The sequence below is a fragment of the Lemur catta genome, chromosome 3 (genome assembly GCF_020740605.2).
Source record: "Lemur catta isolate mLemCat1 chromosome 3, mLemCat1.pri, whole genome shotgun sequence".
Lineage (NCBI taxonomy): Eukaryota > Metazoa > Chordata > Mammalia > Primates > Lemuridae > Lemur > Lemur catta.
In genome coordinates this window covers 16470200-16592095 of record NC_059130.1, presented here as the reverse complement: position 1 = coordinate 16592095, position 121896 = coordinate 16470200, and the positions used below count along the sequence as shown (strand labels likewise).

The window sequence follows — 121896 nt, the reverse complement described above, 5'->3', positions numbered from 1 at the left end:
AGAGAAAGATCTTCACTTATGAATGCATTTGAGGATGTGATCTAAGTGGGGTGTGGTGGCTCTAGCTCCGGGAGGGTGAAATGCCAGCTCTAGCTTCATGATAAGTGTAGCAGCATAGTCCCTGTGCAGCTCCATCACATGAGGTCAGCATGGCCAATGACTTTTGAGATACTCAGTGGTCAAAGCTGTGGGTGTCCATGGCAGCAGCAAGAGCTGTTTAAATCCTTGGTGGCAAATGATGCTGGGTTCTTCCAGTTCTTTTTTTCCCCCATGAAGTAAATTCATGGCTGTGGGCATCCCTTTTCATACCAGACATAGGGTGCACATGCACTCATGTTGGCAGTGGTGCCAGTATCTGATGCACAGGTGCACATAGAGCAGCCATGGCTCTATGATCTTGAGTACAGGTGTGCCCACTGCAGTTGTGGTGCCAGTGTCAGAGGTGTGGTCATGCATGGAATGACCTTGGCTCCAGAGTCCAGGGCATGTATGCAGTTGTGGGCTGGGTAGTTGGTGGTCCCAGCAATTGGGAGCATAGCATCTCCTTCTCCAGGGGTGCATAGCAGCATTGACTCCAGACAGACATCAGTTGGGGATCAGCATTGGTGAAGACTGCAGGGGTCCTTGATGGTAAAAGTTGTGGGTATTTTGTACTGGTTGTGAGGGCTGCTGAGGTCCCCCTGGTCTCCATTTCTCCCACAGGGGGATGTTGCATCAAGGGGATCACACTTTCTCCCAAGCTGTGCTGGACTAGGGGATGGAGTGAAATAGGTAAAATACTTTCTATACTTTTAAATGTGGCTATCTTTGGTTTGTGTGCTCCTCTGACTTGCTGTAGGTTTTTCATTATACTCTAGAGCTCTCCCAGACCTATTTCAGTTGGTATGTAGTTGCTTATTCTTGTCAGGGGGAATAGCACTGGGACCTCCTAGTCCACCATCTCAGTGATGTCACTAGGACTTCTATTTTCTTTTCTTTTCTTTTTTTTTGAAACAGAATCTCACTCTGTTGCCCAGGCTAGCATGCAGTGGCATAATCATAGCTCCCTGCAACCTCAAACTCCTAGGCTCAAGTGACCCTCCTGCCTCAGTCACACAAGTAGGGACTGCAAGCATACACCACGACATCCAGCTAATTTTTCTATTTTTCATAGAGACAGGATCTTGCTCTTGCTCAGGCTGGTCTTACACTCCTGGCTTCAAGTGATCCTCCCACCTCAGCCTCCCAGAATGCTAGGATTATAGGCATGAGCCACTGCACCTGGCCTGGACTTCTAGTTTCTTAATTGATTTCAAATATTTCTTCTTTTTAACATAGGCATTTAGTGTTACAAATTTCCCTCTAAATACTGCTTTATATGTGTTCCACAAATATTGATATGTTGTGTTTTCCTTTTCATTCAGTTCAAAATTATTTTCTAATTTCCCCTTTGATTTCTTCTTTGACACAGGTTATTTGGAAGTGCTATCTTGCTATTTTTCTATCATATGTTATTTGCTCTTCTTTCCCTTTCTTTGTTTCAGATTGAGTATTTTTTATGGTTCTCTTTTTATCTCCTTTTTTGGCTAATTGGCTTTGTTTTGATTTTTTTGTTGTTGTTTTTGGTGGTTGCTTTAGGGCTTATAGTGTACATCTTTAACTTACTGTGGTTTACTCTCATGTGATGTTCTACTGACTTACAACAGTGTATTTCCATTTCTCCTCTCAGCCTTTGTGCTATTGTCATACATTTTATTTCTATATATGTTAAAAATCTCACAATACATTGTGATCAATTTTTAAATGGATTTAAAGAACAAGAAAAATGATTTCTCATATTTATTCAAATGGCTACTATTTTGATACTCTTTATCCTTTGTGCAGATCCAGATTTCTGCTATCATTTTCCTTTTGCCTAAACTATTTTCTTTAATATCTCTTGTGCTGCAGGTCTACTGATGCTGAAACCTTTCAACTTGTGCATGTTTGAGAAAAGTCTTTATTTTGCCTTTGTCTTTGAAAGGTATTTTCATTGGATATAGAATTCTTGGTTGACAGTTTTTTCCCCCTCAGTACTCTACTGCTATTGCTCCACTACCTGCAGGATTGTATCATTACTAATGAGAAGTCTGCTGTTATTTTTATCTTTGTTTATGTTTATATAATAACATTTTTTCCTCTGATTGTTTTATAGGTGTTCTATGATTAGTTTTAAGCAATTTGATTATGATGTTTCTTGTAGTTTCCTTCATGTTTCTTGTCCTTGGGTTCATTTCAATTGTGTGTGTGTGTGTGTGTGTATGTGTGTGTATTTATCAGTTTCATCAAATTTGGAAAATCTAGCTGAGTGCAGTGGCTCATGCCTATAATCCCAGCTACTCATGAGGCTGAGGCGGGAGCATCACTTGAGACCAGCATGAGCAACATGGTGAGATCAATTTTCTAAAAAAAAAAAAAAAAGAAGAAGAAGAAGAAGAGGGAGAAGGAAAAGGAGAAACAAATTTGGAAAATCTTGGCTATTATTTGTTCAAAGATTTTCCCTCAGGGTTGCCAGTTAAATTTATATGAGGTCACTTGAATTTATCCAAAAGCTCACTGGTGTTTTGTTCATTTAAAAACTCTTGTGTTCTGTGTTTCATTATAGATGGTTTTTATTGCTATTTCTTTAGGTTTAACAATCATTTCTTCTACAGTGTGTAATCTGTTATTAATCCCTTGGAATATTTTTTAAATTCAAATACTGTAATTTTTATCTCTAGAAGTTTGATTTGGGTCTTTATTGCATTTTTCATGTCTCTAATTAACAAACTCAATCTCCTTGAACATATAGAGTTCAGTTATAATGGCTATTTTAATGTAATTGTCTACTATTTCTATCATTGTGTTATTTTGGGGTAATTTTCAATTGATTGATTTTTCTTTTAATTATTTGCCATATTTTTCTACTTCTTTGCCTGCATGGTAATTTTTGATTGGATGCCAGACATTATGAATTTTACTTGGATTCTGGGTATTTTTGTTTTCCTATACATATTCTTGAGCTTTCTTCTGGGATGCAGTTATTAAGAAACAGTTTGATCCTTTGAGTCTTGCTTTTAAACTTTGTTTGGGTGGGAACAGAGCATCATTTAGTCTAGGGCCTATTTTGGCCCACTATAGAGATAAAACTCTCTGAGTATTCTACGTATGTGTTATAAATTATGAGATTTTTCAGTTTGGGCTAAGAGAGAACAGAAACAACTCCCAGTTCCATGAAAGTTCTTATTACTATTCCTTCTAATCCTTTTGAGTGGTTTTCTCATTGGCCTTGAGTGGTTCCCTCATGTGTGTGCTGATTAGTACTCAGTTGACAGATTCCAGGGGAAGCTTCTGAAGATTTCTGGTGGTCTCTCTTCCTGAAGTTCTCTTGTCTCCAATACTCTTCCCTCCCAAGACACCCAGCTTCATCTCAAAGAGATAACTGTGCTATCTGGATCACATACCTGGATCACGCACCGGAATTCCTCCTTCCTGCTAGGGCAATCATAAGACTCACTTTGTTTGCCATCTTTGTCTTTTGTTGTATGACATTCAATTGCCTTGGAAATTGTTATTTAATATATTTTGTTCAATGTTTAGTTTTTTAGGTGTAAGAATAAATCTACCCCTGTTATTCTCTCTTGGTCAGAAGCAGAATTCTCTAAAATTAAAAAAATATATATATATATCTTTTGACTCCATACTCTGATTACATCTTCATATGTATGATGCATTTATAATTGTGCACATTGCATTACTGAATATTTTCCTGACAAGAGAGAAATTTTATTTTGGCTAGGAATTAATGAGAAATTAACTCCCCACTTATAATTTTACACATCTAAGAACTAGAATAATTTTCTGTAGACCAGTTCAGGATCCACACATTTAAAACTTGTTTCTCCTTCACTTGCCACTTTACTTTTAGTGCCAGGTGCTTTAGGGTATATTCATAGAATACAGCCTTTGGCACTGCTCCTTCATGTCATTATGTCAGGTAAGGCAGCACAGTGATTTTTTTTTTTTTGAGACAGAGTGTCACTTTGTTGCCTTGGCTAGAGTGAGTGCCGTGGCGTCAGCCTAGCTCACAGCAACCTCAAACTCCTGGGTTCAAGCGATCCTACTGCCTCAGCCTCCTGAGTAGCTGGGACTACAGGCATGCGCCACCATGCCCGGCTAATTTTTTTTTTATATATATATATATTTTAATTGGCCAGATAATTTCTTTCTATTTTTAGTAGAGACGGGGTCTCGCTCTTGCTCAGGCTGGTCTCGAACTCCTGATCTCGAGCAATCCACCCACCTTGGCCTCCCAGAGTGGTAGGATTACAAGCGTGAGCCACCACGCCTGGCCGTTTTTTTTTTTTTTTTTTTTTTGAGACAGGGTCCTGCTCTGTCACCCTGGCTCGAGTGCCATGGCGTCAGCCTAGCTCACAGCAACCTCAAACTCCTGGGCTCAAGCAATCCTTCTGCCTCAGCCTCTCAAGTAGCTGGGACTACAGGCATGTGCCACCAGGCCTGGCTAATTTTTCCTATATATTTTTAGTTGTCCAGCTAATTTGTTTCTATTTTTTAGGGTCTCACTCTTGCTCAGGCTGGTTTCGAACTCCTGAGCTCAAATGATCCGCAGCCTCAGCCTCCCAGAGTGCTAGGATTACAGGTGTGAGCCACCGCGCCTGGCCCAGCACAGTGATTGATAGGAGTAGTCCTAGAAGCTGTTCCTATACTGGCATGGCTATCATCTATACATAGAAGTGACTGCAAACCACATAAATATATTTCCGTCAAAAAATAGTCCCCCATTCAACTAACTTGCAGCTGAATTCCAAAAATGCTTGTGACCATCACTCCAAGGCCACCCAACATAGGGGAAAGTGTGATGTAGGAAAAAGAGTGAAAAGAGACAGGAGTGTTAACTTATTGCAGTTTAAGTATCTTACTTTTGCAAATTTTATGTCCATATCACTTGAGCCCTTCAGGTTTTGGATGGGGCCATGCTGGTGATAGGCCTTGAGGCTTAAACTTCATTAGCTCATGGTAAATGTGCCTGTGCTCATGCTGCCTCCTCAGCTCAGGGCAGACCATGCCCTTCCCTGTCCAGTTATGCTTACGTCTCCAGATCCACACTCCCATCCCAGACCGCTAACCAGAAACTCCATGCCTGTTGGCAACTTGGTGCATTGTAAATGCTGTTCTCATTGCCTGGAATTCTCTTCATTGCCGTCTTCACCCGGAGCATCTGCCTCTCCTTCAAGGCCAGGGCAAGTATCCCTTACTCTGTGAGACCTTCCCTGACTCTACTGGCGATTAATTGTACAGCCACAGCTTGTTCCTGTATTTATTATAGTCCACATAACACTATGTTTCGTATTTGTCTCTCCTACCAGCATCTAAAGCTCCTAAAGGACTCTAACATTCATTTCTCTATCCTAGTGCCTACATCAGTGCCTGGAACCTAGTAGGAACTGTGGCATGGATGTTTGAATGAATGAAATCTCTTTGTTTTCCTCCCAGAGCGCTGACTCTTGCTTATTTACTTGGCTCATTAAGCATTTTGTATTTTTTTTTTTTTTTGAGACAAGGTCTTCCTCTGTCACCCGGGGCTAGAATACGTGGTGTCACCATAGCTCACTGCAACCTCAAATTCCTGGGCTCAAGTGATCCTCTGGCCTCAGCCTCCCGAGTAGCGGGGACTGTAGGTGCGCCTAATTTTTCTATTTTTTGTGGAGACAGGGGACTTGACTAGGCTGGCCTCAAACTCCTGGCCTCAAGCATCCTCCTGCCTCGGCCTCCCAAAGTGCTAGAATTACAGGCATGAGCCACTGTGCCTGGCCAAGCGTTGTGTATTTTACAGCATCAACAGTATAGAAAGAGCAAGACATTTTTGAAGCACAATTAAATGGATGAATGAATAAGTAAATAAATATTGATAGTCATCCTGGCCCCTCTTTAGCAGTTATCGGGCATCTACTATATGTCAGTTACTGTTCTAGGAGCCACATAATACTAATAACTAGCACTTTTTTTTTTTTTTTTTTTTTGAGACAGAGTCTCACTCTGTTGCCCGGGCTAGAGTGCCATGGTGTCAGCCTAGCTCACAGCAACCTCAAACTCCTGGGCTTAAGCGATCCTCCTGCCTCGACCTCCCGAGTAGCTGGGACTACAGGCATGCGCCACCATGCCCGGCTAATTTTTTCCGTATATTTTTTGTTTTGTCCATATAATTTCTTTCTATTTTTAGTAGAGACGGGGTCTCGCTCTTGCTCAGGCTGGTCTCGAACTCCTGACCTCGAGCGATCCTCCCGCCTCGGCCTCCCAGAGTGCTAGGATTACAGGCGTGAGCCACCGCGCCCGGCCAGCTATCACGTTTTGAGTGCTTACTCCTGCCAGGGACTAGTTGTAAGTCTTCAGTTTGCTCATTTGAGGCTCACGGCAATGCTGTGATTTCTGTTATTCTCTCCCCTTTCGCGTCGTCTGGGCCGGTTTCAGAGTTTCAGGCCGCTGCGCTCGGGACACGGGCACCAGGGAGGGGCTGGGCGCGGGGCCCGCTCCTTCCCCGGGGAGGCGGGCGCGCAAGGCCTCGAGACGGTCCCGGCGCGTGAAACACCAGGGGGCGCGAGCGGTTCAGCTTCCGAAGGCGGGCGGGGCGGCCGGCCCGGAGGAGGCGTCTGGCGCGTTGCTCGGTTGCTCGCGTCGGAGCCACACGGGACGCGCGAGGTGGGCGCCGCCCCGTCAGCCCCAGCGCCGTTCAACAACGGGAGCGAGAGTCCACGGGGCGCCCACCGTGCGCGAGGCACTGGCCTGCTTTAGCCCTGCTAATTGTCACAAAACCCCGGGGGGAGGGTTCGCATAGCATTTTCGTTTTACTGATGCCGAAAGGGAGGCCAGCAGAGGTCGATTCACTTGCCCGGGGTTACAGAGAAGGGCAAAGCTCTTGTTCTTAACTCCTTTTCTTGCCCAGACTTCTTGTGTGTACAGAATGTGTGTGTGCCCCTATCGGTGCAAACCCATATCCTTCTCCCTTCGGTTGATTTAACTTTGGTGCTTCCTAAGTCTCTAGACCCACAGACTTCCAGCTCTCCTGACTCTGTTCCGCACCACCCATTTGGGGAACCTGCTGTACCCTGCCCTGTCGTACCCTGAGATGTCACCTCTGTAAGACTTGTTCCCCCACCAGTGTGTAAATTCCAGCCCTTAGCATAATGCTTGGCACAGAGTTGGTACTTACTAACTATATGGTGAATAAATGAAGGGCGGGCACAGCGTGTGTGTGTGTGTGTGTGTGTGTGTGTGTGTGTGTTGGGGTGTGTGTGTTGGGGAACGTGAGCAGGCACAGGGCAGGGAGCAGAGCTTTCCCATGGCGAGAATAAGGCCCACATAGAGAATGAGGGAGTGGGAGATGCCAAGATCCGAGTTAGAGCAGAAGGAAAAGGAGCCCTGAATAGAAGCCTTGTGTGTGGCCCTGTGGCGCTGACTCACCAGGACTCAGGAGGGGGAAAACATGCTAGGGATGAAAAAGGGGCCTGTGTGTGCTTTGGTCACCACCCCCAAACCGCCCCACCCCCCCAAGTCCCTTTGGATCAAGGTCTTCCTGAGGACATCGAGTCTGTTCTGAGGCACAAACGGTTCTGGAAGGCTTTGACTGGGGTTGGGGTGGGCTGGGGACAGGAGGAGTGGGAGGGTGGGCCCTAAAGAGACGGGAGATGGATAAATCTTTTGAGAATGCACAGGGCCGCTCTTGGGGCAGCTGTGCGTTTCAGCTCAGGTGGGGAGGGAGGACTAGGACAGGGGCGGCCTCCTCCACAGGCAGGTGTGGCAAGTTAGTCATGAGGATGGAAGGGAGAGATGCTCATGGCTTCAGTGGCTTCTTGTCCACACCTGAGAAACAAGACTCCTTTTGAGTAAGTGCTTCCCAAGGCTGATGCTAGAAAACGGAGGCACAGCCTGGGAGGAGAAGCTCCACCGCATCCGCCCCACTCCCACTCTCATCCCAGCTGTCAAACCTGTTCAGAGAGATGAGGACAGGATTTTTGTGGCAACAAGCGTGGCAGGCAGCCCCGGGCCTAGGCGGAGGGCAAGGCCTGGAATACGGGGCAGCCCAGGTGAACCAGCTCAAAACCAGACATTGTGCAGAAGCAGGTGAGAGAGGGAAAGCGTGCCCCTGGGAGCAGCCAGGGCTGGGCTAGAATTGCGGCTTCAGGTCGGCTCAGGGAGGAGCAGTCTGCTGAGGCGGAATGAGGGCGCCAGACTGACTTGACAGTCTGGGCTCTGCTGTGAACTAGACATTACACCGGGGCGGGTCACCTGGCCTTTCTGGGGCTTGTTCTCATCTGGAAGGTGAGGAGCTACAATCAAGGGTCTCTAAGCTTCCCTGTAGCTCTAACCCTTGACGACTCCCTGTGTGCAGGCAAATCAGCCTTCTGTCTCCATACCAAAACCCAGTCGCTTCAGTCAAAGGTCTCAGAAGCTAGCTAGCTAACCAGTGAGTTTATATGTAGGTATTTGACTGACAATAAGCTAATATCCTAAACTCCCCAAACACAGCATTACTGTTTTGAGGCTGCAGTGTGGCCAGTGGAAGGAGAGTGGACTTGGAAGCCAAACAGAAGAGGGTTTGAGTCCCAGCTGTGACACTGAACCTCAGCCCTGTTCTGCTGCAGGATCTTGAGCAACTGACTGTCTCAACAGGACTTAGTCACCTTATCTATCAAGCAGGGATAATCCACCTCTTTTAGTAGTTGTGTTGATTAAATGAAGTAACGTGTAAAATACCTGATTTGAGAGCTTGGTACCATATAAATACTCAGAAAATGCGTATTCCTTATTTAGAGGACTTAATCATGACCAAAAGGAACAGAGTAGACTTTCAGATAGAGATCAGGGTGCAGGCGGCTTACTTGGGAGTGCCTTTGGGATCCACACCTATGGAGTGAAGTGAGAAGTAGCAGGATTGGGCAAAGTGGTGCTGCGATTTGCAGTCTTAATAAAGGTCTCAGCCAATCCTACAGGGGGTTTTGTAGCTGGGATGACCCTTCAGAGTCCTCCCAATTTGGGACAAGGGGGCCAGTATAAACTTCTACATCAATCAGTCTTTGGGTATGATTTGCCCATGGAAGGAGATGTGACCTTAGTCAAATTTATTTTTAGTTAAGGCAATTCCTATAAAGGGTTATAGCTGAGGGCCATTTATTGTCAGCATTCCCTGCACCTAGAGAAATAAATCCTTCATTCTGGAAGGGCTGCCTACATGGCATATCTTAGTGTCTATCACATTGAGTTACACTGAGTAGGATTCTTGTCAGAGTAAGTGGGTGACTCCCCAAGGATAAAGCCAGTCTTGTTTTGACACTTCCCAGTAATTTCTGAGAGTCAACCATTTCACAGTGGTGTGTACTGAGCCAGACTACTCCCCGTGCACCTCCAGTCTAAAAGCAACACCCCTGCAAGTGTTCCAGAGGCTCACTGATTCTTTTCAAAACTTCATTTGCATTTTTCTCATTTGCTCGTAGAGATTTACAGGGTGCGAAGAAGGGCAATGGGTAGGAGAGGACATTTATGGGTAATGTGGTATTTTGGCAAGCAGGTCCTTTTTGAACCTGTCTTTTGCATGTTCCTAGGTTTTCCCTACAAGTTATCAGAGAATGTTTTGCAGAGTGTGCTGCCTGGAAGCTCATTCTTAGACCAGCCCCAGCCCTTTCAAAAACCACACAGGGGTGTCAGTCTCCCTGACACAGGACTCAACTCTTGGGGACTTCTTGGGCCTGGGTCACTGACCTAATCCTAGAATCAAGACAAGCGAAGAAAAACATAAAGCAAACAGGGAGATACTGTAAAACTCAGGTAAATAATGCTTTGGAGAGAGGAGAAAAGACATTTACTCCTTTTCCAGTTAACTTTTTCCTGCCCACAAAGACCTTTGTCACCTGAGCTACCAGTGCTTTTGCCAGGGACCACCTTCAGGAACGCCGCCCTATGGTTTCTTAAACTCACTTGCATTATTCTATCAAACATGTCTCTGGAATCATTACATAACTTAGTTGTTAATGTTTTGCTTCCCCAACTAGATTGAGAGTACTCTGAGGGCAAGGAACAGGTTTAGACTTGTATCTTCCTTAATAGCTATTTAATAGCTTGGTTTCTGGTTCATCTTATATACTTAAGAAACGTGTTATTTGAGGGGAATTAAGAAGGCTGTTTTGTTTTTGTTCTGTTGGCAATGGGTCTTATAATCTACTCCTGGGGTGGTGGTGGAGCAGTAGGGTGCCCTCAGGATTTTCTAAACTTCCTCTATCTTAAAAGAATCGCCCAAGGCACTTATCTAGAGCCCCAGCTTGTCCTACTGAGTCAGAATCACCAGCGGATGGGCCTGGGAATCTGTATGTGTAACAAGAGCCCCCACCCCCGGAGTTCCCATTTGGGAAACACTGGTAGTAAAAGAGAAAAGCTCTACAGGTTGAGTCCTGGCTGTCACTTATTAAGGGGCCTTGTACAAATTTCTGGTCCTCAACTACACTGGGTATAGTATTATCTCACAGCACCCTTTCGAGTATTAGGAAAGTAACATGTATGTGAAATCATTAGCATGGTGTCTGGTACTCAAGCACACTCTGGACTCTGAATATCACTGATATTCTGGCAAACCAGTTGCAGGAGCTTAAGACAGACATCTCCTTAGGTCAGATGCAAAGAAGTTGTTATGGAAGAACAGGTGAGGGCTATGAAGCACTATTGCTCAAAATGTGAGCCTCAAACTACCTGCATCAGCCAGACCTCTAAGCCCAATCCCCAAGAATCCTTATTTTGAGGTTTCCCTGGTTATATTAAAGCACAATAAAGTTTGAGAACCAATACCCTAGTCTCCTTTCTCCTCCTTTGCTTTTACTAAAGAATTGGCCACTCCCATGCAAATAGATGGGTAGATAGGCTCTCAAGTTTTCTTAACTAGTTTCATAGCAACTAAATTAAAAATTACTCTGGTAGAACTATGTTCACTGCCCACCTCTGACTCATTGTTAGGAAAACACATCCTATTTTGACGCCAACATTGCAAAAGACATTTGAAGTTCTGTCAAGGACTAAGCATCAGAAGTGCTCTGTATGAATTTAGACACGCATGCGCACACACACAGTTGTGCGTGTGCACACAGATTGACAAGGCGGCATTGTTGACAGGCTGTTATGGGAAAATGGATACAGCTAATGTTAGCTGAAATGATCATTAATTGGCTTAAATGCTGGAAGCTTAAGATATGTAAACATCCACACTGTTTGAACATCTTTTGTACTTCAAAGGATTTTCAAGTGCTTTTTGTCTGGCTACAACTAGCATTTGCTAAAAGGGCAGCCGCAAGGGCACTGTACTAGGAAACAAGGGATGCATTAGTCATTTGTAAAATGAGAGGGCAGGACAAGATCAGACTTTCTGCAGCTGGAGCGCGAGTCATGGATGGCTGCAGGGTCTCTCGACCTGTGAAGCCATCAACCAAATTTTGCATATAGGCATATCCATTTTTCTGGGGATAGAGTCTATACCTTCTTTAAGATTCTCAAAAGTTCCAGAACCACCAAATGGTTTCAAAATTACAGACTGGATTATTGTAAAGGCTTTTTCCAGCTCAAAGATCCTAAAGAAAACCAGTGTCCTAGTTCCTCATGGGGTCTAATCTAGATGGGTCATTGACTTTATATGGTTTTTCAAAGCCACGATCAAGTGTTCCCTCTATGCCACCCACTCCTCCAACAAAATACGCCCAAATTGTGCAACATTTTTCACTTTGTACAAACAAGACCTATTTTTCCCTCAGATTTAACTTGTTTTAATGTTGTTTGCTATAAAAATGTCTGGAGACTTCTGCACGGTATATTTGGCTTTACAAATGTTAATGACTCGTTAATGCTTGTGTTATATTGTTGCACATCATTACAATCTGTTGACCAGTAACATAGCTTTTGCAACATGGGTTAATACCAAAATTGTGAATCATGGATTTTTGACTTAGCACACACACACACAATCTACAGCAAACTTAAATCCTAATCTATAATATCTATTAATAACTGGATTATTGGATCCATTGGAGGATTGTGCTTATTTACCTCAGAAGATAGGCAACTAGCAAAAATACACATTTCTTTTACATATCCCCACCCCCATATTACACTGTAAAAGAAATACGTTATTCAGTGCATTTCCTAAGAAATAAACTTCCTTATAGTATCTCTCTTTCTATATATATATCTATCCCCAAACAAAGGAAGAGCACAATGCACCTTTTAAGATTACCATGTAAAGCAAGAGAGATAATAACACTCTGGCACTGTAGCCCCCTCTCCTGAAAGGTTAGCTGTTTTATCACTGTTCATTTTGGCTATGCATGGGAATAAAGTTCAATGCACGATTGCTTTGGACAGTTTAAAATACCTCCTACATCATTTTGATAGACATCCTGGGCATTCGTAGCATTGAATTTTTGATGTAGTTGCCTTGATCAAACCACGAGCTGTGGGTGTCACCAGTATACTCCACTGTGATTTACACCTCCCCTTTCCCCACCAACTCACATTGGATGAAAAGGAAATAGATTTAAATTAGAGCAGGAGGTCAGAGGCTGCTGGATAGATGCTGGCTAGGAGAATGTATTTGAGGACACCTCTCCTTCCTTGTGGACATAAAATCATACACTGAGCTATGTTGTGGACAGTCCTGTTTGGAAGAGGAGGATAGTCATTATAGTCTATGGACTTTGCCAGTTATACTAGCCTACATAGTTGGAAAGTTTGGAGGTTTCTGTCCAAACAAACTTGCTATTACAGAAATGACAAATTTCTAGAATGAAAGAGGTTCAACTTAGGAGCTTGCAAGGTAAATGCAGCTGCAAAAGTGTTTGTTTAACCAGCAGTGTTCAAACATTTTTAAAATCAGTTCCTGATATTCAAAAATCAAAATGTTTCTCATGAAAATTTGGATTTCATAAAAATTTAAGGAGCTGGTAACCTTGGTCTAGTATCCTTGCACAGCAGCAAACAGCTGGTGTTGAACGAGGTGCCCCTTTTATTAGTTTTTAGGGACAGGACCTCACTTTGTCACCCAGGCTGGAGGGCAGTGGTATCATCATATTGTAGCTTATTGCAGCCATGAACTCCTGGGGCTCAAGTGATCTTCTCGCTTCAGTCTCCTGAGTAGCTAGGGACTACAGGGGCACGCCACCACACCTGTGTAATTTTTAAATGTTTTGTAGAGATGGGGTCTTGCTATGTTGTCCAGGTTGGTCTTGAACTCCTGGGTTCAAACAATCCTCCCACCTCGGCCTCCCACAGTGCTGGGATTACAGGGGTGAGCCATCACATTCACTGAGGTGCCCCTTTTAAATGGGGCTTGGGAACTTAGTTTGCCACTACTCCTAGCTGTTTTATACACTTGAGTGAATGGCCTGTTTCACTCATTTTTATGACTCACTCAAGTTGAGTTTTGTGACATGGGGCTAGTTTCTCTGTCCTTTTATGATGTTGAATACCTTGCAATTTCCCCACTTCCCTGTGAAAAAGATTCCTCCTTTGATTGGGTCCCAGCCACATCTAGTTGCTTTTGGTAGGCTATCTTATTCGTTTTTTACTTTTTTTTCTTATTGGTAGGTAATCTTAATGTGCAATTCTACTTGTCCTTTATGCTATATTGCAAACATCAAAGATATCATTACACTAATATTTATGTAAGTGTGTGTATATTAAACATGTAAAGGGGTATGTATCTATACAGATATATGTATACTTCCATTTAGCAAAAGTTAATTTGGTTCCACAGATACAGACACCAAGTGCTGGCAGCTGGGAGTATAAATGTAACAATCTGGTAAAACATGTATAATTCTGACTTATAATATTACAAAGAGAGTAAATTTTAAGTTATTGCTTTTTGATTACAGAGTAAAGATTTCATTCTGTTGCAAAACTTTTATACAGAATGAATAACCATTTCCTATTCAAGTAATAGCAATCAGAATCAGAAGTTCCTTACACGACAGTAGATGCTTGAAAGACACTTTTTAAATGGAGATGTGATTTCTTTCTATTCAAGACTTTATGCAGGAAACTTGGAGTGACTTAATTTTTCAAAAGGACAAGAAAATCAGCACCCCAAGTGCTTAGTGCTCACGAGGGTTTCTCAAGCACTCTATAAAGCTCAGCTTTGTGGTGAGTTCACACTCACCTTTAGGACTCCCATTCTACTTATGCAGCCTTGTTTCAGAACACAAAGCTTGCATTAAAAACAGTAAAAGAGGATTAAAAGCAGTGTTGGTTTTTTAACATTCAGAATTCACAGAGGATCTCATTTTGCAATTAAATGATCCATTTTGTGTTTTCGCTGCAGAATCACATTCATATGGCAGTCATATATCAGGCACTTTTAAAACATATTCATCTGGAATAAAAATCTGCATGAACCACTTCTGCATAATTCAAAATGAGTGTTGAGTGATTCTAGTCCCAAAATAGACAGCAAATCACCACCTGGTATTCAGTTGGCTTTCTCTATCACAACATGACGGTGACTGCTGAGCTTGAGATGTCTTTGAGGTGCCCTTTGATTATAGCTTCAGTACAAAGATGTGAGCCATAAAAATCCAAACTACTCAGTTCCTACTTAAAAAAATACAAAAAGGTGAAATACGCTAAATGTATTATACAGATGGGTTCAGCTACTATCAAAATAAATAACATAATCTGACTCAACAGTCTGACTCTGAGCTTTTGGACGGAATCTGATGGAATGTCAAATGTGGAGACTCCCTCCTAGGGACTAGCTGCTGGTAGGCAGAAGTATCTCGACATCCTTGCCATTGGCTACGACAGCATTAGAAGAGCAGCTGCCGGCAAGGTCTTCTGTGGCGGTCAAAGAGGATGCTTGGGAATGAAGTTTGGTCAGTGGAGTGGTAGCAGATGGAGAGGGGGTGAGGCCAGGTTTCTTGGGTGGGATAGGTGGAGGGTTTCCTCTCTCAGCTCTGGGGATGGTAGGGGACTTGATCCCTGGAGACAGGGGGCTCAGAGGACTGGACACTTTCCCTGGAGTAGGTGAATGGCTGGTGTCACCTCTTGGATTGGCAGCGTTGGCCAGATTTCGGTAGTCTGTGCCAAAGGGAGAGCTGTTGGGAGAGACCGGCTTGATTGGTCCTTGTTGGCTAGTGAATCTGGAGAGCACCTGAGTGACTGTGTTTCGGGCCAGCTGCTTGGCGGCAGAGTTGTCTATGAGGGTGGGAGACAGGTCCCTGGACGGAGGACTCTGGAGACCACTGGCTTGCTGGTCCTGATCCGCTTGGGACTGAAACTTGTGCCGAGCTGCGTGGAACCGCTGGTTGATCCCCACTTGGTAGGATGACTGGTAGCTGGGGCTGCTAGCTGATGACCCCAATAAACGCTTAGTTAATACTGGTGAAGAGCAAGGAGAGGATGTTAGAGAGGAGGAGGCTGTGCTGCTGGGAGACAGCGAGCTCCCACTGGAAGGGAGGTGACTGGGCATTGGGACTGTAGTCTCAATTCCCACAGGACACCCACCATTCTCCACTGGTTTCTCTTGGACCAATGCCACAGATTTCTCCCGTGGAGGCACTTGGTTTTCTACACTGTTGCCTACAGTCAGCTCCCTGGTAGTTTGTATCTCCGGTTCACAATGGCCATTGGTTTTTGCATAAGAGGAAGTAGGAGTGGTGGGGCCAGGCAGCCCAGTGTTTGTCATCTTAGCTATGTGGCTCCCATGGGTTCTTTCTGCCTGAAAACTCTCGGTTTGGCAAAATGCAGACACTAGCATGAGAGGCTCAGTTGCTGTGCCTTTGGACATGGTTACTGTTTTCTTTAGTTGCTCATCAGGGCTACTGTGCTGATGGGAAGCCTCTAGGTCCTTCACTATCTTTTTCAAACTTTCCATTTCTTCTTTCAGAGTTTTGGTCCGGTTCTCTTCTCGGTTCAGTTTTGCTCTCAGTTGTTCCCTTTCGATGTCAAACTCAGACAACTGCTTCTCCACCTGGGCCTCAGTCTGCAAGCCTCGCTTTCTCTCAGCTGCCAGCTCCTCCTCCAGTTTACTCACCCGGCTCTTCTCCTTCTCCAATTTCAGGCTCAGTTCCCCTGCTTTCTGCCCCTCCTCAGCTGCCTTGCTGGTGGCTTTCTTGCACTCAAGCACCAGCATGGATGAGAGCTGCTTGTGGCGGGAGCGCTCCTCTTCCAGCTGGCTAGAGAGCTTCTTCTGTTCTTTTTCAAACTTTTTCACTTGGGACTTTTCAAATTCCAACTAAAACAAAAAACAAAAAAAATGCCACCACACATCTTGATTAGAGTAAGAAAACAAAGAGATATACTGAAAAACTATGATCAAATAGAGTGTCCTGCTTAGCTGTTCCTTGGTATATAGGATTAACATGTATGCCATGGTGCTTAGATCAAGTATTTCTGAAGTATTAGAACACCTAATACAAAGAAAACGCACACATGATTTAATCTTTCTTTGATGATTTAGGAAACACCTCTAGCTCTTGCACTGTCTCAGGATTATCAGTGGGAATATGATGTGTCATTGTATTTTAGGTATGTAGAGAGTATAAAGCATTAGAATCAATCAAAACAGATAACAGAAAGCAACATACACCAGATTTTGTGATAAATGCTTTGGAAAAAAACCCTTTGCAGTTTCAGTAATAATTTTCTCTGGTTTTAAAAACAAACATAAATAGTTGCATTTGAATCATACTTTTTACATAAATGTAGTCTGTTCTACTTGTCCTCTCAACCCTATTTAAGGCACAGAGACTCTGAGCTAGAGGGAAAGAGCTGAGGAACTCTTTTAGTCAGTGGTTTCCAAACACCAAGAACCATTAATGGATGGGGAAACCAACTTGGTGAGCCATGACCAGAATAAAAAAAAAAAAAAACAACATAGAAAACATCAATGTGTACTATAGGCAGTAAGGGTTATGTATCATTATGTATCATTCATGAGATTTTGTTTCAGGCATGTGCGTATGTGTCTACATATACTGGGCTGTGATATAAAATGTATTTCTTACTGGGGGTCCTAAGTCAAAAAACATTTGAGAGCTACAGCTCTAAGTTAGCATTTCCCAAAGTGTATTCTATGGAACAATAATCCTAGAGTGAGTGATCTGTGTCAAAAAAAGATTTTATGAAAACATAGATCTGCTAAACACAGAATACCCTATCTTGTTCTTGAAGACTCACAATATAATTTTGCATACTGAAGATTCTAACAGATTTAAAGTTAGAAACCTGTTTAATTTTGTTTATACTGGATTAAATTGTTTAATCCAGTAGTTCCCAGACTTATTTAGCCATGAAGTCCTTTTTTTGAGCAACACCAATTCGCATCTGCAGAATAATCTTTGAGAAATGCTATTCTAGGTAAATGCTGCTGTGAATCCCTCCACCTTAATTACCTGTTGAGTCAGCCTCTCTCTCTCTTTCTCTAGCATGTAGGTGACATCATCTCCGTCAGCTGTATCCTGTGCATGCCTTTGCCTTTCTTCCTCAAGGTCTAGGATCACCTTTAAAGAATTTTAAAAAATTCATTTCCAAATATCAAGGAATCATACTTATAACACAACTAATACTAAGTGCCTAAGTACCTAAGATAGTTTCAGAGAAGGATTAAATCAATCAATCAATCAATCAATCAAACCCAGCCATGGCCATAAAGGAGCATGGTAAAGTGAAAGACATGAAAACTATGTGCTAGAAAATTAGATATTTGCTTTACTTGAAGTATGTGCAGAATGGCATGTAAATAGAAGACAGCAACTAATTAGCTGCAGGAGTTGAAGAGGTTTCAGAGAATTAATAAAAAGTCCAGAAAACTGGAGGCAGTTTGGTATGACTAAGGGCCAGTGTAGGTGAAGAAGCAAGACAGGATCACAGAAAGCTGAAAGCTGAGGTTCTCTCAATGCTCAAATCACTACAGGAAGGCACCAAAGGGGAAGCCTGGAATCAAACATTTCAGATAGGTCACATCCTAACTGTGCTGTGTTTAATTAAAATATGCATTTTATATAGGTAGATAAGAGGCAAAAACAGTCTCCTGACTTTATCCTACATGTAAAAAGCCTCAATAATAGAGATCATAAATGGATATTTTTTACAAGCCCCCCCCCCCCGTCCCAACTTTTTTTTAAAGGGATGGGGTCTCCTCTGTGGCCCAGGCTGAAGTGGTACAATCATAGCTTATTGTGGCCTTGAACTCCTGGACTCAAGTGATCCTCTTGCCTCAGCCTCCTGAGTAGCTGGGATTACAGGCACACAGCAGCATGCCTGGCTGTTTTTTTAATATTATTTGCAGAAATGGAGTCTTAATATGTTGCTCAGGTTGGTCTCAAATTCCTGGCCTCAAGCAATCCTCCCACCTTGGTCTCTCAAAGTGCTGAGATTACAGGCGTGAGCGAGCCATTGTGCCCAGCTCACAAAGGCCTTTTAATTAACCTGCCTACCCATATTCCACTTATCCCGGTACCAAAGTATTAAGCCCAATTTTAAAGAGAATACAAATTTAATGAGACATTTTCCACATAATTCTGCCTAGAAATGCAAAATATTCTGAGTGACAATGGAATCCTTAGTAGCTTCTGCTCATGCTTTAAAGGTGCCTTAGCCCAGACCCCCAGGGTAGAGCACTGTCATCCCAATGGCCATTTCTCACTATTGCTCCTCACTGACAATTTTAATGAATGGAGACAGAAAATTTTCTGGGACATGAAATCCCCCTTTAAAAGTAAAAATGAGCCACATGCAGTGGTGCACCTGTATTCCTAGCCACCTTGGGAGGCCTCTGAGGCAGAAGGATAGCTTGAGCCCAGGAGTTGGAGGTTACAGTGAGCTATGATCTTGCCATTGTACTCCAGCCTGGACCACAGAGCAAAATTCTGTCTCTAAAACAAAAGAAAACAAACAAAACAACCCACGAAAATGGTTTGATGGACTTCTGGTTTAAAAAAAATCTAATTTTTCAATTTAATAGAAAGGCTTTTGGCTAAACGTGATAAGTCATCTCTGTTTTGAGAGCCCTCTAAAATTAGAGAAATGGAATGAAAAGACTAAAAACCCACAAAGAGAGAGACTTTAGCAGATAAGAAATTTTAATAACATTTTGAAAAAGGAATGAGGCTGGAGGAGTGGTAACTCCTTTGGGATGAGGGAAGAAGCTGTTTTGCCCTGCAGGGCCCCAAAGAGATGGAACCTGCAAGTGGCAGGCATTGCAGACAAGAGGTTAGATGTAGGATAGAAAACAGGAGGACCGACTCAAAGTCTCTACTTTCAGAAGAATTATTTGTCTCCTCACCCTGATTACTCCACATAGAATATTAGCAGCCAGGCATCTACTGCCTAGGCATATGCCAGATGCTTATCCTCTGAAGAAATAGAATGTGACAGGCTCAGGATTTGGGAAAACCAGATATAATGGAGAATAGATGTGAGAAAAGAGGACTGAAATTTGTTTGGGGAAGATGGTAAGGGGTAAGGAGAGGAAAGGGAAGTAGGGTGTAAGATAATTAAATTTGTACCCATCAAAATAATATAAACATCTAAAATTGATAAAGGAAGAGAGAGCAGTATATTATTTAGAAATATGGAGATTATCTACCAAAATAAATGGCTAAAAGTGGTTGCTTCTGAATATTGGGGAAAATGGGGAATGGAAAGAGGTAGACTAGGGAACTCTATTTTTCATTATAAGCAGAATAACCATGTAATTTACTATTTAAACCAGAACATTTCTGAGAGTCAAAAGGGGTATTGTTAACAACTATGCCAGTGTGATAGGCATAAACTGGGACTATGAGCACCCTAATTATAAGCTTCTTGGTACTGTCTGATTTCAACAAAGTCAGTATTCTACTTTGACAAACCACTTAGAATAGATAAGCACTGAGTTTCAAAAATTTAATACTCACTTAAAACATTTTACATTGAAATATAATGTTAAGACATTTTGAATTATTTTTAACATACTTTTCACTCCAGTCACGTAGAGCCAGAAATTGTCCCAACACTACACTTTTCATGAGCTTGAAAGCTAGCTCGCCCCTCTAACACAACTCAATTACCTCATGTATGAAGTAATGAAGGAAATAAAGGAAGGAAATAAAGCTTGTCTATCAAACAAGAATATTGTGAAGATTTTCTTAGTCCCCCCAATTTAGGCAACTAACTCCAACCCATTGACACCTTTTATTTTATTTTTTTGTGGTAGAGTATTGCTCTGTCTCATGGGGTAGAGTACAGTGGCGTCATCACAGCTCACAGCAACCTCAAACTCCTGGGCTCAAGAGATCCTCCTGCCTCAGCCTCCTGAGTAGCTGGGACTATAGGTGCACACCACCACATGGGTCTAATTTTTCTATTTTTTGTAGGGATGGAGTCTTGGGCTTGCTCAGGCTGGTCTTGAACTCATGGCCTGAAGCGATCTTCCCACCTCAGCCTCCCAAAGTGCTAGGAGCATAGGTGTGAGCCACCAGGTCAGGCCCACTGACAGCTTTTAAATTGGAGCATAAATGTTTTCAGATTACTTCATTCTAGACCAGAGGTTAAACTTTCTTGGGTCTTGGTAGACTCTGAGAATTTGATTAACTCAATGGAAAAATGCATAAACTTCTGTCATTCTATATATTTTCTGGAGGGTCATGGAAGACCTGAGGCCCATTCACGGTTAGGATGCTCTAATCTGGCCTTTTATTTGGACTCTGTGAAGGGAAAGAAAAGATCATAGGCAAGACCCAGAGCTTAGGCAATTTATCAGATGTGATTTAAGCAGATGGCTCTAATGCTGGTAACCATTAAAGTAAGGTCCACCAAATTTCACAGCTCCTAACCCAATTTTTCAAAATATTTCCTACCAAATGTACTGATATCTCCCTTGTTGGTATAAATTTAAACTGATAGTTTTTAAAAAACACAGATTCTAGCCAAGCATCTTTTACAGGCCAAATTTGAGCAGTAAATGACAAGGTGGGGAATAAATTCACAAGCACTAGAATTCCAATAAGATGAGGTATAGGAAAGCACAGGTTTGCCTTCCTAACTTAGGAGCTGTCAGATACAGAACCAAACACACACACACACATACACACACACACACTCTCTCTCTTTCCTAATAGGGTACAACAGCTTTAAGGTAAACAACCCTAGGGACTGTTTATGGTTTCATGAGTAATAAAATGCAATGAAACTCAAAACTAGGAATAAATGAAAATAATCTATTGGCTTGTGTGTTTATAGTCAGGTAAATTCTCTCTCTCTGTGGGATACAGCATTCCCCAAATACCTGTTAATCTTTCTATTTATCACTTAAGTAAGCAAATAGAGAACGCTCAGTTCAGCTACAAGCTTGGCCAAACCCCAGTCTGTTGCCAAAGTTTGGATGATCAAGAGCTGAAAAAACATACCAAGTGTTTTGGAGTGACATATCAAAAAGGAATGCCATCTTAAATAAAGTGTCTGGCACATTCCCTAGATTTAATATTTGGAATAACCTGTGTTTTCTTTTCTATCTCCTGGCTCCTATGTAAGCTAAGGGGCTTTTTGACACCCATGAGGCACCCCAATTGAATTACTGTGAAAACTGGCAGCTGACATGAAAGTATCAGGCATTATTTATAAAGTTTTTACAAGGATTTATGTAGCACACATCAACTGGGGTGAACCTACCTTTCGGTGCCTGCTCTCAGCAGCGGCCAGCTGGGACAGCATGCGCTCCTGCATGTTCTTGCATTGCTTCATCACCACCTTAAGAACGGAGAGTGGGTTTGTGCAGACCGGCTGCTTTTCGCCATCATTTTTCTCCTTCAGTGTTTCAAAATCTCTCTGTAGAGCCATTAAAGGATCACTGATGTTATATTTTCCATAGCGCTCTTCAATGAAAGTATCTCTGTGCTGGGCCTGGGAAAAAGAAAAAAATAAGTATTTTGCTTTTAAAAACTACTGAGGAGAGGGATTTGTTATCTAGTAGTTAAAATACATTAAAGGTGGTGGTGTTATAATAGTATAAATGTATCCTGACTATAAATCAGATTGAGCCAACTAAACATAACATAGTAATAACATCAGAAAGGTGGCATGGTATGATACTAACATGAACAAATACAGAGCTAACTATGTATTAGATATTATTCTAGGCATTTATAGTCATATTAACTTATTTAAAATTTACAACTCTATCATCTCCATTTTGCAGATGAGAAAACTATTACAGAGAAGCCAAGTAACTTGTTCCTGGTTACTTACGTTCAGCAAGCTGTCAGAATTGGGATTTAAAGCCAGGCAGCCTGGCTCCAAAGTCTGTGTCCTTAACCACCCTGTTTATTACCTCTGCTATGTCTGCTTATGAATGCTTATATTACTGGCAGGTATACCTTATCTTTTTTCCCCTGTATTATAGCATTTGCATTTCTAAAATACATTAAGTATGATCATTTTATGAGTTTACATATTTAGAGACCCAACAAAGTGCAAGCAGATATGTAAAGGATGCTAAAAGTAAGTGTGATCACATTTTAACCCAGGACTACTTGTGATCTGTACATATGAAACTTTACTCAGTTGTTGATGGGTCAAGAGGGTGGAAGCACTCACAACCAGAGATGCACACAAAATGCCTTCTACCTGGTGCCAAATTCTACCCCCTCTTCTTGTCTCTGTTTAGCTGCTCCTTTCCATCCTCCTTTCTCTCTCCTTCAGGTCTTGATGAGCTTTGGGGAAGAGAGAAGGTGAGAAGGGGATGTGGGTTGGTGCTTGGAGTCTGGTCTAGGGTTTTAGGCCCGGGTGTCAAGTCAAGGGTCTAAAGATTAGGAGGTGGGTGGAAAGATTCCTAGGCTTCCCTCTTTTCTTATGTCTGCTAGGAAGAGCTTAAAGTACTAGTTCATATGAGCATGTTATATTATATACATGTTAATATTAATAACATTATTACTTCATTACACAGACCTTAAAAAGTTTTTTGAGAAATTTTATAATAAAAAAAGAAGTATTAACACAGGGTTGAGGAAACCTTCTCAAAAATCACAGGAAAGTATTATACTATATAATTTAAGCTTTCAAATTAAATATAGTTATGAAAACTACTAGCATTTATGCACTTTTAAAAACCATTTCATCAGTAGTTATGTTTTCTTAGCACTGCCATCCACAAATAGGAACCTATTTGAAAAGAAAAGGAAATTCACATTTCAATGGCTATGCTTTAATTTAAAAGAATTCTCAAGAAAATAAAGCAAACATGGGGTTTCTTTAACACAAATGTATGAAAATCTCATTCCTTCTTCACTGACTGTCCAAGTTTAAGCCCAGGAATTACTTAGCCTTATGCTATAATTTCACATTGATATCAGTTGGCAAATAATGTTCAAAGAGGAGTTAGAAGCCATGGGTTTTACTTCTGGATTGACTACGGCTATCTTAAGGTATGACATTCTGGGAGTATTTGGATGATATTTGTATACTGGCAACATGAAGAGGGAAATCCATTTGTTTCTTTAACTAACAACCATCTTTCTAATGTTATTACGTGTGTGTGTGTGTGTGTGTGTGTGTGTGTGTGTGTGTGTGTGTGAATTAAAGTGGGGAGGGGGTGGTTGAAAGACAGAGTTCAAGACCAAATTCGGCCGGGCGTGGTGGCTCACGCCTGTAATCCTAGCACTCTGGGAGGCCGAGGCGGGTGGATCGCTCGAGGTCAGGAGTTCGAGACCAGCCTGAGCAAGAGCGAGACTCCGTCTCTACTAAAAATAGAAAGAAATTATCTGACCAACTAAAATATACATATAGAAAAAATTAGCCAGGCATGGTGGCGCATGCCTGTAGTCCCAGCTACTCGGGAGGCTGAAGCAGTAGGATCATTTAATCCCAGGAGTTTGAGGTTGCTGTGAGCTAGGCTGACGCCACGGCATTCACTCTAGCCCGGGCAACAAAGTGAGACTCTGTCTTAAAAAAAAAAAAAAAAGACCAAATTCTACTTTTTTCAGCTCCAAATTAAAAAAGTAATTCTTGGTAAAATTTCAAATTAACTTCTAGTCCAAGAAAGAAAAGATCAATTCCTGAATCAGCTATCTTTATTATTATTTTAAATCATGTGACAGTAAAACAAAAAAACTAGCCACATTAAAAAGCAATGGTGTCAAACAACTTGGGACTCATCAATGTTTCCTTTTACTGAGAACATCTGTTTCTTTAAATTCACCTATAAAGGCCCCAGTGTGGTGGCTTATACCTATAATCCTAGTACTCTGGGAGGCCAAGGTGGGAAGGTCACTTGAGGGCAGAAGTTTGACACCAGCCTGAGCAAGAGTGAGACCCTGTCTCTATTAAAAATAGAAAAAATTAGCCGGCCAACTAAAAATAGAAACAAAAAATTAGCTGGACGTGGTGGCAAGCACCTGTAGTCCCAGCTACTCAGGAGGCTGAGGCAGGAGGATTGTTTGAACCCAGGAGTTTGAGGTTGCTGTGAGCTAAGCTGATGCCATGGCACTGTAGCCTGGGCAACAGAGTGAGACTCCGTTTCAAAAAAGAAAAAAAAAAAAAAAAGGATAAATTCACCTATAAAAATATGAAATTGATAACCTAGAATTCATGAAAGCATCTATTTGTAGCAACTAATGTCCTAAGGCATTTTTAGGCCATATTTAGAAAAAACACTTAGACAAAAGAAGCAAAAGTCTCTTTAAGCAGTTGAAACAGTACTTTTCTAACTATCGTATTTCTTATTCATAATAACCATTTCTGTATGGTTAGTGATGGTAAAGAAATGATTATTGGTACTGAAGTTGGTTTAGCAGGGCATAAAGAAAACACAAAAAGGAAACCTGAATATTTTTATGATCTTTTCCTTTTTAGAATATTATGGAGAAAGGGGGATGGAGAGTAGGAGCTGGGACTACAATTCATGACCTTGACATCAGATCTGCTGAGAAGCTGTCTCTCAGGTTTGAGTACTATATAGTTAACTAATCCTAAAAATACAACTTTTTAAAGCACACACTGTGATTACTCTGTATAATTAATAAGCATCACAGATTTATGAGTAATAGACAAGGAGTTTCTTTGGTGAGGTCTCAGCCTGAGAACAGTTGTTAGGCCGTCTGTTTTCTCTTGAAGTACTTCACAGTAATTCCATAATTGCTTGCATAGTAATTACAAGTTATATAAAATAGATGGCTTTGCCTGCAAAGGGAAAGGATCTGTGGGATAATCTAAAAAAGGCTCCTTGTCAGACAGCAATTCTTTTAAGTACATTCTAATATGAGGCTGAATATAGGAAAGGTGAATTTACTATCCCAAACACTCGACTGGATGAAGTACGGTATTTTTCAACTCACTTAATGATTTAGTCTGGTGAACTATATGGCTTACAGGTTTATCAGTGTGCAAATAATAGCAGTAACAAAAAACAGATTTGAAGAATGAAAAGAAGAGCTTTCATGGAGGTGTGTAATAGTGATCTATTCTGGCAAAACAAATCATCCCAAAACTTAGCAGCTTAAATAATAGACATTTTTAAAAATGTTATATAGCTGCTGAGGGTCAGGAATCTGGGAGGGGCTTAGCTGGGAGCTCTGGCTCACAGTGTCAGGAGATTGCAGACAAGCTGTTGTCCAGGGCTGTAGTAATCTGATGGCATGACTGGTGCTGGTGGATCCCTTTCCAAGCTTACCTATGTAGGTTTTGGCATAGGGCTTGGTTCCTTGCAAGTGCCAGCTTCTTAAAGAGCAAGAGACCCCAGAGACAGGGAGGCCAAGATGGAAGTCCTAATGACGTTTGCTGGTGCCTGTAATCCCAGCTACTTGGGAGGCTGAGGCAGGAGGATCGTTTCTTATCAAAAACAAACAAACAAAAAAACCAAAACAAAACAAAACAAAAAAACAACCCAGAAAACCCCTAATCTTGGAAATGACATACCATTACTACTGATATATTCTATTAGTCACACAGACCAACCCTGATAAATTCGGGACGGGATTACTCAAAGGTGTGAGTATCAGAGGTAGGGATCATTGGGGACCATCTTGGAGGCTGACTATCACCAGATGAATGACTAAAGATGCTACCACCATCATTTATATCTCAGGTCTGAATTTAAAGACCAAGTACCTCTACTCAAAATTGTTAAGGCTGAATTTTAACTTTAATTATATTTTTAGCTATTGTATAAGAAAATTTAAATCATCTTAAATTTGAGTTGGGAGGAAGTTTAGTAATAAAGCTAAAGTCAATTTACTGAAATTTCATTATTTTTACTTCAATGACAGTGTACACTTTAACTGAACAGAAATTCCTACACTATCAGAAAACATGATAGTCTTTAATTTCAGACAACAGGAAAATAACTGGCTCGTTAGACAGATTCAGTGATAGAGCGTATTATCATAGCAGACAAACACACTGGCCATCTATTACTCATTTATTTCTACTGTCACTGGCTGAATCAAACACACCACTACTGAAAGTTTAAAATAAAATCACAGAATACTCTTGAGGTCTGCCTACTTGCTCTCCAAAAGTTTCAGCTGTGTTATTCTCAACTTCAAAAAAGAAATATGAAGTAGTCACCTCCTCCCCACTTCCCATTATGTTTGTGTGTGTGTCTGTGTGTATATTCCAATCTTAAAGTAGGAGACCAATCTCTCTTTATTCTTTGGATGATCATCACCACCATGAAAAGTGGTTCCAAATCTAAAAGTGAAGAACTAAGTCCTGTTTAATTGGGGGTTTATATTCAACTGCAAGGTTTTATTTCAAGACTCAGGCTGGTACCATAACTGGATCAGGATGTATTTTTGCTATATATGAGGCAATTCTGAAGCGATACTTTTTTTTTTTTTTTTGAGACAGGGTCTTGCTATGTTGCTGGGGCTAGAGTGTTGTGGCATCACAGCTCATTGCAACCTCAAACTCCTGGGCTCAGGTGATCCTCCTACCTCGGCCTCTTGAGTAGCTGGGACTACAGGTATATGACCCGATGCCCAGCTAAGTTTTTAAAAATTTTTTTGTTGAGATAGGGCTCGCTATTGCCCAGGCTGGTCTCGAACTCCTGGCCTCAAGCGATCCTCCTGCCTCAGCCTCCCAAAGTGCTAGCCAGGATTACAGGCATCAGCCACCACACACAGCCTGAAGTGATACTTTTTAAAGCAATGAGCAACATAAACATTGTGTCTTTAAAAAATCTGAATATCTCTCTGCCAGAGACCAGAAAGACAAAGTACATGATTCCAAGATAGCTTATGTTAATGCTACCAAAAGTATGCTAAAAGGAATCATTTTCATTTATAAATTCAATCTCTTAATTGTCAAATAATTCACACTCTGCAGTCCCTAATAAACAGCTGCCTGAGCAAATGGAAATAAAACCCCCATTCTGGATAAAGGTGATAACAATAAGAAAACCCTTGTTCTGGAAATTCCTTTTCTATTGCTGAAAGAGAACTAGATTTTAATGTTTGATAATATTGATAAAAGAGGGCTTAGCCTCATTTAAATTAAACTTTAATTTTTGGAAAGTGTTCCAAAATTTAACATGACAATAAAGAGAAAATTTTCATGATTTAAAAATATTTCAACTGACTTTGAAGTAGAATAAACTTTAAAGATTCCCTTTGGAGTCAACTTGCAAACACAGATATTTATAAAAGCAATTATTTATATAAAGACAGATAATCATTTATTATTATTTTACTAAAATGTACTAAACTCTATTCAAGACTATCAATGGTTAAGTTTAGTACAAATAGCTGTAAGTGGGACACTTCTAGCTAGTAAGCTGCTTGGTGATAGCAGAAGAATATGGGTAAACAGCATAATGTAGCTGCTTCAACATTCTAATTCCACGGTCCTATGAAAAGTTCTAATCAAATTGAAATAAAATGTGTTAGATTTTTCTTCTTTTTGCTCCGTTTTATTTTTCAGTCTAGGTATATGGTTGAAACAAGTTATGTAAACATTCTGGACCGGGTCCACACGAATAACTTTTTGAGATGGGGAAGAAAGTGTGTATGGGAATTTAAAAAGTACTAAACAAATTAATGAACTGATAAAAGGAGAATACTCTGAATATAAATTAAGAATTCTAAACTATAATTTTTGAAATAGTTTATTGTTTACAGCAGTTCGGGTTCACAGCAAAATTGAGCAGAAGGTGGAAAGATTTTCCATATACCCCTCCCCTCCGCCCACACATGCATCATCACCACAGTGGTACATTTGTTCCAACTGAAAAAAGTATAATTTTTAATGGTGCATTAGACACTAATCTCTTTTTTCAGGAGACCATATATCTCTTAAAATATAAAGAGAATATGCTTACCTTACACCACATACAAAAAAAAGACACGGATCACAGACCTAAAGATAAAATCCAAATGTCCAAAAAGCACATGAAAAAATGCTCAAGTCTTGGTGATCAGAGAGATGTGTAAGTTAAAACAATAATAAGATACCACTATGCAGACACTAGAATGGTTAAAATTACAGACTGACAACATCAAATGTTGGAAAGGATGTAGAGCAAATAAAACACTCATGTATTACTGGTAAGATTATAAAATGGTACAGCTACTTGGCAATTGATCTGGAAATTTCCCATAAAGTTAGACAAATACCTATCTGTAATTCTACTTCTAAGTATTAATCCAAAAGATGTGAAAACACTAATCTACAAAAAGACTTTTACACAATTGTCCATAGCAGCTCTTCATTCATAATAGCCCCAAACTAGAAATAATCAAGTATCAATCAACAGAGTAGAATGTGGTGCATTCATATAATGGAATAGTACTCAGCAATAAAAAGGAACAAACTGCAGATACATGCAATGACACCGATGAACCCGAACATCATTATACTGAACAACAACAACAAAAAAGCCAGACATAAAAGAATACATTCTGTATGACTCTGTTTAGATAAAGTTGTGGAATAGACAAAACTGAACTACGGTGAAAAAAATCAGAACAGTGTTTTCCTATGCGGATGGGAGATAACTGGCTGGGAAGGGACACAAGATAACCTTCTGGTGTGATGAGAATGTTCTGTGTCTTGACAGGGGTGTGAGTTACATGGATTTCTGCATTTGTCAACACACACTGAACTAAGGGTTTAGGATCTATGCATTTTACTATATGTAAATTATAACTCCAGTTCAAGTATGTAAAATGTATATATAGTGAAAGTTAAAGGGAAAATTAAGTTATATGTAGTATATGCTTTATATATAGTTTTCCGAAACAGATGGGAAGTTCAAATCAAAGTAATTTTAATAATAATAACAGCAGAAACAAGTGAAGCATTAACATTACTTGCCAAATAGTGCACTGAGTATTTTATACATCTAATCTACTCCTAACAACATTTCTCTTGAAGTAGACATCACTGTTATCTCCATTTTATGAACTGGACATTAACATGTGACTTTCCCAAGGTCACAAAGCTAATTAAGTAATGAAGAAGAACAATAAATGGTATAGTAAGTACTGAATATGTTAGCTGAATGAGTAATACATAAACAGATATTCCCTCAGGACTTTGTAGGGATGAATTTCAATTTATAGGGTCTTGATCAGTAGCTTAAAAATGAAATAGAACAGAACAGAAAACAATGCAGAGACTGAATGTTACAAGGTGAAAACTGTTGAGGTACTTTTCTTCCAGCATAAGACTATAGGTATGTACATGTGTGTGTTTGTGTGTTATTGTGTCCCCTGGGTCATAATGCAAAGTCTATTTTTCACTGTGTGTTACTGTCAAAAAAGTTTGAAAAACACTAGAATAGAATAAAGAATGGAAGAAGTCTGACTCCTGAATCTATGATTTTAGATAATTTAAGCTATAATAAATATATAAATTCTAATAGAGTGGTATTATTGTTTTATTTTAAACTAACAAATGTCATAAAGTCTACAAACCAGGAGAGGTTTGGCCTAACATCAAATATACAAAACGTAAAAAAAAACCACTCCCTCAACCCATATCTTTATATTATCAGTGCTAAATAACCAAAATATCACTGGAGAAGCCTGGGAAAAATTTCTGGACTTTTATGGATGATTCACAGGTGTACATGCTTTGAATGCTTTTATTAAATACTTAATGTTTGTTGGGTATTATGTATGCTAAGTGACATGAGTGACAATATGGGAATACAGATTTGACTACATAAGATGTAGTCCTCTGGCCTCGAGGAACTTAAAATTTGCCACACAAGTATAAGGCCTAATGGCAGCAATGAATAAGCAGTCTCTACGTGTTTAAATGTTTTCTAAACAATATCATTCATGTTCAGAGGAACACCAAGTACAATTTATTTGATCAGAACTTTCTAAGACTCAGACTTTACGCTCATAAGGAATAGGAAGGAAAAGGCCAACCCTGGAAATGGGTGGGTTCTGGCAGATAAATGAGACTATGAGCAATTTAATGAATTACAGGAAACACCATGAGGTTGGCAGGGTGGGGGTGGGGGGCCCATACAACCCAAAATTCTCTCTGAAGTATTACACAATGAGACCCAGCCCACATACTGTAACTGTGTGTGATACTTTAACTCTATGAACTTGAAAAACTTCTTTATTAGTGATGTGCTTAGGCTCTTTTACTCACTATGTATTAACACTATGTATAACAGTGCAGAAACTAACTTCAAGGTTAAAATACTTAAACAGAACTCACTAAATAAGATGTGAAAGGATATCTTCATCTTTCTCTAGCCAGGGGATTCTATGGAGGCAGGATTTGAAGCTGTGTAACTATGGGATGGGTCTTAACTCTAAAAATTTGTTTGAAGCAGGGTTCTTAAACCACAAACAGACTGATACTACAAGGAAACATGGCAAGAAACAAGTCGGTTATAAAGGATATAGTGGAATGATACATCCTAATGACAGAGTAGAACAGAGCATCTACAATGACATAGTAAGAGAGAGAATGGGCCCCATGTCACAAATCAGAGGATGGAAAGGTGGTAATTATCATTATAGCTTTGTGTGGAGGGAGGTAGCCAGCTGACTATTCAGTTTCAACTAGTAGTTATATAGATAGATTGGAACTGAAATTAAGGAAGGAACATTCTCCTTTACAGATTAAAATGGGGAGAAAGTAGAGCAGCCAAGACTGAAAGGTACAAGGGGGGCTGTAAGTGCATTGTGGGGCTGTTTAATAATTGTAAATGTGAACTGGCAATGGTCATCACTACAGTAAAGCACTGAATATATGGTAAAATCAAGCATGCTAAAGTTGACTACTGCAACTATTAATATTAGTTCCAAGTAATCCTGATGTAAGATTGCCTTTAACTTCCTAATATAAGTATATTAAAGGAGATTGGAATATGCATGGATCAGAAGAAGAAGGGTTATCTTTGGTGATATGAGCTTTTCTTTTTTATTTGGAAGGGGGCAACACCATATAGAAACTTTAAATGTGACCAGACAAGAACAGGATAACCAAGACCCCTTTTCCCATTTTAATCCCACAAGGAACAGGAAAACTACTTCTATTCTAGGCCTCTAAGACTTTGTTTCAGCACTTTCTTCCTTTAATGATTTCTATTAATAGGTCTGGTGTTGAGAAGGTAGTCGTTTGTCTATGGTTGGAAGACATGGCCAGAAAAGGAAGGACAAGAGACTGAAAGAGAGATTTTATTTTATTTATTTATTTATTTATTTATTTTTGAGACAGTGTCTCGCTCTTTTGCCCAGGCTAGAGTGCCGTGGCGTCAGCCTAGCTCACAGCAATCTCAAACTCCTGGGCTTAAGCAATCCTTCTGCCTCAGCCTCTCGAGTAGCTGGGACTACAGGCATGTGCCACCATACCTGGCTAATTTTTTTCTCTCTCTCTCTCTATATATACACACATATATATATATATATATTTTTTTTAGCTGTCCAAATCATTTCTTTCTATTTTTTTTTTAGTAGAGATGGGGTCTTGCTCTTGCTCAGGCTGGTCTCAAACTCCTGAGCTCAAACGATCCGCCCTCCTCTGCCGCCCAGAGTGCTAGGATTACAGGCGTGAACCACCGCACCTGGCCAGAGATTTTATTAATAAAAGGAAAAGAATTCAGAGTTATCAGTTTGGAAAGTAAACAAAGAAAGGGGATGATGAAAGTTTTGTGAAAGCCAAAAACAAAAACAAAGCAAGACAAAAAAAAAAAAAGAAAAAACAAACCCCAATATAAAAACAAAAAATCACAGGAGAAACTGGGGGATCAGTGAATATCTTCTGAAAGATGAAGAGAGGACATGTGTAATTTAGACAGATTCCCATAGAGGTCCTTAGCTGAAAAGTTTGGGAAATAATATTTTTTGTATGTGTCTAGATAGAAGAAGACAGACAAGCAACACTATACCATTTCAGAAAAAATGCTATACTGTTTTCTCTGATGCTCACAAAGCTCCCATTACAAACCAGTCAGGGAATGCAGACGATCACATCCCAATCTGACATGAAAAGGATATGGAGATTAAAGGTCAGTTGAAAATTAAAATATAATAGGAAAGGATTTTTAAACAATTTTTTTCTTTAGATGCATGCAACATAGTGAACAAAAGTACGTATCCCAATTGTTTGGTATCCTTTACTACAAATGTGGAAACAAACACAAAGCAATAATTTCCTGTCTAAAGAACAAATTGTTCTGTTTTAATACAGGGTGAGATTTAAATAATGTCACTGAATGGGAATTATTAACAGCCAGAGTTATGAAACTATATTATTATAGTTAAGCCTCTTTTCTAAAAAATAAATGGCAATCTATTTTTAGTCTTGAATATGTTCAAGTTAGACTTAAAGGGCCTAAACTCATTCTCTTATGTGACAAATACTTAGGAAATACTTATTTGGTTCTAGATACTTGGGATGTAATGCTGAATAAGATTAAGTACATGCCCCTCATGGAGCTTATATTTAGTGAAAAAAAAAATACTAGACATAAAGAAAATAGACAAATCCTTGTAATCTGTGATGCTTATCAGCACAGAAAAAATTATCATGTCATCACTAATCTTGTACAGATAACAGAAAAAGAAAAATCACATTAAGTATGATTCCATTCTACAAAAATTTATTGGGTACACTTACATGAGGAGGTTCTATGTATGAAGGAGAAGGAAAGGAAAACGGTATTCTAAACAAAGGGAACATTTCAAGCAAGGCTAAGAATGAAAATGTGTAATTTGGGTCTAGAGGCAGAATGGCAGGAAATAAGACTAGGTTCGGGCCAGTCTGTAAATGCCTTGAATGTAATGCCTTTAAAATTAGTTTTGTAGACAGCAAGGAGCCACAAGAAATTTTTAGAGAAATAATGACAAGATTAAATTGATACTAATGATGGTTAGGCTACAAATCTAAGACTAGAAAAAGAATATCGAGTAGGAGACTAGACCGATAGACTAGTTGAGGAGTAATTAGGATCTAAAGTCAAAACACAGGAGGGAGAGGGAGACCATATTTAAAGGGTGTTTAGTGGGTAGAATCAACAGGTTTTGGCACCTGATTAGATATGGGGAGTAAGGACAAGAGAAGACATGCAGACACTTTGAAGTATTTAGCTTGGGTGAGTGGATGACTGGTGATGTCATTAACCAAAACAAAGAAATAGGCAGAACAAATAGGCTTTTAGGGAAGGATGTTGAGGTTGTGATACAGGATATTTAGGTAGATATGTTGAAAAGGCACTTGGATATATCGGTCTAGGGACAGGAGAAAAATCAAATCTAGTTATTAACCACCTATTAAAACCAAGGGAACTGATGAACTCAGTCAGCAAGAAAGAGAGTGAGTAAGTTAAGATGCAACAGGGCTAAGAACAAAGTCTTGGGGAATATCCATTTATGTATTATTTGCACAGCTAACATATTCAGTGTGTACTGTGTACCATGGTGCTATGCTAGGTGTAGACACAAAGCTGCAAAACAGAATCAGTAAAATAAATGTATGCCACAGAGGATGACCCAGCGGATAGAAGCAACAGATTATGGGCACACCTGGCAACATAATGGACCTCAAAGGCACACGGTAAGTACAAAACGAAAAAGAACAAGCTATGAACACAATACCATTTATGCAAATCAATATACACAAACCAATATACATTTTTTTTTTTGAGACAGAGTCTCACTCTGCTGCCCGGGCTAGTGTGCCGTGGTGTTGGCCTAGCTCACAGCAACCTCAAACTCCTCAGCTCAAGCAATCCTTCTGCCTCAGCTTCTGGAGTAGCTGGGACTATGGCATGTGCCACCATGCCCGGTTAATTTTTTCTATACAGTTTTAGTTGTCCATCTAATTTCTATTTTTTTTTTTTTTTTTGTAGAGATGGGGTCTTGCTCTTGCTCAGGCTGGTCTTGAACTCCTGAGCTCAAATGATCCACCTGCCTCGGCCTTTCACAGTGCTAGGATTACAGGTGTGAGCCACCGCGCCCGGCCTAGCAATATACATTTTATAAGAACATATATAAATAAAAAATGTAAAAGAATAGTGGCTTATGGAGACCAAGAAGTGAATGGGAGTAGAGACTGAAGATAGAAGAAATTTTTTAAAATATACAAAAACCACACAAAAATGAGTAACATTCTGGCTTCTTTAGGATCTTTAAAGGGCAAGAAACAACACTATTTCAATATAGTTAACAAAAGTGCTATAATAGATTTTGGATGGTATACCATGGAAACCATGGGAAAGGCCATTTTAGCCAGTCGCAGAAGGCATCAAATTTAAGAGGTATGTGGAAGAAAAAAAAAAAGGCAAAGGAATCTGAGAAGGACCAAGAGTAGCACAGAAACCAGGGAAAGACGTTTAAAAGGGAGGATGGTCAACATTGTCAAATGTTGAACAAAGGAGGTAATCTAATATTAGAGGTTACTTGTAACTTCAAAACATGAAATTTCAGTAGAGTAGTAGAAACAAAAGGCAAATGAGAAGAGAAACTAGAGGCAGGAGCACAAATGACATTTAAATATCTGAATGTAAAAAGAGGGAAAAAAACAGGGTGGTAGCTCAAAAAGAAGGCAAGCTTGAGAGGAGGGTTTTTTTTTTTTTTTTTTTAAATATAGAATGAAGAGACGGGTTTTAAATAAGCTTTGGGGCAAAGACAAGAGGTACCATTAGGGAAGAAATTGGAGCATTAAGACAAGGCTAGGGGTAACTGATAAAGTAAGGCCACGAAGAAATAGGCAAAGGTGGGAGCAATAATAGTACAGGTAGGAATGTTAACCTTGGTATAGGGCAGTATAAGAAAAGAATGTCTTATTACGTGGATGCAAAATCTCTGGAAGTTTCTAGTCAGGAGGAAGAGACTTCTGAATTTAATAATAACACAATCACATACTCATTTCTACAAAGGAATTCAGTCTTTTATTAACAAACAGCATGTTAGGTATTGGATTGCATTAAAAAAAATTTTGAAGTTAGTACATATCTTAGAACTCACTGGGTACTGTTGGAATTCTGAGGTAGAAAATTTTTTTTTGTTAAACAATGGAACATTATGAACTACATATATGAAACTGAAGGTGGGAAAAATACTTTTAAGAGTTTTATGTCTCCTGCTGTGATAATAAAATTTCTTGAAATTTTAATCATGTAACTGCTTGTGCATATGTTGTCAGCTTTATTTAGTTTGAGTCCATGACCTGTAAAGAATCTGCTTTGGAAAAATAATTGTTAGGTGTCCTGTACAAAAGCAGAATTTGAACACACAGTGAGAAATTTATTCTTTGCTTTTTTGGAAAAAAATCTGGGATAGGGAGGCAATAAGCTCATGTTTTCCCTAGGCATGCTATGCTGTTTCTACTTCCTTAACTATATTTTAAAATTAAAAAAGATTTATGTGAGAGGTACAGTATAAACTATCTAGAAGTAAAGATAGCAAAAAGTAAATGTTTTTCCCAGCTCCTTGACATCCTATTGCTCATACTATATTTTTTACAAATATAATTTTTATTTTAATTTCATCATTAGTAAATATTTTCTCATCAAAATTTTAACTATATAGATAAAGCTGAAGTCCTTTCTGACCATAACCCAATCTCACTTTCCTCTCGGAAAGTTCTTAGTATGATGGGTATCCTCCCAGACCATTTCCAAGTATATACATACATTTGTGTGTCTGTGTGTATGTATAAAACCTAATTACACAGACATTATTATTGTGTAAAACTGTTCTGCAACTTGTTTCAACTTATTATCTAAGAGATCTTTCTAAGTACATAGCTTTTTTCCCTTCATGAAAAAAAACAACAAAAACCAACCACAATTACGTAATATTCCACAGTAAGGATATACCATTTTATGTAGCCATTGATGGACATTTAGGGTTGTTTACAGTTTTCTAATACTGTATTAAACAATGCTGGAATGAGCAAATTTGTGCATATATGAGAGAATGTTTTATGGAATAGATATATTAATATTATTATGCTTTTCTAAGGAAATAATTTCCAATATAATAAAATTCCCAGGTCATTCTATAAATGGCTCCTTTCCATAAAGATTTTCAGCAAACATATATGACGATTTTCTCCTGTCTTCCAAATTATTCCTACAATTGGCGGAACTGAAATACTAAATGATGGGACTATGGGTTTTTTGTTTTAGAAGCAATCTCTTTGTCTTCCTTTGCTTCTCTTCTTTTTATGGGGGCAACTAGAAATAACCTCTGATTCACACCAAATCACAAGGCTGACACATGCAAGGAAGACACAATAAGAGGAAGTCAAAATAACAGGAATAAGCTGTTTCCCTTTTTTATTTGTTTTAGTTACAGGCCAAATAAATGCAATGAAATTCCTCACTGCTGTAATCTTTTCTGATGCCCCTCCCCAACTGGTGGAGAACTGTGTGTTCTCTAAATAGGCACCATTTTATAAGCTGAATTCCCTATTTCTTTCCTCAAAGGCATAAAAAAATCCAGAGCTCACAGGAAGATGTGAGTTAAATGAAAATTTGCTTATTCTTCTGGCACCTTCCTTCTTGAACCCCTAAATGTCACAATTTGACAAAAACTGGTATAGCAAATAATAGCTGATACCAGACAATTATTTTTAAGAGCTAGCTGTTATATATGGGGTTCAAAGTTTTTCTGAATGGAACAAAGATACTTAATTACTTAAGAGTGCAGTCCTCTTTTAAAAAATACCCAATTTATGAACAACCAATACATATGTATAGCCTTTCTAGCATCTTTTGGCTTTCTTCTTGAGTACCCTACCCCTGAACCTGGTACTTCCCTCTTACTAACTTCCTGCCCTTTCCAGGGCAGACCATTTTGGGAGTTCCTATCATTCTCAAGGGAACCAAGCCAAGGGGAAGGAAGCAGCAGTGTGAGATGTATTTCTGGCTTCACCAGTTGCAACTTATTACTTTTTTTTTCTTTTTTTTACTATACACACTGTTCTGCAACTTATTTTTTCACTTACTATATCTTGGAGAATGTTCCATATTATATACATACACATTTCTCTCATTCTCTTTAATGGTTCCATACTATTCTACAGTATAATCATAACATAATTTACTTGACCAGAACCTCACTAATAGACGCTAACCTTCTTTCTAGCACTTTGTTTCCTATGAATAATGCTGCAATAGATATCCTTAAATATATACTTTATTTTATAGACCTAAGAACATCTGTAGCATAAATTCCTAGAAGAGGAATTACTTCTGGACATACAGAATTTTTTTTTTAAGAGACAGGGTCTTGCTGTATTGCCCAGGCTGGAGTGCAATGGCTATTCACAGGTACAATCATAGCAGCACACTACAGCCTCCTTCGAACTCCTGGCCTCAAGTGATACTCCTGCCTCAGCCTCCTGAGGTAGCTGGGACTATAGGGACATACCACCATGCCCAGCTCTGCATTTTTTAATTTGATAGATATTGCCAAACTCTAATTAATGAGCTGACGATAACAAGGTAGGAGAGTGCCAGCTTCTCCTCAGCTTTAGTAGTACAGCTTGTAATGAAACATACTTTATCTCTTATGGTCAGTTCCTATAGTTCAATAAGCTGAACATAGTTAATCTGAAAAATAAAAATATTTGGAATTATAAGATATGAGCTCCAATATCTGCATGTAAAATAGGCAGTATAGTATCTATAATACTTCACAAGGGTATAAAGAGAATTCAACAAGATACTACATATGGAAACACTCTGAAAACTGTAGAAAGCTATACACAATGCTAGCTTTTATTACAGGAATAAACTTTGGGGTCAGCTTATGACTCTATACCTTAGTAAAATTCTTTTGGAATTTTATAAAGAACATACCTAAATAAATCTTGTTTCCAGTCTCAGGTTCTGGTAAGATATGAAATCTAGTTGCTATACAGCAAATTAGGAAATTATAATAAAAGAAGTGCTTTAGACAAGTGTTTTTCAAACTGTGGGTCATAACCCATTAGTGGATCATAAAACTAGTTTAGTGGGGTCACAATCAGGAGTTAAGAAAAAAGAAGTAAAACAGAAAAGAAAATATTATAGTACAGTATGGTATAGTAAAACATAAAGTTAGTAAATTTTAGTGAAATTTTTGTTTTAGCTAATATACATATGTGGGTGTGTACACGTGTCCTGGATTGTGGCAAAATGTGAAATGTATTTTAAAAATGTCTGAAAGACATCTCTTTAGACTCTGGTATAATAAAAAGATATCTTTATTAAAGTCTTTCACCCCCCATAAAATCTGTGATCTTTTTATTGGATAGTTTGGGAATTTAGATTGATTTTTCAGGTAGAGACAATTGAGTTATTTCGGGTAGGACAAAAAAGGAACAATTTAACTATAGTTCTGATTAGCTCTAAGATCTTTTCCTACAAAGTGAGTAATATATGGCTAAAGTATCTTTTTAGGGGAAGAATGTTAATAAACAGAGATTTGAACAAGAATTTGTTGTATAAAATTATTGTTATTTAAAAACAAGTGTTTCTGACATAAAAGTAATTTATACAAAAACAGAAGTACTGAAGAAAAAATTAAAATATGCATATGATTCCACTACCCAGAGTTAATTACTATTATCAAATTATAAATTTCAGTATATTTGCTTGAGTCTTTTATATGTTATTCGTATAATTGAGATTAAAGGATATATTTAATTTCATGCCTAGGAACACTAATATGTCACTAAAAGTTCTTAATATGCATATTTTAAATTGCTACATAATATTCTACCATGCAGATGTACCACCAATTTATTTAGCCATTAACTGAGGATTTACTTTTTCTAGAGAATTAATTGGGAGTAGATCAACATAACTATGTTATCATGGGCTGTTTGGGGTTAATTAAAAGTAATTACTAAAAAATTCTTTTTTGTAAATGGATTTTTACATAAAATCATGTCAACTACAGCAACTCTCCTCAATAAAGTATACTGAGATTAACAAATTCAGTATAAGAAAAACATTTGAGTTTTTTACCCAAAAGTATACCAACAAAGTGACTACAGTCAACAATGTTATTGTGTACTTTAAAATAACTAAAAGAGTGGGATTGGAATGTTCCTAACACAAAGAAATGATAAATGCTTGAGGTAGGTGGATACTTCAGTTACTTTGATTTGATTAATACAGTGTATGCCTGTATCAAAACATCACATATACCCTACAAATGTATATATTGTATACCCATAATAACTAAAAATAAAAAATTAAACAAACAAAACCAAAAATATAATAGAGGAGCAATACTATCTCTACCTATTCTGCAACAACTGATTCTAGAGCAGCATTCAGAGATAAGCGATGTCACCTATAAATACAATCCCCTTTAAAAAGAATTTTCTTCTTGTGCTCCCAGATTAACAATGAGAAAAATAATGCTTTCTGAGAAATAATAAAGGAATGGTACATTTTGATGTCTATTTCCTGACTCAGTTATATGAAACACTAAAAATAAATTTAAATGGTTTAACATGAAAAGTAACCTTTAAGCTTGTTTCAAATACATTACTCCCTGGGAAAGAGGTAATAATATTCTATTAGAAGGTGAAAAAATATACATATTGTTTATATTTTCCTCTTTAGAAAAATTAGTTATCATAAGAAGCCAATAAACTATTAAAACTAATAAAGAAAGGATAAAGCTGCTTTAAAGAGCAGTTTATAAAAGCAGCAAAGGTAGTCTTTGTTCCTTTTTTTGAAATGTTTATGATTTTAAAATTATTAAGTTTTGCTACTGGGTAAATAATTACTGGACTCTACTAAGCAAAATTTAAAAAATTAAATCACAAAATTTAGTTTCTAAAAAGCAGCAGAATAAAGCTGGATATCACTCTACTTGATCTCAGAGGTCAATAAAAAAGAGGATGAAGCTTTATTTCAGACAATATTTCAGACACACAGCAAGGACATAATAATCAATTACTCATTCAATAGATACAGAAAAAGCACTTGACAAAATCCAACATCCATTCCTAATAAAAACTCTTAGCAAAGTAGAAATAGACAGAAACATCCTCAACCTGATAAAGAGCCTTTGTGAAAAATCTACAACTAACATCATATTTAATGAGGAAAGACTGAATGCTTTCCCCCAGATCAGGAACACGACAAAAATATCCTCATCACTTCTATTTGACTTTGCACTGGAGGTTCTAACCAATGTACCAAGAAAAGTAAAACCAATAAAAGACATTTAGATTAAAAAGAAATAAGTAAAACTGTCCTTATTTGCAGACATAATTGTGTGTAGAAAATCCAGTGGAATTTATTTAAAAAGCTACTAGAATAAGTAAGTTTAGCAAGGTTGCAGGATGTAAGATCAATATACAAAAATCAATTTTATTTCTGTGTAACAACAATAAATAACTGGAAATTAAAATAAAAAAATATAATTTATAATATCATCAAAAATATAAATACTTAGGGATAAATCTGATGAAAATGTGAAAGACCTATACACTAAAGACTAAAAAGCACTGCTGAGAGAAATTAAAGAAGACCTAGGGCCGGGAGCAGTGGCTCACACCTGTAATCCTAGCACTCTGGGAGGCAGAGGTGGGAGGATGGTTCGAGGTCAGGAGTTCGAGATCAGCCTGAGCAAGAGCGAGACCCCGTCTCTACTAAAAATAGAAAGAAGTTAGCTGGACAACTAAAAATATATATAGAAAAAATTAGCCAGGCATGGTGGCACATGCCTGTAGTCCCAGCTACTCAGGAGGCTGAGGCAGGAGGATCGCTTGAGCCCAGGAGTTTGAGGTTGCTGTGAGCTAGGCTGATGCCACGGCACTCTAGCCCAGACAACAGAGTGAGACTCTGTCTCAGAAAAAAAAAAAAAAAAGAAGACCTAAATAAATAGTGAGATATACCATGTTCAGGATTGGAAAATACAATACTGACAAGATATGAATTCTTCCCCAATTGATGTATAGATTCAATGCAATCTGAATCAAAATCCCAACAGGAATTTTGGAGAAATTGACAAGCAGATTCTAAAGTTCATATGGAAATGCAAAGGACCATGAATAAGCAAAACAATTTTCAAAAAGGACACAAGTTGGAGGACTAACACTACCTGATTTTAAAGCTTACTATATGGCCATAGAAATCAAGACAGTGTGGTATTGGCATAAGGTAGCCAAAGAGATCAACAGAACAGAAGAGAGAGTCCAGAAATAAACCCACAAGTCAATGGATAACTAATTGTGACAAAGGAGCAAAGGCCATTCTACAGAGGAAGGATAGTTTTTTCAACAAATGGTGCTGGAACAATTGGATATTCATATGCTAAAAAATGTGATACATATGTAGCACCACTTAACAACATTAACTAAAGTTCTATCATAAACCTAAGTGTAAAACTTAAAACTATGAGACTTACAGAAAAATAGAAACAGGAGAAAACCTTTCTGATCTTGGTTTAGGCAAAGATTTCTTAGATATAACAACAGTAAATGCAAAATCCATAAAAAAAAATTGATAAACGGGACTTCAATATGAAAAACTTGCTCTATCTTTTCTTTTTCTGTCTAAAAAAGATGCACCTTTTGTTTTTTTTTTTTTCTGGTCTAAATTATGGCTGTCCCAGCTTGGTGGCTCACGCCTGTAATCCCAGCGCTTTGGGAGGTAGACGAGGCAGGAGGATTGCTTGAGGCCAGGAGTTTGAGACCAGCCTCGGCAACATAGTGAGACCCTGTGTCTACAAAATAAATTTTTAAAAAATTAGCCAGGCATGGTGGTATGAACCTGTAGTTGTATTTCTAGCTACAGGGAAAGCTGAGATAGGAGGCAATAGAGTGAGACCCTGTCTCTTAAAAAAAAAGAGAAATTATGGTTGGATTTTAAAAATTTATTTATTTAAAAATTATTTTTTTAATTGACAAACAATTGTTTATATTTATGGTATACAACATGATATTTAAATATATATACATTATGGAATGGCTAAGTTAAGCTAATTAACAAATGTATGACCTCACATACTTAACATTTTTTTATGGTAAGATACTTAAAATTTACTCAGTGATTTTCAAGTATACAATATATTGTTACTAACTATAACAGTTAAGTATCTTAACTATAAAAAAAGATACAGTCAAGACGATGAAATAAGCCATAGATTGGGAGAAAATATATGTAAGGCATATATTTGATAAAGGACTTATATCCAGATATATAAAAAACTCTCAAAACTAAAATATGAGAATACAAATAACTCAATTTTAAAGAGATGGGGAAAAGACTGGAACAGATCATTCATCAAAGAAAACAATACAGAGAGCAAATAAACACATGAAAACATTCTCAACATCATTAATCAATAGGGAAATACAAATTAAAACTGATGACATATTGCATACCTATTAGAATGGCTAAAAGTAAAAAGACTGGCCACACTAAGTGTTGGTGAAGATGTGGAGCAACTGGAACTCTTACACATCTGTGGAATGTAAAGTGGTATAACCACTTCGGTAGTTTCTTAAACAATTAAATATACATCTACATAATACAGCCATTCCATTCCTAGTGCTTTATCCAAAAGAAGTGAAATCATACATCTATACAAAGCCTTGTACATGAACATTCACAGCAGCTTTATTTGTAATAGTCTAAAACTAGAAAGAACACAAATGTTTATCAACAGATAAATGGATAAAACAAACTGTGGGACACTATTCAGTAATAAAAAAGAATGAACTCTCAATACACATAACAATATGGGTAAATCTCAAAATAATTATGCTGAGTGAAAGAAGCCAGGCCAAAGAAAAAAAGAGTAAATTCTGTATGATTTCACTTATATAAAGTTTCAGAAAACGTAAAGTAATTTTTAGAATAGAAACAAGATCAGTGATTTTCAGGCAGGGGTAGGGAGGAGTGGGAAATTTAGGCAGAAGATGTTATAAAGGGGAATGAAAAAAATTTGGGGGAGGTGATGAATATGTTTGTTATCTTGATTATGGTAATGGTTTCATGGGTGAATTTATATATCAAAACTTAGCCATTTGTACATATCAAATATATGCAGTTTACTGTACATCAATTATACCTCAATAAAGCTGTTTAAAAAGACAAAATATAGGCCAGGCACGGTGGCTCATGCCTATAATCCTAGCACTTTGGGAGGCTGAGGCAGGAGGATTGCTTGAGGTCAGGAGTTCGAGACCAACCTCAGCAAGAGCGAGACCCTGTCTCTACTAAAAATAGAAAGAAATTAGCCAGACAACTAAAAATAGAAAAAATTAGCCAGGTGTGGTGCCGCATGCCTGTAGTCCCACCTACTCGGGAGGCTGAGGCAGGAGGATCACTTGAGCCCAAGAGTTTGAGATTGCTGTGAGCTAGGGTGATGCCACGGCACTCTAGCCCAGGCAACAGAGCATGACTCTGTCTCAAAAATAAAAATAAAAATAAAAAAAATAATATTATGCCAAATCAAACAATAGAGGAATAAACAAAGAAATAAATGAAAAAAATAAATTCTGCTAACGAAGCTTTCACATTATCTCTGTATTTCCTGTTTTCATTATGAAAAGAGAGTGACTATAACATAACATCTGTTCCATGCCCCAGAGTACACTGTTAACCTTTGCTATCTCAAAATACATGCTTTTGGTTGTGGGGGTGGGGAATGGATCAATTCACAACTATCAATTCCCATAAGAAAAACAAGCTAAAGTGCAAGCACCACTAACAACAAAGACGTAACTGAAAAGAACTCATCATCCTTATAAAAAATTATCAATATTTTTTGTTTTATGGAATATAACTTTGTTCCTGAATGGATGGACTTTGAAACCTATGTTCTAATAATAACTAATAGTAAATGAGCACTGAGCACCTCCATCAGTATTTGCTATCTCATTTAATCCTCACAATAACCATACCATTTTACAGATAAAGCTTACAGAGTAAAATAACTTGTCTAAGATCACACAACAATTAAGTGGCAGAGCTGAAACCTAAGTCTGTCTGATTTGAAAGCTCTTTCTCTTAACAGCTATACTTAATTGAATGTTCTGGCTGATAGTTTTATAGAGTGCTTAGTAATTATCTTTTTTGAAAAACTAGCATTATATGTATGCATTTTACATAGAGTAGGAACAAAAAATATCAGCCACTCCAGCTATAAAAAACATATTAAAATGTGGCCAAAATGGCCACTGATTAATTCATTAACATGTTTCATAATAAAGGTTATGAATATAAACCAAAAAACCTTATAATTCAATAACCTAAATAAAGTTCTGTTTGCACCCTAATATTCTAGTTCTCATTCAGGCAGAAACTGGATTTCTTGAAGTTATAGCCTATGTTCACGTGATCCTTATCAAAGATCTAAACTATCCACTCCATTCCTAAAAGTACTTCTTAAAAATCAACTATTAAAAGAAGACCATTTTTGGCTAAAGAATTGTTAGGTCCAGGCTTATGGATGCCAAAGAATGTTTCAATGTGAATCCTTTAAGACACTCAAAGATCTGTTATAAAGCAAGCTAATAGCTGATTTTTTTTCAACTGTAAACACTCTTGACAGCTTATCAGTATAGGACAATATATGGTAATTGCTAAGTTCAATTTTACCTTCCTTATTTCAAACGAGCTTTTATAATAATCTGCTCCCATAATAAGTGCAAAGCCATGACCAAAAGCAGATGTCAGACTCAATTTACAGAGAATTTATGATGTTCTTGAGACATTTATCGTCTATGGCAACTGTTATTTTTATTTCTATATATTTGGCACTGTCATAAGATCTTTACAGTTATTTCAAGAATATTTTCCGAAAAAGTAAATATTTGTTGTTTCAACACAGACATATGAGTAACATTTAGATTTTTTTATTTTTTAACCCCGGGTTGCTGAAAATACATATAATAGTTAAACCTATAGCATGACATATTACATAGTCTCATACTCCAAATCTACTTCTAACTTTGTCATGTCTACAACATTTTTGCCTATAAATCTTCTTGCTTGGGGAATTTTGCAATGGCCTTTGGCCAAAAACAAAAAAGTTTTATCCTAGGCTTTAAAAGAGTCATACTTGTTTTATGATTGCGGCATCAGTGGAAAGGAATTCAAGACTCCTTAAGCTAATTCTACATAAAAGTCATAATACTTTATTATTTATCATTGCATAAGCAATTTAAAGAATGCTTTAAAATAAAATTATACAAATAAATGCAAGGTGTATTTTATTTAGTCATAGCCAAGTGTGGTTTCGCAACAAATACAAGATGTGCAGATATAATATGTCCAGTGTGGAAGATTCAACAAAAAATATTTAATCTAAATTTTATTAGCAGTTAAATCTATTTTCTAGATTTTTTAAATGGCCATTGATAAATGTTCTTTCATCCTCCTCTGGAGCAGTCACAGATTATGCTGCCATTTCCTAGATTGGCGTGGAATTATGAACTAAGGCTCTCCTGCTAAACTGTGTGGTTCCACTCCTGTCTTCCCCCAGACAGCTCATGAACAATGTAATTTGCTTTCATTGTAGATGGTATTCCTATAATGTTCTCATTCATGAAATTAAAGTGGTCAAAGGGAAAGACTTTCATAAAGAATGTTTTTCGCTGACATGACTCCTTCTAAAACAGAAAATCACTTTACCTAAAGTTCAATTAGGGCCAAATACAGTATAAATGGCCCCTGTGACAGTTAGGCTTGAAATATACAAGATGCTGAAACATTATTTTCCATTGGCTTTCCTGGTTCTATGCCAAACATGTCCTGGCTGCCACAGAAGAATGAGGAGGCTTTGAGGGAGAAAAAGGACTTAACTAAGGGGGCTCTACGAGGGTGTAGCTGCAATCTGGCACTTTGCAGAAATTTTAGAAAATAAATAAAGCTGTTTTATAATTCTAACTCTATACGTAAGATCCACTTACAAACTATGGGAACTTTATAATATATCCCTTAAGAAACCCAACCCTTTCCAGAGAAGTGACAGTGAGCCATATGGTTTTGTTCAGAGATATAAGGTTGAAGAACAGATTTTATGTTCAGACAAAAATCTGTTTTGAAGGTAAGGAGGAAAAAAAAAAGATAAATTTCACTGAAAGCAAAACAAAAACGGAAAACAATCATAGCTGTTTAGGACAAAAACCAAAACGTCTTCAACCCACTAAGCATGAATTAAAAACTAATATTAAAGGAAAGAAAATTAGTAAGCTGTCACATTAGTCCAAAGAGTCCAACAGGTGTTTGTTGTAAAGCAAAAGCTATAGAAATAATGCAGTAAAATCCTGATATATTACAGAACCAAAACAAATAGCAACAAAAAGCAAAACAAACAAAAGCTACTACACAAGAGTTCATTTTAACTTTAAGAATCTGGTATAGCAGTACATTTTCTCAAAGGATTGAAACAATTTTAACCCCAGCTGCCACCTATTTTATCTAACAATAGATTGTTTAAAGATGTGTCACTTATGGGGCGGCTATTCATTTCACCTAAAATGCATAAAGTTTAAGCCTCAGAGTAACTTTATCACATATAGACCATATGCAGACTAAATACAACACTTGTGCCTGATTCTGAATGGTATCTTATATCAAAATGCTCCCTTAATTATAGCTCCTGCTTTTCAAACTGCTCTTTCAAATTGGCAGAAGCTGCATATGGTAACCAAAATTGGATTCATGCAGAAAAAATATATTTTAGGAAAACATGTGCAACAAGCACCTAAGCATCTGTTAACACTAAAACCAGAAAGCAGTATATGCTGCAGAGCACATAAGAATAGCCTTTAAAATTTAGTAATTCACAGCATTCACTTTGAATTATTATGGCAATCTTTTAAAGAAACACACCACAATGGCACAATCATTTCATTTGTTCGACACATGTTTATCGAGCATCTATATATGCCAGGCATTATGCTGAGTGCTGAGGATACAATGATTGGTGAATACACACATAAAGTGCTACAGGTCTGTATAGTTTCTAAGGCTGAAAAGCAGGAGGTTATATTGCTAAAATGATAAAAGAGAAAACGAGATTATCCTCTGATTTTTCCATTAAAGGCAGCCATCCTCCCACCACTACCCTTATGAAGTGACTGAAGCAGATGATAACTAGGGGAAGGAAGGGAGAACAACAGGCAATTAGGGGTGAGGATTAGGAATGAGCTCACGCTTTTCCCAATCCTTGTTTTTCTTGTCTCTTCATTGATCAAATAAACATGGGATAAGAAATGGGAGGGTATCCTGGGATTAAGGAGGTTAGGACTACCCGTAATAATAGGACTAGGTTGTGAGAAATATTAACAGAATAGAGTTTTCAGGGACTCATAGGGAGGGGTAAAAAAATCACCAAGAGTAACAAAAGGGGAAGGCCTGTGAATGTGGCAAAGATGAGTCACCAACTGGAGTGAACATTTATATGTTATATATGTTGGCAAGAGAGTCATTAAAAAAGTAAGCCCTGTTGAGAACACACTAGAGACACATCCATTCAAATGACTGGCAACCACTAACGGCTCCTCAGATATGGGGTACATGATATAGGCACTGACAGCATATAAATAAAAGGAAAAGAAGAAATGAATCCTACACCGCTGGAGTATTTACAATGTCATCATGCAAATTGTAAAGTGTCACATATAAATACCAGTTATTACTCATTTATTCTGACTACAGACAAGGAAGCTTTGCTCCAGACAGGTTAAATGACTTGACCAAGGTCACACAGTTATGCTTAGTGGCATGACAGGCAAAGACGCAGACAATGAACTATAACATATGTAACCAGGCATATGTCAAAGCCATAAACATGTGATCTCCAGGGAAGCCATGAGACAGACTCTACCCCCCCATATCAGAAGAGAGCTGCCTAATGTACTCTGGAGAAACAAAATCACTAGAGATTAATTATACATTACAAAGCTATAAGAGAAAACAGAAAAGCAGCAGTTTCCATGATTAATTACTTCGACGCATATCTAATTAGACAGAAGTGTCCATTTTTTTCAATCAGCCTTAAAAGATATAAATTAATGTCACTCTAAACTTAACAGTTACAGAAATAACTGGTTTAGATATTATTTTTAACACAATTATAAATTCCAGAGTAATCCAAGAAAAGACTACTCAAATATGACTAACTGAACACACATACTCTAAATCAGTGTGGGAAGAGAAAAAAGAAGAAAAACTAAAGAAGAGAAAAGATAGAACTTTTTGTATGAATTCTACTGAATGGTTATTATTCACTACATAGGAAATCACTGATTCCTTAAGCCTTCAAGAATGGCAATGAAAGCACCATGTGTACTCACCATCAAATTGGTATTCACCGATCAACACTTAAGTGCATATATAGTAATGATATTCATCGGGTGTTGGGCAGATGGGAGTGGGGAGGAGGGGATGGGTATATACACATGTAATGGGTGTGGTGCACACCATCTGGGGGATGGACAGGCTTGAAGCTCTGACTCCGGTAGGGCAAGGGCTACATATGTAACCTAAACATTTGTAACCCCGTAATACACTGAAATTAAAAAAAAAAACTATATAAAAAAAGAATGGCAATGAGAGAATGATCTTTGTTGCTATAAAAAAAAAACTTCAACAAAGCAGCTTCATATGAACACATGAACACACATGAAATATTAATACAAATGTCCCTTTTATTCAAGGAAGACCTAGGTTAATTTTTAAAAAACTAGTAAAGCACTTTATAAACCTTTTATTAATGAACTTTAAGATGTATACCAATATAACCTGTTATATAAAAATCTTCTTCGATATTTACTCAGTTCTACTTTGCAGGGAATATATTTTCTTCAGCATGCTCAAATCTCACCTTCTTTGGCCATTTCCCCTCCCCTTTTGGGCGTATCATCTTCCTGCCACTCACATAAATACCCTGAACGACGCCTTTCTTTCCCTATCCAAATCTGCTCTCAGGATAGAATGGGCAAAATCCTTACCAAGGTGTAAAGTAGTCATGACACTCGAAAGGAGTATGCCCCCTCGTATTTTTTTAAATAGATTTTATAGTTTCCATATACTTCCTGCCCTGACACACGTACAACCTCCCCTACCCCTTGCATTTTAACAGATATCAAATACTTAAACAACAGTAAGAATTCTTTTTTTCTTTTTGTTTGTTTTTTAGAGACAGGGTCTTGCTATGTTTCCCAGTCTGGACTTGAACTCCAGGGCTGAAGCGATCCTCCTTCCTTAGCCTCCTTGGTAGCTGGGACTATAGGTGGGTGCCATTCTTTTCTACCAAAAGTAGAATTCTTAATCTGGGGTCCAGGGAAGTCACAGATGTCTTCATGGAATCCTTGATCTCGCAAATAGCATATCCTGAATTTTGATATTTGAATGTATATACGTTTTCTTGGAAGTCAGTCTCATCAAATTCTAATGGGTCAGCAGTCAAAAACAGGTTAAGGCCCACTAAACTAAAAGAATGAAGTTCAAGGTCTAGACATCAGGTAGAGAGACTAAGGGAACTATTTTTGAGGACAGAAAGCCTTCACCAGTGTCCCTAAAATCATACCACAGAGGTGGCTGCCTATAGCAAGTATCAATATGTCCTCTCTTCAACTTTAATGGGAACCACAGGAATACCCTACTTAAATGAATTACAGCCAATGAAATGACTTTCAAATGTATGATGACCTCTTTCTCCTTCTTTTTTTTTTCTTTTAACATACCTTTAAAGCTTCTATAACAAGGTCCCTTGCTTCAAGCTCTCCTTCAAGAATACTAAATAGTGTCAGGAGTTCAGGCTTGCTGAGTTTTTCCAGATTCATCCTGAAAGCTTAAAACAAAGACAATAATCAGACAGTCTTCAGAAAAGAGTTAATTTCATATAATTAAAGAAAAAATAAAGTGAGACAGATAGGAGCAATTACAGTATAAAATGCTTTAAGAAAGGAAATGGTTACAATTATAGAGAAACATAAGCACTTTCTGACATTAATCACAAACTGAGCAGTAAGATAAAATAAAATTCACTTTGTTGATTTCATCACCACTCACAAAGATCAATTTTTTTTTGTCATCTTTCCTCCAGACGTATTTACAAACAAATATCCTAGATGGTCTCAGAAAGAATCAGTCACTAATTTTGTTCACCTGAAGTTCAGGTAAAATTGTGTTACAATGAAAACTATTTCACTGAAAAACTGTTAGACTATGAAAGAGTTCCCAGGTTTAGGTAATCAAATTCCAAACTGTATATAAAACATTCTGTGGCATTCCTCATCAATATGTTGAAATAAAATCTGAGCAAAGATAATGTTTGGTGGGAGCATGGGAGAAATTTTTATTTTAAATTGTCTACTTTTGCAACCACTATCATAGTATTTATATTTTGTATAGTAAAATAGACTTAATGCAAACATATGCCAATATACTTTTAAATGAATTCTTAAAATATATTGTTTAAACATCTTAATTGATCAGGCTACTACAAACTGAATTTATTTGACTTAACAAGTTCACATTTCTATGAGGATTTGCATGTTCTGAAATATGTTAAATGGCAAATTGCAAGCCACAAACCCAATGCTTTCCACAAGATTTTCTCACAAACCAAACACAAAGTTAGACTGCTATATAATCTTTGAAGGGTCTTCTGATAAGTGCATTATGGTAAGATACATTTCTAACTTCTAAAGTAGAGCAAATACTATTTTTTCTCTCCCACTTTTTACTTCTAAATTGCCACTCTCATACAGTTTTCTTTAAAGTGAATAACATGGGTAGTTCACACACTCTGCAGTAATTCCTCACTCTTTTTAAGTTTTAGGAGGCACACAAAAGAGTCATTGACTCCTTCCAGAGCTACTGCTTTTAAGTGAAGAACATGTACAAAATGGCATGTTTCACTTTGTTGTTAGATTGTGTTCCAGGACATGTAACCTCAGCTCTAACCGCTAACTTTCTAACTAGTGAATTTTACCAACTAGTAAGTGATTCTCATTTTTTTGGATTAGAGCTATGTCTCATAAGTTATTTTAAAACTATAAACTAAAAAACAAAACAAAACAAAAAACAGAAAAATCCCAACACCTAATAAAGCTACAGTTCACATAAGATGGTATACTGGAAAGAGGATGTGGCTTTGCAGTCAGGTATCACACCTGCATCTTTCTAGTGTTGTGACTGGGCAAATTTTCTGATTCTCAGTCTTTTTTTTTTTTTTTTGAGACAGTCTCACTCTGTTGTCTGGGCTAGAGTGCCGTGGCATCAGCCTAGCTCACAGCAACCTCAAACTCCTGGGCTCAAACAATCCTTCTGCCTCGGCCTTCTGAGTAGCTGGGACTACAGGCATGCACCACTATGCCCGGCTAATTTTTTTCTATATATTTTTAGTTGGCCCCCTAATTTCTTTCGCTAATTTCTTTCTATTTTTAGTAGAGACGGGGTCTTGCTCTTGCTCAGGCTAGTATCGAACTCCTGACCTCGAGTGATCCCAGAGTGCTAGGGTTACAGGCCTGAGCCACGGCGCCTGGCCTGATTCTCAGTTTTCTAATCTGTGAAAGAGGGTGATGATATCTAACTCATAGGGTTGCTGTGAAGATTGAGTTAATAAATGTAAAATGTCTTACCACGCCCCAGATATCAGCTAAATAATGGTTTAATTATTAATAGCTACTATCCTCTCTCATTTCCCAAAAGAATTTAAGAAAGGAATTATCAAATCTGTGGACAGCCAAGGTCAGTGCCCTCAGAAATACCTTCAGCTGCCCTTTTGTAGTTGGGAAATCCTTCTTGGTTCCATTCTAAGCTTCTTGGTAAAAAATCGAGTACTATTTGTTAGAGAGCACAATTAAATAAGAGGTAAATATACATAAAGAGCTAAAATCAGATTGTACTTAAATCAAAGTCTTTCATCTGTTATGATAAATATACATCTTCATAAAAGAATAAAATTGAAACAATCTACAGAGTCACTTTAATTTTAAAGCAGTGTAGCCTAGGCAAGAAGAAATTCTATTCTTTGTCGATGACATAAATAATAATACACTTACTTGCTGCCTCCATGTTTGTAAATCACTTCTGCACACAAATTTTAATATTGGGAACATTTTACTAAAATGTACCAACTCATTTAGTGTCTACATGAAGTGAATACAATACAAATATTACATAGGAGGAAAAAAAAAGCTACCACTATGTAACTCAAGAACCAACAGATCTGTTTTTACACACTCTAATAATCTTTCCTTATAAATATTAAAATTTAACAATTCCTTCTGTTCTATCCATTTGAATCTACTCTCAATAAATAGGATGTGGCAACAAATTTGTGTCTGATATATAAATGAAACTAGTAAAACCATATTACATTTTAGGATGGCAGTGATATTGGGGGGGGAAGGTACTGACCTGATAATTGGCGGAGTCACACTTTAGTCTTCAAGTATAAACTCTTAAGGTTTTCTTCAGTTAAAATTTGGGAAAATTGACAAATATATTTAAAATGCCATCAGCATGGTAGAAAAGTGTCCAATGCTGAAAAATAATAGGAAATTTGTTGTCCATGTGACCATACTATAAACAATTTGGTAAATCCAATTAATGTCAACTATCATAATAGCTGGTGAGACTTGACAGCTGTAGGTTGACACCAACAAGAAAGAAGAAAATAGTTCTTCAAACTGAAATTGAAAAATATACGAAAAATATCAGGAATCTGACTTCCTTCTTGCAACTATAACTAGGGAAGGAGGGGGGCTTTTGAAATCTTTTTTAATTTAAGATGTCCATTGCCACTTCAAACACTAACTTCTGAGTGTCACTAGAAGAAATGGACTTTCTTTCCCTGAATTAACAAAAGCCTGTTTGCTTAAATCATCATGGCTTACGCACACTTAGACAGAAGAATATCATTACAACTGAAAATTTCAAACTTCCAAATTCATATACGGAAAATTATCCTCACCTCCTGACAAGCCATAAACAAAGCACCTTCTCACCACCTCAACTTTGTCTATAAGGCTGATTACATGTCCCTAGCTTCTATTTTTTTGCATTTATATCCAAATATTAAACGTTAGAGTATATGTAAATTTTTTATTTGTGTTCCCTAACAGTGTATTAGACCCAGCCTTAAATTTTATTTGATAAAATGTAATTTTTATCCATATTTTAAGGCACTGAGTCTGAAAGCCTGTATGAATTGCTGAAACCTAACAGTCAAGTAGGGACAATGTCAAAGTGGGAAATAACACAGCAATAAATTCCTAGTTGTTTAGTTCAACCAAGAATCTGTCATTAAACTAACTATGAATCTCTCACCTTAGGAGAGGAAGTATGGGTTTGTTATGCAGTCAAGAATATAGAACCCTCAACATACAGGCAAACCACTGAATAAGCTATTCTAGCAATTACTGCCCAATATATGGGCAGAATTATGTGGCCTAGGATTTTCAGAAAAAAAGCTGTTTCTAACCCCATATTCATTATCAAAAATACGATTGCAAGTCTTTTGGCATGCCACATTATAGTCTACAGACTCATTCCCTACTTATCTTCCAAATGAGCTGTTCCTTGTCATTGTCATCATCCATTAAGTGACTCTGAAAGACATGATTATTTCAACTAGATGCTTAGCTCATTCCTTCCAAGACTCAATTTTTCTTAGAAAAGTTGTGGACAAATTGTCTGGATATATTATCATATACTTTGGTGCAGCCAGCTATAGCTAAATTAAGCTTTATAGTTTTCTCAATAAAAAACACATGTATAAATATATACAATAAAAAGATAAAGTTGTACGTATTTTAATACCCCGGAAAAATAAGTTCATTTATGGGCTAAGTATGAAACTTATTTTTATGTTATCAATAAGTGATTTCAAATGAGTTTGCCCAGCATTCCATTTGGTCTATTCATAGGCTTCATCCCACCAAGTCAGGGACAATAGCCAAGCAAGCATGAGTCTTCCTAAATGAACTTTCATGTACCAACAGTCAGAAGAGTTATGGGTATTAAGAAGCACTCCCCACCCCCACCCCTACTGTACTTCCTTAACTGTAGTGCTGATTTTGCCCTGAAGTATGTTGGTGTGGCTTGGGTTCTGCTCATTTTATCTTGACCCTTTCCCTTCTCTCGATAATACCCAAGCTCCACTCATTCTGGTTCTGGTTGTGCTTCTTTCTTGAAACAGTCCCAGCTTCTGCTCTGGAATCCTGAATTAACTCCCTGAGTCAACAGGCATTTTGCCTTTTTACCAAGATTCGGTGGCAGAAAAAGAAACAAACACCCTAAATAGCTTGTGTGTATAACTAAGTAAGCAGTAGGGCAGGGCAGGGCAGGGCAGGGTGGAGTACAAGCAAGATGTTTGTCTGTCTACTATGTGGTTGTGAGTATATCTTTATGTGGAACTGAAGGCTTTCTTTCTCTCCAAGTGGTGGATGATATGGGACATGAGAGAGAAAATAACATTTTTATCTGAGTCTTAGTCCTGCCAGAAACACCTCAAAAAAATCTATATAGATCTATTAAAAAAAACCAACCAGGCTAATATTTAATTTTAATGTTATTTTAACTAGGAGATCACTCTTGCAAAATTAGATAAAAATCACTATTATATAATCAGATATCAAATTTAAGAAATTTATCCATGGGCTACAACTGACTCAGATTTAGGTCATTCAGTAAGTTTTTAGTATTAGTAATCAGATATGAGCAAAGATGTAAAGGAAATTTGCTCCAGTTATGTAAAGACTCTCACATACATATAAACAAACTCAAAATATAGGAGGCTACTTAATTCCTAAAACTCAAAAAGACTGGTGTACAAATTGGGTGTTTTTGACAGCTTTCCATTATATAATGTTCTTCCTTAAAAAACCCAGTATATATGAAATATTAATAATAAAAAGAAATGTCACATTTATAAATCTAAATGTCACAAACATGTGCTGCTATTTTAAAAAATGTATTCAAAGCAACCTTACATCAGGGAGTGGAAGGTGTTGACATATTACCTTGACTATCTCAAAAGATTTAAGATACCCCACCCTCTGGCACTTCTGGTTTTTCAGAAGGGTTATTTATGCATTTGGGGTAAGAGAGTGACAACATTCCAAATGGTCCCTCTCATTCCTCTTTGGCATTTTAGGGTCAGGCTAGGGAATAAAAACTTGTCAACATGCTATCAGAAAATAATTTTCTGATCAAGAAAGCCAGTCTTGGCCGGGTGCGGTGGCTCACGCCTGTAATCCTAGCACTCTGGGAGGCCGAGGCAGGTGGATTGCTTGAGCTCAGGAGTTCGAGACCAGCCTGAGCAAGAGCGAGACCCCATCTCTACTAAAAATAGAAAGAAATTATATGGACAACTAAAAATATACAGAAAAAATTAGCCGGGCATGGTGGCACATGCCTGTAGTCTCAGCTACTCAGGAGGCTGAGGCAGGAGGATTGCTTGAGCCCAGGAGTTTGAGGTTGCTGTGAGCTAGGCTGATGCCACGGCACTCACTCTAGCCCGGGCAACAGAGTGAGACTCTGTCTAAAAAAAAAAAAAGCCAGTCTTTTGTACATTTGTTAAAGAAAACTGTTTTGTTATTATTATTTTTCTATTATTTTAGAACAAAAGTTCTAAAATCAAGGTATAAAAACTAATTTTATTGAATTCTACAATATTAAGCAATATAAGACTTATTACCAATATCTCAAATCAAGCTTGTCTCAGTTGAAGGTAAACAATATTAATGGAATATTTGGATCCCTATAATACATGTGTTTGGGGAAGCTGGGTTGTGCTTCCCCAAACTTCACTATGTTGAAGTCCTAACCCCGAGTACCTCAGAGTATGACTGCATTTGGAGACAGGGTCTCAAAAGAGGTAATTAAGTTAAAATGAGGTCATTAGGGTAGACCCTAATCCAATATGACTGCTGTCCTTAAAAGATGATGAGATTTGGATACAGACGGGTCGGAGGCAGGACAATGTGAAGAAAACAGGGAGGAGACAGCCATCTTTATAAGCCAAGGAGAGATGCCTCAGAAGAAACCAACCCCGCAGACACATTGATCTTGGACTTCTGGGCTCCAGAACTGTGAGAAAATCAATTTCATTGTTTAAGTCACTTAGTCTGTGGCACTTTGTTATGGCAGCCATAGCAAAGTAACATAACATGCTAACCACTTACTACTTTTAAAAACTATTAGAACAACTAATCTAATCTAATTGTAGGTAAGGAATCTAAGCTTTCCCCTTAGTATGAAAGCATCATAACACACTATTTTTCAGAATGCCTTGCTTTGTCTTCTTATCAGTCTGCTTTTTACAGTCATGCTATAGACAGCATTATATAAAACAAAATGGTTTTAGAATATTTTTAGAGATTGTCAATTTCAGGATCCTTTGAGGAAGGATGTTTTGAGTTATTTTGAAATATAAATAGTGCACTTAGAAATTACAATGATGCTAAGGGATCAAGATGCTTGTTTATCCAATACTGTCAATATATACTTTGAAGTAGGTCTCAAGGGACCACCAGTTCTGTAATTAAGCTAATATTTTTTAAGATCAATATGTATAATACCATAGTACTCTATTTAAATAGACAGTATTTCATTCATATTCAAAGCAGATTCTAGGATACCAGATTATCTGGATTTATGTTTAATACAGAAATTAGTAATGATATAATTTTACTATCAACAGTAATCACCACCACCTCAGAATTCTATAGCATAGTTTCCTAAGAATTCAGGCAATCATAGTAACAATGAAAAAAGATAAACATTTATTGAGCTAAACATTAACGTGTGCTAGATAGTTTTCCAAGTACTTGACATGTAGAGGTATTAACTAATTCCATCCTCACAACAACCTTAGGTGACAGATGCCATAATCATCACCAATAAATTATTCTTGTTGATCATCGTCATCATTCCCATTTAACAGATGGGAAAGCTGAGACTCAGAGGCCAAATAACTTGCTCAAAGTCTCACAGCTATCATGTGGCAGAAATGGGATTTGAACCCATATAAACTGACTCCAGAGGCTTCCTTGGTAATCACTGCTACTTGGTAACCACTGTTGACATCTGATCTTTGCATTTTATCAGGTTTAGGAATCACATGGTGGAAAAATCTCAGTGTGTGTGTATGTGTGTGTTTGTGTGTGTGTGTGTTTGTATGTCTTTCATTGTCTTTTTCTCATTGTTTCTCTTAGATGTTGCTAGCAAGATTTATATATATATTAAATAAAAGGAGGAAGTAGCCTTATGCCCATAAACCAACATTCAAACATCTTTCTCCCCAAATGAGGACATTAGCACAAAGCTATTAAAAACAGGTCTGTCTACCAGGATATCTGTTTACACCCTTTGAAGTATTCTCATCTGAGACAAGACCAAACCAGAAGAACTACATTAGTTAAGCTACTAGAATGGATGTTAATGAAAATAAATAATAATTTTTATAAGATAAAAATTTTTTCATTGAAAATTTCAAAACAGATATGTCTTTTAACATCAAACTGAATATTGCCAGCAGACTGAATCATTCGAATGATATTTGTTAGTTGGCTTTAGTTTAAATGAAATTATAACATGATATCAATAAAACATGTATCTGTCTGTCTCTATCATTTATCTGTCCATCAGTCCACTAAATTTTTGCTTTTCTAAAATAATGCCACCATGATTAGTAAAATAACAAGGGCAAAATACCATGTAGATTGATTTTATTCCAGCAAAGTGATTCAGGGGCCACAATTCTAGAGGCAGCCTGGAATGCAAAAACCCTTCAAATGCTAACATAGGATGAAGTCATTGACTTCCCTGGGATTGCAAACTGGGAAGAAACTCCACAGAGGGTACAGTATGAAGGATTAACCATAAACAGTTCAGGTATCTATGCTTTGGCTATCACCATAACCTGACTCTCACTAAAGTGCAAAAGCCTCCACACAAGCTTCTAATAGGAATATAAATTGGTGATGTTGTTTTTCTTCTATATGTTGCCTTCTAAGTCAGATGACTGATTAGAAAAAATGTTTAACAATTTGGTATCATTTGAACATGACCAAGAACAACTTAGCAATTGTTTTCTTCCAAAGTTCTTCAGGTATAACGCTCCTGGGAAATAGTATTTTGTAGTAGAAAGTGCATAGATTTTGGAGTCCAACAGAGCTGGTTTGCATCCTGGCCCTGCCACTCGTTCTTTAATCCACTTAACCTTTGGGCTTTAGTTCTTCATTTATAAAATGGGGATAACAATACATATTGTAACCAGGGGGTGCATGGTTTAAATGAGTTAGTGATTGGTCAGTTTTCTCATTTCTTATCTTAGAAGAACATACATTTAGTTTCATCTGCAAGGATAATGAAATTTTCCTTTTTTCAATGGGACATCAGTGTCTTATCATTCACGTGTCTAATTTACAAATCAAAACAAGTTTACTTCTTCTGATTGGGCAGGTTGATCTGCTCCAAAAAGAAAGAAATGGCTTGGCCAGTTCCTGGGAAAGTCAGCTTAGGGACACGTTCAACACATGTCCAGGCCAATGGTATGTGCGTACTGCTTGGGAAAAGAAAAGGACATTCTTCTCCCTAGATTAGCTTTTTGTGCCTTCAGCATATAGGTGAAAAGCATGCCTTTGCTTCTACTGAACTTTACAGCTTTTAACCAAGTCACAATTCTAACTTGCAATGACTAAGAAACGGATTTTTGAAAAATATCACAATTGTTTTTTACATTAAATTAAATGCATAATGGATATCTATGTTCATAACTCAGGAGCAGTTTTCACATTCTATTATATCAATTCATCTGTTTACATATCTGTCTTCTGTCTCATAAGACTCTGAACTCGTCTGGACAACTACTCTGTCTATTCAACTTGCTGAAACTTAGCACCTAGCAGTCTCTGGTTCAAAAGGATACTACAAAAATGCTGGTTGGAAAGAAATGTACGGTATACTTTCAATCCCAGCCAACACAATTGGACTTTATCTTTAGAAAATGAGAAGCCACTAAGTATTTTTAATTAGGTGAATATTATAATGAAACAGTACAGAGCTGACCTGACTGAAGAGAAACTGGAAGCAGAAAGAGCAGTTGGGAAAAAAATTTAACAGTATGAGGCAAAAATGTGTGAACTAGGATGGTGACAGTAAGAATAGAAAAGACTGATACAAGAGACATTATCAAGAAAGAATTTACTTACAGTAACTTGATGACTGGTTCCATTTAGGGAGGCAAAAGGAGAAATAATCCCAGATCAGCTGAGGTTTTGAGACTGGGTGACTAGAATGATGATGCCATTAATAGAAATAGGGATGTTACAAAAGGAACTGGTTTTAGGGGGGAAATGATGACTATGATGTGAGACATGCTGAATGAGAAGTAATTAGACCCTTAAGAGGAACATGTTAAGAGTAGGCTAGTGTGGTGAGGGCTTAGAAGTGGAGAAGTCTTTGGGAATAGAGCATTTTAGGGCAAGTCTTTCTGTGCCCTTAGTTTAGGACAAGAGGCAACAGGAAGAAGCTGATACATGGTACTAGACCAGATCATTTTTGTACCCTCATATAGTAAACCAGTTAAGAACTAGATTGGTTCTGTTGTTAATTCCGTAGCACCTGCTGTAACAGAAAGGGCTAGTTAGCAGAAACCAGTGTAATGAAGCACACCCCCCACCCCCCAAAAAAACTAGCTAGTGTGTCTCTCTTTTTCCTACAACTTAACCTGCCAATTATCCTTCATCTTTCTCTCCTTTACAATTCTTCTCCCCTATTAAAACAAAATCTGTCCTGCCTTCTCCCTTATGTTCTCCTTCCCTGACTCTCGACTTTCTATGTGGGTAGACCCAGAGCACACTTCAGCCTGGTCCTTCCCAGCAGCTTTGCGCAAAGGATCTACGCAGATGCTCCCAAGGCTTAGAGTCAGGAGGCTTTTTTTGTCTGTAAACACTTTCATCCTGAGCTTTTCTATTTTCCTTTCTAGTTTCCATTAAACTCAGTAACAATTAAGGGTTATAGTCTTTAAATTTAGTAACAATTGATTACATTCTTTGTGGCTGCAAAAGCCAGAAGGATTCATTCAATAGCAAAGAACACATTTTGATTGAAAGCTTTAGCTTTGTACCGAAATGTAGAGTTTGGAAATAACTGGCAGAGAGGAACCATATTACAATGTATTGCATTCTTTACTTCAATGCCTGCTTGCAGTGCTGTTTTCTTCAACCCATAAACCCTTGCCCTCACCTTCCCCTACCTCCATTAACTCTCTATCCATGTTTTTTTCTCACCCCAGTTTTGGTTGTTTCTATAATTGCTCCTTACTTTCGGGGCAGCGGGGAAGGTTGTCTTCAAAAGGCAAACATCTCTTTTAATCAAAATTACCATTAAAAATCCCTTAAATCTCACAGAAGGTATAACTCTGCACAGTAATCACAGTATCTACAAAACTATATGACATTCAGGATGGTGTTACTTAAGAGAGAAGAGTTTGGAGTGGAGCAATTCACAGTTCAGAAAGAAGCTATCAGCTGGCTGAATTCCTTGCCTTTCTTTTTCCTCAGGCCAAAAAACTCAAGAAAGATAATATGAATGACAAAATTATTACACGTACAAACTGCAAGACAGACACACACTCTACTAAAAATCCTTGGCTCAGATGTCTGAGATCATGACATATGCAAGCTTTGTTTCCCTCTACTTAGGAATCTTAGCTATATATCGAAAAATTTAAAACAAAACCAATCAATAACTAAAATCAGACACTAACTCTTCTCCTTTGCTAAAATGCTAAAGGAGTAAAAGAACATTTAATATTAAATTCTTTAACTCATGTGCCAAGTGCTAATAATAATAAAGGTAATAACAACACCTATCAATTATTGAGTGCTTTTTATATGCTGGGCACCTTGCTATATAGGGGGTGTGTGTATATTCATATAGTCCTTAAAAAAAAAAAAACTCTAAGTTATTTCCATCTTACAGCTGAGGAAACTGAGACTGAATTATGGCAAAGATAGAAAACTGATCTTGTCCTGAGTCACACAGTGAAACAGCAGCAAAGTTGGGATTTGAACCCAGGTTTGCCTCTAACATCTGTGCTATAAATAACCACACTCTATAGCATCCTTATCAATAAAGCCATATTCCCATCAAAATGCTTTGAATTGAGTTTGGAAGATTTGATTTTTATTTAGTTATTAGCAGCAAACATTAAGGAAATAAAAAATGGCCTTTAGTAAGAGTCTCACAAGCTACTCTTGGGGTCACCCACCATAGACTGGACACGTTTCCTCTAGAAATAAATCTCTGCTTCTTGTCTCATGCCACCCAACACTAATTCAATGGCAACCCCCATGAAACATCATTCTGCTCCACTCAGAGAAGCCAAGTATTCAAATCCTATTCTGCAAATTAACTGGTAGTACTGCAAACGTGATTCTGCCAAGACACAAATCCATAGTAGACTGAGTGTATTATGCCCACCATAATTGATCTATATGATTATATTTAGGGACCCAAGACTGTTCAGTGCTTCTGTTCATATATTTAGTGCTAGTTTAAAAGCACAAAATCAACTAAAAATCCATTTAAAAAAATCCCAAAGTAGGTCAGTAACTTGTCAATCAAATACTCAAATTATGCTTAAACAAAAATCAGCAAACAATCAGTTCCTAACGTGCTCTCCTGAATTCACTTCATTCCTATCAGGTCAGAGTCTTAGAAAAATAAAAAACAACTAGCACTGAGCAAGTTCATAAGTCTGATTTAAATTTCATGATAGCAAAATTATATTATCTAACCAGCAGGTATTTTCTTTACAGGAAATTCAGTATTTTAGTCACTTAAGATACTGGAGTTTCCTAAGACATCAGATAGGGAAAATCAAGTTAAATGAAGACAAAAAAGAAGTAGATTGACTTTATACTAACAAGTTGTGCCACATCTTATCAGTGCATTATCTTTTTTGTCTACCCTAAGGTAACACCTTCAAACTAAGTTCAACAAACACTCATTAAGTCATACTATATACTAGGCACTTTGAAAGATACACGATGAAAAAAAATTATGATCTGCTCTCAAAGAATTTATAATTCAATGAGATACATTAGACACAGACATAAAAATCCTCTGTATACAATGGTTTTCTTCATCTAACATGACCAAACAGGTGTTGAAAAAGTTCGAGGAAACATTTTCAAGACCCCAAAGGGTAGCGAACAGGGTTTGCTTATTGTGCCAAGTAATATAATAAAAGAACATTATTTGCTTTTACCTCTCTAGTAAGGCCCTGGCAATCACCACTACTTGGGTACCTTTGTTTCTTACCTTTGTTTATTTTCTGTTTTCTTCTCATGTAATGAGATATAGTTCTGCTTTCAGTTTTTTCTGCTGCTATTGCTGGGGGCCCATGTCTTACCCTCCCCCTCACAATACATTGTGTTTGCCAGAGAGACCCTCCACAGTTTCTTCTTTGTATTTTCTTACTGGAGATCTGGAAACAAGCACTGAACAGATATGTGAGCACTGAGTGGCTCTGAAACCTTCAAATCTAACTATTCAAAAACAATTACCTTCCAGAAGTCTAATCAGGAAGGTAAAAGACAACAGCCATTACAATCACCCTCTATGATTCCAACTCCTTGAATCTCACTGCTATCAGCTTTGGCTGTAGATAACAGCAGTGAGATGGCATTTGGGCTTGAAAGCAAAAGAAACAATGCTAAAAATATGGCAAATTTAAATATTTAGAAGTACTAGCCATAGATGATTACTGGAGATTCCATGATATTAACATTAAGCCAAAATCATCAAAACTTTTGCACCTGCTGAAATGAAGGCCAACTTGACAAAACCTTTATGAGCACACTACAGAGACTTTTTGGTAGTTACATATGTGAATAGCTAGAGTTTACCTTTCCTTTATCTACTCTTAATTCTGAGATTTAAAACTTGCTCTTACTCTTTGTCCTCTAAATTTTGGTAGATGATGCTGGTATTGCAAAACCAATCAACAATATCATATATGTATGTTTCCCCTGGGAGGGGAAAACCACTATAAAAGAGGGGTTAGAGAGTAATAAAAGGCCACAGGACCAGATTAATCATAAACCTAGATGGCTGAACCTGAATTTTCTCAAACACTTCCTGCCTTTTGTTTCAACTTGCAGTATACCTTCAAGGTTAACTACAGTCTCCCTGAGCAACAGACCAGCCCACCCTAGACTGGGATATGCTCATTCCTAACCGAAACCTATTTATTTACTTATTTATACTGTTTCATTTGAAAACATGCTGCTATTCCTTGACCGTCAAACAATATACACTGCATTCCTGCCCACACAATGCCAATTCTGCAGATATCCAACACGCCCACCTCACTGTGAAATATAAGAGGATGGTTTTTCATCAAGTTCTCGGGGAAGGAATAGGGTGAAAAGGAAAAATGAAACACAACACAAACCTAAAAAACCCTTAGAAGGTGGGTTGTCCCACAAGGAATAGAGAGCAGACGTACGGTACAAAGGGTGAAGGAGGGAGGGGAGTTTACTATTTCTCCTTTTTCCAGAGTCTAAAAAAGTCCCGAAGCAGGGGAGCTCCGGACTCCCCAAGACAGAACAGAGGATCCAACGGGCCACGGGAGGAAGACTGAGCGTCAGGGAATGGGGGATGGGAAGAACCGAAGTGGGGTAAGGCCGCTTCGTCGGTGGAGCTGGTTGTCTTAGGTTGGGTCTTTGATTTTTGCTTCGACCCATCCTTCTTTTTGGGAAACACTGATTTTATCTTTTGGAGGAAACGAGCCCCGGTCCCACACTGGCGAGCAGGGACAGGTGTAGGGAGGGCTGTCTGGCCTCGCGGGGGTACAGAATGGGGGTGGGGGCGGCAGCCCAGAGAATCGGAACCTGTGAGTCCTCCGCCGAGGCGGAGGCGCGGGGCAGGAGGAGGCTTTAAACGAGAGGTGTCAGGAGGACACCCCTCTGCTGAGGGGTTGGGAATTGACGAGGGACAAAAAGTAGCTGCGAGGACCCTCGAAGGATGAGGAGCCGCCTCCAGAGGGAACACCGGGAGGTGGAGGAGGCGGCCCCGCCCCCTCAGGGGATGGGCCCAGTGGCAGTTGGGGACGGCGACGGGAGGCTACCGGTGCTCCCACCCTTGCTTTGCCCTCGATAACCCGGCCTCCCGGCCACCGCCAAGCCCCAGCGCGAGGGGCTCCTACCTTTCCGCGGCGCTCCGGGCTCCGCTCCCCGCCGCCTCCGCCGCCCGCTCCGCATCCACAGCCCCGAGGCCCCGCCCCCTCAGCCGCCGGCGGGGCGATTGGCATTCACTAGGGCCAATCGCCGCCTCGCCGCTCCTGCCCCAGCCCCAATCCGTGCCGGCTGGAGGAGGGGCTTCTCCAATGTCATTCAGGCTCCTCCCGGGGCCCCAAGATCCCTTTTGTTTGGGAAGAGCCCGGCTGGGATTGAGCTCGCGTCACTTCCGGGAGGAAGCGCCCACCTCAGTCCCGGGCTTGAGGGTGGGCTCGGGTCCTCCCGCCCTCGGCTCTGCAACTTTCCACCTTCTCTCCGGGGGCATATCTGTGGCGAGTGCTTCGTGCTTTACCCTGACTTTATGGGGAGCTCAGGAGTGGCGGGCTCTGGTGGCCTGATTAATTGGATTTTATCCAGAATGTTAATAAACGAAGTGAGCTTTGGCGTCTGCTTTAGAATTAGCTGTTGAAAACCTGCTAACGTGGCTTCCTTGCTTCCTCTATTTCTTCCTGGACGTGCCTGGGAGTGTGGTGCTGGAAGCGAAGGTGCAAAGATGAAACACCCGAAGACCACCCTTCTCTTTTCATGTGATGTGCAGAAGTGGATACTAGCTCTGGAGCCCCGCGGGTGGAGACACACGATAGCACCCGGAAAGCATAAACCTAGCTGATCTGTCTTCCAGGCAGAAGTCGAATCATTGCACATTTGTGTGTCCAAGTTTTCCACACTATGCCTGCCACACAAGGGGGCTTTTCTGTGTCCTTGGCTTCATTATATTCTGGGACTATGGCGTATGCAGTGAAGCTGAAACAAAGGACAGCGTAGAGGATGCAAGGAATGTCTGTCCTGTGAACACAGGAATGCAGATCTTGTTGGTGGCAGCAAATCCTAGGCAGGACCACATAACCCAGAGAGGGAAGATGTTACATACCTAGTTGCATCCCTATCCGAGGTCAAAGTTTCTGAATTCCTTTTCCATAGATTGCCCCTCTGCTCACAGATTGCTTCAGCTGGTTACATTAATAATAACCTTATTGTTTAAAATACAATAGAATACTTAAAAGATAAATTATTTATAATAACATAAATAATGTATTACTTTTAATATACTATTCCTAATCTTAGCAATTACTATTAGTAAGACAGTATTAGGGACTAGTGCTCACCCAGGCAGGCACAGTTCTCAAAGCAGATGCAGCCTGCCTCATCCAGTTTACAGTCTGATGTAGGGATGTGGTTGATCTGTGTAATCATAGCTTGAAGTAAACCAGAATTTATCATGTTATCACTGTGCCATGTACTTTCATATAATGGTATTTTATTAATCTTCAGTACTGTATGATAAAGATATCATTGTGTCCAATTTACAGATGAGAAGAAAGAGATTCAGAGAAGTCAAATAAGGTCACCAAACTAGTAAATAGTAAAGAAAGAATTTCCAATAAGGATATGTGACTCCAAACCTGTGTCATAGTCTACTCACTGAACACTGGCTCTCCACAAGGAGGACCAGCCCAGAGAATGGACATGGATAATTGTAAAGCCAGCATTAAGGCCAAGAAAATAACGACATGCCTGCCCTGTTGATTGTGGGCTTGGAGGGTCATCTCTGTACATGAAGGACAGCAAGACTGTGTGCTGAGGTGCTCAACAGCAGCCCAAGTGCTTTTGGAGTAATGACAGGAAATACCAAACTTCAGGAAGACATCATACCCTGTGTTCAGAAGACTGACAATCTGAAAGAAAGGTAAGATGAAGGGCCAGGCACATAGTAGGTGCTCAATAAATACTGACTTGAAACAAAATGTTTGAAACGGTTAAAAACACGTAGTGTTAGATGCTGGAATAGGCACAAGAACTTGAAAAATCCCATTTCCTCCTCCTCCCTTTTGCTCTGCCTATGGGTGTGCAATGAGGAAGTGCCTCATCGCCTGCCAATGAGGCAGACGTGGGAGAACAGGCTATTTCTTCTGGCTTCTGAGTCACTCTAAGAGTTGTCCCAGTGAATCAACTCCTCCCTCCCTTTGTAGCTGTTAACCCACCACCACCCATTCTATTCCCAGGCTGACTGGGTGGGAGCAGTGCCCTGTGATCTACTTCGTTTACAGCTATGGGCAGCTCCCCTGGCTTCCTGGGTTCCCCTCTGCCCATTCCTGAATGAGTGTGGAAGGGCTCTGCAAGAATGACGTCATCCCTGCCTTGGAGGATTCAGAGCACTGAGAGTGTTCAGATTGCTTTCCTTTTAATTTGTCTGCCCTGGAGGTAGTGAACAGGCAGGGTTTGTGAACCTCATGTTGTCCTTCAGGCTGCACAGTGAGAGAGTTCTGGAGTTTTGTGATTCTTCAATATAGTAATATAAAACTTGTAAATAAATTTAGAGTCTAGTGCACAGGTATACACAAAGGTAGAAAATGGGTTCATAACAATATCTTAAATATGTATAATGCAAGACATTTTTATATCTATCATCTTATCAACTTTCCAGTATAATATTTATTAAATGCCTATTGTGTGTCAGGCAAAAACTTAAAGAAGTACTAAAAAATTATAAATTGTATCAATTTTTTTGCAAATAAAAAACTTTCTAGGTAGGTGTTCCATAAATGTTTATTGCTGGTTTGGGGAGGCAATGATGGAGTAAAAGAGGGCTAGAATAGAAGTAAAAAAAATCTGGAGTCTGGTTCTCACTGTCATAAACTCTACTAGTTTCCCAGAGCTGCTGTGACAACTTATCATAAACTGCATGGCTTAAAACAACAGGAATTTATTATCTCTCAGTCTTAAGGCTAGAAGTGTAAAATTAGGGAGTTGATAAGGTTAGTTCTTTTGGGGGGCTCTGAGAGATGATCCATCCCATGCCCCTCTCCTGGCTTCTGGTGGTTCCCAGCACCGTCCCAATCTCTGCCTCCTTCTTCGTATGGCCTTCTTCCCTCTGTCTCAGTGTTTCTATATGTCCTGGCCTTTTCATCAATATGACCCTGGTCATGTTGGATTTAGAACCCACCCTAATCCACTGTGATCTCATCTTTACTCATTACATCTACAAAGACCCTATTTCCAAGTAAGTTCCCATTCTAAGGTTCACTTGGCAAAGGAATCTCCTCACTAAACTCCATTTAACTTCATTGGTAAATGGCACGAAAGTAATTGACTAATTCCTAAAAATCATTTCAGTCTATGATTTAATATAATTATATATGCTAGATGCATTGATCAAACTATTAATCTGTGTGCTAGGCAGTATATAATTGCCTTACATAGTCCATCTCATTTAACCCTTAAAAGAATTCTATGAGATAGATGTTAATATTCCCATTTTGCATATGAGGAAATTGAGGCACAAAGAGGTCCATGGTCATGGAATGCATAAATGATGAACATAGAATATTTACTTAGATCTGATTCCAAAGTGTACCCTCAAAATTATGGTGCTCTATCATTTTTCTCCATTATGCTAGGTGGGTTAGAAAGATGGGGAATGCAACAGATATTTTAAAATTTGATTTATGGAATACTTGGAGCTAAGTAGGCATCTTCCTGGAGTTATATGTATAGTTGAGACTGATTTTAAATCAAGGGAAAACAAGAGGGGAGGGAATAGTGGGTGGCAATGAAGGCTTAGTAGGGAGGAGAACCTCAGTGTCATCATTTGTAAAGTGAGATAATAGTCTCTGTTTACACCACCAGGTGGTTGTGAATATGCAAACGAGATGAAGTACATGAAAGTATCTGGTAAACTCTGTGAGGGATTATCATAAACTACCTGAGAGATCTTGCTAAAGCTCTTCCTCCTCTCTGAGCCTCAGCGCTCCAACTAAACATCCGAGGCTCTATAAGGCTGCTTCGATTACTAGCTGGGACCCACTGGGACTTACTAAGGTGGGGGGTGAGCTAGATGTAGAAATTGGAGTAAATGGGAAAAGTGATCTGGCCGTCTTCCCTACCTCCTTTTCCTCGAGCCTCCCTCCCTCCTCACCTCCCCCCAGAGGGTTGGGGGTCGCAGTCTGAAAGCCAGAGAGGGCTCTTTAGCCCGGGACCAGACTGAAGCCGAAGGGAAGGTGTGCTCGCCACTGCTCCCTGCATTTTCTCCCATCCTTTGTTCCCACAAACGCCCTTCTGGGTAGTCCTTAATTGTTCTCTTCTTGCTTGGATTTGCCCAATCTGGGCGACTAGGGCATCGGGAGAGTTCAGAGATTTCTGGGGGTGGTTTAACTGTGTTCCCGGGCTTATTGCTCCCCCTAGTGTTGAGCTTTGAATCCTGCAGCCGCCGGCTTCTCTCTGAGCCGTCTCTGGGGCCTCCCGCCTGACGGTTTTTCCTTTTATGGGTCTGGGCTGAGAGCACAGCAGATAGGGGACTCCAAGGACTGGCAGTTCAAAAAGCCACCTCAGGGACATATTCTTTGGGTTTTTGGCTAAATGTAGGGTCCAGCTTGGCCATGATGGAGCTGTAAAACTCTTATCTTGGATCTCATTGGGGGGAGGTCAGGAAGGGAGACAGAAATCTAACATTGAGCACCTACTAGGTATCAGGCATTGTGCTGGTGGCTTTATATATTTTACATATATAATCCTTGTAATCTTTACATATACAATCATTGTGACTCTCCTGAGAGGTGATTATTATTACTTCTAGTTTGGGGGAAGGGGAAGCAAGTTTAGTGAGGTTAAATGTCTTCCCCAAGGTCACTTAGTAACAGTAATAATGATAACAGCATTAACCAATTATTTACTGCCAACTCCACACCAGGCACATTATTTCTTTTAATTCTCACAGCAACACTTTAAAGTAGTTATTATAATCTCAGTTTACGGATGAGGTAACTGAGATTTAGATAGTTTAAGAAAGGAATAACTGAGAAGTTTGCCTGAGGTCACAGAGCTAGGTCCTCCTGACTCCAATCCCATGTGGTTTCCATTCCACCGTTGCCTCATGGAGCTGGTGGGTGGTAGATGTGGGACCCAAGCCCAGCCCTGTGTGACTTAGTGTTCTTTCTGTTACTGGGGCTGCTTGAACCTGGACACAAGGGCCATGGGGTCTTTTGGATTTCTCAACCTGAGATCGGATGGCTATGAAAAGCCAAGGCGGAAGTCCAAGGGATTCTGGGGACAGTTTGCCCAGGGAAACATAACCAGGGCAGCACCCTGGGAATTGTACAACAATATTGCTGTTAGGGGCCTCAGGGAGAGCACTCAGAGGACCCCAAGTCCCATCTCCCTATAATCATTCTGTATAGAACTCACACGCCCCCTGAAGCTTATGGGCCAGGATGGGGAAAGCTTACAATGGCCTAAAAACAATGGTAGATGGAAAATTCCTGGAAGTAGGTAAGATAGAAAAGTCCAGATAGAAAATTACTGGAAATAAGCTGGGCATGGTGATGCGTGCCTATAATGCCAGCTACTCTGGAGGCTGAGGCAGGAGGATTGCTTGAACCTAAGAGTTCGAGACCAGTCTGGGCAACGTAGGAAGGTATAGTCTAAAAAAAAAAAATTACTGGAAATACACGAGATATACTGTGGAGTTCTCAAATCACCCAGCAATGTTTTCAAGCATTTGGATAATTTTTAACTCCTCTCTTCATAACCAAAATACAGATTAGTCATAAGTCCCTGGAAGAAAGTTTTATGTCTTTTTGGGAGAGTCACAGATTTTTCTTTCACTCTAATCTTTTAAATTATTAAGTAATTATTAAATTATCATCATGAATGCCAGGTGATAAACTGGTTGATTTTATGTTTGTTATTTCCAAACGTAAATTTCATATAGGCAGACTGGTGGGAAAAGATATCAGTTGGCTACTATTTTTTAAAAGACAGATTTGTAAGTTAACTTATTTCATTAAAGATTATCTCTTTCCCTCTCTTCCAGACCCTCGCTTTCTCTGTCTCTCTTCCTCTCTCCTCATCCCTAAAAGTCTGAAGCCACATTCCCTTTTTGTCCCTGTTGGCTGTTGAGACAAAGCTTTGGGCTGACTAGCCTTGCCAGAAGGGCTGAAGCTGACCCAAAGGCAGGTCCTTTTTCTCTTTCCCCTCTATTTTCCCTTCTTCCCTACACATGGCCTGACTTTAAGCAGAAAATAATTTCTGTGCTAGGGCCAGAGACATAGCCTTGGCTTGGCCAGGCTGCCCTACAGTTTCAATTTGATGAAAGGCAATTACACATTTCCTCTGGTCTGTTATTTCAGCTGAAGCACCACACGGTTGGCTGAATGAGTCCTTGTTGCTCACAAAAGGGAGAAATATTTGTAGGGAAAGTAATGATCCGGTTATGGCTGCACCGTCATTTCTAGGCAATTTCCTGGTAAATGGTGCTTTGGAGTAGTCTGGTGCTGGAAGCTTCTATGCCCTCATTTCCTGCTTCATGGCTCCTGCTGTGCTCCTGCTGGGCTCCTGCAGGGCCTAGTCTGCCCTGAACAAAGTGACCCGGCAACCCAGGATTTCTGCTTTTTGGAAAAAATTTGTACATTTCCCCTCCCCTTTTCTTTCTGCCACCTTGCCTTCCTCTTGTCCTCCTTTTATTTCTAAAACAATCACTGAATGCCTATTAACATTACAGTGATAAATAACACATAGCCCTGGACCTCAGGGTACTCATAGTCTTGAGGGGAGGTAGATTTGTGTAACTCACTGACCCAAGTAAGCACTCCTGCTTTCTGTAGTCACACTTTCCAAATGAAATAACTCAAACTACTATCCTACATCATCATCAGACTCCAGGTGTAAGGGACAGAAAATTTTATGCCACATGACCAAAAGCAAAAAGGGTTTTTATTGGCTCATGCCATGGAAAATTCCAGGAGTAGTCTGACTTTAGATGAGGCTTCGACAGCCTTCTCAAAAACGTCACCACGTTTCTATCTCTGTATCTCCCAGTTCTGCTTCCTCTGTGTTGGTTCTGTTTTCAGACATGCTTTCTTCCTCATTTAGCAATAAGCATGGTAGCTCCATCTTCATATCTTGTCATATTCATTAGGGAAGTGCACCTGCCTCTTTCCCAGAAGTCTGAGAAAAATCCCCGCTGTGTCCTCTTGGCTCTGTTTGGACCATGTGTCCATCCCTGAACCAATCATTGTGGCCAGGGGATGTGTTGCTTTGATTGGCTAGCTCTAGGTCATGTGATCTACCTGGAGCTATGGATGAAGAGTGGGGGAAAGCTAGAACCTCAAATGAAAATCAGTCAATATATCTATCTATCTATTTATTTATTACCAGAAAAAGTAGGATGGATATTTGGGAAACAAATAGTAAGTAGCTACTACACATTTGAGGGCAGAGTTTCTGATTCAGTAGGTCTGGGGTGGGGACAAAGAATTCGCACTTCTACTAAATTCCCATGCTTTAAGAACCATTGTTTTAGACAATTTATTAATATTATGCACATATGTCAAGGTTTCTCTCAAACTTGCCCAGAGGAAAGAGACTTAAATTAAATCTATTAAAAATGATCTCTTGGTAGGGATATTTTATAGAATATGGAAATAGATGATTGTTGTTAAACCAAATACAAGGAAAAAAAACAATTTCTGCTTCAAAATCTTGAAATGCTTGACTGACAGCCAGCTGACAGCTATCTGGAAACCAGTTTCCCATAAAAAGAGTTTGCTTTTAATGTTTATCAGATAATTGCTTAAACATTTGACCAGAAATTGACATGATGATTTATGTCATGCAAAAAAGTTCTGTTCCAGTCCAGTTTTGTTAACAATTCTTCTTTTAAAACAGAATTTTTAAAATGTAGTGTCAGTTTATACTGCTCCTAGAAAGTTATGGACCATTCCCAACTCCAAGAATTCCATCTTGACTTCATCAGTCCTCTTCCTTCGCTAATTTTCTAGGGTTTCTTCTCTCTGAACCCTGCCTCCCATCTTCTCTCCCAGGGATAATCCCCTTCTTCAAGTACCATTCATTCAACAAAAATATAATGAGTACTTGTGTGCCAGGCACTAAGGTTACAGTGATAAACATAATGGCTATGGTCTCTGCTCCAAAATTCCTGTAACTTTGTCATGCAGAGCAGTTTAATTCCTTATTGCACAAACCTTTCTCATCTCAGCTCTTCCCAGGGACCCTCACTTTTCACAGACAGATAAGCCTGAGAAGTCACTTTCTTCAACGAATGAATTGATTTGTACTGTCCTTGGAGGTCAACTGGCTCCAACTGCAGCCAGTTTCTGTGATAATATTTTTATCTATTTTCCTGTTATGTAGGCAAACAGATAATGGGAATGTTGTGGGTGAAGTACAGTGCCAGATGATTGACTAGATGTAGCTTCCAGTGGCACAAGAGAGAAGAGAATCTTCTTCAAGAAAGAGCTGCTTGACTCCTGTGTGACACAGTAGGAAGAGGGTCACTTTAGAGGCAGACCTACTAGCTTTGTGCTGAGGGAACGTCATTTAAGTACTTTGAGTTTCAAATTCCTTGTCCATAACATGGAGAAAATAATAATATGTTTCACAGGGGTGTAGTAAAGATTAAATGAGATATCAAGAGACATCAATACCTTTTTATTCCTACCAGCAGTCTATCACTGAGTCCTGTCAATTTTACCTCCTAAATATCTCAAATCTCTCTATTTCTACCACCATCACCTCGGTCTGTCCATTATCTTGTGTCTCTCCATGACAACAGCACAAGCCTTCTAACTGGTCTTCCAGCATTCCTTCTGGCCCCCTCCAGCCCATTCTCCACACAGCAGTCTGCTGATTTAAAGAAAACACAGTCTGATCATGTCATATCCCTTTTCTCCCAGTTACTTTTCAGTGCTCTTAGGATAACCTGATTTATAAAGACTTCGTCATTTGACTGCTGCTTATCTCTCCAGAATCATCTAGAGCCACTCTGTCCCTTGCTTTCTCTGCCCCAGCCAACTGATGACAAAGACCCTCTCTTTGACCAAACTTTAGTCAGGCTGCTAAGTGAAATAAGCCAGTCACAGAAAGACACATAGTGCACGATTCCACTTATGTGAGGTACCTAAAATAGTCAAACTCATCAAAGAGTGGAATGGTGATTGCCAAGGGCTGAGGGGAGGGGAAGTGGGGAGTTACTACTCAGTGGGCATATAGTTTCAGTCAAACAAGATGAATAAGCTCTAGAGCTCTCCTGAACAATACTGTACCTATAGTCAACAATAACGCACACTTAAAAATTTATTTAGAGGGTAAATCTCATGTTCAGTGTCCTTGGCACAATAGCAGTAATAAAAACAATAATAATAAAGCAGAGAGCAGGGTCTTTATGTTCTGGAACCTTATCTCCACTTCCATCCCTCCCCAAACCCTCTCCCCAAGACCACTTCCTGCTCCCCTTTCCTGCCTTCCAGCCTTTGCTCATCCCTTTGCCATCTTACTCATGCCTGCACGTGAAACTGCACCGCTAGGATTTGCAAAGACCATCTTATTGATAAATTGTGTGGATATTTCTGGGCCCTAATTTGTGGCCCCTACAGCCTTAGGCACTGTTTTCCTTTTTCTCCTTCTTCTCTTGGTGGCCATGAGGACACCAAGCTCCCTTGGTTGGTGTCCTGCCTCTCTGCTCCTTCCTGTTCTTTGTGGCCAGTTCTTTCTCTTCCCACTCTACACATGCCCCTGGGTGAGCCACCTAATCCAGTGGCTTAGTTACCATCTCTACTTGGATGACTCCCAAATCCATGTCTCTTGCCCAGGCCTCTCTCCTGGGCTCCAGACTCTGATAGGACATCTCCACAGTATCCATGACCCTTCTTTCCCCTCACTCACATCCTGCCCATCACCAAGTCCTGCCTGTTCTGTCTCCTCGATCCACTAATCTTTCCACATCTCCATTCACTACCTTAGTTGGAGGCCCCGCCCTCCCTCCCATGGATCCTGACAACAGCCTTCTGTCTGGGTTTCCTATGTCTGTTGCAGCTCTTCCCCTTCAATTCATTTCTGCATGGCAGCCCTAGTGAGTCTTCTAAAGTGAAAATTTGATCAAGTCACTTCTCTGCTTATGTTCCTAGAAAGTCATGGGTTTTCCATCAGCTTCAGGATGAAGTACAAACATGAGCATGTCAGACACATCCCTTCTTGCTCTGGCTGCTACTTATATTTCTCGCTCCACCTTTTGCTACTTCCCTGGCTCCAGGCAATGCTAAGCCTCACTGAACTACTTGCATTTCCTTACTTCATTATGATTTCTTTGGCTTCAGAACCTTTTGATTTGCCATTGTGCCTGAGCTGCCTTTTCTTGGTTCTTCCAGTCCAGCTAAAATAATCTTTCTTCCAGACTCTCCTCAGATGTCACTTCCTCCAGGAAGCTTTCTTTGATCTCTTAAGGCCTGATTAGGTGCCACTCTGACCTCTATCCCCTTTGTTTTCAATGCACGCTGTACTCCCTGTCCTTTTACTTGTATCTGTGTCTCCCCCATACTGAAAGCTCCCTGAGGGCAGGGACTTTGCCAGCTTCATAGTTGTATTCTTAGTTTGCAGCATGATACTTGGCACCTAGTAAGCATGAATAATATTTGTTAAGTGAAAGAACAAGAGAAAGGACATTGAAGCCAGACTGTCTCAGTTCAAATCCTGGCTCAGACACTGCTATCTGTGTAATCTTGGGCAAGCTACTTAACCTCTCTGTGCTCTAGTTTCATTACTTTTAAAATGTTCCTTGCCTCATGAGATTGCTTTGAGGATCAAATAGGTTAATGTTTATATGCCTAGCATAATGTAAGTGCCATATACAGAGGATAATTATTCTAATCTCTGACCAAACATGGATACTTTCGAAAGTAAAAGGGATGCTATTAATAATTATGCCAGGACTGCAGGTGTAAATCAGGACTGTCCTGGGCAAACAGGGACATTTGGTCACCCCGTATATAAGGGTTCACTAAGGTAAATAAATGTCTTCATCTTTGTTGATTTTGTTATTCCCTATCTATTTGACTCTAGTAATTAGCAGTAACTCTTCTGACAATAAAACCCCATGTGCGTTTCTTCAGAGATAACCAAACAGGGAGAAACTGGGGAGACAGTGTCCCAAGGACAGAGTCGGTAGGGCTTAAGAAACATAAATGAAGTTGAATTCTTGGGCTCTGGGTATAGAAAAAAGGGGAAGCCTTCCTAAACCCCACTGAAGCTGAGTAGCCGTGGGCTTAATAGAAGGCCATGCAGCTTCCTGATGCGTATGATTTCAAGCGGTCCAGCCTTTCCTGGAGCCCCTTCTGGGGGGGATTTGTGAGTGAGGCAGCCTGTGCCAAACTGCTTGACATGCTGTTGCTCTCTGCTCATTGCGTTTGCTGCTTTCTCTCAAACTGTTTCAGAAAGATATAGTTCCATTTGCTTCCCCAATAGGGTGTGTTTTTTCATTACCTTAAAATAGTTGTTTTTATGAACTGGGATAAACACCTGGTGGGCAGGAGTTTTATTACATGGTCATTCCAATTTGAATTCCATTATTTCTCCTGCTTACCTGGGGAGGAGAAAAATACACCTTCTCAACACAATTTTGCTTTTTCTGGTTTCCCAAACAGATGCACCATCAGATAACAGCACCTCTGCAGCTGGCCCATCTACCCAGAATGCTAATTGCAGGCAGTTCGGGTGGGACAGTGATGCTGGAGGGGAAGGGGGAGAGGAGAGCAGCTTTCCTTATCTTGAAATACTGAAGCCATCAATCTAGGAAAGTGCCACCCAGAGCATGTACCAACTCCATTCTCCCTACTCCTGGGCATGGAGTGGGGGTGGTCGTAGGGAGGGGGAGGGGTATGAGGTGACATTTGTAGAAAGAACAATTTCCACAAAACATGTTGGTAATATGCTTAATAATACAGGAAGGAGAGGGAGAATTGAAGACGTTTTTGGCTGTTAGCTATTCCATACTTCATTCATTCAACCAGTAATATATAAAGTACTTATGCTGTGTCAGGCACAGTGCATCAATGTATATGAAGAATACAGCAGAAAAGTTAGGCTTGAAATTATGTGTGGTAATTTATCTTAGTTTTGGACATGTTGAGTTTGAGATATAGATTTTCCATTAAGCATTTGGATAAAGCTGTCGAGCTCTGGGGAAAAGTCTGTGCAAGAAATATAGATTTGGTAACAACCCTCACATAGGTGGTAGTTATACCATTAGCAGTGAGTGAAATAATTAGGGTTATATGAGGGAGAAGAGCATTAAGAATGGAACATCAGGCAACTCCTGTGTTTCAAAAGGCAAAATAAAGAGTTCACAAAGAAGATTAAGGAGGGCGGTCCAGAGATGTATCTGGAGAATCAGGAGAGAGAGATAAATTTATTTAGATTTTTTTCTATTTCCATTTTTTTCAAAACCAACCCTGTTGAGACAAAATTAACATGCAACCAGTCATTTTGAGTGTACAGTTCCCAGATAGATATCACCATCAGATTATCACCACTTGAGCAGCCAGAAGGCAGTTCTGGTACAATTTTGACAAATATATATCCTCATGTAACTCCACTCTAGTCAAGATGTAGAAAATTTCCATCATATTAAAAGTCCCCTCCAAGCTTTTAAAGAACAACCAACACCAATTCTTGAACTATTCCAAAAAGATGAAGAGGAGAGAATTCTGTCTAACTCATTCTATGAGGCAAACATTACCCTGATACCAAAACCGGAGAAGGATACAACATAAAAGGAAAACTATAGGCCAATAGCCCTGATGTATGTAGGTACAAAAATCCTTAAAAAAAATACTAGCAAAAAGAATCCAACACATCAAAAAGATTATACAGCCTGGTCAAGTGGGATTTATCCCAGGGATTAAGAATGGTTCCACATATACAATCAATAAATATGATACATTACATCATTAGAATAAAGGACAAAAGCTACATGATTTCAATAGATGCAGAAAAAGCATTTGATAGAATTTAACATCCCTTCATTATAAAAATTCTCAACAAACTAGGTACAGAAGGACCATACCTCAAAACAATAAAGCCCATATGTGACAAACCCACAGCTAACATCATACTGAAGTGAGAAAAATTGAAAGTATTTCCTCTAAGATCTGGAACAAGATGAGGATGCCTACTTTCACCACTTCTATTCAACATAGTTTTGGAAGTCCTAGCCAGAGAAATTAGGCAAGAGAAAGAAACAAAGACATCCAAATTGGAAAGGAAGAAGTCAAATTATCTTTGTTTGCAGATGATATGATCTTACATCTAGAGAAAACTAAAGACTCCACAAAAAAAAAAATTGTTAGAACTGATAAATAAATTCAGTAAAGTTGCAGGATACTAAATCAACATAAAAAATCAGTAGCATTTCTATATACCAACAGCAAACAATCTGAAAAAGAAATCACAAGAAAGCAATCCCACTTACAATAACTATAAAAAACCACCCTAGGAATAAATTTAACCAAAGAAGTAAAAGATCTCTGCAATGAAAACCATAAAACACTGATGAAAGAAATTTGAAGAGGACACACACAAAAAGGAAAGATATCTCATGATCATGGATTGGAAGAATTAATATTGTTAAAATGTCCATACTGCCCAAAATAATCTACAGAGTCAATGCCAATGACATTCTTCACAGAAATAGAAAAAACAATCCTAAAATTTGTATGGAACTGCAAAAGACCCTGAATAGCCAAAGCAATCCTGATTGAAAAGAATATAGCTGGAGGCGTCATACTACCTGACTTCAAAATATGCTATAAAGCTATAGTAACCAAAACAGCACGGTACTGACATAAAAACAGATACGTACACCAAAGGAGTAGAATGGAGAACCCAGAAATAAATCTACATATTTACAACCAACTCATTTTTAACAAAGATGCCAAAAACATACATTGAGGAAAGAACAGTCTCTTCAATAAATGTTGCTGGGAAAACTGAATATTTATATGCAGAAGAATGAAACTAGATCCCTCTCATAATATACAAAAATGAAATAAAAATGGATTAAAGACTTAAATATAAGACCTGAAACTATGAAGCTACTAGAAGAAAACATTGGGAAAACATTCAGGACATCGGCCTTTTAGGCAAAGATTTAATGGCTAACAGACCTCAAAAGTACAGACAACAAAAACAAAAATAGACAAATGGGATTACATAAAGCGAAATAGCTTCTCAATAGCAAAAGAAACAATTAACAGTGAAGAGACGACCCACAGAATGGGATAAAATATTTGCAAACTATCCATTCAACAAGGGATTAATAACCAGAATATGTAAGGAACCCAAACAGCTTGACAGCAAAAAACTAAATAATCCAATTAAAAATGGGCAAATGATCTAAATAGGCATTTCTTAGAAGACCAAGAGGTGTATGAAAAAATGCTCAACATCACTAATCATCAGGGAAATGCAAATCAAAACCATAATGAAATACCATCTCGCCCCAGTTAAAATGGCTTTTATCAAAAAGACAAAAAATAACAGATATTGGCGAGGATGCAGAGAAAGGGAATTCTCATACACTGTTGGTGGGAATGTAAATTAGTACAGCCATTTGGAAAACAGTATAGAGATTCTTAAAAAAAAAAACACCTAAAAATATAACTATCGTATGATCCAGCAATCCCACTACTGGGTATAGATCTAAAAGAAAGAAAGTCAGTATGTCAAAGAGATATCTGCACTCCCATGTTTACCATAGCATTTATTTACAATAGCCAAGATATAGATTCAACCTAAGTGTCCATCAATGGATTAATGCATAAAGAAAATGTGGTATATACACACAGTGAAATATTATTTAGCCATAAAAAGAATGAAATCCTCTCATTTGCAGCAACATGGATGAGGCAGGAGGACATGTTATGTGAAATAAGCCAGTCAAAGAAAGATACATATACCATGTTCTCACTCATATGTAGGAACTAAAAATGTCAATATTATGCTGGTAGAAAGTAGAATAGAGGTTACCAGAGGCAGGGAAGGGTAGGGGTGGTCTTGAATAGAGGTTGGTTAATGGCTACAAAAATACAGTTAGATAGAAGGAATAAATTCTAGTGTTCAATAGCAGTAGGGTGACTATAGTTATCAATAATTTATTGTGTATTTTAATATAGCTAGAAGAGAGGGTTTGGAATGTTCTCAACACAAAGAAATGACAAATGTTTGCGGTGATGGATATGCTAATTACCTTGATTTGATCATTACACATTGTATGCATGTATCAAAGTGTCACACGTATCCCATAAATATGTACAGTTTTATGTATCAATAAAAAAATTGCCTCTGCCCATTTCCAGTCATCTCCCAACACTGCCTGCTCCAGGCAACCACCAATCTGATTTCTATCACCATAGATTAGTTTTGCCTATTCTAGAACTTCATATCAGTGGAATCACACACTATATATTCTTTTGTATCCTGCTTCATCAATGTCATTGCATGGGTCAGTAATTTGTTTCTTTTTATTTCTGGGTAAACTTTCCCTATATGAATATACCACGATTTGCTTATCAACTCACCTGTTGATGGACATTTGGGTTATTTCTACTTTAGAACTAATGTGAATGAACCTGGTATGAACATTTGTATATGAGTCTTTTGTGGACTGGGCATGCTGGTGGTTGCCTGTAGTCCTAGCTATTCAGGAGGCTAGGGGGGAGGATTGCTTGAGCCCAAGAGTTAGAGGTTACAGTGGGCTATGATCACGCCACAGCACTCCAGCCTGGTCAACAGAGAGAGACCCTGTCTGCAAAGAAAGAAAGAAAGAAACAAACAAACAAAAACCCAAACGAAACAAACCCCCCCCCCACAAAAAAATCACAAGTCTTTTGTGCATATATATTTATATATTTCATATTAATGAAACATCTAGGAATAAAGTTGCTTGGCCAAATGCTAAATGTATGTTTACCTTTAAAAGAAATTGCAGAATTTTCCCCAAGGTGGTTGTACCATTTTATACTCTCAGTAATATATGAAATTTCTAGATGCTCTATATTTTCACTGAACTTGATATTGTTACTATTTTTAATTTGTAATCATTCTAGTAGGTTTGTAGTAGTACCTAATTGTGATTTTATTTTGCATTTACCTGGTAACTAATGAGTGAGCGTCTTGTCATGTGCTTATTGGCCATTTGCTGGGTTTATTTCTGGTCTATTTGGTTCTATTTGTCCATCCTTACTCTATTACCACATTGTATTGGTTATGGTAATTTATAACGAGTCTTGAAGTCAGATTATATAAGTCTTCCAACTTTGTTATTCTTTATTTCAAAACTGTCTTGGCTATTCTAGGTCCTTTGAAGATCCATATAAATTTTAAAAATCAGTTTGTCAATTTCTATGAAATAAAGCCTGCTGGATTTTTTACCGGAATTGTGTTGAACATGTCAATCATTTTGGGAAGTGTTGTCATCTTAACAATATTGTATCTTCCAACCCATGGATGAAACACATCTCCCCATTTATTTAGGTATTCTTTAATTTCTCTCAGTAATGTTTTCCAGTTTTCTGTGTATGGGTTTTGTGCATATTTTGTTAAATTTATCCCTAAGCATTTTATGTTTTTGATGCAATTTTATGATGTACCTTGGTTTTTCGTGTTTCTTGTGCTCATGGAGTTTCTTGGATCTGTGGGCTTATGATTTTCATAAAATCTGGAAATTTAATAGATGATTTGAAATTGTCTCACAGCTCACTAATGCTCTGGCCATTTTTTCAGTTTTTGTATTTCATTTTGGATAGTTTCTATTGCCATGTCTTGAACTTTACTATTTTTTTCAATGTCTAATATGCTGTTATTAATCTCAAATATTCTAATTTTTATCTTTACAAGTTTAATTTGGGTCTTTTAAAAATATCTTTCATGTTTTTACTTAACATATCCAATCTTTCCTTTACCTTCTTGAACATATGGGATATAGTTTGAATAACTATTTTAATGTCTTTGTCTATTAATTCTATCATCTATGTCATTCCTAGGTTAGTTTTCATTGATCGATTTTTCTCTTCATTGTGGATTGTATTTTCTTGCTTATTTGTGTGTTTTGTAAGTTTTTATTTAATTCCAGATACTGTGTGTTTTACCTTGTTGGATGCTGGATGCTTTTGTATTCTTACATTCTTGAGCTTTGTTCTGTGATATAGTTAAGTTACTTGGGAACTATTTGATCCTTTTGAGGTTTGCTTTGTTAGGCATGACCGGAATTACGTTTACGTTATGGCTAATACTGTCCCATAAGGCAATACCTTTCTGAATATTCTACCTGATGACCTGTAAATTGTGGGGTTTTCCACTCTGGCTAGTAGGTGAACCCTGAGGCTTTCCCCCTCTGCTCTTTTCAGGTGTGATTCTTCCTCAGCCTTGGATAGTTTCCTCACATGAGTGTTCAGATCAGCATTCAGCTGAAAACCCTCTGCAGATACCTGGAGCTCACTCTCTCTGTGAACCTGTCTCATCTGTGATGCTCTGCCACGTGAACTCTAGCTAATTTAGCCTCTTCAGATTCCCAGCATGATCTAATGAACTAAGGGGGACTTTTGGATTCTGCCCGCGTTTCCCTTTCCTTTGCTGATGCCTGGAAACCTTTTCCCATTACAGACTGAGAAAATCATAGGCTCACCTTGTTTGATTCCTCTCTCTTAGGATTAACTGGCGGTGCTGCCTGCTGCCTACTGTCTGAAAACTGTTGTTTTATATATTTTGTCTAGAGTTTTAATTGGCCCCTTTTACTCCATCTTGATCAGAATTATTAATAGGAGTCTTGATGCTATTTTAAATGGTATTAAAGTTTAAAAAATTTTTCAATTATTCATGCATGATCTATGGAAAAATACTTGATTTTTGATATTTGACCTTGCTAAATTTACTTATTAGTTTTCACATTTTTATTGTAGATTCTTTAGGAGTTTCTATAAGCACAATCATGTTATCTGTGAATAGGAAAAGTTTTACTTCTTCCTTTGCAACTTGTATTCTCTCTCTCTCTCTCTCTCTCCTGTGCTAGAAACTATACAATGTTGAATAGAAGTGGAAAATGCAAATCTTCTTGCCTTGTTCTTGATCTTGGGAGGCAAAACATTCAGTCTTTCACTGTTAAGTATGATGTGAACACCAGACTTTTTTGGATTCAAGAAGGTCTTCTCTATTTTGCTTTGTTGACAGCCTTACCATAAATGGATGCCGAATTGTATCAAATGTTTTCTCCCCACCTATTGAGATGATCATATGATTTTTCTCCTTTATTCTCTTAATGTGGTAAATTACAGTGATTGATTATCACTAAATCAATCTTACACTCCGGAGAAACTCTACTTGATTATGACATATTATCCTTTCAAAAATCCTTTTTATATATTGAGTGTTCTAGTTCATAATATTTTATTAGGGATTTTGCATCAATGTTCATGAGAGGTATCGGTCCAATTTTATTTTCTTGTAATGTGCTGTCAGTTTGGATAGCAGGACTCATGAAGCAAGTTGATAAGAGTTCCCTCCTCTTCTACTTTCTAAAACAATTTGAGTATGATTGGTAGTATTTCTTCCTTCAGTGATAGGTGGAATTCATCAGTAAACCTGTTTGGCATGGAATTTTCCTTGTGGAAAGTTTTTAAATTTAAAAATTCAATTTCTTTAATAGATAACGGGCTATTCAGATTTTCTGTTTCTCTTGTGTCAGCTTTGGCAATTCATCTTTCAAGGAATTTACACCTCATGTGCTTTTAATATCTATAGAATCTGCAGTTGTTCCCTTCTTTATTCCTGATATTGGCAACTTGTATCTCTTTCTTTCTTTTTATTAATTTATCTAGCTAGAGGTTAGTTAATTTTGCTGCATTGTAAAACCCTACAATCTCAATGACTTACAACAATAAACATTTATTTCATGTTTATGGCTTTTGTGGGTTGGCTCTGGCAGCTCTGCTCTAGGCTGTCGGTTGTGTTCAGATCTGTTCCATGAGTCTCTCATCCTGAGACTCAGGCTGATGGAGAAGAAGCGACCTCGGGCATTTGCTTCACATGGCTGAATGCTGGAGTACAAGAAGGCAAGTAGAAACTTGCAGTGTCTCTTAGAGTCTCTTTTGGGAACTAATTACATTGTCACTTCAATTCACATGTCATCGACTAATGCAAGTCCCATAGCTAAGCAAAAAGTCAGTGGGGACGCGGAAGTATAATTTGTCCATAGCAAAGCATGGCAAGCCTGGAAGGGAAGGAGAACTTTGAGCAAATAATGTAATCTACCACAAGGAATGACACAGAGTCCAAGAAAAGAGGGAGTGGTTGTTCTCAGTATAAAATGCTTCTTAGATGTCAAATAAAAGAAAAAAAGGATAAGGATAAAAATGATCCTTTGTTTTCACTGATGAGTTTGATTATAGCAATTTCTGTTGATAGTAGTGGTTGGAGCCCATACTAAAGTAGAAAAAGGGGTGACAGGAAAATGGAAGAGAGAAAACAAAGAATGAGGACTACATTTTCTAAAAATTGGCTTAAAAGGAAACAAGAAAGATACTGTCATAATTAGCAGGGAGCATAGGGCCTGCAAATGTGTGTGTGTGCATTCAGTTGGTAATACTTGCACATGTTCATAGGCTAAATCAGAGAAGCTGATAAGGAAAGGGAAGTTGAAGATACCAATTATGGCAGTTATCAATTTATCACCTCTCATCTCCAAATACAGTATCCACTGACTGCTCTATAGGAGTGGAGCTGGACCCTGTGAACATTTCTTCGTTGCCAGCTGGCACAATGTTAATCTTTGTCAGTGGAGGGCACTGAAGGGCCACTGGGAGGAAAGAGCTTTTCTTCCTGGTTGCAGTGTGTTCCTCTTGGCAGACTCCTGCAGCTGAGCACCAGCAGCCTGTGGTAGCCAGCCACAAGGGTGGCGACCAGCCACACACGTGGTAGGCAGCAGCACATGGCCCTTCCCTATGGGCAGCTTCTCCTGGCCTACCAGAACATGGATTCCCAATGCAGCATTCTTATAGGCATTTTCCCAGCAGGCTTTGCAGGGCAAGATGTCAAGGCTGTCCCCTGGCAGCCCAGATAATTTTCTGGGCAGTGTGCTGCAGAAATGGCCTCAGCAAGTTCTACAGCACAGAACTTCCATGTGGCTGGTTTCCTCAGGTACCCCAGAGGGTGGCTTCCCGGTGAGTTCTGTTGGCACAGCATCTCAGCACAACTCTCTGCCACCCAGTAGGTCAAGGCCATGCCCTTTGTAATGCGGGTTGGATATCAGCCTAGGGGACAGGGTCCCTTGCAGATTTATTTCTTCCTTGGGTGCTCTGTCTCAGCCCTAGAGGGAGGGGCTGCTCCATATATTGAATATTTGTGTATTTTATAGAAATCTTTCTTTCCCATTAGAAATAATCCCTTGTTAGAGTTAATAACTTTTTATATTAAAATTTCCCTATTCAAATTAGGGTATGATTCCTGCCTCCTGAGTGGACCCTGAGAGATACACCAATAAAAGAAAGGAACAGAAAATTCAGAGATGTGGAGGACATGGGAGACACGTATTTATGAAAGAAGGGGATGAGAAGTTGAGGCTTTGATTTTCTCAGTGAAGATGAGGGCAGGCTATCTGCTGACAGCAGATCTGTAATAGTCTTCTGTGACCCTTTCAGCAGGCCAACCCGTGTCAGAGTGTACAGTTTTCTCTACCAGGATTCAGAAGTCCGGGCTTAAGGGCAGGGCAGGCAGTTGCAGAACTGACTCAGGGTCAGGGTTTTCTAGGACTTGGGAGTGGAAGGAAAAGGGAACAAGCGTATTGAGGGGGCTGGTGGGAAATCATTCACGTTATTGCCCAGAGGTCTAGCTCGAGTTTTAAAAGACTGAGGCCTGAGGTTGAGGGGAGAGGGAAGATAAACGGCGAGGCAATGCAGGGGTTAAAGTGCTAGAACTCAGTGAGGCCGAGGGGAGGTGAAGTGGGAGGAAGGACTGTGGTCCAAGTTTAATTTTTGAGAAGTGGTGGAAGCATGCTAGTAATAGTCCAACTGGGGCCTTGAACAGTGTAGCTGAAAGTAGAGTAGAAGGTTATTTGAAGTGATCGGGACAGTTCGGGGGGAGGTTAGGGTGTCAGATGGATCGGCTTCCGCAGTTTGTCTCAGGATGGTGGTGGGGGTTAATGTGTAGAGGTGAGTGGGGAGAGTCCTCATCTGCTATGGGCCAGGGCCAATGACAGCAACAAGAAGAGGCAGCAGGCAGTGAACCATTCAGTATGAGGAGGGTTTTGAAGGGAGGCACAAGAGTAACGACGTGGAGCTGGCGGGGAGACTGTTAACCCCAAGTGCCCTCCTCCTGGCTGGGAAATGGAACTTCTGTGGGAGGAAGAGCAGCCTCCACTTAAGAGGGCTGCAAGAGAACCAGTGTCCTTGGGGTAAACCCAGGCTTTCGTTATGGTGAGGAGGAGGATGACATAGTGAAAGTTCTTGGAGGGTGCTGTTGATGTAGAAGAATTTGTTTTTAGTGGAATGAGGTCACCAAGGACACAGGGGAAAACATTCAGCAGGAAAACTGACAGGAAGGTAGATAAACAGTGATGTCCCAGTGAAAGTGAAAATGCTAGTGAAAGTGAAGGGATTTAAAGTGCAGAGACAGAGTTTTCACCCACGTATCACAGTATCAGGCACACAGTAGGGGCTCAATTACTATATCTGAGAGAATAATTGAATAAATAAATTCTGTTCCCAGTGGCTGCTTACTTTGACTCTCTGGGACTTCATTTCTCCATCTGCTTACTGGGAATGCTGCTACTTTATCTCCCTAATTCTGAAATGTACAGCAGTTTTCTCTCCAAAGTCCCTGTTCTTTGCATCTGACAAAGCGGGTGTTTTATTATTCTGTCTCATTTCACCCAAGCAGGGCAGGGAAAGTCAGGGCTGAATCTCCCTCTGGTTTCAACTTGGGAGAAACTAAAGTTCAGAAAGAGCAAAGAGTTCACTCAGCATCGTAGATTCAGATTTACCATAAGACTAGGAAAGAAATAGGGGTACTGTCTCCGATTCCCGTTTGAAGCCACCAGCCTGTGCTGTGGCTCCCAGAGCAGCCCCAGGAGGGTGGCACGTGGGACTCAGGGAGACCCGCAGTCCAGGGTGGGCGACGGATGGTCAGGCTGTGTGCGAGGCAGCCTCCAGCAGGTGGGGGTGTGGAGTTGCAGAAGGCTGGCAACCTTGCGCTGAACGGGAGGTCTGGGACACGGTGCTGCTGCCAGCCGCGGATTTGGATGGGATCGTCTTTGCCGCGTGTTGAGCCAGGCTGCCCTCTCAGTCTCCAACCATTACTCCAGAGCCCTGGGAAGTGCAGGTAGCAACAGCAGATGGATGGCCCCTGCCTCCTTCTTTTTGCGTCAAGCTCTGCGTCCTAAACTCCTGATAACAGGCAATGTTGCCTAATGGAACGTGCATGGGTTAGTGGGCTCCAAGTCCCCGAGCACCTGCATTCTACCCATGCACACAGGGCCACTTGCCAGACCTCTGTGAGTGAGCTCTACCACCTTCTCAAGCTTTTCTCCTGAATTATATGTGAAAACCTTGGTAGCGTGAAGACTCTAAAAATATGAGAATTTATTATTAATGATTAATGGGGTAGTTAAGAGCAAAAATATGTTTCTTGATCTATTCTAGAGGAGGGAAGCGGAACTCTAGGGAAGCTATAGGGTGAAGATTTTCTTATTTGTGGAACAATGGGCCCTTTTGACTACATGTTGTCCCCTCTGTGAGGTCACATAGTAGGGTGGAGGGTAAGAATACCAATTTGCCATGGAACATTCCAAGGAGGTAGTAAGCACTCAGAAAACAAAGGCCATAAAAATGATAGTCATAAACCACCATGTTTTAAGTACCTACTATGTGCCAGGCGCATTACATATGTTATTTAATTTAATCATCACCACAGCCCCCTAGGATAGGTGTAATTATCTACTCTAATTGGAAATGAACCTCAGGATCTGAGAGGTAAGTCGTAGCAGAGTGTTACACAGTGAGTAGCGATGGCTGGATTTAACCCAGGTCTGTTTGGCTGTAATAGCCCATGTCTTTCCCACTGTAATGTGTAGCCTTATGCTTCATTAAATGTCTAAGACCCTTTCCAAGGACCTGTCTTGCGCTGGTTACTTAAGAATCACTCAAGGAACTTGTTAAAATGCATATTCTTGAGCCCTACCCCAGGGGGAGCCTCATCAATGATTTAGGTTTTTCCTTTTCTTTTTCTCTTTTCATTCTGCGTCCCCCTCCGTGACTTTAGTTGTTCAACAGAGTCACAGTAATCAGTATTTCTATTTCTTGAACACCTTATACCTTATTCCTTTACTTGAAAATACCAGCAAATGCATTTTGTCAAACCAGGGATCCTTGAGTTTCTCTAACAGAGTATTATGTAATCAGCAGCTCCTTTTTGTTCCAATAACAGACTTTTTTCTCCCTTATTTTGCTGGGGTACAAGAGCTATCTTTGCGTGCAGACAGTTCACTACTAGGGAGAAGCTTCCATTTGAGGAGGACTTAGCTCTGGGAGGGAGATAGAAGCAGAAAGCAGGTGGATTCCTGGGGTTTTATTCACCTAATTAGTCAATAAGTAATTATTGAGTACTCCGTGCCAGGCAGTGGGCTAGGTGTTGGGCTGGAGCAATGCATAAAATAAAGCCCCTACTGTCACGGAACTTTAGGTAGGTAAACAGAGAAGGCCTCTCTAATGAGGGGGCATTTGTTCAGAGACCTAAATGAAGTGACGGAGTGTACCATGAAATTCTTGGGAAAAGCATACCAGTCAGAGGGAATAGCAAGTGCAAAGACTCCAAGCAGGGGTCTCCTGGGAGTGTCAGAGGACCAGCGAGAAGGCCTGTATCCAGCAAAAAGGCTGGAGTGGTGTGGGCAAGGAGGACCGAGGTACGAGATGAGATGGAAGAGGTACCCCTGGCTGGATCATGACCTTCCAGGCTGTTGTGAGAATTCTGGGTTTGTTCCAAGTAAGACAAGAAGACACTGGAGGGTTTTGTGCAGGGAAGCAACATGATCCAATTTAGGTTTTAGAGGTTAACTCTGGGTGCTGGGTTAAGGGTAGACTCCAGGGGACAAGGGTGCTACCTGAATCCCAAGGCAGCTCTGTCTGTCTGTGTCTCTCAAACAGTTTTGTCAGATTCTACCCCTCCTCCCTCTACCATGGCGGCCAGACGAAGAAGAGAGGTCAAGCTAGGAGCCTCCATCATTCCTCTCTGCTCCTCCTGTTCACTCTCAGTCACAGCACCGTGATTCTCAACAGCTGCAAATGGATTGCAATGGTGGATATGATAATGGTGGGGATGTTGGCCACAATTGCAGTGTCTGGATACCAGACCAGCCAAGTCAAAATACCAGAATAAAGGAATTTTGACTTTAGGAACAAAGTGGCAGAGCCACTCATTCACTCACTGACTCATTCACTCATTCTTTTAACTTTTGTTGAGCATATACCATGTACCAAGCACTGTGTAAGCCACTGGAGAAGTAGAAATTCTAAAAAAGGTCACTAAGACATAAACTCTGTCCTACAGGGAACTCTTAAACTAATTACTAGCATTTATCAACCACTTTTGATGGATCAGATACTGATTCAAGTGCTTTTTATGCATTGCCTTTTCTTTTTTTTGAGACATAGTCTCATTCTGTTGTCTGGTGTACAGTGATATCATCATAGCACACTGTAACCTCAAACTCCTGCCTCTGCCTCCCCAGTAGCTGGGACTACAGGCATGCACCACCACGCCCAGCTAATTTTTCTATTTTTTGTAGAGACAGTCTCAAGATGTTGCTCAGGCTTGTGTTGAACTCCTGGCCTTAAGTGATATTCCCACCTTGGCCTCCCAAAGTGCTGAGATTATAGGTGTGAGCCACTGCACCTGGCCTGTATTGCCATATTTACTACTTAAAAATTAATGTGATTAGGTAAGTACTGTCTTACCATTTTAAAGATGAAGAAATCAAGGCACACAGAGGTTAAGTAACCTGTTCAAGTTTACTTAGCTATTAAGTGTACTGAGATCTGAGCCCAGATAATCTAGCTCTGGGGTCTAGATGACTCGGCTCCTTAGACTAGAGGGGAGATAGCTAAACACGTAATTATAATGTAATGTGATAAGTATTCACTAGAGCTACTGGGAGCCTTTGACATTATTGAGGGGCAAGGCCCAAAGCCTTTTCAAATTTCCAATCCTGTTAATGCCACTGTGTATATAACTTCTCCCCATAAAATGCTGTGAAGTACAACTAAGGTTTTTAAGTGATGCTTCCAGATTCTTAATAAAAGATTAAAGTAATTTATAAAGCTATTTTCTGGCAAGAACCATCCCTTTCTTGGACTGCTTCATTCACTCATCACTTCCATCACTAGCTAATAGGGGTTTTTTTGGGCAGTCCATTCTTCATAAAGGAAAAATAAAAATACGTCAAGTAGAGGCCAACCAAGCTGGGTTGGGCTATAAAGGCTTGCGGGTGAGTTGGGCTCAGCTCTCTCTCTATCTCAGCTACTCCTCCTCTGTGGGGACCTCAGAGCTGGCTGGAATCAAATTTGTGTCTCAGTAAAATGTCGGATCAGCAGTCGGGGAACTTTGGGGTCTTTTGGGAATAGTAGAAGCCACAAATCTTACATCCTAGAATGCCAAGGGGACATAGTACTGGATTCTTGGGTGCTAGGAGAGTACAGATTGAGCCACAAGCTGACTCTGGCTGGAGAGAATACAAGGAAAGCTTCAAGGAGTAGGTTAGATTTAAGCTGGGCTTGAAAGACACGTTGACATGCAACAGGCAGTAAGGGGAAGGAAGGGAGTCCTGGTAAAGGAAAAGTTTGTGTAAAGGATCTGGGGAAGCGTAAGTCTTTCTGGGATCATTCCATCCTAAAACACTAAGTCTTGCAGGTAGGCCAGAATCTGAGCTGCAGCCTCTGTCACACTTTCCCCATTTTGTAGGCTATCATAATAATAAATTATATTTTCACTCATGAATTCTCTCTCTCTCTCTTCTCTCTCTCTCTTTCTCATTATCTCTCTCTCTCCAGATTTATTGAGGTATAATTGACACACAATAAACTACACATATTTAAAGTTTACAGTTTCATAAGTTTTAAACATCCTCTTGAAATCGTCTCCAAAATTAAGACAATGAACATGCCCATCACTCCCTGGAGTTTCCTTGTACCTATTTGCAATTTGTCTTTCCCACCCTCTTTTGCTACTTTTCCCTGGCCTCAGGCAACCATTGATCTGCTTTCTGACACATTAAATTAGTTTGCATTTTTTAAAGTTTTTATAAATGGAATCATACAGTATGTATTCCTTTTTGTCAATCTTTTTTCATTTACTATAATTATTTTCCATCTCTCTTCTTTATTAAAGTACCTGTTCAAATCTTTAGCACATTTTAAAAATTGGGTTGTTTTCTTTCTTCTGTTGGGTTTTTGGAGTTTGTTATATATTCTAGACACAAAGCCTTTATCAGACACATATTTTGCAAAGAGTTTCTCAAAGTATGTGCCTTGTCTTTTCATTTTCTTAGCAGTGTCTTTCAAAGAGTAAAATTTTTAATTTTGATGAAGTCCAACTTATCAGTTTCTTCTTTTATGGATTATGCTTTTGGTACTGTATCTAGGAAATCTTTGCCTAACACAAGTTCAGAACATTTTTCTTTTATGCCTTCTTTTAGAGGTTTTATAGTTTTAGGCTTTACATTTAGATCTATAATCTACTTTGAGTTAATTTTTGTATGTAGTAAAACATATGGATTAAAGTTTATTTTTGTTTTTGATATGGATAGCTGATGATTTCAGCACCATTTGTTGAAAAGCTATCCTTTCTCCACTGAGTTGTTTTTGTACTTTTGTCAAATATCAGTTGTCCATATTTGCATCATTAGTTCTTTTTTTAGAAGACATAACCATCTCTAAACCTAATGAATCAGATCAATTGTTCATTGTGAGGACTTGATCCTTCATAGCCTTGGATCCTTTCTTGGGATTTGTGGTTGAGTCCAGATTCACAACATGGATGAGGCATTGACTTAGGATTAAGATGGAATTACTCCCGTAAGGCCAGAGGACTTTTGTCTTCTGGACTATGCTCTAAACCTTGGTATTGAGCTCACGTTCTATGACAGGAAGGACCGAGGAATTTCTGTTTTCTGGTTGACTGATCTGTTCTTCTAATTATCCTTAATGCCACATCTGCCTTTTCAGTGGGTCCCAGCTAGCTTCCTTCTTGTCTCCCCTAAACTAAAGCCTTAATGACTTTGGTCAGTCTAGCTCGTGTCCTGAGGTGACAGAAATATGAGCTTCTTAGACCAAGGATGGGCAATCTCATTTTACCAAAGACTATAGAGCTGGTGGGAGGAAATCAGTCAAAGGTCACCTAATAAGCCACCTTAACTGACATGATTTGGTCTCCTTAGAGAAGTATAAAAGATTCAATTCAGTAGCTTAAAATTTTTTTATTGAGATATAATTCACATACCATAAAATTTACCCTTTAAAATTACACATTTCAGTGGTTTTTAGGATATTCACAAAGTTGTGAAACCACAACCACTATCCAATTCCAGAACATTTCCATCACTGTAAAAGAAACCGAATACCCATTAAGCAGCCAGTCTCTACTTTTCCCTCCTCCAGCCCCAGGCAACCACTAATCTACTTTCTGTCTCTATGGATTTGCTTATTCTGGACATTCAGTATAAATGGAATCACGCAATATGTGGCCTTCTGTGTCTTGCTTCTTTGTTTAACATAATGTTCTCAATGTTCATCAATACCGTGGCAGGTATGAGTACCTCACTCCTCTTTATGGCTGAATAATATTCCATTGTATGAATATTCTACATTTGGCTTATCCACTCATCAACTGATGGACATTTGGGTTCTTTCCACTTTTTGGCAATTATGAATAATTTTTCTGTGAATATTTGACTATGAGTTTTTATGTGGACACATGTTTTCAAATCTCTTGCATATATACCTAGGAGTGGAATTGCTGGGTCATATGGTAACTCTATGTTTAACTTTCTGAGAAACTGCTAAACTGTTTTCCAAAGCAGCTGCACTATTTTACAATTTTGCCAGCAATGCATAAGAATTCCAATTTCTTTATATCCTCTCTGACACTTGTTATTGTCCATTTTTAAAATCACAGCCATGCTAGTGTGTGTGAAGTACTATGTCACTGTGGTTTTGATTTGCATTACTTGAATGACTAATGATGTTGGACATCTTTTCATGTGCATGGTGGCAATTTACATATTTTCTTTGCAAAAATGTCTATGTAGATTCTTTGCCTATTTTTACTTGAGTTATCTTTTTATTGTTGAGTTGTAGGTACTCTTTATATATCATGGATACTAGTCTCTTTTCAGATGTATGATTTGCAAATATCTCTCCTATTCTGTGGGTTGTCTTTTTACTTTCTTAATAGTGTTCTTTGAAGCATAAAAGTTTTTTTAATTTTGATGAAGTCCAATTTATGTATTTTTCTTTTGTTGCTCATGACCATCTGCTTTTTAAATTAAACACAGAAATCATAAAGCTTTTCCATTAAGCACAGCAAATAATAAAACTATATATCCCAATTCCATGTTGTAGCAATTTAAGGGGTGGAATTGATATGGAAGAAAGGGAGAGAGTGGGGGAGACTTTTTACGTGGACTTTTGACTTCAAAGTATGGTTGAATATTAGCCACTGCCTTTGAGCATTGCGTGCCTAATCATCAAGGATAACTAACTCTTTGGGAAGTGCCCTAATCGTTAAGGCTTTAGTACCTTTTCTCTGGAATGGGTCAAGCCACAGCTACCAATAAGGAGCTTACTCTCTGGACTGCAGCAATGTTACCTCAAGGTAATATACCAGAAGTGAGTACGAGGATAAAGTGTCAGAAAGAGGGAGAGCTTTGGAGTCAGACTGTTGGGTTCTCTGGATCCAGATGCTGAGACAGAGTTAGGAGTGCAAAAGAGAATAACACCTGTGAATGGAAAAGGGAGGAAGCAGTTTGGCCAGGACGTGCTTTCAGCCCATGATGCAGACCTGACAAAGCCTCAGCCAATCCAACAGAGTAGTCGGGCAAAAATTGCTTGTTAGAGGAGTTCCACATTGGGAGAAAAGAGACAGGCCCTTGTACCACCATCTTGCTCAGCCACTGGCTGGGGGAGCTGCCCCCAAGAAGAGCATGACTGTGGGTCAAAAGCTAAAGTGGTGCCTAACTGCTGGGAACAATTAAAACCAATATTCTTGGCATCAGGGGAGCGAGACCTTTATTAAAGGGGCAATATGAGCATGGAACCTCCATGACTCCATACAGACAACCCGAGGTTCAAATTCCAGCAATGTGCATGATCTTAGGCAAGCACTCTGCCTCAGTTTCTTCACCTGTCAAATGGAGAAAATGCCTTCCTTACAGGGTTGTGGGAGGATGAAATAAGACAAGGATGAACATAGTGCCTGATACAATACAGGCATTCAATAAGTGTTCTTCCCTTTCCCCCACATGGAAATAAGCCAAGGGAACATTCTGTTCTCCACACCAGTTCCCACCCTGCTCTTTATAAACTTCATTTTCTTTCATTTTCCAGTAGGGGACCAATCCTCTATGGCAGTTTCCTTATCCTCTGAATATGCTGCTTCAGGGTCCCAGGGCCTGTGGTATCCCCTGACTTGTTTCTCTCCTGACTTTCTCAGCTATGAGACTCAAAAGACCTCCTTGGCTGTTGGCCCTCCCAGACAGAGTCCCCTGGCTGCTGCTAGGATGGGGTGGGGTGATGTTTCCTGGAATACACCAGGAACAAGTGAGCAAATTGCACCATCTCTTTCAGCTGTGAGTGCATTCCATTGAGGATTCCAGTAAGAAGAGACCATCGTGTTCCTCTTTCCAAGTGCCTTGTTAAAAGCCTGAGGACAGATTCCGCCTGCTTCACTTACCCTGGGAGGTGAGGCAGCGTCTGAATGGGAAAGAGGAGGATGTGATGTGCGCTGTGTGAGTCACGTTCCTTCGTCAGGGGACTCTGACCATGGGGACACCGATCTCCAAGGCCAGTTACTTCCCGTGTGTCTGATTTACTGGGGAGTCTCAACTCATCAGGGTATAAACATGAAACAATTTTATTTCTTCCAGTAACTGCCCCCGGCTGTACCGTGCCAGATCTCTCCTTCCTGCTGAGGAGCAGCTCCCTTAATGACGTCTTGGTCTGGTTCCATAACTTTCCAGCCACTTTCGGTTACTACAACAGTCTCATTCCAGTAATTAAGATTCAGTCTCTTGTATTTTTAAAACTTTCATCACAAACTCAATTCAATGCTCCCCCTTCCCCTCTCACCCCCCGCCTCCGTTCCCTCCAGCACAAGCCAGAGTTGGGGCCTGGCTGTTTGGAGCCATGGAGGGACTGCGGGCTGGCTTGAAGGTGCCTCATCTTCTTCTTGAGGCCTCAGCATCTCTGGGCAGAGGCGGGAAGGGGAGTAAGAGGCCTCTTTACAGGGGTGTCTGTCACCCCCTCCGGGTCTGTCTGGCCCTGTTAGATGCTGGAGACCTCACCCAGCCCTCCTCTATCACTGAGGACAGCTTACCCCTCCTCCCTCCACCCAGCTGCACCTCCCTTTGGCCTCACCAATGGTGTAGGTGCCCAGCCACCCCTTCTTTGGCTTGGCTATGGAACTCTTAACTCAGCAGCCACCTGGGCAAACCCTCAGCTCCTGCCCTTCCACGGACTTCCATGCATCTCCTCATGGAGCCACAGAGCCTGCTGGCATCCTCTCCGATAACCCTTCGGGGGCCACACAGACCTGAGAAGGGAGCGCTGCCCCATCTTCTTCCCAATCCTGCTGCACCAGGGTCCTTCCAGCCCTGCGGGGTGGGCTATGACAGTGGGCCTCCTGCTCTCAGAGTCTCCAGGCCTGAAGCGGGTACCAGTCTCTACATGGAAGTGTAATGCCAGACCTCAAAGTATGTACACCGAGTACTCGGCTTTTCTCTCCCACCGTGGGGGAAAGGAACAAAAAGGATACCGGGCTGCAGCCCCAGGCTCCCAGGATGGCAAGGACTCTGACGCTGCTCTGTGCCGCTGCAGCATTGTGGTGAGTCTGGATTCCCTCTCCCTTCACCTTGGGGCAGAAAGCACCCCCATTCTCTTCACAGGGGAGAGGAGGGCCATGAGCACTGCACTGCCTGCAAGCCTGGTGACTCTCCCTTTGTCTCTCCCAGTTCTGCTCCCATCCTGATTGGAGGTGGGCTGGGCACTGGGTCCATTTGGGGGGTGCTGGTGCCTCCTTGAGCTGCGTTATGGAGATGGCTGGCTCCATCTGCTGGCTGTTTGCTGGTAACTCTTTGGGGTCACTTGGCTCTTCTTGGCTGCAATTCTAGCATAACGGGAAAACACATTAGGACACATCCAGCAGTGTGCAGTGATTTCCTGTCTCTTCTCTTTTAAACTGTGTAAGCTGCTCTTCCTCCTGGGAGGATTCCTTGATGAAATCCCACCAGTCTGACATTCTCCTTTATTGTGCACCCTCTGCACCCAGGCTCCCAATTGGTAGTGAGTTTGTGTGCCTGTGAGCAAACTGTCTCTTGAGTAGTTTCCCTGCATTACGAGAATAGCTAGTGTTTATTGAGCTCTTCCATGTGTGGTCTACTGTCCTAAGCATGTCACTCACTTCATCTCATTCAGTTTTCACGACACAATCCAATGAGCTAGCCACCATCAGTATCCCCATTTCACAGATGAGGAAACCAAACTGAGATAGAAATGTTAAATAGTGCCTCTAAGTTTTGTAGCCAGAAAGTGGTATAAAATGGTGATCTGAATCCCGAGCTCATACAGTCTGCCAATATTCTGTTCTGCCTACTTGGTTTTACACTGTGGTCCTTGTGCCCCCTTGCCCCATCACCCCTAAAGCCTTAAATAAGTATTTGTAGCTCAGAGTAAAGCGCTTCCTGTGATAACTTTTTGAACAGACTAACAGAATCGATTCAGGTGGGGCTTGTGCAAGAGCTGAACTAGCCCTGGTGAGACTGTGGTCAACATGTAAACAGGCCCAACTGTGTGATCATGTTGAAGTCATTAACACAGACCCTTTGGACAGAAGGCTGGAGCTCTCTCATCAAATCCTTCTCTAACATTTTTTTTTCGGTCTTTTTTAAAATTTCAGCTCATTATGGGGGTACAAAAGTTCAGGTTATATATATTGCCCATGCCCCCCCATCCCCCCGAATTCTGAGCTTCAAGCGTGTCCATTCCCTAGACAGTGCTCATCACACTCATCATGTAGGTATGCACCCATCCCCTGCCCCCATCCCCCTAGTCAGATCTTCAAGCGTGTCCATTCCCCAGACGGTGAGCATCGCACTCATCAAGTAGGTATACACCCATCCCTTCCCCCCAGCCCCCACCTCTGTCCGATACCCAATTGGTGTTATTCCCAAATGTACACTTAGGTGATGATCAGGGAAACCAGTTTGCTGGTGAGTACATGGGGTGCTTATTTTTCCATTCTTGGGATACTTCACTTAATAGAATGGGTTCCAGCTCTCTCCAGGAGAACCAAAGAGATGCCATATCACCATTATTTCTTATAGCTGAGTAATATTCCATGGTATACATATACCACATTTTGCTAATCCATTCTATAAATGTAATTCACCACATAAATAGAAGCAAAAATAAAGATCATATGATCCTTTCAATAGATGCAGAAAAAGCATTTGACAAAATTCAACACCCTTTTATGATAAGAACACTTAACAGAATAGGCGTAGATGGGGTCTATCTAAAAATGATAAAAGCCATATAAGACAAACCCACAGCCAACATCATACTGAATGGGGAAAAACTGAAAGCATTCCCACTTCAAACTGGAACCAGACAAAGCTGCCCACTGTCCCCATTACTTTTCAACATAGTATTGGAAGTCCTTGTGAGAGCTATCAGGCAAGAGAGCAGAATCAAGAGAGTCCAAATAGGGAAAGAAGAGATCAAACTCTCACTCTTTGCTGATGATATGATGTTATATCTAGAAAACCCCAAGGATTCAACCAAGAGACTCCTGGAATTGATCAATGAATTCAGTAAAGTCTCAGGATACAAAATCAAATCCTTCTGTAACATTTTAAATTGATTTTTCTAAGAGAGGTCTAGAATCCTGACCACATACTCTAGGAGAGTCCACCTGAGCAATTCTTTTCATCCAAAAAATGAGAATCTCTATTGTTCGTGTAATCTATTTACTTCCATTGCCTCCTAGATATATTTGCAACCACTCTGAGCAGAAAGGTGTTATTATCATTCTCCTTTTATGGGTGAGGAAACTGAAGCATGGAGGTTAGCGATTTGTCTGAGGTCACACAACTTATGCGAACTGCAACTGGAACCTGGACCCAGATCTTCTGCCTCCATCTTTCATGCTGCAGGTGCGTCCTTTTTTTTTTTTTTTTTGAGACAGAGTCTTGCTTTGTTGCCCAGGCTAGAGTGAGTGCCATGGCGTCAGCCTCGCTCACAGCACCCTCAAACTCCTGGGCTCAAGGGATCCTCCTGCCTCAGCCTCCCGAGTAGCTGGGACTACAGGCATGCACCACCATGCCCGGCTAATTTTTTTGTATATATTTTTAGTTGGCCAGCTAATTTCTTTCTATTTTTAGTAGAGACGTGGTCTCGCTCTTGCTCAGGCTGGTCTCGAACTCCTGACCTCAAGCGATCCACCCGCCTTGGCCTCCCAGAGTGCTAGGATTACAGGCGTGAGCCACCGCGCCCAGCCTACAAGTGCGTCCTTAATGCCTTTCACCAACACCCTCAGGCTCGGCGCCCTTGCTGTGGGTTCTGTTCACCAGTGGGCATTTCCTTTCTTCACTTTCAGCCATGTCCCTGCCCCTTGGTCCTGTCCCTCCCACTAGCCTCCTTCCATCTCTTCATCCACATCCTCCCATCTCTCCCAAGGGCTGGAGGTCCCCCTTGAAGTAGGGGGACCGGGCCTTGCAGCCTTATGATTGTGACCCCAGCCCCCTGAAGGGGGCTGTTCATTGCCTTTATCACCCCTAGTCATGGCGGATGTTATTTATTGTCAGATAAACGTATTTGCAAATAAAACAGAAAACGAACAAATAAACGCAGTGACAGAGCTGTAAAAAAACCCTGCCGGCTTGCTCACTTGAAGAAAAGCCTGCACAACTAATTAACCCAGGCAGGCCTCCGTGGTGTTTGGAAACAAGCTTGGAATTAATATCGCCCTTCTCAGCTGCTGGAACCAGCCTCTAAATCTTTTATTGGGCAATAGCAAGAGAGAGACACAGAGAGTTATAGAGACAGTGAGAGGCCAAAATGGAAGGCAGAGACAGAGGAAGATAAATACAGTTATCCATCTGCCTCCGTACCCATACACATCATCTTAGCTAGACTCTGGATCCTAGACAGACAGACTGACAGACAGGCAGATTGTGTTTCCTCTTTAGAGTGAGAGGTAAGCGGAGAAAATAGAGCCTTTGTCTCGCTGAGAGCACATTTTGTTTCTACACCACTGAAGTCAGAGAATCAGAGGCTCCTGAACTGGAAGGGGCTTGTGAGAGGTCATCTAATTCAGTGGTTTTTAAATTATTTTTAGCAGAGAAACCTTTTCCTGAAATGAAATCGTAAGCAGCAGTGCCATGTATAAAGCAGATAAAAGTGGAGCTGTCCCAGTTGGAGCTTGTGGCTCCTACAGGCCCCTCCCTTCTCCCTCTGCAGGGCGGGCCCTGTTTCTTCAGGCTCCTCTGGGCTCTGGGGGGCACAGTTGGAAAACCAGAGCTGCCCCTGTGTGCAAGGCTGGGGGAGTGTGCCTGGTTCTTCATCGGATTCAGGCTTGGGCTAATTTGGGAGCCACCCAGAGAGGGAGTGTGGTGGAAGGGATATGCCAGCTGGTGAAAGAGGTGGGTTACCTGAGGGGACACCTCCTCTCTCGCCCCTGAACCTGTTGAGTTCCTGAACCCTGATATTCACTTTCCCTGGGGACCTTTGTTGGCAAGAGCTGGGGAACTGGCTTGTTCACCTTCAGGTAATGATGGAGTCTCAGGGCATGAGCCTCACAAGTCAACCACCTGACCCACATAGCTTTGCATAGCTCCACATCAAGTTAGGAGGGGACACCCAGAGGATGGGAAGGATGTTTCCTTCTCTGTAAGAGTATGGAAGGTGGCCAGAAGGGGACTTCCCTATAGACCTTCATGTATGCCCTGTAGAGATGACTGGTGAGATACAGGGAAATTGTACATTTTTTTCTTATAGGGGAAAGAGAGGCAGTGGTCTGAGGCTGGAAACCACCCAGTTGAGCGGTGCTGTGGGGCTTTGTCTGATCTTCTCTGGGGAGGTTGTCACTTGCCTATTCTCAGCACCAAGAGCAGAGCCCTGAGGCTGGGTGGAAGGGCCTCTCTTGGAGTCAGTGGTGGATGGGGAGGAAAGATGGAGGGAGGGAGACCAGGCACTGTGTTTGGAGCCTTCCTGTTTCTGATTAACCCTGAGTGTCCTTGGCTCAGGCCTAGACAACAAGGGGGCACAGCAAGGAGGAGAAACACAAATCAAGAAGTAATGCTTTTTTTGAAGGAGGAATTATAAATTGCAATTTAATCACATAATCACTTTGACACTCTCAAGCAAGCTAATTTCTTCCCTTGCCTCATTTCATCCACTCGGTGAGATGAATCTTAATGAATAATGTCCTATGAATATTTAATTTTTGATCAATTTGAATTTTCTCTGGCATACCTGCTGGAGACATAAATCAGTCCCCTTTCTGCCCAGCAGAGTGAATTTGGACAGCGGCCTGAGTAGATCTCTGCCCATGGCCGTAGAAGAGGCCAGCCTAAAGATTTTGGGGTTCTGGTTTGCCACCATCTCAACATGGTGACTCAGACCTCCCTAGATGCCATCCCTAAGCTGTGTTTTCTAATACTCCTCCACTAGCACATGCCTGCAGCCAGTGGTTGTGTGGGCAGATGAGATGCATCTCAAAATGACTTTCAACAGATGCTTCCTCTTCCTCCATCCTTTTTCTTTAGTGACTTGAAGAATCCTCCCTTCTGACACTAACTTTATCCTTCTTGGCTCCTGGGGACAAGTTTTATTATTCAAAAGATGAGTATCTAGAGAGAAAACATTAGGAGAAGTACTATTCTCAGTTGCTTGAGAAGGCTTCTTTTATGAGATAATAAGTGATATTTGTATGGTGTGTTACAGTTTGCAAAATGACTTCACATACACCTTTACGTTATATGTCTTAAGACATCACTGTGTTTGATTTCTCCGTCTTGACTGTGAGGTGAGGAAATGGGGCTGGAGAGAGTTCTTTCTTACCCTGGGTCAAGAAGGATAAGTAATGGAACTCATGCTCTTGGAGACCTGCTAAGTTCAAAACTAGGAAAATAGGTCTAAACTGATCTGTCTATAAAGAGGTATTGGATATTTGCGATTGGGGTCTGGAGGAAGAGAGGGAGGTATCCTTAATAGGCAAGTCAGAGGTGGTCTCAATAAAGAGTTGATGACAATAATAGTACTGAGAAAATAATTTCTTAAAGGGGATAGGTAACATGTTTAAAATGTATTTTGGACATATATCCATATCCTGTACATTTGTTTTCCTGGGGCTTCTATCCAGGAAAGCAACGAGTTTTAGTGCTTCAGGAAGGCCAGGAACCACCTCAAACAAAGAGGTCATTGTTTAATTTTCAATCTCAAAGCCATCTTCTTGTTTTTGAGTCCATCGGGACAAAAAAGTCTTGAAGGAAAGGTTTTGTGTAGAAAAGAAATTTCTAAATTCATTAACCTCCCAACAACATGATCATAGAATTTCCCTATAAACAATAGGATAGAGATAATTCAGACTGTGGTGTGATGGAAGTCACTTGGGAAGCTCACCCCTTCTCACCCGAGGGGCGTGGAGAAAGAAGGGAGAGGTGGAGGAAGGACAATAGAATCAGAGTGCAGTGTCGTTTTATTTACTTATTTATTTATTTTTTACCTAGCTACCATTAAGAAAGAGTCAGGGTAGTGGTGGAGTGTAGAGGGAGAAAAATCTGGAAATCAGAACATTTACTCTGAAGAAATAGCCACCCAACAAGATGTCTATGCTGATATCACTAGTTTCTAAGATTAACTTCTTGCCTTAACTCAAGTTTCTACAACACGGGGCTTGAGACAGAGATCATATGCTAAAGCTTTACTGAATGGGCAGCATGAATAAAGGAAATAAAGGAAAGTGAGGCAGGGAAAGACAGAAGTGAATCACAGCCTCCAAAAAAAATCCATTTGGTTGTTCAAACGTGAGACTTATTCCAGATGGGCCATGAGAAACCATCACACCTCAAAATATTCTGTCTGTGTGTTGGGAAATGATTTGAATTTATCTCCTGCTTTTTTGTTCTTTCCTGCCTTTCAATGGTCACCATTTGCCCCATGGTATATTAACTCTACTACACTGTGAGGTTGTGTTACCTGGTCCCTCTGGGAAGATTCTGAGGAAGTTAGAGATCCAGTGCCTATGCCATCAGCCTTTTGGTAGCTTAAAATATGTCCACGAATGCTTTCCTACTCTTTTCTTCAAGAGATAGAGACTAATTCCCCTCTACTTGACTGTGGACTGGTCTTAGGGACTTGCTCCTAACAAATAGAATAAAATGAAAATGACATCGTGTGATTGCAGAGATTAGTCATAAAAGACACTGTGTCTTCCTCCTTATTTTTAAATTACTGGCCAGGCGCGGTGGCTCACACCTGTAATCCTAGCACTCTGGGAGGCCGAGGCGGGTGGATCATATGAGCTCAGGAGTTCGAGACCAGCCTGAGCAAGAGTGAGACCCCGTCTCTACTAAAAATAGAAAGAAATTATATGGACAACTAAAAATATATATAGAAAAATTAGCCGGGCATAGTGGCACATGCCTGTAGTCCCAGCTACTCGGGAGGCTGAGGCAGGAGGATTGCTTGAGCCCAGGAGTTTGAGGTTGCTGTGAGCTAGGCTGATGCCACGGCACTCTAGCCAGGGTGACAGAGCAGAACTCTGCCTCAAAAAAAAAAAAAAAAAATTACTGTTGACCCTTGAACAATGTGGGGGTTAGGGATGCTGACCTCAATGTAGTAAAAAATCCACATATAGGCCGGGTGCGGTGGCTCATGCCTGTAATCCTAGCACTCTGGGAGGCCGAGGCGGGTGGATCACTCAAGGTCAGGAGTTCGAGACCAGCCTGAGCAACAGTGAGACCCCGTCTCTACTAAAAATAGAAAGAAATTATCTGGCCAACTAAAAAATATATATAGAAAAAATTAGCCGGGCATGGTGGCACATGCCTGTAGTCCTAGCTACCCGGGAGACTGAGGCAGTAGGATCGCTTAAGCCCAGGAGTTTGAGGTTGCTGTGAGCTAGGCTGACGCCACGGCACTCACTCTAGCCCGGGCAACAGAGTGAGTCTCTGTCTCAAAAAAAAAAAAAAGAAAATCCACATATAACTTTTGAGTTCCCAGAAACTTGACTACCAATGGCCTACTATTGGCTGAAAGCCCTACTGATAACATAAATAGTCAAGTAACACATATTTTGTATGTAATATGTATTAAATACTGTATTCTTATAATAAAGTAAGCTACAGAGTAGAAAGAAAATGTTGTTAAAAAACTCACAAGGAAATGAAACTATATTTAATATTAATTAAGTACAAGTAGATCATCCTCATCTTCACTTTGAGTAGGCTAAGTAGGAGGAAGGAGGAAGGAAGTAGGAGGAAGAAAAAGAGGGGTTGGTCTTATAGTTTCGGGTGTCACAGAGGTGGAAGAAAATTCACGTAGAAGTGGACCCATGCAGTTCAAATCCCTGTCGTTCAAGGGTCAACTGTACTTGCTTTGAGAGAAACCGGTTTCCGCTGTGAGGATATTCAAGCAACCTGCGGAGCAGCCTACATGGTGAGGATCTAAAGCCTCTTACCAACAGCCATGAGAGGGAACCATTTTGACAGCGGGTCTTCCAGGCCCTGCCAAGCCTTCAGGTGATTGCAATTCCCGTCAACATCCTGACAGCCATCTCATAAGAGAACCTTGGCCAGCACCATCTCACTAACTCCCTCCCAGATTCTTGACCCGCAAAAACGGTGAGATAATAAATGTTTGTTGGTTAAGCTACATGTTTTGGAATAATTTGTTATAAAACAATAAATAATAATACACCTTTGTCTGAGTCTGGGAGTAGTGAGAGGAACTTGAGCTTTCATGGGTCCTGTTGAGTCAGACCTGAACACCAGAGCCTTGTCTCTTGCCATGGCAGGCACAGTGGAGTATCCGCTGAAGCCCTCACCCCGGACAAGGCTGAGAAAGCTAGTCTTAGGAGATGAGGCAATGGGGGCAGTTGCTGGAGCTACCCATGGAGCATGTGGCTGAGGGAAAAGGCAAGTTGGGCAAATCTGGTGAGATTCATACACTGGGTCTGATACACTAGACTCTTATTCCATAGTCCTACGTTTTCCACTAAGATAAAGTCTCCAGAAGCACAATTAAGCACGTTAGAGAGAAACAAAGAAGCAACAGATGTTTTGCATATCTGCATAATAATGTGAATAAACTTGAGACAACTGTGTTTGTTAAAATAATAAATTTCCATTACAAAAAATTAAAACAATATGTAACAACACAAAAGACAAAGCGAGCATCACTCAACAACCCATAGCACAGAGAGAACACTGTTATATAACTTGATATTTTTATACTCATTCTCTACATTGACATCTCCCCTTGCCAATAAATGTAGTTAAACTTATCTTTCCATCAAATATAGTACTATATGTTCCATAAAACTCCTCCAGGGACAGTATGCCCCCAAATGATGGTATACAGAGAGAGATAGATAGATAGATAGATAGAGACTGAGATATATATATTTTATATATGTATATATAAATAATTATATATTATTATACATAATGTACAGTATATATATTCCTTCCCCCTTTAAAAATGCATGAATGCATGGCTGAGTTGATACAAAATAAGGGGAATTTGTTAAAAATAAGAAACAACAAGAAAACATGAATTGAAAAGAATAAGTGACATGTAGAGCTAGTTTTTGTCTTGGGGCCTAATTGGATTTTAATAAGTAATGTGTGTCATACACATGATGGTGGGGCGATAAAGCTCAGGGATCAAATACGTTGGATCCACATGCAAAACTGGTACCCATGAAAGGTGAAACTCTCAGTAGATGAACTAGAAAAAACACACTCCATGGGGTGGGGATTAGAGAAAGAGAGAGAGAATAGATACTTGGTTGTCATCTGTAACTTTTGACAGAATAGAAGAAAAAAACAAAGACAGATTTTCTTGGAGAATTCCTAACTTTATATTTGAACCCCATTATGAAAATTTGAAGTATCCTGGATTGCTGATATCCCTGGGGCTTGAAAAACAACAACACATCCTCCCAGTAGAATGTTCTTTAAGCCCTGGTCTCAGAGAATTCTCGCAGAGACATGGTAAAGGACATGGACTTCACAATCAAAATTCAACAAACACATGAGGAAATAAATTACCTTGAGAACAACAAATTTCTGAAAGATGTAATGATCTGGACTTATCTAATATAGAATACAAAATAAATATATTTAATTTGTTTATGAAATAAAAGAGTATTGGAAGTAAAATGAGGGAACAAAAGACTATCAGAATAACCTTAGTCAGATGTAAAAAAGAAAAAAAACTTTTAGAAGAAACAATAACTCAATGAAGAGTTTTAGAATAAATTAATAACTCAATGGATATGATAATAATTTAGACATAGCTGAAGGGAGAATTGGTGATATGGAAGTTTCCCTGAAGGATGACCTAGAATGCAATAAAGAAAGACAAAGAAATAAAAGTTAGGAGAGATGAAGGATAGAGTAAGGAGATAAAACATACATATAATTGGAATTTCAAAGTATGGCAGAGAGAGTGGGGAGTAAAGTGTTCAAAAAGATAATAATTGCAAAATTTCTAGTCCTGATGAAAGACATCAGCCCTCAGCTTTATTTTATTTATTTATTTTTGTTTTTTGAGATGGGGTCTTGCTCTGTTGCCCTGGATAGAGTGCAGTGGCGTCATTGTAGCTCACTGCAATCTCAAACTCTGGGCTCAAACAATCTTCCTGCCTCAGCCTCCTGAGTAGCTGGGACTACAGGTGTGTGCCATGATACTTGGCTAATTTTTCTGTTTTTAATAGAGATGGGGTTTCATTCTTGCTCAGGTTGGTCTTGAACTTCTGAGCTCAAGCAATCCTCCTGCTTTGGCCTCCCGGAGTGCTAGAATTACAGGCATGAGCCACCATGCCCGGCCAACCCTCAGCTTTAATAAGCCCAGAGAATCCCAAGCAGGATAAAGGAAAAGAAACACACATTTTGTAGAAAAACTAAAAACATTGCAGATAAAGATAGGATCCTAAAAGGAATCAGAGAGAAAAGATAGATCACCTACAAAGCAATGAGAATTCTATCCATAGCTCATTTCTCAACAGCAACAATGGAAGCCAGAAAACAAAGGAATGGTAGCATTGAAGTATTAAGTGAAAATAACTATTATGCTAGAATTCTACTCCCACCAATATTATCTCTCAAACATGAGAGCAAAATAAAGACAATTTTGAAAATATTTTTAAAAACAAAATTGATACAGTTGACTACTATGAGACACTTAATAAAGGAACTTATAAAGATATATACCAGGCAGAAGAAAAATGTTCATAGAAGGAGGTTTGAAATGCACAAATAAGTGGTAAAAAAAGAAAATGGTAAATGTTTATATATATAAATAAATATTGATCATATAAGATAATAAGAATCTAATTTATTATTAAACGAAAGGTTATCATTAAAGTAAAAATCATGTTATAACTAAAATCATGGACGAAATTACACAAATTGACTATATTTGCATAGAGATCGAAACGGGAAAAATGAAACTATTCTCTTTTTTTAGATATACATAGATGTGTGATAAGACTATAAAGGAAAGAAAGAAAATGATTAGCACAAAATTCAGGGTAGTGGGTGACTAGAGTGGAGGAAGGGAGGAGGGTGGGAGAGGATGGGGCACATAGGGGTCCTGGCTTTGAAGGTATTAGAAACATTCTATTTCTTAAGGTGGGTGCTGAGTACTTGGCTGCTAATTTTTTATTATGGCTATTCTTTAAAATGTAAATTCTATTATATGCACTTTTTGTATGTATGGTATAATAAATGATACCGTGACAACCATTGCTGTAGCATGTATTATTTCACACACAAAGTAAATCCCTAGAAAGATTTTAAGGAAAAGGGTAAGTTTTGGAAAACAAGTTTAGTATGAAACTTACTGCCACGCCCCCAAAGGTGCACCAAGTTACCTTTCTACTAACAGCGCATAATGGGGCCTGTTTCCCCACCCCTGTTTGTGCATGTTTTCTAAAACTTCCTCCTATCATGTGTGCCAGCATGGTGAGCTAGGCTTGTTTGAAGAGAACTGGAATGTGATGAACAATTTATGAAGTAGGTGGTATAATTAATCCCATTTTGTAGGTAAGGAAACTGAGACTCACTGAGGTTGAATGACTTGTCCAGGATCACATCGTGACCCAGTCTCTTAGCTATGTGTTCAGGTCAGTGGTCTTTATGCTATATCCCACCGCCAGCCAAACTCCGTGGAACCTGTGTGTTGGACAGTGTGCTCCTGCACATAAAAATCCTTCCCTGTCCAGCCACACCAGAGAAGAAAGGAGGAAAAATGTGCACACTGAGGGGTTCTGGAGGTAGCATGGGGGCAGGGGAGAAAGGTTTTCAGTATTTATATCCTCAAACCTGAGAGCCATTCCCTTCCTTGGCCCCTGCTATTTAAGCCCCTGATTGTAAACTTTGGAGACACAGGGTTGGAGCTCTATTGAATCAGCTTGGTGTCTGGCACGTGGAAAGTTCTCACTAAGTATCTGCTGGCTTTTGAATAAACTCTGGTTGATATTTTTGTCACCAAATATGGAGGGAGAACTGTCCCTTTGGCTGGGCCAGTCTTCTTTCTCTGCATGAGGTGAGTCTGGGACAGGGCAGGAGAAGGGAAGAATTGACCTTCCAAGGTCCCCTCCTGCTGAAAAGATAAGGGTTTGTCAGCAGGCACTGCTGCAGTGAGCTGCCCCCACCCCCAGCTCCCTGCAAGGTACACTGGCTTTCTTTTCTCCAAGTGATTAGCAGGGAGATTGGCAGGCAGTAGTGGCAATGGAAGTTTAATGTTCTGGAAACCCAGTCTTTTTCCTTTTTCTCTGAGGTTTTCCCTGGTGAGCCGGGGAAAGGTCTTGCAGCTTAACAGGCAGACAGGGATGGGGCCCAGGAGTTTTGCCATCAGAGACTGGAATTTATCACTATGACACCAACCCAGGCATGGCTGCATTTGTGGGGGAGACGAGGCTGGTTAGGGGAAGGGAACTGTTGTCCTGCCCTGGGGTCACTGTCTTTGTCAGGGCATGGAGACCCTGCCACGATCCTGAGATTTGACAGACCCACTCATCCCTTGGGCCCATTCTGCCCAAGGTGGGCCAGAACTTTGGCTCATAGATTTCAGATACAGCAAATGGAATCAATCACTCTTGCAGCTCTACGCTGGTACCTGACACCTGGTGGGTGCTAAGTCCTTGTGTTACAGAGAAAATGGCCTGAAAAAAGAGCAGAAATGTTTTATGTCTCTTTAAAACATCCCCCACTCCTTTTGGAAAACTAGGACCTACATCCCTGTCTCAGGCCAGCAGTCAGGAGGGCCTGGGGAATGTCTTTTGTTCTTTGTGCTACAGGAGATGGCTCAGTGGAACTGCTGGCCAGCAGACGGACGTCCTGGGCAGAGGTCACAGGATTGTCTTAGGCAGAGATGGGACAGTGGGGATGGGACATCAGAACATCAACTGTAGTTAAACAGCAATTGCCTAAAGCTGAAAACCCACCCTGTAAAAACTCTGTATTTCTGCTTATTAGGAGGACGATGGCATTATAGACAGGAGTCTCCATCCTCCTCATTTGCTGGCAAATTAATAAACTCCTCTTTCCTTCTCAAACCACTTGCCCTTGTTCTTCTCATGTGGCCTTTTGATGCAGCCTCGAGGACAAGTGCGGAGCTTTCGGTAGCACTTGTGCCTGTCAAACAGAGGACTTGCTGTAGCGGGAGGAGCTGGCATGCCTGTCTACCTCCCTGTCTCTTCCACCCACTGGAGGATGCAATACACCATGTTTTTCCTCTTCCACATTTGCCCTTAATGTATCTGAAGAAAGCTGTCATGTCACTTTTTAGTTTTATCTTCTTCAGGCTAAATATCCTCAACTGTTGGTTAAATCATATGACATTGTTTCCAGGCATCTCAACGTCTTGGCCTCCCTTTTCTGGACACACTTGTTGGGTGATGTCTCCCCAATTTGCTGTATTCTGTATCCAAGACTTGGCGCTTGAGACATTACAAATCTCTTGGCAGTGTACTGTCAGGGTTTAAGGGCACAGGCTTTGCAGTTAGGCCCATCCGGGTTCAACATCCTGGCTCTGCCCCAGTACCAGCTGTGTGATTGTGGCAGATTGTATCTTCCAAAGATGCCTACCACACTATGCTTTAGCCCACATGTTCTTCTTGGGATGTGACAATACTCTTCCCATCAAGTGGAGGAGACATAGGCCCCTCGCTCATGATGTCATTAATCATAAGGACATGGGCGTATGTCCCCTCCACTTGAACCTGGGCCAACCTTTGCAAATACACGGCCAATACAAGATGGCAGAAGTGATGCTGTATGACTTCTGAGGCTAAGTCATAAAAATGCCATGCACTTCCATGTTGTTTTCTTTGGTTGTGTACTCTTGGAACTTGGTCACCTTGCTGTGAGGAAGCCCAAACTGACCCACGTGGAGAGACCCCGTGGAGCTGCCGTAGGTATGTGCTTTGGCTGATAGCCCAGCTGAAGTCCTCGTCTGTAGCCAGTGTTAACCACTGGCATGTTTTGAGGAAGTCTTTGAGATGACTCCAGCCGTAGCCGCCATCTGACTACAGTGTCATGAGTGACCTTAGGTGAGAATCACCCAGCTGAGCCTAGTGAACCCTAGACTAAAATAATTGTTTTGAGTCATTAAGTTTAGGAGTGATTCAATATGCAGCAACAGATAATTAGAACAGGGATCTTAGGCTTTACTTGAGCTTCCTGAGCCTCAGTTTCCTTATCTGCAAAATGTGGACTCTGAAATCTACCTTAGCAGATTGCTATGAAAATTAAAAGACAGTGCATATAAAGTACTTAACGTGTTTGCCACACAATAATTATGCAACAAATAATTACTGTGACTAATGACATCATGGGTGAGATAGGAAGGGGACCTGGATTGAGACCTTAGGATTCGGTAGAGACAGAAGAATGGGAAACTGAACTTGTACTGGGGCAGCCTCTGGAGAATAAGCTGAGAGTTGAGCCACAAGTTCCAAATGGGCAGTGCTGGTGACAAGATTCAGGCAGCCTCCGGTGTGAGGAAGACAGTCCAATCTGGGGAACCCTTTGCCTCTTGGCCCGTGTGGTGCATGCAGGCCATCAGCATTAAGACTGGAGATGAGAAGGCAAAGCTTTGATCAAATCTGGTTTCTGGCAGAGCTTGGGCGACGCACAAAAACCTTTTGCCATAAGATTAAGCAGAAATGGGAATTTGCCCATAGCAAACCCTGAAGGTGAGGGGTTGTGCGAATATCCCAGGACTTTGAGGTAGCAGCTGGCAGAATTAACAAAGAAACAAGGTGAAGAGTTGGGGAGGAGGCCTGATAAAGTTCTTGGGCATTTTCTTGTGGTTTGGCCCCCTGCTTCAGAGGGTCTCAGGTCTCCGCTCTCAACACCTGAAAGGTTGGCTTCCTGGCGAGTATCTGAAAAATTCAGGCAGCCATTAACTGTTATATCTTAAAAAAGCAAAACTAACCACACCCTCCCCAAAGGAACCCACCATCACAAAACCCTATATTCCATCTCCACAAATAATACATATGCTCATTGTAGAAAAATTATGTTTTATAAGAAGCAAAAAGAGCAAAATAAAAATCACCCACTTTCCTACAGCCCAGAGATAACCTCTGTTAACATTTTGGTGTGCATATATAGCTTTCCAGATGGTACAGAAAACAGACCATACTGTTTGGTAACCTTTTTTTTTTTTATTGCTTAATGATATGCCCTGGACATCTTCCCTTGTTATGAAATATGCAACTACAGTTCTGAGCTTTTCAAACGGGGACATATAGCAGTTTGCAAGGGGTTCTATGAAGCTGCAGGAAAACTGTGGTTCTTCACACTAGAGCATCAATTTTATTCAGTGCTAAGTCACTTAAAATATTATTTTTATATTAAAACAAACCCAGTAGAGTACAAAATTTGCATGAATTTTTAGAAGATATGAGACTTTAAGGAAATATCAAGCTTGCCTCATTCTTTTGTGCCCTCAATTTTTTTTTCTTTAGAGACAGGGTTTCACTCTGTTGCCCAGGCTGGTCTTGAACTCCTGGGCTTAAGTGATACTCCTGCCTTAGCCTCCCAAGTACTTAGGACTACAGGTGCGAGCCACCACACCTGGCTGTATTCTTTTTTTTTTTTTTGAGAAAAGGTGTCACTCTGTTGCCTGGGCTAGAGTGCAGTGGTGCAATCAATCACAGCTCACAGGAACCTCAGACTCCTGGGCTCAAGTGATCCTCCTGGCTCAGCCTCCCAAGTAGCTAGGACTACAGGTGCATACCACCACACCCAGCTAATTTTTTTTATATTTTGTGGAGATGGGGTCTTGCTATGTTGCCCAGCTGATCTCAAACTCCTGGCTTCAGGTGATTCTTCCATCTTGGCCTCCCAAAGTGCTAGGATTATAGGCATGAGCCACTGTGCCTGGCTGTATCATCATTTTTAATGGTAGTTAATCATTAACTTATGGGGATCATTTGAATGGATTGAGCAAGAGGAGGGGGGAAGAGAAAAATGACAATTTAGGGGCAATAAGGGCACCCAAGGTCCTTCCTTAAGGTTCAGAGTCTCTCGCCCAGTGGGAAGTGAGATAATCTAGAGAGCAACGTGGGCATCTGAAGCCATGGGTTGGCCCTTAGATTCTTGACCTGGTGTGTGGCTTTTCCAAGCTGTGCCATCCCTAATCTCCGCTTCAACCTGGTGGCATAGAATAGATTAAGACTGGCGTGGCATGAGGGTAGGGAAATGTGTGTGTACCTGGCATGGTACTCAGAACTAATCCAGTCATTCCAGCTGAACTGTGCATAGAGCTAAGTTCTTCTGTCCCAGCCCTGCTATCAACAAACTGCAACCATAGGCAATTTACTTCTTTCTGCTTCATTTTTGTCATCTATAAACTGGTGATAAAGGTAGCATCTTGTAGGGTTGTCAGGTATATTAAATGAGTAAAGTACAGTACTTACAGTATCATTTGGGACATAGTAAGTGTTCACTATATGTTATTATTACAGTGTAATCTACTATTGCATAAGCTTCTCGTGGTAAACATGTCCCACTCTTGTTTCAAACTGAGCTTGTGGCTAATTAAAACTCTTGGGTCTTTTTCATTGGAATTGTCATCGAGCTTGTATTCTCTGTGCTGTTATTAGTTTTTAACTGCATGGCTTATTAATGTTCATTGTCTTGATTCTGAGCTATTATTCTAGCCTGTGGTAGTTATTCATCAACTAAGTCTTCCTTTTGAGAGTCAATTGGGTTTTAGGTCCTAATGACATTTGTAATTTTCTTGTCTCCATTTCACAGATGGTAAAACTGAGGGAAGGGAACTACTACCTGGTGAGTGAGTCCTTTGTACCAGATTTTGAGCTAGGTACTTTGCACAGGGCATCTCAGTTAATCCTCAGAACAATTTAAAGAGACAGGATTTATTGTTTCCATTTTACACATACAGAAACTGCAGCTCAGAGTGGTTAAGCAAATTGCCCAAGGTTGCTCAGCTGGCTCAGCATTTTCTCCCTGCAGCATACTATCCCCTGGTTTTGGGTCATCTGTAAACCTATGTGTCATAGTTGTATTCAAGCTGTTGGAGTAGATATTTTACAGGACAAAGTTAAGGACAGAGGCAAATCACTGGAGAGTCCCTTCTCGGTGGATCTATGACTCTTACGTCAATCTCTGAATCAATACTTTTTGTCTGGGATCATTCAGCCACTGAAATTGGAATCAGATGCTGCTGTTGGACACTGAGGTGTACAGCATCTTAGGAAGTCACAAACAAACCTCCTTCCTTCATATCTTTAAGGGAAGGTCCCTTACCCCAGCTCTTTCCTTGTCCCCTCTCAGCTGGAGTCTGAATGCTTATAGAGTCACATGTCCTAAATCAATCCCAGAAAATATTCTTTTGCAAGCTGAGTGTGAGAAGCTTTATAGGGAATCCTGGGAACAGTCAGCATCTGCCTGTGTTTACTCTCGCTGTTGATTAAAGCCGACAGCTGGAGCACCAGGAGCCCAGACTACAGGCACAGGACTGCTGACAAGAGGGGAAACAGTCAGATAGCAGTGGCTGAACCAAAGGAAACCCAGTGCCTTCCTTCCCACTGTCACTACCCTAGACTGGACAGAAAAGCAGTCAGGTCAAGAGAAGAGGAGGGAGATTGTCTAATGTAGATTTCTCCCAGGATGTCTCTGCCCCATTTTGGATGGAAAGAAGCAATGGAGTAGGAGTTGGCATGGTGGCTGGTGCAGTGGGCTCCAGGACTGTGCACAGGGGCCCGTGGGCAGCAGCATTAATTTCATATTTCCCTAGGGGATGAGGAAACAGTGGTGGCCGGAGCCCTGGATGCTCTGATTAACTCTGATCCCCACTGATTCAGGGATACTTCGAGCAGAATGAGAGAAGTGGGAGTCAGGAGGGGCTGCCTCTGATCCCTGACCATGGAATGATGCTCCCATTTGAGCTGGAACTGCCCAGTGCCCATCTCCATGGCTACACAGTGGCAGGTGTCATGCACTGGGACATTTGGCCCTGGAATAAGCTTGATCTTCTACCTCCTCCACATGACCCTTCTGGAGAGGGTGATCACAATCCTGTGTCTTCTGTTGCTGTCCTTCACATAGCTGCTCAAAGTCTCCAGGGCCTTCCATTCCACCTGGAATAAAATCCAAGGTGCTGAGCACGGCCCTGCAGCCCTGCACGCTCTGGCCCCCGCCTCCCTCTCCAGTCTCATCTCCTATCGCATGCCCGCAGCAGCCTCCACACTGTGCTTGGAACCTGCCAAGCATGCTCCTGCCTCAGGGTCTTCATACTCCCTGTTCCTCTCTCTCTCTTATAGTTGCCAGATTTAGCAAACAGAAATACGGGATGCTGGGTGAAAACTGAATTTCAAGTAAACAATGAATAACTCTTGGTAGAAGTATGCTCCAGGCAATATTTGTTTACCTGAATTTCCCGTGTAACTGAGCATCCTGTACTTTGTCTGGTGAGCCTGGGCACCCTGTGCAGCTCTGCTCCTGCAGACGCTCCCATGGTTATGCCCCCACGTCCTCACCGAGGCCTTGCCTTCTGTCCCACCTGCAACAGCAGCGCCCTCAGCCAACTCTCGCATCCTGCTTTATCTCCTTCCCAGCTCTTACCATGACCTGGTGTGAGATTGTTGACTTATTCATGCATTTGTTGGCTTTATGTCTCCCTGGCACACGTAAGCTCCACCAGGTCAGGGATTTATGTCCTCACCATGGTATCCTCAGTCTTTAGACTCCGTGCTCAGTGAACGTTTGCAGAGTGATCGAATGACCTCCTGACTGCGCACACCCTTTGTGATGTGACCCTTTGATGGCTCTGGTGTCATCTCAGGCTACTCCCCTTCCCACAGGGCACAGTACAGGCCTTCTGGTTGACCCTCAGACATGCCAAGCTCATTCCGGCTTTGGGGACTTGGGACTTGCTGCCTGGTGCAAGCCTCCCCTGCTGTCTGTGTGGCTGCTCCTTCTCTCCTCCCAGGTCTCAGCGAGGGCTTCCCCAGCCCCTCTGTCTAAAGTGGCCCTCTGACCCTAGACCTTTCATTCACATGCCTCTTTTGTTTCCTTTAAAGTCCTTATTGCTTTTGGAAATTACTTGTTTAATGATTGATTGACTTCTTCCCTGTTTGTGTCCTCCCAAGAATGGAAGTTCCATCAAGGCTTTGACCATGTGTGGCTTACACGTCACGGTATCCCAGCACCTAGCCCCATGCCTGGCATGTGATATGAAATCAATAAGTATATGTTGACGAGTAAGGAAGTGACTTGGGGGTGGGTGATGAACCCCCGCTTTGCAGGAGCATGATAACTGCAGCAAGGGAGGTGGCCCACGGTAGAGCAGGACTGAGCCCAGGAACCAGCCTGCAGAGGGACAGTCCATGAAGCCGGGCAGCAAGCACCTTGCCCCATGGTGACCGAGCGTGCTTCATTACTGGGGCTGTCTGCAGATGAGGAAGGCTGGAGAGGCCTTCTTAGCTCCCTCTTCTCTCCTTGGTGAAGCTATCTCCTCCCCATTGGAATGCACCCCTTCAGGCCCAGAAAGTGGGTGTGCCTCCTCCATGCTCCCTGTCCCCTTCTGAAGCTGACCACAGACAATGACAAGGCTAAAGGGATGGTGATGCTCACGGTGACCTCGGAGGCTGCAGTGGAGCTGCAAATGATTGCGGAGGACCTGGGCTGTCACATGAGAGAGAAACCAGCTTCTTGTGTCTTCAGTCACTGAACTTTTGGTGTTTGTTATTGAAGTTTAGCCTATGCTAATTAATACACGGCTGTGTCCACTGTGTCCAATACATAGAATGTACTCAATAAATGTTTTGTTGTGTTCCCTGGCGAGGAAGATTTGTTTATTCCTGCACATGGGACACAATTGTATTAAATAACTAAAGGCAACCAGCAGCTTTCCCTTATTTGCCCAGACAGCACTCATCCTTCTTAGCTCCCTAAGCCATCCAACTCTGCGTGAGTCCCCCTCTGTGGGCTTGTCAGGGGTCACACTTGTAAAGTGCTGTCCTTCAAGGCACAAGCAAAGAGGAGTCTGTGAGAGATCCCTACAGTCAGAGAAAGGCAGCTAGGATGGTCTTCCACTTGATCTGTGTTGCCCTGGAGGTAGGTGCTGCAGCATGATTGGCTACAACTATGAAAGATCCTTGTGACTGATTTCCAGAGACTCCTTTGATGGAAATTCATCTTAGCAGGTTGGTGCCAGATCATCTTGGCCCAAGTGTTTTATGTTGCTTTTTTTGGTTTTGTTTTTACTTATATTCCCTCTCAGACTGGTTTCCTGCCTCCTCCTTGTTGAACGACCCTTAGAATTCCTATAGCCCGAGGCTCAGTTGCACACTCTTAATCAGTCTCTATGAAGAGTTTTTGCACAAGGCTTAACAACTTTCTTCTTGCGGAGTCTTCATCTACCCTTAAAATGGACCTTGATCTCACTTTCATTGCTACCACTACACTTAGGCATGGACAAAATCCTTCTCTGTATGGTGCAACCAAGAGAGATTAGATGTTTTAAAAAAGAAATTTGAAATGAAGGAAACAAAACAAATTTAAGAGCAGAGACTTGACAGGGTTTTCAGAGCACTGATTTCCCGGTTGGCACAGCTTAGTCTGCCAGTGCATAGACGAGTCTCAGCAAGTATTTACTGGGCACCTTCTGAGGCACTGCACTAGGCGCAGGGCATTCAAAGATGATACGGTGAAGGCTTTGGCCTCAGAGAGCTCCCAGTATATCTGTAAAACAAATAGAAACAAGCTTTACAATATAAGGTGATAAATACATTAATGGAGGCACATAACGATGGGATTTTTTTTTTCAACGTAGTTAAGAAGGTCCCCAATTCCTTCCTCTCCCAGGCGCCATCTGAGGAGCCCTGCCCCAAAGTCTCCCTGCTCGGTTTTGGGCACCACATTCTTCTTGTTTCTTCCTTTGCCAACCATTGCAAGGAAGAAAAGATCACAGAAGAAATTGTGTGCTTTAGTACCATGGAAGCACCACACATTGGATTTGGGGGACAGTCTTACATCAGTGGATATTATTCTTTTAAGTAAATGTGATTCAATAAATGCATAACTCCATGTGATTTAATTTGCGTACCTTTATAGGACTTTGCTTGTAAACAAATATAGTAAGTCAGAAGAAAGTCCCCTGAGTAGATTGTATCCCCTTTTTTGATTTGGAAAATATGGCTGCTTCAAATATGTGAACCAAGGTATACTAGAAAGTAGCCCCTACCCTGGAACATCTTGGAAGAGTTTACAGTCTAATGAAAAAAGACAGAAATGTAAGAAACAGCTTACTTCTGGAAGAATCTATGGCCCAAGCTGTAACTAGCAGTCCCCGAGGTGCCCAGCCCTCGGGTTCCCTGGGAGGAGCAGATTCCCAAGGTCACTGATGTTCTCTCCTAGTGGTTGCTGTCTGGCAGGGGAAGGAAGGAGCCCTGTTCAGCTCTAGAAGGGACACTTACCTCCAGGTCACCTTCCAGAGAGGCCAGAGAACCTCTCTGAAAACAGCATCATTGGTCTTTGCTCTCTGGATCCAATTCTAGGCTGAAAGAAAGAACAGAGCAGGGTTGGGAGAAAGAGAACCGAAGGGCCCCTGCCGTGGGGGTGGGTGAAGGGGGGTTGACACTGCAGAGGAAGTTGCTGCAGCTCTGGCACTTTTCTGTGGACGTGACAAGGGGGTCTGGGGGTGCACGGATCGTGGGGAAGTCGACACTCTCTTCTGTGTTGGACTCTCCTTCTGTCCTGGTTCTTCTGTCTTCCGGTGACTTTCCGGAAGGGTGATCAGGATAAGGTAGAGGAACTACAGATGACCCGGGAGGATCAGGGAGATCCTTTTGTTTCTTGGGCTGGGTGCTGAACTAGAGTCCCCCAGGGGCCCATTCTCAGAATTAGCTCTCAACTCCATATATGAGAAGCAGAAGGAAAAAGAAGTGGAAATAAGTTATCCATTTTAGAAAGCGCTCTCATGGGGACACTAGAAAGGCTCCTATCATCCCCTTTACACAGTACCTCTCCCCCAACCTCCTGACAAAAGTCCTAGTGGAAAATACCTGGGCTTTAGGGTGCAGGATCTGGGGCTCAGTTCCAGTCCTGTTGCCCGCTGGCCGAGTGACATAACTTCTCTGAGACTTGCTTTCTTCATCTGCAAAATGAGGAGTGAAATGAGGTAATGTGTAAAAACTGCCTCTAAACATCAGCGTTACACAAGTGACAGCTAATTCTGCTATAGGTTAGTAGTGGTCTTGGGTTCCACATGGAAATGCCGTCCTTCGGCCTTGTGGCAAAATACTTGAGACTCTGCCAAAACCATGACATTCTTCAGTGTCTTTCATTTTCCTACGGTCCCAGAAGAACGGGGAGAAAAGAGGGGGCCTTCTTACAGCCTCCTGGGGTTCTCCTTGTCTCTTGTTGAGAACATCTCCTTGCCCCTGTTCGTTTCCATGCAAACACTCTTCCCCGGCCCGCCATGCCTTGCCTGCCTTGCCTGCTAGGCTGTTCCGGACTCACAGCCCAGGACAGACATTACCTGCTCTCCCTAACTTTCTCTGACTCTCTGAGAAAATCAATTTCTTGCTCATCATGTTCCTGTAGAATGTTGGAGAGCCCTCTGTTGTTGTCTAATCAAGTCCAGTTACAGCTGCTTCTTACATTTCTGTCTTTTTTCATTAGACTGTGAACTCTTCCAAGTCAAGGATCATGTTTTCTTACTCAGGGCCGACGATGTAGATATGCTCAAACATCTTTATTTTCATGGCTGCGCCACTAGGGGAGGGCTCAAACCCACTCCTGTAATATAGAAGAAGAAAGGGTTGATTGGAAGAAATAGCAGGGAGGTATGTAGTAATGTTTCCCTTTGGCTTTTCAAATGCCTGGAGGTAAGGAGAAAGGGAGGTGGCACGGGCAGGACCCAGTCATTTTTTTTTTTTTTTTTTTTTTTTAGAGACTGGGTCTTGCTCTGTTGCCCAGACTGGAGTGCAATGGCACGATTACAGATTACTTCAGCCTCCAACTCCTGGGCTCAAGCGAGCCTCTTGGCTCAGCCTCCCGAGTAGCTGGGACTATCAGCGCATACCACCACACCCAGCTAATTAAAAAAATTTATTTTTGGTAGGGATGGGGTTTCACTATGTTGCCCAGTCTGGTCTTCAACTTCTGGCCTCAAATGATCCTCCTACCTCGGCCTCCCAAAGTGCTGGGATTACAGGCGTGATCCACCACTCCTGGCCTCAAGTCATTCTTAAGACTCAGTAACTTGCTCAGCAACATGTACTTATAGGAGGAAGAAATTTTGCATAAAATAAAGAATGGACTAGAGCTAAAAGACTTGGGTTCCAGTTTATTTACTGATAGTGGTATCCTGGATGTGTCAACCATTCTGAGCCTTAGTTTCCTGCTCTGGGAAGAATATACTTGTCTCATGGTTTTATGGCAAAGACAGCGCAGGACTACCTATTTACCAAAGCCTGTCTCCGTTCCTTCTGAGCACCCATCCTTCCTTGGAATTCGATGAGCATGTGACTGCGTTCTGGCAAATGAATGTGGGTGGAGTTGACGTGCCTCACGTCCAGACCTGGAGCATAGAAACCCCTGGGATCTTCCATTCTCTCTCTTTCCCTGTCTGTGCAGGGAACAAACTGTAAGAAAAGGATTTGGAGGCTCTAGGGGATTGGCAGTGCTACAAGATGAAAAGAGTCTGGGTCCCCGATGTCTACGAACGACGAGTTTCCCTTCCTTTCTGCCTACTTACATTGAACTGTGATGAGAACAAGAAATACTTTCATTATGCTAAGCCACTAAAATTTTGGGGCCATTCTTTGTAGCAGTTAGCCTACTCTGACAGGGTTTAAATGGATAAAATTCCTCAGAAACTTCGAAGTGCTATACTGTTACTGGTTATTATTATGGCTTTTACTTTAGAAAACGTTTTGAGTGTACAGCTGGGGATTTTTTTCTAGGTCTTATATAGTCCCTGCATCTTCTCAAGGATGGAGAGGGGACCAGGGGAGGCCACTGGAAAATCTGCCACGGTCTTACTGCATAGAGGCGTGCGTGATTGCGTGCCAGGGGTAAGACTCCTTCCTGCAGGAGGAGCCCTGACCGACTATTCCATCATGTGTGGAAGAGGAGGCCTAGCAGAACACACACTGGGTGGCAGAATCCGCACAGGGGCCATCACATGGGCCTGGGGCCAGCTCTCTGAGCAGTGGCTGCTTGGGGGCTAAGCTACTCCAGGGCTAATGAAGGAGGTGAAATCGGATCAGTTGTCAACAGGCCCTGGGAAGCCTTGTTGAGCACGTGAGCCTTCCAGAACTCTGTTCCCTTCACACACAGCTGCTCCCAGTGTTTAATCACGCTTGACTTTTAACCATAGTCTTCTGCCCTGGCCCAGTAGAGGCCTGAGAGAAGACCAGGACACCCTGCAGATATTGACTTGTCCTGTGATGTGGGCAGGGAGTGGGGTGTGATGTGGATGGATCCAGACTCCAGTCTTCTGGGCTGTTTCTCCGAGGAAGCCATGAATAATCAAGACCACACTTTAGGCCGGGCGCGGTGGCTCACGCCTGTAATCCTAGCTCTGGGAGGCCGAGGCGGGTGGATCGCTCGAGGTCAGGAGTTCGAGACCAGCCTGAGCAAGAGTGAGACCCCGTCTCTACCAAAAATAGAAAGAAATTATCTGGCCAACTAAAAATATATATACAAAAAAATTAGCCGGGCATGGTGGCTCATGCCTGTAGTCCCAGCTACTCGGGAGGCTGAGGCAGTAGGATCGCTTAAGCCCAGGAGTCTGAGGTTGCTGTGAGCTAGGCTGACGCCACGGCACTCACTCTAGCCCGGGCAACAAAGTGAGACTCTGTCTCAAAAAAAAAAAAAAAAAAGACCACACTTTGGACTCACAGAAAGATGAAGGCAGGAAAAGGGCTATGCTCACTTTATTGATCACCTGTCATGGGCCAGATGCTTTATTTACATGAACTCTTAATTCTTACAACAACTTCCCATTCTTACAGATAAAGAAACTGAGGCCCAGAGAGGTAGAGTAGAGTAACTTGTCCAGTGTCACACAGCTAGTAAATAAATATTAGAGCCAGGATTCAAACCTCAGTCTCTCTGACTTAAAAGCCTGGGTCCTGACATTGTACTTTGCAGCCTTTCCAACAAGGTAGAGGTACAGTGCCTCCCCCAGGTCAGGGCTGAGAAAAGTGACCCCTGGCTCAGTCCTGGGATTCCTCGTGTTGGCTCTTTTCACTGGCAGTTCTGTCTACTGCAAAGCATTAGTGTTAGTTTCTCCTGAGTTTGGGAGAAACTCCTTCCTGTGAGCACGTAAAGCCTCAGGTCAACAGGCAGAGGCCACCAGGAAGAGGAACAGGAGAGACAAGAAGCGGCTGATAAGGTGAGCCGTGGCGAGGAAGGAAAAGGAAAGGGGAGGGGGGAAGACCCTGCCTCCCTGGAGGTTCTCACGTCCAGTTGGATGTTTTCACCGTGGGAAGGGAAGTGGCGGCTGCCCCTGGGGTGCTCGGGTGTCCTTCAGTGCCTGAGAATCTATGAGGCTTTGATGCCCCTCTGGTACCGAGCTGGTCCCCAGGTTCACCTCGCCCAGACACCGAGAACAGCTCCAGCTGTTTTCATCTGAGCCACTGAGCAATTGATCATTCAAGACCCAGCCCTGCTCTCAGTCTTTCTGGGGCCGCACAAGCCACATCTTCAGCACGAACTTGCTTTTCTGTGGAAGGTGTGTAGGATGTGCTGGAAGAAGTCATCCCTTCTAGTTTGGACATGCCTGGCCTAGAAGGACAGGATGGATGCCACTGCATGGTTTTCTGGCAGGCCCGCTGGGGCCATCTAGCCAGCTCCCCTGAGAGATGCCTGGTGCAGTAATGCTGCATTTGTCTTTGTCCAGCTGTCGTTCCATTGATGTTTGTGTCTAACCCATGGAGCTTTCAACAACAGCCAGCACCACTTCTCTGATCCTGATTGGGAGGAGAAAATGCATAAAAAGCAAATTGCTTCTCCAGTCACAGATCTCTGGCTCAGGAAGGCTCTGGGCTGGGTCAGAGAACAGCTGGGGTCCTCCGGGGAGCTCCCCTGCACTCCAGCCTCCCTGCCAGCTTGCCCAGACCCTTTCTGTGGGGCTCAGCTCCAGGGAAGGTAATGAGGACTCTGGCTAGTGGCTTGTGAACAAGATGCACTTTGTGTATTTTTCTCGGACTTGGAGTGAAGTAGGAGGAATGAGCAGCAGCTGGGCCTCTAGAAATACACCCTGGTGACCTGAAGATGTGCCCGTGTGTTGGCATTAGCGGGGGACAAATCTTCAGGCACGGTCTCATTAAACCTCCTTACATGAGAATTCTCCT

The 121896-nt window shown here is 40.6% G+C and overlaps 1 protein-coding gene and 1 long non-coding RNA gene across 4 annotated transcripts; one reads left to right on the top strand and one right to left on the bottom strand.

Annotated features, from left to right (window-relative positions):
* Window positions 1-13844: 13844 nt before the first annotated feature.
* On the bottom strand, window positions 13845-64675 carry CTTNBP2NL (CTTNBP2 N-terminal like). 3 transcript variants are annotated; one of them, XM_045546803.1, is made up of 6 exons: window positions 64632-64675; window positions 52826-52951; window positions 50143-50249; window positions 21694-21924; window positions 17436-17543; window positions 13845-16276 (listed from the first exon to the last, which is right to left on the bottom strand). In XM_045546803.1, exons 3-6 carry the CDS (start codon window positions 50239-50241, stop codon window positions 14795-14797), a joined length of 1920 nt encoding a protein of 639 aa, XP_045402759.1. In that variant the 5' UTR covers window positions 50242-50249; window positions 52826-52951; window positions 64632-64675; the 3' UTR covers window positions 13845-14794. The 3 variants fall into 3 exon arrangements, with proteins under 3 accessions (XP_045402759.1, XP_045402760.1, XP_045402761.1); XM_045546804.1 differs by lacking the exon at window positions 52826-52951 and having other exon boundaries at window positions 64632-64670; XM_045546805.1 differs by lacking the exons at window positions 52826-52951; window positions 64632-64675 and adding an exon at window positions 59626-59679.
* A 1430-nt stretch (window positions 64676-66105) lies between these two features.
* Window positions 66106-103693, top strand: LOC123635045. The gene is made up of 5 exons (XR_006734034.1): window positions 66106-66409; window positions 94392-94505; window positions 94691-95646; window positions 97810-97975; window positions 103405-103693. It is a non-coding gene; the product is annotated as an uncharacterized LOC123635045 (long non-coding RNA).
* The last annotated feature ends 18203 nt before the right edge of the window (window positions 103694-121896 follow it).

Bases quoted from the DNA above. Each gene is read 5' to 3' on its own strand.
- CTTNBP2NL (XM_045546803.1), bottom strand. From the start codon at position 50,241: ATGAATCTGGAAAAACTCAGCAAGCCTGAACTCCTGACACTATTTAGT. The intron at 21,925-50,142 runs GTATGTTAAAAG...TCTTTTTCCCAG, and splicing joins TTGTTATAGAAGCTTTAAAG to GCCCAGCACAGAGATACTTT. The intron at 16,277-17,435 runs GTAATTAAGGTG...TTTTTGTTTTAG, and splicing joins GAGAGAGGCTGACTCAACAG to TTGGAATTTGAAAAGTCCCA.